The sequence below is a fragment of the Amphibalanus amphitrite genome, unplaced genomic scaffold, assembly GCF_019059575.1.
Source record: "Amphibalanus amphitrite isolate SeventyFive unplaced genomic scaffold, NRLGWU_Aamphi_draft 000182F_arrow, whole genome shotgun sequence".
NCBI classification, from domain to species: domain Eukaryota; kingdom Metazoa; phylum Arthropoda; class Thecostraca; order Balanomorpha; family Balanidae; genus Amphibalanus; species Amphibalanus amphitrite.
The window spans coordinates 4523-139094 of record NW_024881677.1 but is presented as its reverse complement, the minus strand read 5'-3'; the positions used below and the strand labels follow the sequence as shown (position 1 = coordinate 139094).

Below are 134572 nucleotides of genomic sequence, written 5' to 3'. Positions count from 1 at the left end.
TAAACTGTTATTGCTTCCCAACCTCTTTTTTAGCATGGATGCCATCAGAGGCGCCCCTTTAGGCTCTTTCGCATGCATGATGCAGTACGCTCCGCCACTTTAGGCGGAGCATCCCTCTGCGCGTACGACGGGCCTACGCCACTAGAAACGGGCGGTCGAGGTCGACGGCCGCGACAACGGCGGCTGGCGGCGGCTGGTGACTCAGTCTGCAGTCAGGTGGAGCTCGCACTGAGTCGCGAGTGACGATTGTGGCAGTGATCGTCCAATGCGCTGTATCGTCCGCCTGGATCGGCCGATTAGTGACCACTGACCACTGACCACTGACCGCTTTAGCTGAACTTCGAACCCATGAGGCGTGGCAACTGGCATCCGTGAGCATTTAAATTGAACACGCAGCGTGCGTGGGTGGTCGGCAGCGGGTGCACCCGCTCCATGGAGACGGATCTGGCACGTTAGGCAGTGTGTGGAGACGGATCTGACGCGGTCGGCAGCGGGTGGAGACGGATCTGGCTCGGCCGGCAGCGTGTGGAGACGGATCTGGCGCGCCCGGCAGTGTGTGGAGACGGAAATGGCGCGGCCGGCAGCGGGTGGAGACGGATCTGACGCGATTTGTACGCCTGCCTATCGGTTGAAGACGGAGTGTGCAACAATTTGACATCCGGCACTTGACCTGACGACACTCTGATCATTCCCTTGCACGATGTCTTCCCCAATCATTACGTTTCTATGACACGCTTAATAGATTTAGCTAAATTTAACGTGCGTTTTTCTCGGATACTATTCACTAAATGACAAAAAAAATGAGAGTAGTTATGGCTTTAGCTCCCACTTAATCCTATACCTATTTACAGTTTCAATGATATCTAAATGATATGATCGAGAAACCCATTTTGCACAATCGGATGAACAATGTGCCTTCGCCTTGGAAAGTAGTCAATGTCCAACATCTTGACCAATCTCCGAATAAAAAATGTGCTGCCAGTTAATGCGTTCAAGAGAACCAATTTTTGTGACATAATAGGTACCGAGCTTTAGCTCATCGATCCAACGGTCGGACTCCACTGAAAAAGGTGGCCGCACATTAACCCTCGCCCTGGCAGGGCATTTTTCATAACACGGCCTGGCAGGGGGGGGGGGGGTCGATGCGACCCCCCCCCTCGCGATTGGCTCCTATGGCACCTAGAAACACCAAATTTGGTAGGTAGGTGGGCCCCCTGGAGTTCTCGCCCCTGTGCAAATTTGGTTGCTCTAGGTCAATATTTAGGGGGGTTTTGGGGGGTATAAATGTAAAAATTTCGCTAAAAACAGGTCAAAAGTTTTTCGCTTATAACTTTTGATCTAATTAAGATAGAGCAAAAAGAAAAGCACCAGTGAACTCAGCACGTCAAGGCGCGTCGAATGATATACTTTTTAGCTTGTTTAAGTGTACTTAAAGTTTTTCTTAAATTTTAAGTAAACTTAAATTTATAAATTAAGTTCAAGTTAACCAAATTGCGTCATATCGCATATCATTCGATTCGGCTGATTACCAGGAACACAATGATACCATTTTTTAAGCTCTAGCGTCATTATGTGCCAAGTTATTGACAAAAACGTCATTTGACCTCAGTTGACCTCATTTGACCTGACCCATGGATAAGTACACCAAACAAAGAAGCACCAAGTGACCTGCTGTTAAGTACTGTGATTTCAAAGCACAAAAATGATAGAACGAAGCGGATAACTCCAGTATTTTCCGAATTTAGTATTTTCCCATAGGCTTAACATTACGACGTAATGACCTCTAACTGACCTCAGGTCGGTGACCTCAAAAAACCCGAACTATATGTTATACAACTCGGTGAACTTAGCACATCCTGAAAGTTTGAAGGAACTCAGTGCAAAACTGTGAGTTGGACAGGTGCAAAAAGAAAATTGAAATTTGACCATGACCTTGTACCGGTTTTTCTGACCTGGTGACCTGACCCAAGGTCACCCGGACCTGAAATTTTCAGGTCATATGTAAAAAGGTTGCCCCATAGGCTATGCCAAATTTGGCGGCGCTGCGCGCCGCCGTTTTTACGCTATCTTCGAAAAACCTTAGGGGGGGGTCGCATCGACCCCCCCCCTGCCAGGGCGAGGGTTAAAGTGACCATCCCACCTTATTTAACATTAGTTTTGAGTTGAGATAGCCAAAATGGGGTCCCTGGCTTGCACTTACCGGTTTGAGCACTCATAACATCGAGAAATGACTCAAATAAAAAAAACTAATTTCAAAGTTGCAGCACTTTGGATTCAGAGGGGCTAATGCATTACCTACCCCCCCCCCCTGAATGTGTGACGTCAGCGCAGATCTTTTACTATATAAAACGTTAAAAGCACCCCCTGGGCTTGGAAAGTTGTCATAGATCAAAGATCCTTATGTCGGTGGATGCTTTCACAGTCGTGTAGTCGTGTAGATATATTCATGTAGACAGCATAGCTGCGGGGAAGCGAATTCAAACACTTTCGCGTGGGAATTTTACGGCGCCGTTGGGACACCCCTGGAAAGCACCCCTATACATTTTCGCAATGCTCCTCTCATGTTTGTAAACCATCAGAAAATCAACTGGTCATCGGTGTACCAAGTGGCGGCAAATAGGTAGGAGTTCAACACTCAATAGTAGATGGTTGTAGCGAAGGGTGTCATGTATTCAACTTCATGCCTGCCTCATGACATGAATCAAAAACATTTACATCTAACGGCAACAATGTCTCATCACATACACGGTGCAGTACAAATAAACAGCTCAAGCGGCTTATATCTATGGATGCTTAGCACCTCAGCTTTCAGAGTAGCAGCATGAGGAAAACGTTTTCTGCGAGATAAATTGTGTTGACTGTAGGTATGTACTATGTACAATAACATCACTGTTAGGCGTTATTATGCAATCCTAACGAACTATTAAAAAGAACAAATCTCGAGTGGCGAACGCGTTCAAATTTACTAAAAGCCTGCATTGTTATTCACCCAATGTTAGGTTCCACACACAAACACATGCATGAAGGCTGTATATTCACTTCCTCCGAGAAAGTTCTTCGCTAGCGTTCAACATTGACATGTTTAACTTAACTTTACAACTTGGCCGTGTTTATTCAACAGTGCATCAGTGCAGATGATCACATGTTACGGACAGATAACCAATGGCTTTCAGTGCCAATACAGGTAGAAGGTATAGTAGACCTCTCATACTGTCCCACAATCGGTGCCTTCCTCGGAGACCCGCGCCCGCTTCGGGAAGGTCAGTGACACGAACACTCGCTGATGCTGACCAGAGACTTTTCCCGGCCATCCTCTGTTCGGTAAAAGTGTTCTCTGCTAGCGGAGGCGACACAACCGCGGACCTGGTACTGCAGAGACATCAGACACTTGGAGGTCACCGGATCGCTGTGAACACATAGCGGAGTAGTGGTGTCAATTTCAGAAAACGTATGTCCAAAGTCCGTCCAATGTCCAATGCTTACGTCAATTGTCCGTCTAAAAATGTCCAAGCCAGCCATTTGTCCAAAGAGGTCCGACACCTACGCAATAGTTTACACTCATCACTGTTATTTAATTTGCTTTTCATGTACCGTTACAAGCTCAAAAGTGTTAAGCATATCGAAAGCTGAGCCTTCTAATAGCCAATCAATGTTAAACACGACTACTTTTTAAAAATGTTGAGGTGTAGCAAGCGATTGTCCAAAGTTGTCCAAAGCCTGCTGCCATTGTCCAACCGAATTCCGAATTGGACATTGGACAAAATCGGAATTCCGAAGATTCAAGTTCCGATTGACACCACTATAGCGGAGTAAGGGTCAGCGGGGACCGGGGGAGAGAGAAAGAGAGTAAGAGAGAGAGAGAGGAGAGAGAGAGAGAGAGAGAGAGAGAGAGAGAGAGAGAGAGAGAGAGAGAGAGAGAGAGAGAGAGAGAGAGAGAGAGAGAGAGAGAGAGAGAGAGAGAGAACTTCAATTAACTTAAAATTGAAACGCCTTTTGATGTCACATGCACGCACTGACACGAACCGTCTCAAGATCGTGAATAAAAAAGAATGGGTAAAGGAAAACATTATTTATTGAGGAGGTTGCCTGATATCCTCGATCTAATACAGTATTCCGTTCCCGGTTCCTCATTCAGTCATGCCTATTTTAGATTCGCATATAGGTAATCGTTTATACCCGCCTAACAACCCTCCCGGTCGAATTAACAACAAGTGGCCCTAGCTCGAGCTGCTAGCCATGATCTGACTCCATTTAGCATTATTTCCGGTATTCTATGTCACAGAAGCGTTCCTGAGACACATCATCACACTCCTGAACCGCTCCCGGGTCGCCGGATCAAACTCAATTACATCTACTCACAAGTTGAGCCGCCCACGCGCGACGGAAACACAGTATGATTTATCGGCCCACAAACGGAGCCGGCTGCTCTCGTGCCAGTGACGTCATCAGTTTATTTGCATACGGGCGGGACTGATTGATCGAGACCGGTCGACAGGTGGCCGGGCTAAAGGTGCCGGAAATGATATCTTTTATGTTTAGATGGCCGTTTTCATGACGGCTATCAGGTACCTACACATTTGGTTCGCATTTGGTGCAGATTTCGTCAAATTAGGTTCATTGTGCGACGAAGTACCTATAGTTGTCAGTTTGGGTTCCAAAAGTTGCTTACCTTTTAGGGGAGACCGGTTTCCAGTTGAAAAACCTAACGCACATCCATTCGAGTGCATTCTACAGCACAGCTCAGTGCATTTTAATTTTCAATAGAACACGTAGGTACTTACATGCCTATTTCAAGGTAACAAATGATGAAAAGCTTGAGGAAGGTATATAGAAACCAGCAAACTTGATGAACGTTTTGCACTTTGTGAGTAGATATTATATGTGAGTAAATATGCACAACGTCCACATACGCCGAGCGACCCACGCCATTGACAGTCACTTGTGCGAACTACTGGGAACGGAACTGCAACGCAGCACAAGAAGGTATCCCGGAGACTGCGCTGGCGCTTAGAAAGATAACACCAATCTGCCGCGCTTCTCTGCCGTACGACAAGGGCCGTCGTCAGTCTGTTTGGGATAATGGAAATAGGCTGGACGGATGTGAATAAACTGAGCGGGTTTGTGGCTTATTCAGGTGTTCATTACATATACCTTGAAGCGACTTAAATATTGGTAACTTGACGATGACTTGACCACCGTGGTCAAATCATAATCAAGTCAGTAAAGGCAATGCATTGGCATGATCTCTGGTTAACTTATATTTTTGTTAAAAGATCGAATTCAAAAGGACTGTCCAGATGCAAGTGAGAGAACCAATAGCAAAAGATCGTGACATAGCTAGCACTATCTCTTTACCGTGTGTTTTACGCGATGATGAGCAGCTAAAATCACCTATCTCACCTGTAGACGCAGTCCCGTCCGTGCTGCTCCCTGGTGCACGTTCCTATACACTGGCCGACGTCCACCACCTGAAACACGGCCGGAAAATGGACGACGCTCACATTGCATGGCACGCGACTATGACATAAATGGTACTTCAACGTTAAGAAGATAATGGGTACCTAAGTAAGAAATGAATGAATATTTCTTATCGTCGTCTCTCTGCAATACTAAATGCTTTGGCGAATAAAACATACCTCGCCATAGGTACCTAAAATGTGCTTACTATTTATCATCGCCAGGCAGTGACCACGGTTACAAACCTTTATGTGCGGCTTTCGTGAGTCGGTATAGTCGTAAACTTGCTCCATCAGTGCCATCCTGTAGCAGCCGTGGGTGCACGTGCACTCTTCTATGACAGATATCACCTCGGCACCTAAAATGATGCAAAGGTATAACAATACTTTAAAATAAATTAACGTGGCTATATTCAAAGACATGACATCATGCTGGCCTATTGACGAAGTCACGGATGAGATAGTACTGTGTCACCCATGACGAAGTCAAATAAGTAAACGTGGCAAACATGCACGATGTTTTTCTTTTTGTTATGTGCTTTACCTATTCCAAAAACAAATGGCGAACTAATGTTACTACTCTCTTCCCATTTCTACATTCACTTGTCTATTGTTTTCAAAGTATTTTACTTAAGTCCTTTTTTCAAGTATCAAGGCCAGTAATTTTAAGCTAAAGGGCTTATCAGCTTAAATGAACGTTGCCACTACTCAGTACTCACCATTGGGACCATGAATAGATACTGTTCTATTTTTCAGAGGTAGACAGCTGTCCGCTGAAAATGAGTTCAGGGTTGTCAATAAAATGAACCACACTGAAACTCCCGAGCGTCAAATAATAGTTATGTCCTGTTCTATGAATGCACGATACAACTGTAGAAGTCTTTCATTGAGCACGTCATACACATAAACCGTCCGTTAAAATGTGACATCATGACGATACGTGACATTCATGGCCATTTTTTAAAGCGTTCAACCAATCAAGCGTGACTGACACGTTCATAACGGCGACATTTACGGTCGTTTATAGGGGGAGATTGTCCTCGTACTGATACCGTTCATCAATAAAATGGACACGTGGCGAAGTTTCCGAATCCAAACCGTTATCCACAATCATCAGTGTCGCACCCCCTGACAGGGTCCACGTCTAGCTCTGCGGTCCCTGCGGGGGAGTCCCCACTCCCCAGTCCTGACCTGTGTGGCCGCAGGGCCCGGCACAGACGCCCACGTCCAGCCGGCGCTGGTGGGGTGTCCCCGGGTGGAAGGTCACCATTTGCCGGCGGCGCCGACAGGAGGGCGGTGGCCGGCGGCAGCCGCACTGCCGGGTCACCTCGCGGGCCACCACACCCCGCGGGGTGAAACGACGCTCCAGGGCGACCTCCACGGGCTGACAGCGACTGGGGCCTGAACAGGAGGCCTGGCGCGCGCGCCGCCGCAGGAACAGCTGCCGAGGAGGAGACAAACAGCACCTAAAGCGCAGCCTTCAGGAGGGCTATATCCAACAAGAAGTGAGCTCCGGCGAATCACCATGGTAGAAATTGAAAAAATAGTAAAATAGGGCGTTTTACCCACGCCGCATTTGTTCTCCGATCATTTAGACCTTAAATGAGAAAAGTCGCCGTTTATATAGGATGAAAAAGACTCCACATATCCTATTCCGGACATGGTGATGGTTGGCGACGTGATGTCAATTACAGAAAATCGAAATACCGATACCAAACCAAATACCAATCAAAACTGTGACAAAATATCGAAACCGAACCAACTTGGAAAAACGAGGAAAATACCAACATTATACCAACTTTTCAGCCTCTTATACATAAGTAAGGGCTCATAATACCAACAAAATACCAAACGCATCATGATAAAGATATCAAATTCCAAATTGGTATCGGTTTGGTATCGGTATACCAAAAAGTTGGTATCCGATTGACATCTCTGGTTGGCGATGGGTTACCGATAGTCGACAGTCGATAGTGGATGAGATTTCCTCACCTCGACAGGATCCGTATCGCGGTGCGAGTCCAGGAGCTGCAGGAACTGTGTCTTGGAGAGCCGTCCCGGACCGTGGCGACAGTGCCGCCGGCACTTGCCCACGTCGATTATAAGCTCTTCGCCGAAACTGTCTGCGAAACCAGAAGACTCAGTGATGAACGGGACAACGAAAGAAGTCAACGTGCTCGATCCGGACCTGCCCACACATAACTTTTATTCATGGGCTAAGAACGGTTAAACATGAGTAAACAGCTATAACGGTTTTAAAAATGCCACTTTATCTCCCCCACATGAGCAGATTTTCTTCTCCCAACTTATGCTTTAATGTGTAGGATGTGTTTTCTATTTGCAGGTGACGCATTGAATACCAGATGACGAAGGCCTCTGAATTACGGCTCTATTTCTGGGGCGATGTGTTATTTATGGCTGTTGGTAGCGGCGCCCGGTGGCATTTTATTGAAACGGTCAAAGGCCAACCACGTAACTATGCAGACAATGATTCGCCCTCGCTGCAGCAGCGGATCCTCTGCTGCAAACAGCTTGACTGTGCGGCGATTTGGTGTGAGCAACTGCAGGACAATTACTTCCCGCTACTTGTCGGCATAACATACCCCCTCAAGCCCACATCCATACTTGGATGAGTCAGTTTGGCTTGTTGGGGAAAATCCGTTTGAGAGTTGCCCATAAGAACCGTTTGATAGCTTACTGAGGGTATGTTTGGTCGTGCGCTCAAACAGCGCTGCTTAGCATATAGCGCCTGTTTGGAGAACGTCGTTGGTAAATGCAGTTCTGCTGAACAACATATGGGTTTTGTATGTATTTTGTTACCAAACACTTCCAATAATCAAATAACATCCCGACAGAAAAAGACGTTTTTTTCTCGAGGCTTGACGGGATGGCATGCATCGCCCGCATCAGATAGGCTCCATTCAACAGCTGTGGTCTACTTCCCAGTAAACTTCGGTCACCGTATATCCGGGGTTTCCGTGAACTGGGCACTGCTGTCGGTCAATCCTTCCCGGCACCTGGACCGAACCCATTCCATTCCGGCACAGCACCGATCTGATGGCCAGCTGCTGGACGGTGAGGTGCGGCGCGCTGGATGGCGTCACCAGGAGCCCGCCCCGGATGTCCGATGGTCGCGTGGGGATCGATATTGGCCGATGTTTTCTGAAGTAGATGAGCGGCTAACAAATGTCTGATATTTGCTAGGTGCGGTGCTGTTATCAGCCTGAGCACCTCAGGAGGGCGATTCCGCCAGCTCTTTGAGAGCTGACATGCAGTGTCGAACAAGCATGTTCCACAGCTGCAATTTCTAAAGACCAGCCCGTCGATTAGTAAGCATTTTATTTATGTAATTCCTGGCCGCCGTCGAATTCCAGAGCTGGTCTACTTGTTGGTTACATGCTAGGTGTATTCATTTGGAAACCACATGCAAATTTTCATTTATTTAGGGCTTTTCACTTTTATGTGAAAGACGGAAAACCAAAGCTGAATTTTCGGGGTAAAAGAAAAATTGTGGGACAGGCTGATCACGATGTGGGGGTAGCATGTTACACATCTTTTTCGTGGTTCCCTCAGAATTATAACGACCGCTAACCATTTTATCGTAGTCGACCGTACATAAGTCTCAACACGTTTTCTGTACCAGGATAGTCTCACTCTTCCGTATTATGAACTGTCTTCATCTTAGCAAATTTCTTAACGAATTATTTGTTAAATTAAATTTGCGTTTAGAGCCCAAGTTCATTTACCACCTCAGATTCGATGTCGTTATTACCGCTTTTTATTATTGTTACAAAGGATAGGCTCCAGTTGAAGTAAACAAACCATAGGCCTCATTTCCTCAAATGACGACGAACAAATCGGTGACTGAAGTGACCCATCCGTCCCCGCCCGCTCCCCACTCACCAAGCCCCACCGGCACAAAGTGCTGTTCCCGCCGACAGCAGACGTCCGCGGCAGAGTCCACGTCCAGTTCCCGGTCAGCGGCGTCTATCTCCAGAGCTGTCTCAGAGGCCGGCGCGGCCCCAACCCTACCTAACACACCCCCTACCATCACCGTCACCGTCAGTAGACACATCAGCGCGGCGCTGGCGCACGTCAGTCGGCACATGATGTCGGGAGGGCAGATTGGCGTCGACTGTGCGCCGTCCTCCGGTGGTCTCCGGTTACCCTCTGTGACGGACGTCATATCGCCGTACGGCGGCAGCGGCGGCGGCGGCGGAGGAGGTGTCGACATGCCGGCCGAAGCTCCGCCGCCTCCGAAGCTCGGCTGCCCCCCCCCCCGCCATTGGCTGCCTCCGTAACCCGTCGGCACGTGCGGTCGTGTAAATTGCACCGCCCCGGGTTCTATGCTCCGCGAAGGTCCCACTGTCCTCAGCTGAACACTTAGCCTAGCCTCAGCGAAATGGCCTGAAGGCGTGTCTCAAGACATTTTTTTGTAAATAGACAGGTAAAATTGCAGTAGTTGGCATTACTTTGGCGTGATCTAAATATATTAGTTAGCCAATGCAAGGTGGATTATTATAGACGGCGATTTCTGGCAAAATGAGAAAATGACGATTACTAAATCGAGGGGTATCAATTAATGTATGAGCTTAGTCATTCATCCTGACTATGGCCCAAAATATGTTGAAGATATGAATCGTTACACGACATGCGATGTGGCGAAATTTGACCAAATCTGCACCAAGCCTCTTATATCTTCTCACCATAAATTCGTTTCATTGTTTTAATCGAAAATAATGCTTGGTAATTTGAAAAAAATGAAGTGTATATAAACATTTGTGCAACCCCAACTGATTAATTTTAAGAAACCCACTGAACCGAACTTGACCTAATCGGCACCAAATCTGTACCTAATCTACATCAAATGTGTGCCAAATGGCCGTCATGAAAACGGACATTAAAGGCCGGGCTCCACTACGCGTTTTTTTACGCGCGTTTTATCCGAGACATCGGTTTTTGCGTGAAATCGGTTTTGCAATTTGTCGGTTTTTGCGTGATATCGTTTTTTGCTTGTCATCCTGAAGCACGTGACATTGTTGTCATTAAACCCAGGCTCCACTACGCGGAAAATCACACTTTGTTTATTTTGAGCCTATAACCGCAGGTTGTTTGAAAAGACAAACACTATTCGTTAGAATTGTGTTTTTCTATTGAAAAACAACCGGAGCGGTCGTTCTCCGGGCTATGTTTTGCAAGTCTGGCAGCGAATTGGGGCAACTTGACCGGTAACCGCAGGTTGTTTGAAAAGACAAACACTATTCGTTAGAATTGTGTTTTTCTATTGAAAAACAACCGTAACCGCAGGTTGTTTGAAAAGACAAACACTATTCGTTAGAATTGTGTTTTTCTATTGAAAAACAACCGGAGCGGTCCTTCTCCGGGCTATGTTTTGCAAGTCTGGCAGCGAATCGAGACATCTTGATTGGGGCCTAGACGAAATGTACAATCTTCGTAAAAAGTTCAGTGTATGGGCTCCCGGAGGCGATCTACCTTATGGCACCGGTCGCTACTCGCTTAAAACCTCGTGGCACGTGGCACGTGCGATTCCATTTTCCCCATGTTAAGTCAACGGGGTTTTGGACACTTTTTGCGCGATCGCCAATGGCGGGAAAACGAGCCAAGAAGGAGGTGGTTTTCTTCCCAGCATTTTATGGCAAACACGTTTGGGTACACGCCAGTGTGCGCTGTATACCCCTCAGAATCTCGGAACGTGTCTTTGCACGAGATCAAAGTTGGAATTTTGCTGTGTCCCATGTTAAGTCAATGGACGGCGATGTCGAGACTTTGCAGAGACATTTTCATTCGATCTTTGTACAAAATTTTAGAGATAGATTTCGCCCAAACTCTGATATCTTGTAGAGGAAAGAGCGTAGTACATGCTGGTATGCTTCGTTAAGCTGGCAGAAATCGTTTTTTCTTATAAAGTTTATTTGAAATTTAAATTTTTTAACATGGAAAGTCAATGGGAGCGTCTTTGTTGCTTAATAACTTTTTACGTTGCAGATGTATCAAAGTGAAAAGTTAATAAAATATACAACTTTCGATGCTCTTTCCAACAATGTATAGAACGTCACTGCACGATGCGCCGTTTCTAAGAAAAGTTGTAAAAAAGCAGGGCTCGACTGTGACTTGAACCCAACCACATTAAAATATACGAACAGGTGACGGGGATACCTCCCGTGTGCGGATGCGACACTGATTATTGCTAAATATTAGCAGTCGGCCGCCGTGGGGGCGCCTTTACAAACCTTATATCTCTGCAACCACTGGACCGATTCACTCGCGCTCTTTTGTGTGGGATAATTTCTTCCTTTCCCAAACGTAGTGTGCTACTCTCGATGCGTATGGGTGACCCCTAATGCACGTGCCACGTGCAAAACGAAGAGGTGTCAGTTCGGTAGCAAGTGTAATAACTCTAGTTATTTTGCCGAATACGCTGATCCTTAGCATGGATGTAGGCACCCGCCCCGCAATGCATTTCCATGTGTCACGGTTGGGGTGCCGCTGCACGTGCGCACGGGCAGGGTGACGCTTCCAGATCTGGAGAACGGCTGGGCCGATTGTGATCAAAGTTGGCACACCGCTAGGGCTCGGCGAGTAGGGTGCCGTGCACAAGTCAGATGGGTCCCAGTTTGCACGTGCGCACGTGCAGGCTGACGCTTCCATATCTCAAGAACGGCTGGACCGACTGTGCTCAAATTTGGCATACCACTAGAGACTAGTTAGTAGGGTGTACCCAGTTTGCACGTGCGCACGTGCAGGCTGACGCTTCCATATCTCAAGAACGGCTGGACCGACTGTGCTCAAATTTGGCATACCACTAGAGACTAGTTAGTAACCGCAGGTTGTTTGAAAAGACAAACACTATTCGTTAGAATTGTGTTTTTCTATTGAAAAACAACCGGAGCGGTCGTTCTCCGGGCTATGTTTTGCAAGTCTGGCAGCGAATCGAGACATCTTGATTGGGGCCTAGACGAAATGTACAATCTTCGTAAAAAGTTCAGTGTATAGGCTCCCGGAGGCGATCTACCTTATGGCATCGGTCGCTACTCGCTTAAAACCTCGTGGCACGTGGCACGTGCGATTCCATTTTCCCCGTGTTAAGTGAACGGGGTTTTGGACACTTTTTGCGCGATCGCCAATAGCGGGAAAACGAGCCAAGGAAGAGGTGGTTTTCTTCCCAGCATTTTATGGCAAACACGTTTGGGTACACGCTAGTGTGCGCTGTATACCCCTCAGAATCTCGGAACGTGTCTTTGCACGAGGTCAAAGTTGGAATTTTGCTGTGTCCCATGTTAAGTCAATGGACGGCGATGTCGAGACTTTGCAGAGACATTTTCATTCGATCTTTGTACAAAATTTTAGAGATAGATTTCGCCCAAACTCTTATATCTTGTAAAGGAAAGAGCATAGTACATGCCGTTATGCTTCGTTAAGCTGGCAGAAATCGTTTTTTCTAATAAAGTTCGTTTGAAAATGAAAATTTTTAACATGGAAAGTCAATGGGAGCGTCTTTGTTGCTTAATAACTTTTTACGTTACAGATATATCAAAGTGAAAAGTTAATAAAACATACAACTTTCGATGCTCTTTCCAATAATGTATAGAACGTCACTGCACGATGTGCCGTTTTTAAGAAAAGTTGTAAAAAAGCAGGGCTCGACTGTGACTTGAACCCAACCACATTAGAGTATACGAATAGGTGACGGCGATACCTCCCGTGTGCGGATGCGACACTGATTATTGCTAAATATTAGCAGTAGGCCGCCTGTGGGGTGCCTGTACAAACCTTATATCTCTGCAACCACTGGACCGATTCACTCGCGGTCTTTTGTGTGGGATAGCTCCTTCCTTTCTTACACGTAGTGTGCTACTCTCGATGCGTATGGGTGACCCCTAATGCACGTGCCACGTGCAAAACGAAAAGAAGTCAGTTCAGTAACAAGTCTAATAACTCTGTAGTTAGTTTGCCGATTGCGCTGATACTTGGCATGGTTGTAGGCACCCGCCGCGCAATGCATTTCCATGTGTCACGGTTGGGGTGCCGCTGCACGTGCGCACGGGCAGGGTGACGCTTCCAGATCTCGAGAACGACTGGGCCGATTGTGATCAAAGTTGGCACACCGTTAGGGCTCGGCGAGTAGGGTGCCGTGCACAAGTCAGATGGGACCCAGTTTGCACGTGCGCACGTGCAGGCTGACGCTTCCATATCTCAAGAACGGTTGGACCGACTGTGCTCAAATTTGGCATACCACTAGAGACTAGTTAGTAGGGTGCCGTGCACAAGTCAGTAAGTATGTATTTTCATGTGCCGCGGTTGGGGTGCAGCTGCACGTGCGCACGTGTAGGGGTCGTTTCCCGATCTTGGAAACGGCTGGGCCGATTCAGATTAAATTTGGTACATCGCTAGAAACCGGCGAATAGAGTGCCGTGCACAAGTCAATTAGGGCCCAGGCTGCACGTGCGCACGTGCAGGGTCACGCTTCCAGATCTCGAAAACGGCCGGGTCGATTGCACTCAAATTTGGCACACCGCTATAGACCGGCGAATAGGGTGCCGTGCACGTCAGTCCGTAGCACACCGACTCCGGTCTGCACGTGCAAGGCTCATCCTCTCGTTTGGCGGCGGGCGTTTTTGCTGCGTTTCCAAAGGTGCTTGCTCAAACAACCTGCGGTCCAGCGATGCGGAGCCCAGCATCGCAGATGCTGGTAACCGCAGGTTGTTTGAAAAGACAAACACTATTCGTTAGAATTGTGTTTTTCTATTGAAAAACAACCGGAGCGGTCGTTCTCCGGGCTATGTTTTGCAAGTCTGGCAGCGAATTGGGGCAACTTGACCGGGGCCTAGACGAAATGTACAATCTTCGTAAAAAGTTCAGTGTATGGGCTCCCGGAGGCGATCTACCTGATGGCACCGGTCGCTACTCGCTAAAAAGTCTTTTGCGCGTGGCACGTGTGATTCCATTTTCCCCATGTTATGTCAACGGGGTTTTGGACACTTTTTGCGCGATCGCGAATGGCGGAAAAACGAGCCAAGGAAGAGGTGGTTTTCTTCCCAGCATTTTATGGCAAACACGTTTGGGTACACGCCAGTGTGCGCTGTATACCCCTCAGAATCTCGGAACGTGTCTTTGCACGAGATCAAAGTTGGAATTTTGCTGTGTCCCATGTAAAGTCAATAGACGGAGATGTCGAGACTTTGCAGAGACATTTTCATTCGATCTTTGTACAAAATTTTAGAGATAGATTTCGCCCAAACTCATACATCTTGTAGAGGAAAGAGCATAGTACATGCCGTTATGCTTCGTTAAGCTGGGAGAACTCATTTTTTCTTATAAAGTTCATTTGAAATTTAACATTTTTAACATGGAAAGTCAATGGGAGCGTCTTTGTTGCTTAATAACTTTTTACGTTGCAGATGTATCAAAGTGAAAAGTTAATAAAATATACAACTTTCGATGCTCTTTCCAACAATGTATAGAACGTCACTGCACGATGTGCTGTTTTTAAGAAAAGCTGTAAAAAATCAGGGCTCGACTGTGACTTGAACCCAACCACATTAGACTATACGAGCAGGTGACGGGGATACCTCCCTTGTGCGGATGCGACACTGATTATTGCTAAATATTAGCAGTCGACCGCCTGTGTGGTGCCTTTACTAACCGTATATCTCTGCAACCACTGGACTGATTCACTCGCGGTCTTTTGTGTGGGACAGCTCCTCCCTTTCTTACACGTAGTGTGCTGTTCTCGATGCGTATGGGTGACCCCTAATGCACGTGCCACGTGCAAAACGAAGAGAAGTCAGTTTGGTAACAAGTCTAATTACTCTGTAGTTAGTTTGCCGATTGCGCTGATACTTGGCATGGATGTGGGCACCCGCCGGGCAATGCATTTCCATGTGTCACGGTTGGGGTGCCGCTGCACGTGCACACGGGCAGGGTGACGCTTCCAGATCTCGAGAACGGCTGGGCCGATTGTGATCAAACTTGGCACACCGTTAGGGATCGGCTAGTAGGGTGCCGTGCACAAGTCAGGTGGGACCCATTTGGCACGTGCGCACGTGCAGGCTGACGCTTCCAGATCTCAAGAACGGCTGGACCGACTGTGCTCAAACTTGGCATACCACTAGAGATTGGTTAGTAGGGTGCCGTGCACAAGTCAGTAAGTATGTATTTTCATGTGCCGCGGTTGGGGTGCAGCTGCACGTGCGCACGTGTAGGGGTCGCTTCCAGATCTTGAAATTGGCTGGGCCGATTGAGCTCAAATTTGGTACACCGCTAGAAACCGGCGAATAGAGTGCCGTGCACAAGTCAATTGGGGCCCAGGCTGCACGTGCGCACGTGCAGGTTGTCGCTTCCAGATCTCGAAAACGGCCGGGTCGATTGCACTCAAATTTGGCACACCGCTATAGACCGGCGAATAGGGTGCCGTGCACGTCAGTCCGTAGCACACCGACTCCGGTCTGCACGTGCAAGGCTCATCCTCTCGTTTGGCGGCGGGCGTTTTTGCTGCGTTTACAAAGGTGCTTGCTCAAACAACCTGCGGTCCCGCGATGCGGAGCCCAGCATCGCAGATGCTGGTAAAGAAGGTGTCTTGCAAGTAGGTACCTACATTTAATAAAAGTAAGCCAAACTTTCATAAAATTTGTCTGAAGGGTTGAGTGGGTGGCTTTGAGCCCGGGTGCCCACTAAGCAGAGGTTGTTGCATAGCAGCATGGACCCACCAATCAATCTTCACCCGCACCCAGTTCATGTTCAGCAAGTGGATGGCAGCACGGCACAAGGCTGGACTTTCTCACGCCGGAGCCTCTGTGCTCGGCGTGTACATTCCTTTTGATGTACCTGTTTGTTTTTTGAAAGGCACAAATGACAAAATTGAGCAGAATTTGATGCTGAAGTGTCTTGCACATATTGCTAGCCTTGCACCCATGATAAACTTGCTTAAATACATAACTTGTTTCATAGCTAGCCACTGGTGGCTGAAGAGGGCAAGGGATTTTTTTATTCTTAACATTCCGCCGACCAATGGCAATGCACCAGACTGGAAAACATCCATACACAGTACACTAGCTGGGCACCCGTGAGACCCTCATGCGCCGAAACTCGACACAAGCAATTTTGAGCTGAAATTTCTGCATCACTTACCATGAAAGTTGGGTGCCTATTTGTGCCAAAATAATCCACTTTTACATAAAGCGCGTGTGCACTGTGCACATCGACCGACCACTCATCTATCATCACTCCGCCAATTTCTATTTGAATTAAAAACATTTTCCCCTGCATTGACACTGCTTTAATCGCAAAATGAAATATGTAGGGTTGCTATGTTTATCATTTCTTACCTTCACTCATCCTCTTTACACTAAAAAAAACTTCTACAAAAATTTCCTAGCTTCAACACAAGAATTAAAAACATATTTAACAACGTCAAAAACAAACACAAAAGTACATTCACATTGTTTGCCGCAGCGCGCAAGTCATGTCTCCCGGCCGAGATCACGCAAAAAACGATGAAAAGTTCAAATAATTGAACTTTTAACTATGCGTTTTCTTCGTGCGTTTTTTGCGTGTTTGCGTGTTTTGCGTGATATCGTTCTAGAAAAAGGAACGATATTACGTTTTTTTGATGTTTTTCACCTTAAATTTTAGTTACATAAGAGTTATATTAGCTTTTGTATATAACCAAAGTAAAAATTATATTGTTTATAACTTTTTTCCTAGAACGATATTACGCAAAACACGCAAACCTGCAAAAACGCACGCAGAAAACGCATAGTGTAGCCAGGCCTTTATAGGTACGAGATTTCCGAGTTTGCGTGACATCGTCATGCGTTTTACCGAGATTTCCTTAAAATCGGTACGGAATTTGCAAGTTGTCGTGTTTTGCGTGACATCGTTCCCAGTGTAGCTTGCCCAATGTTGAGCAATGATGCGAACTTTTTTCGGGAACGATTTCACGCAAAAACCGATGTCTCGGATAAAACGCACGGAAAAAACGCGTAGTGGAGCCCGGCCTTAACCCTATTAGTGGCAGGCTCCTGGCTACCCCTATTAGTGGCAGGGGGGGGGGGCTGTTTACGACCCCCCCTTGATATCTCGAGATCTAACGGGCCGATTTTCAAAATTCAAACGGCATTCGATTTCGCTCAACGTGATCTACATTTCTAAAAAATAAAGATTAAAAAATGTCAATAGGGGGTAGAGGGGGGTAAAAACGGGCAAATTGCAGATACATTTTAGACTGTTTATCACGGCCAGGTTTCTCAACCAATCTTAACGCAACTTTTGCCGATCGATAGAGAATGAACCAGGAATTCACATTGATCCTAAAAATATGCATTTTCAAAAATCATAGGCGGATACAGATCATAGGTCAACGAATAGGACCCCCCAATTCCCAGTGCTCTGGAGCCGCCCCTGGTAAAGTTATGAACTTGAAATTTTCAGGGAATGTGCCCAATTTAGTTTTAGGAAAAGTCAGAAAATTTCAGCATCGTAGCTTCAGCGGCTTCGGAGATATTCCCGAAAAACCTGAGGGGTGGATGAAAACAACCCCCTGCCACTAATGGGGTAAAAGATTTTACATTTTTTCTAGCTGAAAACAATAAAGGCTTATTGTCGGCATCTTGCTTCCTGCAGTCCGATAAAGGATCCCCTCGTCACCTGACTCATTTGTCGACGTTCGACGGCGAGCGTCACTGAAAAGTAGCGCTGATCCTATGGCTTCTATGAGGAGCTGCGATATGCAGCGACTTCGTTGGAAGATTACCGGGAAAAAATCAGTGGCGTCCTGCTCGCAAGAGAGAAAACGATCAAATCTTATGCGAAATTTTCGAATGAATGCTCAGCTCGATACATTGGACATAACTACCTCAAAGGAAAGTCGTTTGGCCATTGTCAAAAACATGACCCGTTCATTATCTATCAACTCGTGACACGTATCAACTGAATAAGGGCACCTAACGGCAAAAGAAGACGTTTTCTAGCTGGACACGCAAAGGCCACCCATGAAATCCATCATGTCATCACGATTCACGATCATTGCAAATGGGGCGTTGAAAAGATTGCTGGTGAACCGTTCAACAACCATTACTTGCTGTCTTGGATCGCTGCTGAACAGTCGTGATCGGTTTCGTGTCACCACGTGCCATGGTCCCGGATGCATTTCGTGATCGGGCAGCTCGGAAGGGCGGTCTGCACCGCTGCGTACTTATCCTGTGATGGCGTTTGTGTGTTACCGTGATATCGTCCTTTGTAAAGTGGCGATCTAACACGCTCATGGTATGCGCAATGCGCATAGGTGCCAACAGCGGGGTAGGTAGGTATGTCGTCATCACGTCACACCATGGCTGAGCACGACGTGATTTGCTCCCTCGGTCCCCTAGAAATAGAGCATGAGAGAAATCCAGGCGTATACCTGGGAATCAATAAAATAAATCCATTGTTCTTCTGGCTCCTTTCCTTTGCTTATTTATCGTGCATTATATTTGACAGTCGTCTGTATCAAAATAAAGCGGAAATTTATGCAACGATATTGGAGTTGAAAATTGCTTTAACCCGCGCGGGGCTGGGGTCTCCAGCCGAACGCGCGGGGCTGGGGGGGGGGTAAATTTTACCCCCCCTGTTATCTCCCGAACTAATGGTCCGATTTGGAAAATTCAAACGCCAATCGAAAGCTCTCATCACGAACTACTAAAAACATGTACTTAATTTAAAGTTTGAGGTCAAGGTCAAGGTCAGGTCAAGGGTACAAATTGCAAGTTTCTATAGTATCGGCCTTGCACCGTAGTTGCCGAAGAATGGAGTCATGGACTGAGACTGATCGCCCAAAACGTGTTCTTAGGCTACCAAGACAATATTCGTTGCATACAATATCATTCAGAGGTCAAGGTCAAGGTCAGGTCAGGTCAGGTCAGGTCACCAAAAAACAAAATATAGAAAAGGGCATGTGCGACACATGTTTTATGGGTCATTTTACTCATAGAATTCAATAGGCACACTCAATAAGTGATATGGACCACCTCTGGATGAATTTCAGGTCGAGGTCAGGTCAAGGTCAGGTCAAGTGAGGTCAAATTTTGAAGTTGGTTGTTAAGGCCTAAAAAGGTGTCTATCTGATGCAGTTTTTCACGGCGAATCGAATGGTGCTATTTTTGTTTCCGTACGAGGTCTAGAACTTCCAAAAAAGTCATTTTTCAAAAATTTTGTGTGTCGTGACGTCATAAAATTTTGAATAACTCCCACATTTTTGAACCGATTCTTCTAAAATTTGGTATGTAGGTGCACATAGACCACTTCTCTGACATATATTCCGGTTTTTTCGATATACTCAAAATTTTGGATTTTATAATGATTTGCCCAAAAAAGTCAGTTTTTTGAAAAAATTTAGGCCAAAATCCAAAATTTTCAAAAAACCGAGATAGCCATTTGATAGACAAAGTAAAATTACGTATAACCTTTTTTGTTACGTCTTGATTCCTTTAAAAATGAAGATGTTAGCGGCGTTTGAACTTTTGCCGTTTTTGAAGCGAAAATGGCGAACATGACGTCACTAAATCGTCAATTTCTCAAAAAATTTCCGACGGATTTCGCTCAAATTTTCAGGGAAGGTGTCAAATTGATGTAAGAAAAGGTATTGAAAGTTTGGCGGCGCTGCGCGCCGCCGTTTTTGAGATATCGCAAAAATTCGCGAGGGGGGGTAAAATTTACCCCCCCCCCCCCCCAGCCCCGCGCGGGTTAACCCTCGCCCTGGCAGTGGGGGGGGGGTCGATGCGACCCCCCTAAGGTTTTTCGAAGATAGCGTAAAAACGGCGGCGCGCAGCGCCGCCAAATTTGGCACAGCCTATGGGGCAACCTTTTTACATATGACCTGAAAATTTCAGGTCCGAGTGACCTTGGGTCAGGTCACCAGGTCAGAAAAACCGGTACAAGGTCATGGTCAAATTTCAATTTTCTTTATGCACCTGTCCAACTCACAGTTTTCGACTGATTTCCTTCAAACTTTCAGGATGTGCTAAGTTCACCGAGTTGTATAACATATAGTCCGTTTTTTTTTAGGTCACTGACCTGAGGTCAGTTAGAGGTCATTACGTCGTAATGTTAAGCCTATGGGAAAATACTAAATTCGGAAAATACTGGAGATATCCGCTTCGTTTTATCACTTTTGTGCTTTGAAACCACGGTACTTAACAGTAGGACATTTGGTGCTTCTTTGTTTGGTGTACTTATCCATGGGTCAGGTCAAATGAGGTCAACTGAGGTCAAATGACGTTTTTGCCAATAACTTGGCACATAATGACGCTAGAGCTTAAAAAATGGTATCATTGTGTTCCTGGTGATCAGCCGAATCGAATGATATGCGATATGATGCAATTTGGTTAATTTGAACTTATTTTATTAATCTAAGTTTACTTAAAATTTAAGAAAAACTTTAAGTACACTTAAGCAAGCTAAAAAGTATATCATTCGACGCGCCTTGACGTGCTGAGTTCACTGGTGCTTTTCTTTTTGCTCTATCTTAATTAGATCAAAAGTTATAGGCGAAAAACTTTTGACCTGTTTTTAGCGAAATTTTTACATTTATACCCCCCAAACCCCCTAAATATTGACCTAGAGCAACCAAATTTGCACAGGGGCGAGAACTCCGGGGGGCCCACCTACCTACCAAATTTGGTGTTTTAGGTGCCATAGGAGCCAATCGCGAGGGGGGGGGGTCGCATCGACCCCCCCCCCCCCTGCCAGGCCGTGTTATGAAAAATGCCCTGCCAGGGCGAGGGTTAATCTCACTTATATTTAAAATATTTCTCGTGAAATAAGTGGGATCTATCGACCGGATAGTAACAAGGTTTGTGTCATTTCAGGCTCTTTCTATTTGTCCTGGTAGTGGTGACATCATACTGCCAAAAGCCCACTGCTTAGTTAGACGGTAAGCCTGCCGTGATTGAGGACGTCAGGTGACAGATTCTTGCAATGTACGACAACTGACAGGTCAGTTCCCGAAGAGCCGTCAGCCGTGCGGCTCTCGGACACGGGATGACTGATCTCCGCGACGAGCGCTGAAAACATGACGTGAGCACAGACCGACGCAGAAGGGTGAGGTAAATTGACACTCCGGATACGAAACCTGTTCAGATTCAGCGCATCGTTTGTGTGTGTGTGGGGGGGGGGGGAGGGGGAGGAGTACCTACCGGTGGATGGAGCGGAGGGATTATGATGCGAGCTACCGGATACGGAAACAGAGACCGATAGGGCAGCAGCACGACAGCTGGACTGAATCCTTGATCTAGAGGTGATAATTGAGATATCGGTCACGCCGTAGCCGATATAATCTGTTATCGTGTGACACCAAGACCGCTATTCGTCATAAATGTCGATTGTCCATCATGAATCGTAAACCCTGACCGACAACTGGAAACTCCGATCGTGAACGGTTGGGTCGCACATCGGCCTCTTTCGGAAGTCTTCACACACAGGATGTGGCTGTCACGTGCTCTGATGTAATCGGTGCTGTCACGATAAAGCCTACAGCCAAGCTTAGTTCAGCCATTCTTGGCATGCCACTGTCCTCTGGATGAAATTGTCCAGAAATTTAATGAAGCATTTGGAGACTGACTTCCGGGTCAAATCCGTGCTGTAAACTGGCTCGTCCGTCAAAGATGATCTCATCTTTGAGCGATGCTGTTATATCGTGGTGAAAACAGAAGCAAATAGTTGGCTCTTATGGCGTATCCGTAAGGCTTTTTTTCTGCTTGCATCTGCTTTCTTCTAAATGTCACTCGTGATCGACATTTAAGTTTATGACCTCATCCATTCCACATACCGGTATCTAAGAATAAGATGATGCTAGCGACTGCTTTGACACAATTTGTGGGCGGTGAAATCATCATCAATGTACTTTGCTGCGGTTACAAATGCTTAACTGCGATTTGTAGAAGCACAACTAAAATTGTTTCGAAATCTGCTACACATTTTTTTTTCTATCGAGCGAGCAGACACGGAATATCTGATACAATTGACAGCTCAAAAGGGTGTCACCAAACAGTCGTCGACCATATACCGGACGGCGCATCTAAACGAAAATAAAAACGTCGCATCACATCCACTCGTTTTCTATTCACCACCCCCATCCGCCTCCTGCTATAATTTACCGCCATCGAGAGATAAAACCGGTGCCGGATCGCGCCTCGGATGATTGATCGGTCGCGGAGGTGCCGGGTCGATTTGTTTTGGCTGTCAGCGCCTCCCAATTGAGACGCTCCCTATCTGGGAGTGGTCGGGACCCCGCTGGCACGGCGCGGCGCCACCGGAACCTCAGACGATCCAGAGCCACCCTAGACGGTCCGTCGCGTCGGTGGGTGCCAGCAGTGTGGATGGCCGATGGTATAGATACCATTCATTCATTCATTCATTCATTCATTCATTCATTCATTCATTCATTCGTTCATTCATTCATTCATTCATTCATTCATTCATTCATTCATTCATTCATTCATTCATTCATTCATTCATTCATTCATTCATTCATTCATTCATTCATTCATTCATTCGTTCATTCGTTCATTCATTCATTCATTCGTTCATTCATTCATTCATTCATTCATTCATTCATTTGTTCCTTCGTTCGTTAATTCATTCACTCGGTGGCGAGTGCTGCTGAGATAGGTAAATGGTAGGTAAGCTTGGTTAGGGTAGTATAAAAGTGCGGAAGTAAATGCACAGGGTAAATTGAATTAGGGTAAATGCATGCTAATTGAGTCAAACTAGCGGTGACAATTCCGACCTGAAGCTGTAAATTAAGTAGCTAACTATGACGGCGGGCGTCACCCGACACTTTTTACACTTACCTTTTTTATAAGAATTATTCTGCAAAGTTCGTGTCGACAAAAAATAATGAAATTCCGAAACCGTTTTACTATCGAAACTTCCCAGTCGTGTAGTGGGCGCACAGGCTTATTCAATTCCCTGATAAACGTTCTGTTTGTAGCGTATCCTTCCTGGTAAGCCTTCAAAGACCGGCGGAGTTCCAACAACTCTCCAACCACAAGTGCCAGTCTGCCACAGCGGACTAGATTTTCGTGCAGCAGGCGGGTAGATCTGTCCAAAGTCGCAGCTTATTTATAAACAGGCTGTGAACACCTGCTTTGTACGGCAGAGACAGACAGACGGCTGTCTTGTGTCTGTCTGAGTCGAGGAGAGACTGAAACAAGGCGTATACTTCCGATGACTGGTGTTAGGCTGAGGATGGCGTGAGAGCATTCGGGAGGGGCGGCCAGCGGGGAAAGATTTGTTGTTTTCCCATAAAACAATTCAGTGACTTTAGCTCGCACCGTATGCCTCTGCTTTTAGTCTTTTGAGAGGCTGACGAAAACTCGCAGTCAAAACGGCAAGAAACTCACTCTATATCGCGTCTAGTATAGGTATAAGGACAAGCTATTCATACGGTATAGCCAACTACTTATAGCCTGATTTGCATGCGGTGCTAATGGCGCTTGATACTGAATATATCATTGGGGGATAGACTGGAGTGATCCGATTCCGCATCTCAGGCTCGGTCAGCCCTCATGACCGCATATCTACGTGCTACCTGGGCGACGCGCTATATGGCCGATTTACTAAAGTGATCCGTACGAATTTCTTTAACCCGCGCCCCAGTGGCGGTCTCGGCCAACTTCGCCATAGTGGGGGGGGGGGGGATATGTTACCACCCACATCTAACTAAAAAAACTAAGAGGGCTAGAAAGACGCGATAAAAGCAGTCGATAGCTCTCAATGCGTACGTTTGAAAGTATTTCAGTCATTTTTCATCTTATAGGCTGAAAAATGATATAAGATATTATAACCCTCGCCCATGTAGGGGGGGGGGGGTTGGTGCAACCCCCCCCCTGAGGCTTTTCGGAAATAGTGCAAAAACGGCGGCGCGCAGCGCCGCCAAATTTTGGGTACCTTATGGGGCAAACCTTGCGCATCTTTTGATAAAAAAAAATTTGACCGGGTCATGTCAGGTCACGGAGTTATGACGTCACAAAGGGAACAGCCTCCGGCCGGATTTTCACAAACTGAGTGCCAACGCCCGAGGTTTCCTGCCGGTGGTACGGACATCGGTTGATGGATCGTGATGAAACTTCCCATGCATGTTGGGGCAAGTATTGGCTATCATATGGTATAAGAAACTTGACCGGGTCAGGTCAGGTCACGGAGCTATGACGTCACAAGAGGAACAGCGTCCGGTACTATTTTTGAAAAGCGCCCGAACCACTATTTTGCTAATTCTTGTCACCTCAATGGGAATATGCAGCAATGTTAGCTTCTAAAGGGAGCAAATGGACCTCCCAAATCCAAAAATACAATCAGATTTCAAAAATTTAAATTTGGATTTTTCGAATTTCTGCCGCCGACTGTGACCTTACCGACTTCCGGCGCTCCCAACGCGCCATTTTTAGAGCTAGGGAAACGAAATACATACCAAACGATAGAGAATTGATCAAGGAACACGATAGTGAAGGTTTCAAGTCGATATCTCCCACCGTTTTGCCGCAACCGCCGCGGAAAGTTAAAAAAGTCTATTTTTCCGAAAATTTGACCTTTGACCGGTCAAAAGTAGGTCAAATGTTGACCTAGGACCAAAAAATATACCACCAATCGCGAGATCTCGTTGAGAGCAATCCGTTGGTTTTTTCTGCTAAGCTCTACGACGCTCCGTTTTCGAACGCCACGGGGGGGGGGTCGCACCAACTTCGCCCCTGCATGGGCGAAGGTGGCAGATCGCCGTTTACGGGCGAGGGATAAGATACCCCAATATTGCTCTATAGAGCAATATTTGGGTCACGAGAGGTCATCAAAGGTCAAAATTTGCCAAATGTCATTATATTTTTCAGAAAACATGCCGTTATTACAGAGCGAGCGAAGCGAGCGGAGTCTTTCCTTAGGAAATTTCTGAGTATAAGCGGCCAGACGTGCGGACGTTTTTGCGAGGTTTATATCTCAGCAACCACTTGACCGATTTACACGCGGTAATTTTTGTAGGGTAGCTTCATTCCTTCTTCCAAGTATTGGACTATTCCCGATGCATGTGGGTGAACCCTTATGCACGTGCCACCATAGGCGCGGGAGCCGGGGGGGGGGGGGGCAGTGGGGGCAGCTTACCCCCCCCCCCCAACTCTGGGGCCGTGGGGGCGGTGCCCCCACAGCTTGGAGACGGAATACCACACTTTTTTTGCAAATGTTTTCTTTTTTGTTGAAAAAGCCGAGGGGTGAAAAATAAGTGTCTTAAAACCGGTGAGAAAACTAAATTTGGGGGTACCCTAGGTTAATCTCTATTATGGTGTGCCCCCCCCCCCCCAGTCGGAAAGTAGTTCCCGCGCCCCTGCGTGCCACGTGCAAAACGAAGAGGTGTCACTTTTGTAATAGTTGCAATATCTCGGTAGCTAGGGAATTATTTGGTATTGCGGGGACCATTCATGCAATTGGTCACATTTTTAGATTGCTTTTGCTTCGCTAATGGCTCATCTACCAGTTATCATGTCCGTTGCACATCACTGTGCACCGAATGATCTCGGTGATCCGGACAATTCTCCCTGATTATCCGGGTGCTGAGCGCACGCTAGGTAACCCCGGCTGTCAGGTTCGAGATGTGTGTGTCAGCGTTAATTTCAATACAGCGGGTGTAGGTACCTATTATCGCACTACCCGCTATATTAATTACTTCGCTTTCCCAAGATTACTTTACTCCTACGCGCCTTCCATCGAGCAATATTTTCCTTCATCGCCATGCAACGTAAATAAAGGGAAACTTTGCATATGGAAGCTAGGTTTGAGACGTCCATGACGATTCGTAGACAAACGCAAGTTTCTTTTGCTGTTCGTGATGGAAGCAGGGCGGAATCCAATTGGCTGTCTTTGCAAGTTGCCCGGCAACAGGAGGAGACAAAAGGAATATTGCTCATTCAGTAGGTTTTTGCTTAGTAACTTGCGGTCAAAGCTAAATTCTGAACAGATGCATGGTATTGCTTTTATGACACTTCGTTTTTTGTGATGTTTTTACAATTCAATTGAATTTTGAATTAAATTTTGATGTTGTATTCTTGATTTGCAATAAGTGGGCTGGTAGGGCTCAGGGTAGGGCTTCCCAGATTTCTCAGGTGAGCAAGCTGTGGATACTGATAGGTCTTTCGTTTTATTCACAATTTGTACTGTTTGATATAGAAGCGGCGGAACATCTTCAAATAAGGGGGGGGGGGCACTGCCGACTTTTGATCCATTCTTTCCATGCAACGCCCATAGGACTAATACTAAAATTGCTAAATCAAGGGGGGCACGCCACGGTGCCCCGGTGGCTGGTGCCCCCCCCCCCTGTTCTGCTGCCTATGGTTGAATATTTCATTTTTTTCTGTATAAGATCTGCTACCTTACTGGCTAGGTAGGTATGGGGTACCTTTACCTTACCTATCCTTTTTTGCTGAATAGAAATGTAAAGTAACCGTTTGCGAAACTCTCTGTAGTCCTATTGTGACTTGTTTAGTGCATTTGTGATCTTTGCCCTGCTGGTCACCTGTTCTGATTGATGCCTACTTGATATATCTATGGAAGGTTTATGGCTGGTTTATTTTATTAACTTATGGTGGTATGTGATAAATAGTAACAATTATTTGCACGTGTTATCCAAAATGTATTGTTAACATTTACAAATTTGAATGTTACCTATGTTTTGTCTCAAATGTGCCATGATGATGGCACTGTAGCTAGGGTGCTTTCCCTGGATGTTTACAAAAGTAGTGCTGAGGCACTCAGAAGTCAGATGAATGCAATTGAGAGTTGAGCTGGCTTTAACTGGAGCAATATGGCACTTATAGGGCTTTTATACACATCATTAGAATAAGCACAGCCTGAGCAATCCAATGATAGTAAAAACAAAGTGGCCCTGGGCCTCAATTTTCAATACCCTGTTATCTTTTAAACTTGGGATTGAAAAACTTGAAACAATCATGCACATGTAACAGCCATATGAGTCTCTTCGCCTCAGATGATTTTATTGATCATTGGTTTTTGTCTTTTTTTGTCTTGAAGCAGCTGATTTAGTCATATGTGACCTATCACAGTGCTTCAATTCACAGGTTTTCCATCGCTGTTGGTTGGATGCTGTCCAGACTGGTGGCGCCACTCAGATCTTTGGTGGCGCGCTCAATGACTACATTTTCCGACACCTGCCGCGTGGCGGCGCTGCAGGTCACCTGCACCGACGACAAGGCGGCGAACCTGGCGCTGTGCTCCTCGCTGGTGGAGGAGGCGGCCGCCGGCGGCGCGCGGGTCGTCTTCCTGCCGGAGGCGTGCGACTACATTGCGGCCAGCCGACAGCAGGTGGTGGCGCTGGCAGAGCCGCGCGACGGTCCCACGGTGGCCGCGTACCGCGCGCTGGCCGCCCGGCTCGGCGTCTGGCTGTCGGTCGGGGGGTTACACGAGGCCACCGAGCAGAGCCGCGTGCGTAACACCCACCTTCTGGTGTCCCCGGCCGGCCAGCTGGCCGCCTCCTACAGCAAGACACACCTGTTTGACGTGTCCGTGCCGGGCGGGGAGTCAGTCCGAGAGTCGGACTACGTCCGTCCGGGGGAGTCCCTGACGGCGCCCGTCCCCACCCCCGCCGGCCGGCTGGCAATGCTCATCTGCTACGACCTGCGCTTTCCCGAGGTGAGTCAGCTGCTGCGTCATCAGGGCGCGGAGATCCTCACCTATCCGTCCGCGTTCACGGTGGCCACGGGCCGCGCGCACTGGGAACTGGTGCTGCGCGCCCGTGCCGTGGAGACCCAGTGCTATGTGGTGGCCGCCGCACAGGTGGGGCGACACAACGAGAAGCGCGCCTCCTACGGCCACGCCATGATCGTGGACCCGTGGGGGCGCGTGCTGGCTGACGCCGGAGAGCGAGCCAACTGTGTGGTGTATGCTGATGTGTCGGCGGCTGAACTGGCGAGGGTGAGGGTCGGTATGCCGGTGGCGACTCAGCGGCGAGTCGATTTGTATCCTGAGCTGAATCCGGTCCCGCTGCCACCACTAGCGGACTCGGCTGCGATCAACAGCGCTGCCGCAGTCTTCCCCGGAGATAAGGAGAAGTTTAAGTTCGGTCAAGTGACGATAGATGGCGATATGGTGATTTATCGTTCCAAACTGTCCTACGCGTTCGTGAACAAGAAGTGCGTGGTTCCCGGTCACGTGCTGGTGGTTCCGCTGTCTGACCGTCTGCGGCTGGTTGACCTGACCCCTGCGGAGGTGGCTGACCTCTTCCAGGTCTCGCAGCTGGTGCAGCGCCTGGTGGAGAAGGTGCACCAGGCCACCTCAGCCACCGTGTGTGTGCAGGACGGACCGGCCGCCGGACAGACCATTCGGCATGTACATGTGCACGTGATGCCCCGCAAACCGGGCGACTTTGCGTTCAATGATGACGTGTATGACGCTCTGTCGAATCATGACAAGGGTGCGCCGCAGTGGAGAGAGGAGGCGGAGATGAGAGAGGAGTGTGTCATGCTCAGAGAGGAGCTGCTCCGGCTGTGACATCGGGGAGAGATATCGGACTGGACTGGCTGTCGGGTGTCAGGGTGATGGCTCACTGTGTATTTTGGTTTGTGATGCGATGACACGTCAGGTTTGTGTGTAATTGTGATGCGTTGAAGCTCATGGAGCAGCCAAGCTGAAATACGGGACTTGTAAAATGGCGTTGCACCAGGGAATTAGTTTCATTTTAACGCCGTCGATAAATGCTGTGGACTGTAATGTTTTGTGTGACTGGTTTAATGCTGATAATTTTTATGCCTCAAGTGACTTAAAAAAAATGATGGAGGTACTCAAGTGTGTTGTCTATTGTATGAAAGTGTTGTTATGAATCCTCCCCGGATTATTCCACATCTTATTTTATACATTTAGATAAACAACTAAATGGTGAATTCGTTTTCTGATCGTCAACCGTTTCATTCGCAGAACTGCTCTGATTGTACGATGAGATTAAGTCGATGAACGTTGAACTGGTATTGAAAATGGAAACTTAACACTATCAACGTCTTTAAGCGTAATCGAAGGTCGTTCCCGCGGACTTGTTCAATGTTCAAATGACTCTCTAGGAGGAAGTTACTGACTGGCAGCCTTCAGCCAGTAGTCTTGAATATCCGGTACATTGTCAATGAGATGCGGCCCATGGCACCCAAGCTTGACTGCTGTCAAGTCGAATCATTTCACTCGTCTGCAGCGCGCTCTCAGTCCTGTCTGCTGTCCTTCCGGACCTCTGTTGAACGGGGCCCACCATTGTAACAAATTGAGCCGTGAGCTGCGCCGGCAGCGGGCGCGGACACAGCCCGTTTCCGTATCCGGTGCGGACAAAAAGGGGCGCCGACCGGACGGTGGGGGGCGCCGGGTCAGCGCCGTGAAACCACGGCTGGCTGGGCAGCCACTGCTGCTATTCAGCTGTCAGAGATAGGCGGTACTTTTGTCACCTCGGCGCGGCGCGATTGTACGAGTGTGGTGGTCATTGTGCCATGTCATAACAGGTAATGGACAAACATAAGTCAACGAGCGATAATTGAGAGTTTAGGTAATGCTGTAGCCACATGCAATACGTGTATCAGTGCACGGAGCGTGACGTGTAGTGTGAGAATGACCCTCGAATTGAGCGATGCTGAGAATGTATGTGAGAGCATACACTTCCCATTTGTATTGTACGCGTTTGGGCACGGCGATTCTGCTGCGTCTGCGCCACAACATCATCCAGCTATCCCTTCTCGGCGTGGCAGGGGCTGTAGGAAGAAAAATCGACTCAATTTTACATAGGATTCCCCTTTGTCTGGTCGCCGTGCTGTCTGCAGCGGCCGGGTCTCCATTCTGCCGGGCTCGGTGGAGGCACGGCGCGGGCTATCTAATGGTGATCCTCAGTGGGGGAGGCGCCGTGCCGCCATACTGCACGCGCCGAACAAAGGCCCATATCTCAGAGGCTGATCCTCGGCAGCGCGACGAACAGCCCGGTCCAAACCAGTCGCCTCCGCAGCCGGCAGACTCAATTAGATCTCAGAATCGATGAAGTCGATTCGCGCTAACAGTTTGTTTATGACTGCGGTGTGGCTTTGGGATCGCAGCGGGAAAACAATTGGTTTGGTAGGCGGAATGCTGCCCACGTTAGCATTCTAAATCCAAGCCTTTGGCTTTGTTGAATTAGTATATACCTAAACATAAAAAGCAGTACTTTATGCATAGATGGCTTGCAGGCAGACGTCTTGCCTAATGCCTATATCTGATTGGTCTTGGTGGGCTATTTATTTATTGACCACGGGCATTGCTCGGACGTAATATCCTATACCTATAGTTTTGATGACGGTTTATTTAGAAAGGTTTAGTGGCATGCTACGTCTTAGGTATAATTTACACCTTTATACTTTTCCGGCAGTAGTTTCTGACCAATGGCCAGCCCAGCCACCTTTATATTGTTACCAGCTCACTGTCCGGCGCTGCCCGAGGTAAACAGACCTCCAAACGACCGAGCACAAACCCTATAACGACCCTAGAACGGTCCTCTTTAACGTCTGTTCGGGCGGTTGTAGACGGCAGCAAATACAGTCATTTCCGTGCGCGGCGACTGCCTTCAGAGGCGGCGCCGCTAGCGGCTCGGTAATTGATGAAAATTAAGCGGTGCACCGGTAATGTGAGCGCTGAGCTGTTGGGTCGTGATGGCCAGGTGACGAGTTGGACATTGCTGCACGGACGGGGCCACGGGAAAGGCTTTGCGAGGGAGGACCATATCTTTCTGTAGTCATGATTAGGATTTTTGAGGCGGTCTATAGACCTCTGGTGTTACGGGTCAGGCTGGACCTGGGCGAATGAAGCAAGAGTTTGTTACTCGTGTATAAGAAGGTATTTTTAATCCATGTTTCTACCTAAAAACATTTTGGTACCCTCTACCGAGTACCAACTTTAAACGACAACGTTCTACCACTCTAGCTTTCCGGTCGTCAGCCGTCTAGCTTTAGCCGTGAGCAATGCTCCCTCGACAGTTCCTCACGCTGCAGACTAGAGTATCTGGTCCGAGTCGCTCTGTCACTTTGACATCCCTCGAGTCGAAGTCCGAGCGACACCCCCCCACCCCCCCCCCACCTTTCCCGTCCAATTACCCGTTCAGACAGACCGTGCACCCCGACCCCGACCGCCCCCGGCTGACTGATGACCCGCGGGGTGCTGCTGAGGGGGGGGGGGGGGGTGACGTCACGGACACAGGGGGACCGGTCCCTGCCAATGTCAAACGGTGATCAGTGATTCAGCTGGATGGTAAATCGGGGGGAGGATGCTGAGTCGACCCTCTTCTGCAAACGGTAACACTGCGGAAGGTTGGCGGAGTTTCAGAAGCGTTTTGGCAAAGGGTGTGAATGAAATTTGGGAAATGGTACCCGACTTAAGCAGTCGCCAGTATAGGGATAATACATATTTAGGCGTGTTTGACACATAGCGACGTCGTAAAGGGACAAACAATCAACATCAAACACTGGTTGAAGTTGTGTTTCGAAGCGCACAATTCGCTCAGTCTCCTTACGACTCTGCCATCCGTTCTGACCAGCCGCCTGGTTTTCCTCGGTGACTGATGGTCGCCAGTTCAGGGGTCAGCCAGCCGTCCCATTCCGTTCATTCCCGTTGATGACGCCGCCAGCTGGCAGCCAATTACTGCTGAGCCCTTGATGACGTCACGACACACCCTTAGATTGCTTCTATCGCATAGTGAACGCGCCTCGGCCTCATTTGTCGGGCGCAGGGGGTGCGTGAAATTCATACACGTTACTATTTCGATCTCACCGCCTCAAAATAGCATCTCGGAGCCGAACGCAGGGGAGAGGGGTGAAGGGACGAGGAGCGTGAGGCAGAGGGGCGGAGGAGCACGAGCCGAACGGAAATCGATCTCGGAGGGGGCGGTGAGGACAGAAACACTCCCCCTGGGCGTGACGCCGACAGCTCATCCATCGCCATTAACCTTCGCCCTGGTGGGGGGGGGGGGCCATTTTGGCCCCCCCCTGTGGTTTTTCAGCGATAACTCAGAAACCACTTGAGTTAGCGCCCTGAAACTTTGTATAGCTGTTTATTCAACATTTTTACATCATGTCCTTTTTTTGGGGGTTCGGGTCAGGTCAGGTCAGGTCACAAGGTCACCAAAACTGACACCACCTCTAAAAAAGTTCAAAGCTCTCTCAAAGGCACAGCTTTTATCCGATCGATGTAAAATTTACAGTACTTGAAGATGTCACCCAGCTCTACAAAATGGCTATCTCGGATTTTTTATAAATGTGACCTAAGGTCAGGTCAGGTCATCGCTGCTCCCCATTATAAGTCAATGGGAGAATCGAAAAGTAGTTGTTTTTCAGCTAAATCGGGCGTGATTGTTCCTATATTTCGTTATTGAAGTGTCTTGGGTCAGCAAATCACAGCCCATGTGAAACCATTTGCTTGTGACCTCGCTGAGGTCACGCTAGGTCATCTCCCTGGTCACCAGAGGTCACCAGCGGTTTTTCTGCACTTACTTGTTATTGAATAGAGATAGAGACTCCGTTCGACGTTTATCGTGTTTGTCTCGTCAATGCGGATCGAATGATATGCAGCATGACCTATTTCGGTAAGGTCATGACCTTGACCTGAGGTCAAATTTTCAAAATGACCTTTCGAGGTCAAACTATATATCATTCGACGCGTCTCGACGAGCCAAGCACGATGGTGCATGAATCGTTTCTCTATTTTCTCGTGAATGCATGCTATAGTTAAAAACATTTTCAACGAAATTTGCCAAGTTGACCTTGCATGACCTCTGTAGGCCAAACCGTTGAGCTGAGGTCAAATCTGACGAACCTTGGCGAAAGAGCTTGAAAAGAGCTATCGATTGCTTTTTTCCGCGGCTCTCTAGCTCTTCTAGTTTCCGAGCTACAGCGGAATATGTCCGGCAACACCGAAAACACTGAAATTTGACCTATGATGACCTCTAGCGACCTCAATATTGACCTTAGCGAAAAAATGACCGAAATACTTTCGAACGTACTTGTTATGGGCTTTCGTTTGCTTTTTTCCGCGTCTTCCTAGCCCTCTTCGTTTTCGAGTTAGACGGGGGGGGGGTCATTTTGGCCCCCCCCCCCCACCAGGGCGAAGGTGGCTCAGACCCACACCAGGGCGCGGGTTAAAATGTGCCGGTTCGGGTGCGATTAACGAGCCTCAGACGGGCCTGCACGCGGTCGCGGTCGATCGCTCCGTCAGAACTTGGCGTCTTCTCTCTGAGGCCAGAGCCCCGGAGAGGAGAGGCTCGAATCCATTGACGAGCGGCGAGTCGCGACGAGAGTTGTAATGTCGTAGCTGGCGAGTGGCTAGTGCATTCAGTAATAAAAAAACAACGGTAAAAGTACACTGAAAACAATTTAACCCAAGGCTGGCGAGTAAACCGGTGTTTTACGGGTACCCCTATCCGCAACCATTTTTAACCACCCTCCCAGGAGTAGTGCTAGGTCCCATTGCGGTGTATTCGTACTTGCTCTGAGCGGATATAACCGCTGTCAGCGAACAAGTCCGCTGAGAGCAGGGACGACTACACTGCAATGGGACCTTACTGTACTCCTGGGAGGGTGGTTAAAAATGGTTGCGGATAGGGGTAGGTACCCGCAAAACACCGGTTTACTCGCGGGCCTTGGATTAAATTGTTTTCAGTGTAAATGTGAAAAGCCGCAGATACGCTCATCTTACAAAAATATAGGGCTAAAGTTATCATGCTGACTAACTACCTACCTTCAGTATACTCGATTTATCTTTCGCTCTTTTTTTTTTTGCTCGCCATTAGATAATTCGTGGATTTTTTTTTTTTAACTCACCTCACCCACATATGTAGTTATCTTCGAGAATGAAAGTGCGCTGAAACATATCTTATACCTGTACAGCTCGGCCTTAAATCTACACAGTACTGTGGGTAATGCCCTCTTGGTGACATGCGACAACGCCTAAGTCTGATATCAGCTGTCCTCACAAGCTTAACAGCTCGTCCATCTCATAACCATCTCATCATAATACCTGCGCCTTATTTGGAATTCCAAAGAGGACAGGCGCGCGCCAATAGCTCATACCCTGTCGTCGAAAGCCTTAGCCAAATTACGTCCATCTACCAATCCATCTTAATTACTGAAATACTCCGACGTCTAATTCGTTCGCATTTGTAATAATCGGTGTCGTAATTCCGGCATTATTGCCCCACGGCTGGCGTAGCTAATCTGTGCCGAGGTGTCGCCGGCGCCGGGACTTCAGTCGCGGCTCTGTATCCACCCGAGGCTCGCGGAGTAAGCCGATTGCGCTTGTCGCAGTGTCAGCTCCACCGAACAATTAGCACGGCCGACTCATAACGGCACTGGCCGTACCGCGCAGATTGAGATTGGACGAATGGCAAGACTCGGTGGACGGGGTCCGACGCGACAATCCGAGGCCCCCTCCGACTCAGTCGTCCCCCTGCGCGATTAATCCGGTGATATTTATCAGACCCGATCCGGGCCGGGGAGCGCGAGGGTCGGAAAATTGCGCCGGGGAGGGAGCACCGACAATTGGTGTGATTCGACGGGTCGCTTCAGAGGGAGGGAGGGTAGATTGGTTTGTAGCGGGGAAAGACAATTCAGAATGATACGACTTGTTACTTTCTGGTGCCGGTATTTGGGCAACAAAATCTGCTTCTTGAACTATAAACGGCTTGAGAATATTTGCTCAGCTGCAAATATTGGTCGTGACTCGTATGTACGTTGGTAGCGCATTTATGTTGCCATCAATTGGCTAGACATAGCCATCTATTTCCGATAAATTCGACTACCTTCATCGGTTGATCACGACAGCTCCAACAAGCCCACTCCCTGCCTTCTCCCACCGTCGTACCCTGCAGAGCAGCTCATTTGAACGTTACATGCATGACTGCCGTGAGAACCGCTACTGGGCGTCGGTAGCGGCGGCGGCGGCGGCGCGGTAGCGTGGCAAAACGACAAGACACGCCACCCGGCGGACCAGTTCCCGCCCGAACGCTAACTACTGTACTCGTAAACGAGAGCGTCCGCACAGCTGAATCCGCCGGGTCCGCCGGTCCAACTGGTCCGGCCCGTGCCGCCCTGGTCCGGTCCGCCGCGGTCCGACGGTCCGGCGACCGGAAATGGTCCCTTCCGGCGCCTCATCATGCCAACAACCGTGCGAACTCGTGCTGGATTGCAGATTTTCAGGGCTGGACCAGACGGTGTCGGTGCCGGGGAATTTCGGGAAAGAAAGCAGAAGGGTGCGGCAAGTTGCCGCACCCTTCTGCTTTCTTTCCCGAAATGTTCACTTCATTTTTATGTTACTTCAGACATATTTTAGACCTAATGTTTAACCCTCGCCCTGGCAGGGCATTTTTCATAACACGGCCTGGCAGGGGGGGGGGGTCGATGCGACCCCCCCCTCGCGATTGGCTCCTATGGCACCTAGAAACACCAAATTTGGTAGGTAGGTGGGCCCCCCGGAGTTCTCGCCCCTGTGCAAATTTGGTTGCTCTAGGTCAATATTTAGGGGGGTTTTGGGGGGTATAAATGTAAAAATTTCGCTAAAAACAGGTCAAAAGTTTTTCGCCTATAACTTTTGATCTAATTAAGATAGAGCAAAAAGAAAAGCACCAGTGAACTCAGCACGTCAAGGCGCGTCAAATGATATACTTTTTAGCTTGCTTAAGTGTACTTAAAGTTTTTCTTAAATTTTAAGTAAACTTAAATTAATAAATTAAGTTCAAATTAACAAAATTGCATCATATCGCATATCATTTGATTCGGCTGATCACCAGGAACACAATGATACCATTTTTTAAGCTCTAGCGTCATTATGTGCCAAGTTATTGGCAAAAACGTCATTTGACCTCAGTTGACCTCATTTGACCTGACCCATGGATAAGTACACCAAACAAAGAAGCACCAAGTGTCCTGCTGTTAAGTACCGTGGTTTCAAAGCACAAAAGTGATAAAACGAAGCGGATATCTCCAGTATTTTCCGAATTTAGTATTTTCCCATAGGCTTAACATTACGACGTAATGACCTCTAACTGACCTCAGGTCAGTGACCTCAAAAAAACCGGACTATATGTTATACAACTCGGTGAACTTAGCACATCCTGAAAGTTTGAAGGAAATCAGTCGAAAACTGTGAGTTGGACAGGTGCATAAAGAAAATTGAAATTTCACCATGACCTTGTACCGGTTTTTCTGACCTGGTGACCTGACCCAAGGTCACCCGGACCTGAAATTTTCAGGTTATATGTAAAAAGGTTGCCCCATAGGCTGTGCCAAATTTGGCGGCGCTGCGCGCCGCCGTTTTTACGCTATCTTCGAAAAACCTTAGGGGGGGGGGGTCGCATCGACCCCCCCCCTGCCAGGGCGAGGGTTAATTGGATAAATGACTATCGTGAATTGGCGAAATAGTGGAGTGCGCTCGGGAGCCATTTACAATAGCGAGGAACGTAGGTGGATTGATCTGAGTAACACATGACACTGCGTTCACTGTTGATATGAAGTTTATTCATACTATGTAGTCGGGTGACATGAGAACAAAGTGACTAGCATACATTGTGTACGACACATGGATGAAGCTAATGCTACTTTTTCATTTTGTTTCGGTAGGCCCGTTTGTTCAGAGCGTAGCCGTCCTGTCGGTCTGCGCCTGTTACAGCTGTGACTGATTCGGTGGTCAGCTTTACAGCCCTTTCGGTGGATTGGGTATGGCAGGGGACCCCCGTTTTAAGGGCAGTCTGTAGAAAGTCGCGCAACTCATCCTCGCTCATGTGTCGTACACAAGGGGGCTCAATGTCTCGGCCCTCGTCAACCGCTCGCTGCACGTTAACCAGTTCCATATAGTTGTTCGCTTGAACGTTAATTTCCGGCAGCCGGAAGTGCCGAATGGGCTGCTGCTGTGGCGGTGGGGGTGGCAGCTTTGGCGGCGGTCGTGGCGGCGGTGCCGGCGGCGGCGGTGGTGGTGGTGGTGGTGGTGGTGGTGATGGCCGCCGCCGTTTCAGACGCCGCTGCTGCTGTTGTGGCGGCGGGGGCGGCGGCGGCGGGGGCGGTGATGGTGGTGGCGATGGCCGCCGCCTCTGTCGCCGCTGCTTCTGCTGTGGCGGGGGCGGAAACGGCGGCTGCTCCTGTCGCTGCCCTTTTTGACGAATGCTCTGGATTATGCGGACTGCATCTGCCTTAATGCCATGATTTTTATCGCCGAGCATGGCGAGCAGCACATTTTCCTCATGAGCCATGTAAGCATTCCTCTCGACGCTACTTTGCATGCACGCCAGCGACTCGCCAGTGAAGTTCAGCCGCTGGCGGCGCAGCTGCTGGCACACGTGAGAGGGTGCATACACCACGTCCGATTTCTGTTTGATGCAAATTATACCGGGCACATACACACAAACTATGTATCGTGCCAGCAGGCACAGCTCGTCAGAGGGCTGCTCTACCGACATGTAATACCGGCGCCGCCCCGCCGCCGACGCCACAACAGCAGCAGCGGCGTCTGAAACGGCGGCGGCCATCACCACCACCACCACCACCACCACCACCACCACCGCCGCCGGCACCGCCGCCACGACCGCCGCCAAAGCTGCCACCCCCACCGCCACAGCAGCAGCCCATTCGGCACTTCCGGCTGCCGGAAATTAACGTTCAAGCGAACAACTATATGGAACTGGTTAACGTGCAGCGAGCGGTTGACGAGGGCCGAGACATTGAGCCCCCTTGTGTACGACACATGAGCGAGGATGAGTTGCGCGACTTTCTACAGACTGCCCTTAAAACGGGGGTCCCCTGCCATACCCAATCCACCGAAAGGGCTGTAAAGCTGACCACCGAATCAGTCACAGCTGTAACAGGCGCAGACCGACAGGACGGCTACGCTCTGAACAAACGGGCCTACCGAAACAAAATGAAAAAAGTAGCATTAGCTTCATCCATGTGTCGTACACAAGGTATGTTAGTCACTTTGTTCTCATGTCACCCGACTACATAGTGTGAATAAACTTCATATCAACAGTGAACGCAGTGTCATGTGTTACTCAGATCAATCCACCTACGTTCCTCGCTATTGTAAATGACTCCCGAGCGCACTCCACTATTTCGCCAATGCACGATAGTCATTTATCCAATTCAACATTAGGTCTAAAATGTGTCTGAAGTAACATAAAAATGAAGTGAGCATTTCTGTCGTGCTTTGATAGACGTAGCATAACGACCACGACGGTCGCAAGTGACCGCCGGGGCTGTGAACGGCACGGCAACGACCGGCCGGCGGGCGGCTACGCCAGCGCCATCTATGGAGAGAATCGGGTAACTAACGCAAACCTTCCGAGCCTTATGCTTTCCTGCGAGGCCGGTGAAGCAGGCGGCGTGCCGATTTCGACGCCGCTGTATGCCGAATCGACTGGTACATGCATTTAGCGATACATTGTTAATATTTTTTCATTACATTCATCATATTATTCAAAAACATGCAAAAATTGAGAAAACCGGAAATATTCAAAGAGCCGGGGCGGTCAAAAAAAATTCGAATTTTATATTTTTTCCGCCGGATTCGTGATCAGCACCCCCAAATACGTTAGATTAGACCTGGGGAGCAAAACTTTTCGAAACTTTTTGCAAAACCGGTCACCCTAGCGGCAACTCGACTAAGGCTTGAGACTCGAAACAAAAGGATTCTTGTGATGAGAGAATACTCTGTATTACCAGGGAAACGACTATGTGCAATATCACACAGTTATAAAAGCAATTAGTTTTATATTGCATTCCATGCCGAAAAACATCCTCAGGATGAGTTCATTTCCATTTTGGGACGGTGTTATGAGCAATCACGTTTACATCACGATCATGAGAACATTTATCCGTTTGTCAAGCTGCCCTGAAATGTAAATTAACATTAAAAATTACTCAGCTTTGCAGGAATGTGAGCAATTTTACCCGGACAATGTCTCAGAGACCTTGGGTTTGAATGTTGGGGGCAGCACGATGATAAGTTCGTGTACTTTCCTCGTATGATTTTCCCTGCGTTCCTCGGCTAGTGCTGAGCATTTAGGAGCGGTTGGTTAACGATTGCAGCGAACAGTGCAGTGGCGATTCGTTCAATGTTCTACATTGGGGTAGCTGTACTGGCAATACCAACTGATCAATAAAAGGATCCACGGTCAAATGAAGGCGACTGTGGTTACGAATTAGGTTGTGAGTGGCGGTCACCCACTGCAAAATATTATCGCAGTAGCCAGTATCCAAAGTATTCTGCAGACTGGCCTTTTTCTATCCAAAGCAAGTCATGTACTTTGCCAAAGCGCACCAGCATGCAGCCTTTCAAAAAGCTTTGAATTGTGAATGGTAATACCTATCAACCCATTTATGGCGACATTGATGTTACTGCACAGTGCACTCCAACTGACATGTCCCAACCATTCGTCAGGTTCCGCTCTTCACTCAAGACAAGTTTTCCACTTGACGTTTTTCGTTCCGTCTTCCACATTTAAGTGTAACTCATGTTGTCACTTGTCAGAGGAAACTAATTATTTGTGTTTTTCTTGGTCACAGCTCTCATAAAAGTCAAACACCTTTAGCCTGTGCTAGAGAGCTAACATCATGGGAACCCAAGCGTCACATGCGACATTAAAGGAAACAGTTCACTTTCCTGAAATTAGTATTTTGCTATGGATTTACGATATTTATGCTCAAAATGATCAGAAAATAAAATAAAACCTTTTTGTAAAAACAATTATTTTCTATATTTTAATATAGGACGAACTATATTCTATGTAAAATAATGTTTGACGCGGAAGCTTATTACGCGTTGACCAATCATATTGCGTAGTTCAAACCTACGCATGCTGCATTAGCTGTAAGCAGCATGCTGATTGGCTGATGATGACGTGGCTGCATTCTTGTGCAAGGCACACATTCCTCTGCAAGGCACTCTTTTCGGAACGAGAAATGGAATATCTTCGTCTAGGGTGATCGTTGAGCCGTAAAAGCTCCTGATTTGTGCTAGTCTCAGCTCAAGCTACGAAACTGCTATTCCAGTTCAAAATCCCATGTTAAAAGTGAACTATTTCCTTTAAAACATGACAGCGGGTAAAACATGGCAGATGAAGAACAATGCGACTGCTGATATGTCTGTTTAACATATAATGGCCACACTTCCTTCCTAACGATTCAACAACAATGTGGCTGCCTACTTTTAGGATAAAACTTTCGCTGTGAGTCACTCTGCATCCATTTTGTCTGTCCGGTGTGAGTCAAAGGCAGCCATTATTTATCATCAATGTCACCTTGCTTCAACTTCATCACCGTCACCATCACCACAACGATGTCCGTCACCAAAACGTCACTACCGTCACCATTACCGTCACCAACGTCACTATCACCGTCCCCGTCTCCGTCGCCGTCTCCGTTATCTCGCTATCTCCGGCGCTGCCCGTGTCAGTACCATCCGGGCGCGGTGGTCGACTGTGGATCTACCCGCCGGACGTCGTCAGTTGGTCACGGCAGTCGCTTATGGTGGAGCTCGAGACTCCAGCACCTGGCGTCCGAAGCATCCGGAGAGTCCGGCGACAGGTGATCGTTCCGGAGTCCCGGAGTCCCAAGTGCCAGAGTCTGGAAATTATTATAAGATTTTAGGACTGCAGAAGTCCATGCGTGCTGAATCCGGGTGTCCGTGATGGGAGTCCGCGTGTTTGTAGCCCAAATTCCGAAATTAACCCTATTCCTGGCGGGCTCCGCCGGGACAAGAAACTGGCGGGGGGGGGGCCGATTCGGCCCCCCCTGAGATCTCGAGAACGAAGCAAGATAGCGACAAGCGGTAAACGGCATCGGATACGCACGGTCAAGATCTACAATTTTTACTAAGGTCATTTTCAGGTCAGGTCAAAGATGACGTCACAGGGGTCGAAAAAGTCAAAATGGCGGCGCTAGATATGGAGAGAGTTTTTCTCGAATAACTTTCGAATTAGTCACGATAGGAACAAACTAAGGGCATCATCGTGATACTCCCGTCAATCCGCATCGAATGATATATATGTTGACCTCGAAAGGTCAAGGTCAAAGGTTGACCTCAGGTCACGTGACCTCGAGGTCATCATGTATATCATTCGATGCGTCTTGACGAGCTGAACACAATGAGACCATCCACGCGTCTGTATCTTGTTCCTGTACGGAGTTATTGGCCAAAAACCTTTGGTGACCTTTGATGACGTCACATGACCTCACAGCTGCCCAACAGCAAAACAGACCTCAAGGTAGTGAAGGTTGATCGTATATGAAGTCATGTATGGTATATGGGGCCATTCCGACCCGTTTTAGTGGTAAAAACAGGGAGTTGATTTTTCCCCCATTGACTTATAATGGGGAGGTCGCGAAACTGACCTGACCTTAGGTCACCGATATCAAAATTCCGAGATATACAAATTGCACATACTGGTACCCTAACTAAAGCCTGAAGAGAAGAAATTGATCCGTCAAAAACTCTAGCTCTGGCGTGATTGCAAACTTTTCTGAGGTAGGGTCACCAAACCGCCTCTGGTGACCTGACCTGAGGTCAGATCAACTCAAAATTTTCAGACATGTTGCGTAGAAGCCTTTTAGGAAAAGTCAGAAAATTTGAGCTTCCTAGCTCAACGCGTTTGGGAGAAATAACCAAAAAACCTCAGGGGGGTTGATTCTCCTGAGGCCCCCCGCCAGGAATAGGGTTAAATGAGTTCAAAATGAGGAGTAACGGATAGAGCCCAAACCGCCCAAACCCATGCCGACAGCTCACAGCAGTGCCCAAAATTCCGCCTACCACGTTCTAAACTGGTCACATACGGGTGCCCAAATTTGGGGAGGCGACAGGACGTTGGTCGATGTGGGCGGGGAGACAAATCAGATCGATGAAGGGATGGTAGAAAACTGGTTTGAGGAAAAGGAGCTTGTGGGAGGAGGAGCTTTGGAGGAGCTGGGGGCTCAAAATGGGTTTGCTGCGCATAAGGGACGGTGACGTTACAGTACACGTCATTGTATGTCTGATGCAGCAAAATGGTTTTATTCCATTCTCCCTCTACTCTGATCCGTGATTGCGGAGCCATGCAATATTCATATCAGCTCAAAGTCATCAAAGCGGTGTCAATGCGAAATCCCAGGCTTCTGAGACCGGCTCTGCCCTTTGACAGGTTTTGTTGTGATCACCGATATCCAAAGCCTCCGAGCGCTGTTCTTTCCTCTAATCACATTTCACTTTTCAGCTTCGATCACCATTCATTGGTGACATCCACTCTTTCATAAAGTGTCACCCTGAGCCCCCCAAATAACACTCTGACCGACATCAAGGCCGCCCTCAACAATACTCGTACGACCATCGCCCTCCCCTCCCCCAGCAGAAGTCCTCCGGTAATGAAACGCCCCTCCACTCCCGGGGCGGCGGACCGTCGGGGTCCATTTCGGCCCCACCTGCTCCCCTGGGAAGCGCACGTGCCCTCGACAGGTGGTAGCCCTCAACCGGTCAGAACACCCCCCTCCGTTCCGCCGCGCGTGCCCCTCGCGCATGCGCACTGTGCAAGGCGCGTCGCGGCGGCAGCGGTGACGGTGGTGACGGTGGCCGGCCAGTCGGCGTTTTGCGGAGTCCGAGGTCTGTTTGTCGGTTGGCGGCGCAGTGTGAGCGGAGTGCGTGGCTCCAATGTCGACCAATCAGTGTGCGGGCCGCTGACCCGGGGTCATCAGTCAGCTGACCGGGCCGTGACCTGGCGGAGGTCGGTCGGTAGTGACGGGGCGGAGTCGGAGAGGGGTGCCTGGTGCTCCGGTTTGGACCGTGATCATGGAGCCGGCCGAGAGAGGACTGTATTTAGTGGCGTCGCTGCTTCTCATCACAGAAGGTAGGTTGTGCCACTTGAAATGATAATCGTTTCTGTTATGTACAATGCCACCTCGATTAACCCTATTAGTGGCAGGCTCCTGGCTACCCCATATTAGTGGCAGGGGGGGGGCTGTTTACGACCCAACCTTGATATCTCGAGATCTAACCGGCCGATTTTCAAAATTCAAACGGCATTCGATTTGGCTCAACCAGATCTACATTTCTAAAAAAAAATAAAATTACAAAATGTCAATAGGGGGGTAGAGGGGGGTAAAAACGGGCAAATTGCAGATACATTTTAGACTGTTTATCACGGCCAGGTTTCTGAACCAATCTTAACGCAACTTTTGCCGATCGATAGAGAATGAACCAGGAATTCACATGGATCCTAAAAATATGCATTTTCAAAAATCATAGGCGGATACAGATCATTGAGATTGGGGGTACACAAAAAGTATAGTAAATAAGGTTTTTGTTGGTACTGTTTCTAAAAAGGGTGGCAATGGTCTTGTTATGTTACAATTTTCTTATGAGAGAACGACTAAAATTGTATTGGTCATGCATAGGCGGTGTCAGGGCACCTATGTTGGGAGGTAAAAAATAACCCCCCCTTTTTGGACGCCTGGATCCGCCTATTATAGCAAAAACGTGTCAAAAGAGGATGCACAATAACTTTGTATATGTTATCACATGATACCTTTCATTCACTGTTCGTTAAACTGGTGCAGCATCGTGATCTTCGCCTACACGATACCTTTTTTACATTTCTTAACCCTATTAGTGGCAGGGGGGTTGTTTTTATCCACCCCTCAGGTTTTTCGGGAATATCTCCGAAACCGCTGAAGCTACGATGCTGAAATTTTCTGACTTTTCCTAAAACTAAATTGGGCACATTCCCTGAAAATTTCAAGTTCATAACTTTACCAGGGGCGGCTCCAGAGCACTGGGAATTGGGGGGTCCTATTCGTGAAGCGAGTCATCGTGTAATTGCACATAAATCTAAACTTCAAGTCAAAACTATAATAAATCAATCAAACTAATCGATTGCACGGTTGTGCTGTTGAGTGTTTTTAGGATGTTATGAATGGGTTTATTTTGAAATGTCTGAGTGTATCTGATAAAGGATGTATTATTTCATCAACAGTCGCGTTTTTTGTGTGTGGCTGAAACTTGTTTCGTCTATCAGTGTCAAAATCAAATGGTTCATGGGAGGAGCCCCATACATTCCTGTCGCCGGTGATCTAGTTACACTATAAAAGGATGGCGGATACATTAGACCGCCCTCCCCGCTCCCGATTTCGATCTTCCGAGCCTTCCGTGTACTAATGAACTTCTCTGATGTATCCGCCAACACTGACCGACTCCCTCTCCTAACTTGTTGCGGTGGAAGTTAGGGACACCATTCAGCCAGTCTCGGGGCCGCGCGGGCGGGGCCGCGCCTGTCTGTCTGTCGCTCCTGATCTGGAGGAAATGTCACGACACGGACAGGTTTTGTAGAACTGCGGCCCTATCGTCGTGTTGACCGCTACTGTTGCTGGTTTGCGCCCCTGCAGTAGGCGCTACACTGTTCAGAGGCGATGCAAATGCAAGATATGCAATATTGAAGTGTTTTTCAAGTGTTCAAGTGTGTTGACATGCAATATTTAATGGGTATGAAATGCATTCGTATGAATGTGTAGTTGAAATCCTATGGGAATGCATGGGTGTATAGAAGGCTCGAATCAAAATTAAAGCCACCTTTGGAGATATTTCTTCTAGTGCCTTACAGAGTACAGACTGGACGCCTCTTTGCTAGATGTAAGTACACAGGTACCGATGAGTAAAAAAAAAAAAAAAAAACGCCTAAATATGATTATTACATCCTAAGTGCCATGGGCGTGTCTCTCAAATACCTAACGTTCTTTATGAAATATTGAAAAGAACTTAACAGTTCAGCGAACTGCTGAAGTGAGGAACCATTCGCCCTCCTCCATCTTTTGTATTTCGAGTATTTGCTCTGAAAACACACTGCTGTCGTGTTGAAAAGACGCGTGCCCACTCTATCTGGGGCGCGGCATTCAGAGACCACCGGCACAGCCGGGCCGTCCGCGCGGTCCTACGGTCACACCCACACTGGCCCGGCCCTAGGGAGGGGAGGGGAGGGGGTGACGGGGGTGCCGCATCATCAATTATCGTCCGGTTGTCCGATCAAGCGTGGCGTATCCTCCGCGAGCGCAGTCAACCGCGCAACAGCTCAGGTCCCGGCCTCTAATGGCCCAGCCCATTAGAGGACTCTGTTGACGTATGCGAAGGTCATCAATCATGATCGTCCCCGCCCGCCGCCGGTCGGTGACCAGGGACCGAATTCCAGCAGCGGAAGTCTTCCCATCCGCCCACAGTTTACCGTTCCGGCGCGCGTTGAAGTCTCCCGCCGCCTGGAAGGCAGGCTGACCCGCAGTGCACCCTGGCGACTGCGACGCCCGGGCGTGACGTAGCGTCTTCGCGCTACGGGCGCCGCGATGACGACAGTTGTCCCGTTAGGCTGTGACGACTGACGATTAGTTTTTCTGATGGATTAAGGACTGATAAGCTATGACTGGTTAACGGGTAATAGAAGTCAAAGCTGGACAGTCCGAATTGTGAGGTAAATTCCTCCAAATGTTTTCGTATTCCTCGAGTAAAAATTTGCATTGGGTCCTGCAAAAGCAGGGAATGCATAATGATGCTGATGGCCCTGTTATAAAAACCTTATCTGGTTACATATTCAGCACAAGTTCAGTCTATTTAAAAACGATTTGTTTTAACTGTTCTAATCGCTCGTTCCCATAGAGGCGGAAAACGCACACAATACTGAATCCAAACTGTTTAGACGCTTCGTCAGATTATGAGCGCTGGTTATTAATAATCAAATACTTCATGTAAAGCTCACCGTGCATGCCATGATACAGTTCCCTGGCCTGGTTCCGTTAGACTCAACCCCATCCTGTCAGCTCGAGTCATGAGAATCTCAGCCGGCCGCGGACGGCCGGCACGTGGGTCTGCGGCCGAAAACTGGGTCTGTTCTGACCAGTGCCGTATGTGAGGCGACGGACGGGCTATAGGATCGGCTAGCACACACGGCAAGACGCGGTGATAAAATAGGGCGCACCGTGGTGGCCGACACTTCTCTGACGAATGGTGTGAACCAGCCGACAGCCCGAGGAGACTCAATTATAAATGCTCGAAAGGTGGGTTGGCTACGAGTGCTAAAAATTATGAATGAGCTAAATTGACATAAATATGACATACCATAAACATGACATAGATATGATATTGGTTATGGCTATCGTTATAATCTACTGACCTAGCGCGATAATGGGCAGGATGTTGGATGTAGATTAAGTTTTGCAGCTTTCTATTTAAAATAGGTCTTACAAAAGCTTTATACCACTCCCGGAAGCGCTGGGATTTACATGCCTATTAAAGGAAACGTCTACAGAGCTTATATGCGTAGCTGTCGATCTTTGATCGCAGTAGCCGTGTTACATTGTTTCGTCACCGTGGAGAAGATCCTGTTACACACTAGCATGGCTACTACACAGGAAAGCGTGCATTGTTTGTGTGCGTGTGATTTGCGCCCTCCCCCGTCTATCTTTTCCCACGGCCGGTCGGGGCCGGTGCTGGCCTTGTTTCTGATCCAGTTCAGCTGTTCGACATGATGCGTGACAAAAAGTCGAATTAGCATATGGTCCGCCGTGTTACAATGGAGGCCGACTTGATGAGGGCAGAATGATTCATTTCCGACGGGCTGGAGGTCAACCCTGGGCGATCGTCGTCCTTGAAACGAAGCAGAAAGGTAGGCGGCCAAAAAATGTTGTCATACGTTTTGTTGTTTGCAGTGCGGGCATTTTTTAGTAAGTTCTTCCCTGGAACATCCTTCACTTGGCTGGTGTTTTATACTGAAAAAAATGCTTTTCTTTCACGTATGTACAGTCCTGCAATCTCCAATTAATTTGGTCGGACACAAATTGCAACTATGCCGTCGATGCAATGATCAGCTAAAGTAATCTGATTCATCAGATACAAGATAAGAGTTAGCCGATGGTAAAAACACTATTATAACGCTGCCTTTAGCCGTCGGAACGACAATGGGCCTACACGTCAGCTCTCTGAGCCCGTCGCTCAAAACTAATCAGATTTCACACAGCAACATGATTGATTGTCAGATGTCACGCTGTCTTCAGTACATTGATAGGCCTACCACATTGTGATAACTTTGATTTAGTGGCACACGTATAGAGTGCGTCTGAAAAATGCCTCCAGAGCAGTAGGTAAAACAGGACCAAAAAACAGACCAACTCCATTGTCTTCTTGGGTTTTCTGATGTAATCACAGTCAGGAAAGAACAGCGAATGGCCACATCACAAATGTGCGCCCGCGTGCGTCGTCATCCGGAAAAATAATCTTTTTCGTAATTATACTACCGGTTTTATAGCGTGGGAAAGTCTTAAACGCACTCAGTTAACAGCAAGGAAAACCTATTTTTGTTGGAAGCGTCTCTCCTCTATTTCAAACGGTCGCATGTCCAACAATAGGTAATTTTTGCGACATTTTCTTAAAAGTTATAGAGTGCTATGAGATAAGGTCAAATCAGTCCGTAAGCTAGCTTTCATTACCAAATAAGTGATGGTTTCTGAGGATACTACCTACTGCGTAGGGGTCTGCGTGGGATATGATGATATCTTAATAATGTAATGATTTATGAGAAATCGAGACTACATCGACGTGGCGTCCTATTATGTCTATGAGGATATAAAGAGCTAAACAGGCTCTTAGAAAAAGTGGAATTTCGCAGCTCGCAGTAGCACAATACACACTTCAAGCAACAGATAGCGCATATAACTGTACACTGTACAGTGTCTACATATTAGACACTATATGTACATTGTTACGCATATTAGGCAGCACACATAGGTCAGAAAACATCAGTTGTCACACCTTTACAGCAAAATATGCAAAGTACAATTAAGCTCCCTAATGTGTCCAGTGTTCACACACACACACACAGTGAGCCTGACCAGACTCTACCTGGGCTGGCTGCAGCGGAGCGTGGCGCCAAATTCTGGCGCCAACTACCGCTCCACCTGGCTGGTCGGACCGGCAGGAGGCTGATAATGTCCACTTCCTCCCGGACAGAGGGGTGGGCAGCGCAGCTCGGACCGGACCAGGGAGAGGGAGGGGTCCGGTCAGTACACGTATGTGCGCTGTGCGCCCCATTTGCGTGTTATCTCCCTACTCCACCCCTACCGACTCCTCCCCTGGGAGCGGGGGACAGATGGGTCCGGCGGGACGTGTGGGGAGGGGGGACGTGACGGACCGTGACGTTACCGTGACGCTGCCGTCGCCAGGTGGCGCCCCACGCCGTGACGGCCCTGCTCTGGTGCTGACCGTAATGTAACGTTACTAATTGGACGGAACTGCAGGCGGAAAATAGATGGGATGGGTGAACTATTGGCGACTGACGATACGCATTAGGAAGTTCGTCCATGCTTCGGTGATCGGACCGAACAACATTAGAGACAGGAAAACAGCTAACCACCGCCTCCAACTGGCACAGCTCAGTGGCAACCACCACCCCTTTTGCAATCAACTTTCCGGGTGCCCCCCCCCCCCCCTCACCTGCCGCAGGGCGCACGCCTGGGCAGCACATCATCATTATAATTGCATAGTGAGCGCGTGTCTGGTGAACGAAAATCTTTTTCAACCCGAACCACTGACAATGTAATGAGACCGTCCGCCTGTTCCGGTGTGAGTTTGATGCAAAGTCCGGTCGCGACAATTGCCCAATGGGCTTCTCACGCACTGTCTCACAGATCGTTAACGCTCTACGGATGACCAGCGGTCCCGGCCGCACCGTTTGGTCGGTGCCGCTTTTTCCGGCGCTGCTGCGACATTCTGCGGCGCACCTGAGGCGCGCTGCGGCAGCCGGAGGCGCTCGTGGCGCGTTTGCGGCGGTGTCGTGGCGCGCCAGAGGCACGGCAGGTTTCGTGGTCCGGATACCGGTGGTCGTGTTTGGATTGTGTGGACTAATGGTGGGAACTGACGAACTGGAGCTATCGTGGCTCCTCTGTACAGGCTCGGGAAGTGATCATACGAATTTGGGCTTCCGAATAAAAAAATGGTCCCTTAGTCATAATCAGAATGAGCTAATGGAAGTCTGCTGCAAATTACGGCAGATGAAGGTTAGAAAGGTTAGATCAGCAAGTTTGTCGTAACGTAACTTAGTCGAGTTCCGGACCGGACTGCACCCCTTCCCTGACATTTGACGCGTCCTTCTGTTTCCAGCGGCGTGCAGCTTGAGCATATACGAAGTGGACATTCCGCGCCATATTCGTCGCGGCGAGGACACCTACCTGTCATGCCTGTTCGATCTCGGGGGTCAACAGCTCTATGCCACCAAATGGTACAAGGACGGAAAGGAGATCTACAGATACGAGCCCTCCAACGCCGTGCAGAAGAAGAGCTTTCCAGAGAACGGCATAACGGTGGACGTAAGTGGCGAGCGCGGCGACTGTGGCGCCGTGGGTGATGGACGGGGCGATTGTGACGCACCGGTGAAAGGGGAACGACTGTAGGAGATTTGTTGATATGGAGACACTGTCCGGTCAGGGTGTTCCGGTCCCCGAAATACGGCACGTCTGAAAAAGAATGCAAGTTACTTAGAACCGATGGGAAGTTATGCGGTGATTGCAAAAAGAGCTTTGTTGACCTAGTTTTAGCTAAGTCGCTCTTGTTTATCGGCGCAGAAGAGGCCAACCGTGCACTTTTTATCGAAATTTCCGCAATAATAGTGCTGCAGCAGTCGGCAATATAACTAGCTGCCGATACCTATAGCTGCTGAGACATTCAGAATTTCGGTATGTTTCATTCCCTATGGTAAAACTGATAATTTTGTAAGAAATCCTGTAGGTGCTCATTAGGTATTTTTGTGAATAAAATTATGCCTACAGTATTGAATAGGTCTACGGGAAAATCCTATAAACCGATCACGGTAACATACTTCAGTTTTTGGTCAGCAGATATCAGTCCTCGTGGCCCTCTCTGCGCCTACACCTGTGCTCTGTGGCGTCAAATACCCTTCACCGCAGACGGCCATCGCCACCACAAAAACACCGCTGATCTGTACCGGTTTACCCCCCCCCCCCCCCACCTACCAGCTGGCTGCCGTCACAGCTGTGTGTCGTTTCAGCTGGATTCGTCGAACGCGACGCACGTGCGTCTGTCGGCGCCGACGCTCCGCTATTCAGGAGGATACGTGTGCGAGGTGTCGCTCGACAAGCCAACCTTTGCTACGGAGCAGGGCAAGGGCAACGTGCGAGTCGTCGGTGAGTGGGGCGGAGGGGGGAGGTGTAGGGGGTAGTTCGGTGCAGGGGGCAGTTTGGTTCTGCGGATGGCGCAATCACTCCGATCACTGTAATTGGGACGGGCGTAGGAGGGTGACAGGCGTCGTGTCCACTGTCCAGCACGTCGTTGATACGGAGGGCTTATTCTAAAAAAAAAAAATAGATAAGGGTGTCTGAAACAGAGCTGACATTGTTTCAAAACATGTCAACTTCAATTAGACCTGTCGAAAGTCGAGTCGACTTTGGTTTTTGCCTATTTCCTTCTTGAGCTTGTCTAAAAGTTCGGATTTCGTTCTTTGCAAGACAGTAGAAACTGACTTAAGTCCTTGATTTTTTCTTTTCGCCACTGGTATTGTCTCGGACATTCTTGTCGTATGACGCTATTGAAGTGTTATAGGAATGCCGATTTTTTCCAATGTCAAGGACACTCCTCCGTAAGGGTGAAACGCGCCCGTAATAATACCTTCTGTGACTTGGTAACCATAAATAACTTCATCAGCCCATTACCAATGAAGGTAGCTTTGAGGCCACTCTCGTGTTTCGTTGGCAATTATTGCGAAACACTCGCCCCACGGTCACCCCGGTAGTGCTGTTCCCGACCTTTTTTTTCTGTCGTTGCACGACATTCACCTGCCCCGCGGAGCGCTAGCGCCCCTTCCCTCGTGTTTATGCGACTCGGTAGTGTGGTTTACCGGCGCGGCATTGGCGACCTATTTCGCCGATCGCTGACAGACCGCAGGGCAGAGTGGGTGGCGAAGGATGTGATGTTTCGCGCTGTCCTGAGTGACAGCCTCTCGATGTCTGAGGCTGGGCCAGGTCGCGCAGACATGGGCAGTTAGAGGGTCTGGAACGACTATCTTTAGACAATAGACATCAAGACGCCTGCATCTGCACTGGGTTATCTCGAGACAAAACATATCTGAATTGTGGGTCCTAAATGACAAAAGGGTAATGTTCACGGTATCCAGAATGGCTGAGGTCCCTCAGAAATTGAGATTTTCTTCCCGAAGAAAATCTCACTGTAGAAGTTAGGAGTAACGTTAATGTTTAGTCTTGGCCTGTGATAACAATGCCAGCCCAGTGAGTGACTATGGAGATAAAACACTATATACGACTCTGCTTTTGGGATCAGGCCTTAGCACGGTTCAATATCTATTTAGGCAGCGCTGAACTCCATTCTAACAGTTCCGTCGCACGGTCAGCCCCTTCCCACCCGCTATATAACGTCCCACCTCCCCGGCAGTGTTCCCGTCCGATGGTCCGATCATCACCGGTGGTAACCCGCGGTACGAGGTCGGTGACCGGGTCACGGTCAACTGCACCTCGTTCAGGAGTCAGCCAGCCGCCCAGCTGGCATGGTACATCAACAACGAACGGGTGAGGCCCTCCCCGATGATGTTGTCCAGTGTGAATTACGATGTGTCTCCTTCCGTTTGGTCCGGTGATCGGTCCATAGCCCTGTACGGTCCAGGTAGGCTGAGACCCGACTCTGGGCTGGGCTGAGAAGCTAGGCTTTTAATAAAAGATCTGTATGCGCAGTGCCGGTACGTCACCATGGATCCAAATCTTTACCGCAATAGCCGTTTCGCGGAAGTCTTGCTCTGGCTATCTGCGTTGAATTATTTGCGCGGTGTCTGCGGTGTCCTAATGGTTCGTAATGTTGTTAGTGCGTCTGTACGAGTTTTTAACGCGAGCTAATGGCTCCTGAGTATTAGCGCCACTTACTGTTAGTGCCGAGTGTGTTTTTATGGCTGTGTGTAAGTGCAACATGATTAGCTGCAAGGCACCGCCAACGTGCGTTTACTAGCATGGCGTCTGGGCGCGCAGACGCCTTCAGGCTAACGTTATATTGGTTTCATTGCGCTGTGCACTTTGAGTAACACATAGCCGCTAATAAATGTTTCTGCGTAAGCTGCTAGATTTGCGATTAGTCACGTTTTCATCAACATTGCACAGTGCGAGGTTTGAACCCCTCTAACCATATCTCCACATCTGTCTTGAGGTACTGGCGATCCTGCGTGTCCCTACCCCCGTGCAGGCGTGCACGGTTCATCTGCGCTCACACTCTTCCCTGCTCCCCACAGGCGTCTTTCACACATCTGAAGCTCTGGCCTCCCAGCATCGACGACGACGATCTGCAGACGGTCACCGTCGGACTCAGCTTCCGCGTGCGTCCGCGACACTTCCGCGCGGGAGATCTGAAGCTGAAGTGCGTCTCGCAGCTGGAGGACCCTTTGGGACCGCTCTACTGGAGGAGCAGGGAGCTGAGCGTCGCCGAGGGTCGGCCGTTGGAGCTCTCCCGGCGCACAGAGGACACATCGGCCGCCAGAGGTGGGCAAAAGAGGAGAGGGAGATGGAGAGGGAGGGACGGGAAGAGAGGGAACACGACACAATTATGTACCGGCGCACTGAGGACACATACATATCGGTCGCCAGAGGTGGCCTCTATTCTCTTTCCTCGTTCCGACCTATGAGATTATGTTATTCAGCTGTAAATAATGATTGGATTAATAAACATAATGAAATGCTAAGAATAGCTTGACTGCATTCCATGAGCATCCATTAAGCGGCAAGCACTGTAGATTTTAATTAAAGTCTGGCCGCGTTATGATCCTGGTTCCCATTCACATGGGAACACTGCGGTCTCCGGTCTCCGTACGGTCTCTGCTCGCCGGCAGCACATTCCCGGCACACTCTGCCGCGGACTAGTTCAGTCAACTCACGAGACTGCTCAGTGCTCAGTCAATGAGACTGTTCACTGCTCAATCAACAGCCAAGAAAATGGGTCAGTCAAATCCCATCAGGCGGCTGGGTCAGACTCTTTTAGATTTACATCAACTCCCGAACCTTAGTCGATGAAGTTCAATAATCTCTCCAAGGCACCTTATTTAGACGGCTGATTTGGGTAAATCATACTTTATCCAAAACGACATGGCTAGCTCAGGCGGTTCGGATTCACTCAAAACGGCTTAGTCAGCTCACTAAGACGGCTCAATCCACTCTCTAAGGTGTTCCCGACGGCTCCTTTGCCCTTCTCCGGTCTCCCACCGCCCCGCCACCCACCGTCCACCCCCGCGCGTCCCACACGCCTCTCCCATCGCCCCGCCACCCACCGTCCACCCCCGCGCGCCTCCCGCCTCCCTCCCACCACGAATCAGCTCTTTCCCACGCCGTGACCCATTAACGAATCCTAGTTAACGAGCTTAGTTAATGGCTAGTCGACGACGACATCACTCGCCGCCGGTGAGCCGCGAATGCCACCGGTGCGCCACGATCAGCGCGGCTGGTGCGCTGTTTTTGTGCCACCTCTGCTCGCCCAGTTGTCAGCGGTTCTTCTGTGGCCCGGGGGTGAAAGGTGACCGGTGGATCCGCTGAGACGGCTATTTCCCCGCTCTGCCGGCCGCCGGGGGACCGTTTGGCCCGCGGCTTGAGCTGATTGGGCCGTTGAGCTGCCCCGGGGGCGGCGGAGGAGTGGGGAGTGTTATTCAGAGCCCCTCAGCGCGCCGCCTTGACGAGCGACGGAAGGGGGAGGCCTTTGTCTCACTCTACGACCCGCCGGCGGTGCTTTGGAGTCTCGTAGACTGTGATTTGTAGTGAGGCTGTCCCCGGTTTGGCCTCACTGAGCCGATAACGCGCGAGAGAGGAGGGGCTCGTCCCACTCTCTTGTCAGGGGCGAGTCTATGGGTGGGACATCGATGGCTCCACAATTCCACCGACGCTCGCTGCCCCCATGAAAATAAGTTTTATAACGGGGATTTACTTCCACGCTTGCCTTGTGTCTGGCGTTATTTGACCCGTCCGTATTTGGTTTCACTCTGCTGGTGGGAGTCTAATAGGCCATCAGCGATGATAAATTGATCCTGATTAGAGCACGTGTATCGTTATAGCTTCTCGCCCCTACACGCATTACCGTTTCAGTCTGGCGTGTTATTACCGTAAAATACGGTCACCTGCGTGAAAAACTTCGACGGCAACGTAGTTCAGACACTTATTCAGAATACTCTCTTTGTATCTACATACATCATAAATACTGTCTACACTCTATGGTAATATTTCATCACCTCATTACTGAATTACGCAACACAAATTGTTTAAGAATTATATTCAGAGATAAAAGCCCAACACTTAAAAGCTGTTGAAGCCTCAAATATAGACCCATACATAGCACCAAACGATCTGTCTGTACCACAGTTACACAATGACACATGGTGACACAACAGCCATCCAGTCACCCGGCAATCGGCACCAACTGGTATTAGAGGACCTGCTGTTGTCACCGCCGATCAGTGCTGGGGATCGAACAGTGCGGGTCGGAGAGCTGCGGGCCAAATCTGATCACTGAGAGGGGCCGACGGGCTAAATCAGATCACCCCTGTGTTAGACCGGCAGACTAAATCTGATAACCCGTGTTAGACCGGCAGGGTCACCCAGATCTCCCCGCTGGGTGACCCTGTGGGGACCAGCGGGGTCACCCATGGTCTGACCCGGTCCCACTGATCAGATGACACCGGGGATTTGACACCAGTAGATACTGTGGAGCAGGTGTGGACACGGTGTGCCCATCTTCCGTTATAGTTTTCCTATATTCAATACCTTTCCCGTAGTGAGTTCACATGGAGTTGATTACAGTATTGATTCCGCTTGGCATACATCCGGGATGATATCAAGAGCGTACACGGTAAATCACTCGCAGCTGCCTCTTTCCTGCGATATCAGGAAGTGCGCAATAAATTTGTCATTCCTTAACACGATTCTTACCTTACAATTTGAATGGGTATACCCGCCTCTCGGCTGTCAGCAGCAGCTTAGGCTGTCGCTTGCTTCCTGGACACAACGTTTTTATCTATAAACTGAAGCTGCATGTTTCTCGCGGTGGTCGACAACCTAAAACCAGCATAATTATGTAGCGATACAAGCACGAAATACAATATATCCTGTTAATAAGCCAGTATTTTTTCCCGATGAAAACAAGGTGTATCCCTTCCTTGAGAACGGATCAAAATCGTTGCATTTCCGAATCCAGGCCTAACCAGCTCAAATTCAGTTGTGGTGGGGCTCATGATACGGTCATGCACACGTGAGCCTGGATTACGCCGGGTTCGACAGGATGGGCGTGGTACCTGCATTGAAATGATAACCCTCTGCGCTCGACGTCAACTTCTTTAGACGCTCGAATGCCTAGAGGACTTCAAGAGCTAGGTATGATGTGTTCCTTATAATAAACCCACATATTCATCGGCTTATTCGTCGTGATATCCAAATGCTGTTGTGACCTGGAGGACTTCCTATCGTATTTTCCAAAGCCTATGCACCTTTAACCCTCCTCCCATTCATTTCAGACTCAAAATGTACACTGTGCCAGGAGCTGGCTCGGTGGATTTTCTTCGCTGTGGGCATCATCCTCGCCCGGTGAACAGTCGGGACCCGGCAGCGCCACCTACTCGTGAGTAAGGCGAGCAGCGTTCGTTGGACGGCGGTCGTCGAGAGCGCGTCTTGCGCCACCTGGGTGGGTCTCAGCTGAGCTCCCGAGCGCCCGAGAGCCGCAGCGCCGTAATACGGTGATATTTCGAGACGTGTAAGGGTCTGACAGACGGTGCCACCAAGTGATCTGAGACGGCATCTCGAGGAGACGCAGACCACTGATGGGAGAAGGCTCTTCCAACGATCTTGCAGCTTTGTGCTCGTCTCCCTGCATCGTCCAGAGCTCACGGAGCCGGAAGGTCTGCTTTGTCACTTGCAGGTGGCTTGGTAGGAAAGGAGTGTGAGTGCCGAAAGGCACTAGAGGTGTATGCTAATACGACCAGAGACCGACAATATGCCACAGAGCTGTGCATGAGATAGAGCAATGACAGACTAGTGTCGGTTGTGGACTTTTCAACCGACCATAGTGGATTCGTCGACAAGTCAAACGTCTGACGGGCAATGTGCATCTCATCGCGTCTAATTCCGTCAAATTGTGTTGTACCTACCGGCTACCGCATCTAAGACTCCAAGTGAGATGTGTGAGCGCGTCGTTCGGTGAGAATCTGACCACGACGTGTGAGCTATCTGATGCGAGCTTACTCTCTGATGGGACATGCATTGCGCTGTTCGTTCTATTGCTGTGTTCTACGGGGTGACCCGATCGGTTCGGCGGCTGGTGAGTGACTATTGTCTGTTTGTCAGACACTTTGATCACTTACTGTCGTCATATGTTACATTCAAAGCGCGCCCTGTTGGCTGAAAGCCGTGTACAATTTACCTGTATTCAGGTAGTCAAATATCCCGACAGTTTCATCGTGGGATCGCAATGTTGAATACTGCGGATAGGTATAACTGGAAGGCGGTTTGCTGGGCTTTGTCATTGTGATAAATGCTAGTCGATAGCAGAATGAGGACGGTGAGCTGATATTTATAATGTGCCGATGTTTATTTCGGTGAGTCTTGCCGTACTCGTATGAATGCCTGTACAGATTGCGGGGTATAAACCCACTGCTGGCGGCAAGCCTATCGCTGATAACAGGTTGTTGAGAACGCCGAATGACCGTCCTGTCTGTGAATGCTTGAGTTTGTCACAAATGCACACTGTTCACTAATGACTTGGGTGTTTTTGCGTCGAGTTACTCAGGTTAAAGGCGTTAGTGGACGAGCAGCATACTTTGTTACTGGATTTTTGGCGGTAAGGGGTGGTATAGATTCGGGCAGGTTTTATGTCAGAATGTATTATAAATGGCTTGAGTTTCACAATCCTGATCAGACCAGCTGATTAAAAGGGAGGGAAATAGAGAGGCAGAGTAACCGGGACAGAAAGACAGGAAAACTTAAAGCGAGACGAAGATAATATTTCAAGACTGGTGTTTCAATATATATTCAATATAATATTTCAATATAATATTTCAAGGCGGCCCTGGTGGAGCAGTCGGTTAAGGCGTCGACCCGCGGTGCGGGCGGTGCCGGGTTTCGGGTTCGATTCCCGGTTCCGCCCGTTCCGCGGGCGTCGTCCCCGGCTGTGTCACCAGGTGTGGGGTAGGCTCCCACTTCAGCCGTAGCCTGGGGGGTGGGGGAACAAGGGCCAGGAGGAGGAGGAGCCCTCCTGTAATTGGGCCACAAGTGCCCGTGGGAGGGAGGCCTAAAAAAAAAGACTCGCAAGATATACTGTATTATAAATAAGATACGATGGAGCTTAAGACACACACCTATTGTCAGCCGTCAGCTTTCTATAAGTTGCTAACGCAGATCACGATGCATGTCATGCGTGCCGATAAGCCATTGGTGACGCCTCAGCTTCTATGTAGAGACGGCAGCGCGGCTTAGAACATAGCTGCTATCCCGTTGGTGACATGCGTACCTACGTCCGCGAGGAACCTTAACACCCAGCCTTGCGGTTAAAATAATTGACCTGAACGGTCTTTTTCTCCGACAAGCAGATATTGGTACGAAAGCATTGAAACCTCACCAACGGGAATGCAGATGGTGATTGCTTGACGCACATCGCTTTTACGTTTTATCATCTCAAACTTTCCTAATCCGCTTTAGTTCAGCCAAATGAAGTAACGTCACTGCACAAAAAAATGTTGTTTGTTGTGATGACGTATCGGCTCTCTAAAACTACCAAAAGCGTGTCATCACCCGCCTGTGAACATCACCCGCCGGATATAGACATCGGAAAAACCTATATTGATTCCTAGCATCAACAGGTACTGTCAACCGTTGCTGTAATATTGCAACAGGAAGTTCTCTACGTCTGCGGTGTCTCCAACATTTTTGTACACCCACAGTCCCCAGCCGAGTTGCGAAGACTCCTTTACGGCTTTGGAACGCAGGCACGAGTTGAAGCGTTTGCCGACCTCCCGCTTGTTGCACTCCTTCTTGTGATAGATATGCACCAGGTCCGGGTCAGTCATGCGAACAATTTCCACGTCGCTCTTCTGGAAGCGCTGGTAGAGTTTCACGTCCTCCAGCCCCCAGCCGGTGATGTTGAGGAACTGGCCGCTGAGGCGCTGGAAGTCAGACCGGTACTGACAGCTCATGCCGAAGCCGAACGTCGTCCACGCGCCCATCTCCTGGTTGATGACTGTTCCCTGCTCGTAGCTGGTGAGAATCGGCACCACGGGTTTGTTCTGCACACTGTACACGATCGCAGGGTTGTAGGTGCTGAACACGATCGGGAAGTACGCCTGGCGCGCGGGGGCGGTGTTGGCCCGGCACCGCTGTAGAAACTCGCTGCCAAACACCATGTCTACGTCACAGAGGAACAGTAGCACGTCTTCCTCCCCGTCCCAGGCGCGCGCGCCCTCCATCAGTGCCAGTCCCCGCGAGAAGGTGCCGGTCCTCTCGATCAGGCGGACCCGCGGCGCGGCGCCGTGCGCCGCCAGTCGACTGTTGGCCTGCCGCACCACCTCTGCGGCTCCCTCCGCGTCCCTCCTCTGCTGCTCCGCGTCCATCGACGGAAAGCCGTCCGTGTAGCGGATCACCGTCAGCACGGCCTCCTCCCCGGCCTCCACGAGCGCGGCGAACCTCCCCACGAACTGGCGCAGCGTCTCCAGCCGGGAGTAGTAGGGCAGCAGCACGTTCACCAGCTCGTGGCCACCGAGGCCGTAGTACTCCACGCGCAGTGGCTGCAGCGGCCGTGTCACGCGTACCGTGTGGAACCCGGAGCGTGAGTCACCACGGCTCGCGAAGTAGAGCTCGTACTGAACGGCGGCACCGGGCAGCAGTCTGTACCGGCCACCCAGCGTGTCCGCGGACGAGTAGTTCGCGTTGCCGGTGCGCTGCTGCAGCTCGGCCAGCGAGATGTTGAACACGGCGGATAGCTCGTCCAGCTCCGGACCGCGCCGGGGTCCGCGTCGTGTCTCCTCAGCTCCCGGCTCAATGACCATCTTACGGCCCTTGGACATCTCAAAGTAGTGCCACGGGTACGGCTCAACTCTGAGAGAGGAGGAGGTGCGTTAGATGACTAACTTCCGCGATAAGATTGCTGCAAGTGAACGTTATCCCGCGCCCTGCTGGGGGGGGTGTTTGAACACCCCCCCCCCTTGTGGTTTTTCGCGAATATCTCAAAAACGGCGGCGCGGAGCGCCGCCGTTTTTGGTACACCTTATCATACATCAATTCTACACATGTTGTGAAAATTTCAGACCAAGGTCATTCAAGGTCAGGTCACCAGGTCACTTGAAGTGACCTCACCTCATAAAAACTTTCAATGTCTGTCATAGCTACACCGAGTGACCGATCGCTTTGAAACTTTCAGCGATTGCTAAGAGCAATAGCATGTACAAAATATATATCTCAGAATTTTGATATCGATGACCTAAGGTCAGGTCAATTTTGCGACCTCCCCATTATAAGTCAATGGGAGAAAATTGAAATGCGCCTCTTTTGGATGAAAGACATTATACACACTCCCAAACACCGAATTACAAGTGGTTTAGACACACTGAACTTGAAAATGGTGTCCGTGACCCTTGTTTATGCCCTGAGGTCATCTTAGGTCATGAATGATATCTAACAGTTTTTCGCAAATAACTTTTGATAGAGGCATGCTAGAGCGATGAAAACGCCTTAGATGTGTTCAGCTCGACGATACGGATCGACTGATATGCAACATGACCCTTTCCGGTCAGGTCATGACCTTGACCTGAGGTCAAATTTTCAAGTTGACCTTTCAAGGTCAAGTTATAGTTCATTCGATGCGTCTTGACGAGAGGAACACGATGCCGGTAAAAGTAAGCTCGTACAAGGCTTGGGTCAAAAGTTATCGCAGAAAAACTGTTTTCGAAAATATCGGCTATTTTTGCAGTTTTTGCCCCCTGCAGGCAAAACCGTTGACCTTAGGTCAAATCTGAGAGAATTTTTTTTTCTAGTTTTATTCACAAAAAGTTCACACACTGAGAAAGCATCAGGAACACTATTAAAAAAATGACGTATAATGAGAATACCCGCCCGTCTGGGCGGGCCGGGACGACACTTTCAGGCCATTGCCGCCTCAGCCCCAGGGAGAGCTAATAAGAGACACCTCCCTGGCCGGGGAGAGGTGTAGGATACCGTCCCCCCCCCCGGCGCTCCAGACGGGCCGCCTGCCCCCGCCCGCGCTGCCCTGCTTAATAATGGCGTATGGATATAAAAACGCATAGGCAAACACTCGCAGGGGCAGCGCCCCTGTCACGCCGACCGCCCGAGCGGGACGCCATCGCGCAGTCCGGCGCCCCGGCCGAGCGGCCGGCGGACCGACCCTGCATGCAGCGTGCTAGGGCCGTTGTGCAGGGCCGGTCACGGGTTAGCCCGGATGGGTTAGGGGCGGGGGCAGCACAATGCACAGTCCATCACCAATGCCGATCAGTCAGCTGCGGATGGTCCGGGAGCACATTGTGCTCACACGGAGGCTGACGTAAAAGTACGTTACAAGGGTACGGGGACCCGGGCAGTAGGCTCGCAGTTGCTACTGTACGCTTACACGAACCCCAACTCTAGCCGTCTATCCTGTCCAGAAACAACCGATAGCATTGATATCGAAAATCTGAGAGAATTACTCAGAAAGGGCGTTAATAGGGCTATCGAATGCGCTTTTCCGCGGCGCTGTAGCTCTATTGGTTCCCGAGTTATGCGTTGGCTTCTTGGAAATTTTCGACATTCGACCTGGAAATCGGCGAAATTTTGCCTTCAATGACCTCTGGTGACCTGACCTTTGACCTGACCAAAAAATTGACCGAAGTGATTTCGTCATTATTTTTGACGCTCTTTCGAACGCCGCCTTCCGCGTATCGCTACGTGGCCCAGGAGCCGAGTTACAAGGGGGGTGTTCAAACACCCCCCCAGCAGGGCGTGGAAATCCAGCACCCCCAGCAGGGCGCGGGTTATTAGACAGACCTATCTCTATAAATATTTCCGTAAATGCACTGAACTGTATAAATATGCGTAACTTCCTAACTATGTAATTCTGTCCATCAAATGCACGGCGACTGGGCGCGTTACGGTGACCCTGAGTCGGACTCACGTCATCTGCAGAGCCGTTATCATTGTCGAGACGGACGATACGCTATCAAAATGTCCACGCACATTGTCTGTGTATACGTGGGCAGCTGTGGGCTAGTGTCGGTATTGACTGATATCCTAGCAGAGCACTTGGCTAATCGGAGCCGGACAAATTAAAGACTGATGACGTTGATGACGTCTACGGATAATGACGGACGGCAAGGTATACGTACGTATTTCAAACGCAATACCATGGATGAAGTATTCCTGAATGCCTAATACCTAATCCATGGCAATACCTTGCCTAAATCTGAAGAAATGGGGCAAATATTGCTCTGAAATATGTTGAATTGAAAAGGTGAAAAAGGAACTCGCTCCTCAACTGACACGGATACTACTCACTGTAAAGTCTAAGAGAACATTAAGCCCTATTTCGACAAGGGGCGCAATCACGGAGTGCCGGCAGTCCATTGATGTCTTTATCACAACAATCGGTTGATGATTGTATATAAGTCATTTACTGCTGAGTGACATACCTATCGGTAAATGTAAGGGCTCTGTTGTGTTGCGAATGGGTACTTACCCTGGAGGTACGTCATATCGGGTGTTATTTTCAGCCTCTGTTGCAGCCAATTCGACAACTGAAACGGGCAGATAACGACTCAGTCATAACACACAGAAACAGTTACCTTCTGTGTACTAAATCTAAGAACACAATACACATTCATATGCTGACAACTTCCAGCTTGCATTTGCAAGTCAAATGAAATCGTTCAAGGACGCTCAAACGCTTTTTTCTCGATTGCATCGCTAAACATGTTAAACAAATGACTGTAGTTTGGAGCTATCGTTTATTCCACATTTGACTTCAACATTAGACAGACGGCCTGACAGATTTCATGACGCAGTCTAACGTATGTACCTATCTTTTCTCACAGCGGCGGTGAGACACACCGGGTGTCGCTGAGACCGACACGACCGTGACACGTGCACAAACGGCGTGCGATAGACGGTGCACTCCCCACGAACCTGCTTTTACGACAGCCTAACCTTACTAAGTGGTAGTGAGAAAAACGGAACGACTTACCGTATGATACTAAATAACAAGTGAGGACACTTCACAATTTATGAGGTCAACTCATGCAGTGACTTTCCGTCGAAATAGAGTGGACGTTAACAGGAGGGTTATTATTTATTCATTATTCATTATTATTCACTATAATTCATTGCACTATCATTATTCATTGCACTATAAACACACATTATCATATCCCTACATGTGGATGGCGAGTGTAGTACACTTAGAGAAATAACATTGAATAAAATAATACCAAAACGTCGGCTGAACGTAAATGGGCGAACAATATACGACGCATAAGACGTCTACCTACCCCACCCATGGCACTCACGACGAACAGTTGAAGATACCGTCCTACATCCACTTTGCTTGAGATTGGCACACCTTGTACGAGATAAATGATCGCAACGGACTCTCCCCTCCCGACCTCACCTTCGGGCAGTTTGCGGCGGACCCTCGTTTTGCCCCTGTCACGTGTCACGGGTGCCAGCAGGAACAGGGCGCCAGCGACCGCCAGCCCGGCGGCCAGCAGGCACAGTCGACGCGGCGGACGCATCCTGAGTGCGGCGCTCGCGGCGCCGCTGCTCCGATACCGCCGCTCCGCGGCTATCGCGAACACTGGCCGCGATAGCCACGTCATTGGCAGGATGTGGCCAGCCCGCAATCAGTGTGTGGTAAGGTAGTGGTAAGATAGACAGATACGCAGAGGGAATCGTTGATAACATATGAAGAAGTGGCAAAAAATGTAGGTTTCTTCAGTAAACAGGGAAATATGGAGGAAGACTGCTGAGGCAGAGTAAGAGAGAAAGAGAGAGAGAGAAAGAGAGAGAGAGAGAGAAGAGAGAGAGAGAGAGGAGAGGAGAGAGAGAGAGAGAGAGAGAGAGAGAGAGAGAGAGAGAGAGAGAGAGAGAGAGAGAGAGAGAGAGAGAGAGAGAGAGAGAGAGAGAGAGAGAGAGAGAGAGAGAGAGAGAGAGAGAGAGGAATTTACTAATAGGTAGTTACCTTACTCCCGAATAAGTTTAACTTATTCGGCTGTCGATTAAACATGACTGCCTACCGCTCAGTCATTCGCTCCTCGGGCCCCCATTTCTGCACATATATATTTGACCCTTCACATCCCAAAGTCTTTCAGCGGAGACGTATTTCATATTTCCACTACTACCCGCCTCCCTGCCTTACGGTCGGCGTTCGCTGGGGACATCAAGTGGACCGAGCGAAATCATCCACTCCCGCATCTTTGCTTCGCCGGGAAACTTCTCCTCAAGAATATGAGAAGCCAGAATCTCAGCGCTTCTCGCCACTCCCTGCCAGATGGAGAGTGACAGAAATCGGACACTGCCGCAACGATTCCTGCAAGAGCAAAGACGAAACATGTGTATTTAAATGCGTAAAACTTACCTTTACTTAGGTGCATTGAAACGTCGGTTTATGTTTACCTAAATACGACATTGATTCATGACTCCAAGCCAGACTAAAATAAATATTTAATTAACCCCCGCCCGTACCTATTGGTGTTTTGCCAACCGCGAACGTATAAAGGGGGTCCGTTGGAACCCCCTTGCTGTTTTGCCCCTGATCGAGGTAGAGCTTCGCGGAAAAAAGGAGCGTGTTGCCCGTGACGAGAGGAAGCCGATGATACCCAATTTTAAGGTCCTAATCCATTGGTTGACTTTCCAGGTCAGGTCAATGACCCAAAGGTTGGGAAAATCGGGACGTGTTAAAACGTCGTAAAGTGTGGCTGCTATGAGGTTTTACGGGGTGCTGATGACGAATATCATGTTAGTTTTGATCACAGATGTCATCTTGCGTTAAGGTCAGGTCGGGTCAGGTCAGGTCAACCAATAGGGGTTCTGCCGGGTATTCGTAGTTCGTGTCAACCGCCTCTTACAGCTTCGTAACATGTTACGAAGGCACCAAAACTACTTCGTATTTGTTCAAATGGCTGCTAAATTCGAATTCACCTACAAAAGTAGCTTAGAAACGTGCAAAACTCGAAAAAATTGAGCCGAGGTCATCAAAGGTAAATGACCTGACCTAAACTGACCTTCAGGTGACCTTTGCACCCACCCTAATGCATGGGACCAACATCATATCACATGTTTTAACTCGGCAGGCGGTGGGCCTCCCGGCCACCTTCCGCGCGATGGGGGAGGGGCATTTCCCCCCCCCCCGTATCTCCGAAACTATTTGACGGGTTCGGAAAATTTAAACGGCTTCGATAGCCCTGTCAAATTTGTCGAAGGAAACCAAATTTCATTGACCTCGGGGTCACTGATCACGTCACATGCCAGGTCAAAGATAAACTGCTTCACCGTTCACGGGTCTTCTAGGGAAAGCGCTATAACACCGAGGAAAACGTATTTTGTCGAAAATCAGTGATAGGGCGTCAGTTATCTAGTACATATGTTGCTATTAGAGGTCACTGGTCATACCAGGTCAGGTCACAACTCACAGGTCAGGTCACCAAGGGTCACCACATAAACCCAACTTTACTAAGGCTGTGCGATGCATGTTTTATGGCCAATTTTTCATTTCCAACTCAATGGTGTTGGTTAAAAAACCATCAGGTACAGTTAAGGCCACTTTCTGGTGGAGGTCAGGTCAAGGTCAGGTCAAAAAAGTCAAGTTTCAAAGTTGATAGTTTTGCATAAAATGGGTATTGATTCGATGCAGCTCGTCACGAGGAGTCTAATGATGGTCTTTGATTTGCGCTACGAGGTCTAAAATTGCTAAAAATTGAGTTTGAAAATCTGACGTCATCAATTTTGAACAGTTTTTTTTCGCTATAACTTGGTCAAAAAAGAGGTATCGATCTCAAATTTGGTATGTAGATAGAAAGCGGTAGGGACTTTCACATATATTCCGTTTTTTTTTTCGAAATTAAAAAAACTTTTTGGATTTTCCGGCTATTATATTCAAAAATATATTTTTTGATTTTTGGGGGTCACAATAAAAAAAATCAAAAATCCGAGATCGCAGTTTTGTAGCCCTTGTAATTGTACACCTTTTATGTCGAATATTTTTTTTCTGTATCTCTAAAGTTGTAGGCCTGACAGCTCTTCCCGCGAAACCTTTTTTTGGTTCGAAAATGGCAGAAATGACGTCACTCTGTCGTCATTAGCGGCCAGCCTATCAGAGCTTTTAGACAAATTTTTGGTCACAATGTGCAATAGCTGTTCAAGGGAGGGTACCGAAAGTTTGGTGACGATCGGCGCAGCGGTGCTGGAGATATATCGAAAAACCAAAGGGGGGAGGGGCAAAAAAAAATGCTCCTCCCCCCCACCGCCTGGAAGGTTAACACTTGAGACCGACCACAAGACTGCAAACGCGCGTCTAATGCGAGCCAACATACGCCGAATCGCGATTCTAGCCAAACATGGTCTCGAAAAGTAGGTCACAGGTCAAAGGTCATTTGGGTCAGGCTCATGAAATTTTCAGAATTGGCGTAAAATTGATTAAAGCGGGGGTACTAAACGTTCCGTTGCGTGCGGCCGCTTTTTACGCGAGTTATTCATGAAAAACCGAGGGGGTCCGTTCGCCCCCCCCTTATACGGAAGAGGGGTTAGGTGCAGCTAACCTGGTGTCTAGCATGCCTGAACGCATGCGCCAGTGTATCGCGAACAAGGGAGGATATGTTCAGGCTAACAAATAAAACTTCATGTGTTCTCTTCATGACCTAACGTTATGTGATCCGTGTTATCAGGCAAGGCTATAGAACTCCAGGTGAGCAAAAAAAAGATATTCGTAAAAAAGTGTGTTCGCACAATTACTTTCCACCTGTGGCTGCGTCTGTGAACTCATTCATTTTTGCTAAAAACGACTCCGGGCCCAGTCCCAAATTCATGAGAGCAGATTGGGATCGGAAATTACCGTGGACCACGCTATTGAGCTGACCAATCCGAAAAGCGGAGAGGCGAAGGAGGTGGGGTGACTCAGACAGTTCAACCGGAGGGGCAGCTGCAGGGTACTGCGTCTCCGGGAGCAGGGCGGAGCCCTAGAGATGGTGGCCAGCCCGAGGGCACTGCTGCTCCCAGACCGGGAAGTTACGGTGACCTGCCGCCTCGTCGGGTGATCGGGCGCTGATGACAGATAATTATGAATCCATTCGGTAGACACCCGACAGATTCCGACGACAGGAAATCGGAGCCAGATGTGCCAACTGCCATTTGACAATTAAAATTTAATATTTCTAAATAATCACCCCTTGAATTGCCCTAGACTATTTGACGTCATGTGCCTCCAGTCTGTCAATCGCTTTAGCCCGATGTAATTAATGTCAACTCCCGAGGAGTGATAGCTATGCTCTAAGCTGCAGCAGTAGCGTTATGCCCGTGTAAAACGTTTGACGGCCATGCATCACGCAAGTGTTTGCAGTGAGCCTGTACCGTACGGCAGTTACGGACACGTCCACGGCACCCCGGAGCTGATTATTATCCGGTGCTGCCTTCAGCACACTCAGAGTATCACTGCTTCGCTCCGCAACTCCGGTGGACGTCATACTCGTTCAATAATTTGTATTGCGAATAATGTATGTTCTATTATTTTAACCCGCGCCCCACTGGGGGGGGGGGGCTATTTATAGCCCCCCTCCCGTTTTTCTGCAATAACTTCCAAACCGCTTGACGTATCGACGCCAAACTTTCAGTACCTTCGGCTGCATCAATTTGACACCTTGTGTCAAAATTTGAACTTCGTACCTACCATAGGTCGGCCGGAAATGACGTCAGAGTGACGTCATGTTCGGCCGATTTCGACGCAAAACATTGAACCACGGCAATCGCTCCCAAGAGCTCAGTTTTTAAGCTAGATCCAATTTCTTTGCATGAGAGGACTCAGAATAGACTGCGCTATCAAACTGCAATCTCGGATTTTCGAAATTTTGAAAGTTTCGAAAATGTTAAATAATAAAATTCAAAATTTATATTTTTACATTTTTTTTTTCAAAAAGTTTTTGACTTTTCGAAAAACCGGAATATACGTGATAGAACTCATTATTATGACTACCTCTAGCAAGTTTTAGCTAAATATCTTCAAAAATGGCCAAGTTATACGCATTATTGCAAAAAATAGACAATTATTAATTTTCAAATCAATTTTTCAGCACGAATTTGACATCGTACGCCAATATAAATAGCACCATCGTGTTCCTGAGCTCAAACTGCATCGAATAGACACATTTTTTGTTGAAAAATTTTAACTTCAAAATTTGACCTTTTTTGACCTGAAAGTGACCTGACCTAAGCTAAATTTGACTCAAAATGACCTCGCATGACACAGACGACATCAAATTCGAAATGTTTGACCTAAATGGACCATAAAACATGTGTCACGTGACCGACGGATGATATAATATTTTCGTGACCTGTGATGACCTGACCTTGACCTGAAAATCAAAGTACAAGTTTGGTACCCTCAGAGTATCTAGAGCATCTGTTCACGAGTGTGTGAACCAAAAATGAGCCTGATCTGACTTGTAAGACGGCGGCCAGAGCCCAAAACGTGAAGAAGCCAAAATGCTAATAATTTTTACTTTGACCTGACCTGTGACGTCATCAGTGACCTCGAGGTCAATAAAATTAGGTTTCGCTCGACAGTTTTTCCGGGGCTATCAGACGCCGTTTGAATTTTGACGATCGGCCCAGTAGTTTCGGAGTTAGGAGGGGGGCTATGAATAGCCCCCCCCCCCCAGTAGGGCGTGTTATACGCAGACCCCAGTGGGGCGCGGGTTAAGAAAACTGCGACACTTGCACCTTGCGCCGTGCACACAGCACAATGTGCACACTGCACAGCTGGTCATTTGTCTGATCATGATGGCTATGATTTTAGTGGATGGCTATTAAGCGCTCTACTAACTGATGGAGCGATTCAGCAGTCATTTCAAAGCAAACGGTCACAATTTCACAGCATGAATATTTCATACAAAATTACAACACAGAGCACAGAGCATGCAACGTTTCTAAGCAGTACCTAAGCATTGAAACAACAAAGACATAATTTCAGGCAACATAAGTAATTAAAAACGCAATATAAAGGAATTTCTACATATATTACAGAAAGTTACAGAGAAGCCGTTTGGGACATTTAATATTCCCTGAGGTGTCCGCTGTTGCCAAGATTTTGGTGTTTTTCTTACCTATACAAAAGTATAAATCTTATGATAAGTTATGGCCCATGCCCGTATATTCGCCTTTTACAGAGGCCAACGTACCAAACATTTAGGTATAGGAAGAGTGGATCAGACGGTCCTCTCCACCTTCTTTTGATGGAGCTAAGGGCTCCCTGAAAAAACAACGTGGCAGTGTGCTCTTGACAAGACGAAACCGATGCCATCCCAAAAGGTCCTAATTATAAGCTGACTTTTCAGGTCAATTCAGTGATAAATGACCCAAATTTTCAGGAAATACCTATAAACCTGCAAGACCTGCTTGAAGTAAAGTTTTGATGAATGTTGGGATGGGACTGCGATTTTGAACTCCGCCTTTGTTTTTCACCGTTGCATACCTATTTGTACATCATTACATCTGCGGTAGCTCAGGCCGGGTCAGGTCAGGTCAGCCATCACGTGTCCTCCGATTATTCGTATAAGAGGCATGCATGGCCACTGATGAGTCCACGCGAGGGGATTGCTGGAACAAGAAAACAAGCTTCAGCCTCTCTACTTGTAAGTGCTGGGATGAATAAATAAGTAAATAAATATATTCACGTATTCATTTTTCTTTTTACAAATATTCATACAGTAGATAAATAATTGAATAAGCAAATAAAGGTGCTCCGGAACCAGGCGCTGCAAGGTGGATGCTGTCTGCGAGCAATAATTGATATAGATAGCCGCTTGGTCCTGATACCTATCAATCGATTTTTTACCTGGCATCTGTCAGATGATCGCATATTTGCTTATAATGCGTTTGTTGAGCCAAATGGGTATATTGCTATACTGTATAATCGACAGGGGTGAGAATATGCGAAGGTAAGACAATTCATGAAACGGAATGACACAGACAAAGAATATTAAACCATGCAACGTGTAAGGTCACAGTGACATTCTGTCTCCTGCTGTTGAGTCGCCAGCATCACAAGACGATTCCCAGCGCGCTGGTTTACAGGTTGAGCTGGCAGACGTAGCCCTCACGTGAGCCGCTGCAGGGTACAGCCCAGAAGCCCTCCTTGTAGAGCGTCAGACAGTCATCGGTGAGGTCCGCGTCGGCGACGCCGTTCCAGAACCACTCCGCCGGGATTTGCAGCGCCACGTCGGTCGTCATGTCCCTGAAGACGCCGCCGGAGTCCCGGTAGATGCCGACGTAGAAGTACTCTCCGATGACGTTCCGTTTGATGTAGGTGACCTGCTGTTCGGTGCTGGGGAACGCCGGCACAGAGTCCGGGTCGTGCTCCCGGCAGAGGCTGACGAACGAGTCGCGGTCGTTGACTCGGTCCGCCTTGTGCTGCCGGTAGGCGATGCTGGGATCGTCGCTGATGACGTACCCACTCGGCGGAGCGGTGCCGGCGACGACGTTGTACTGGCAGGTGTAGCCCTCCCGCACGTCTGTGCAGGGGACGGCCCAGAAGCCCCTGTAGTACAGCGTCAGACAGTTGTTGGTGATGTCGGTGTCCAGCCTTCCATCCCAAAACCAGGCGGCCGACATGGTCATGGCGGTGTTGGTCGTCATATCTCTGAACACGCCGCTGGAGTCCCTGTAGATTCCCACGTAAAAGTACTTGCCGATGGCGTTCTGCTTGATGTAGGTGATCTGCTGGTCGGTGCTTGTGAAGGCAGGGAACGCGCCGGGATGGTCCTCCTGACACAGAGCCGTGAGGGAGCTTATTCCGCCAGTGATACCGCCGAAGCTGTGCTGAGTGTAGGCGATATTTGGATTGTCGCTGAGGACGAAACCCGGCGGTGGTTTGCGCTGATAGACCTGCTCCTGTACTAGTGTGAGTGGGTTACTGGCGGACGGACTGGGCCACAGGCGACAAAGGAGGGTAGCCGAGTCATAGCTCCAGCTCACGCAGCTGCTGATGCGGCGACACCACAGCGCGCAGTGTGTGCGGCCGGGGACGTCGCCGACCGTCTTCAGCACCGTCTGTGCGTGCAGTGCCAGGTTCGACTGGTAGACCACACCCACGCCAGCCGCGACTGTAATGAGCAGCGCCAGGAGCGGCAGCGGGGACATGGCGGCTCACAGAGCAGAGCACGGTAGGAGAGGAGCCACGTCTGACGTCGCGCCCCTCCGCAGCGCGACTGAAAGAGACCCCGAGTCGAACAGAGAGCAGGTCGGACTGTAGTCAGGACGAGGGGCGGCAAACAGCCGGCAAATATCGACCTGCCTCCGACCGACCGTCCATGTATAGGTGCATACCCTGGTCCCTGGACGTGTGGTACACGTTTCAGAGAGGAAGCAAGGCCAGACAGTCGATGTTGAAATGTTCGTTTTAAAATACTGGAGTTCTTGATATTACTGTTCATTGCTCTAGTGTAGAATAACAAAAAGACGTATGTTGAGGCACAGAGCAGTATATTTTTAACCTGCGCACCGCTGGGCTATTCAGCCATACGCGCCCTGCTGGGGGGGGGGGCAGATTCTGCCCCCTGTCTAACTTCCGAACCGATGGTCGTAGAAAGACGGGAAAAACGACAATCGAAAGCTCTGAACAAGGCGGATCTTATTAGCCCAATTTTTTTTGCTTAAGTAGGTCAGAGGTCAGGTCAAGGTCAGGTCAAGGGCACAAAATGCAAGTTTCTACAGTATCGGCTTGCACCGTAGTTGCCGAAGAATGGACTGAGACTGATTGCTCAAAACGTGTTCTTAGGCTACCAAGTCAATATTCGTCGCATACAATATCATGAAAAGGTTAAGGTCAAGGTCAGGTCAGGTCACCAAAAACGAAATATAGAAAAGGGCATGTGCGACACATGTTTTATGGGTCACTTTATTCATAGAATTCAAAAGGCACACTCTGATAAGTGATATGGACCACATCTGGATGAATTTCAGGTCGAGGTCAGGTCAAGGTCAGGTCAAGTGAGGTCAAATTTTGAATCTGATTTTAAGACCTAAAAATATATGGTGTCTATCTGATGCAGTTTTTCACGGCAAATCGAATGGTGCTATTTTCGTTCCCGTGCCAGGTTTAGAACTTCCAAAAAATGTTTTAAAAAAATTTGTGTGTCGTGACGTCATAAAATTTTGAATAACTCCCACACTTTTGAACCGATTTTTCTAAAATTTGGTATGTAGGGGCACATAGACCACTTCTCTGACATATATTCCGTTTTTTTTTGTTACACTTAAAATCTAGGATTTAAAATTATTTTCAAAAAAAGGTTAGTTAAAAAAAAATTGGGCCAAAATTAAAAATAAAATAAAACGACATAGCCATTTGAGAGACAAAGTAGCATCACGTATAAAATTTTTGTTACGTCTTGATTCCTTTAAAAATGAAGATGTTAAGCGGCGTTTGAAGTTTTGCCATTTTTGAGGCGAAAATGGTGGGCAATGACGTCACTCATACGTCATTTACTCAAAATTTCCCGACGGATTCGCTGAAATTTTCAGAAAACGTGTTAAATTGAGGTATGATAAGGTACTGAAAGTTTGACGTCGCTGGAGTAACGCATTTAGAAGTTATTGGCGAAAAACGGGTGAGGGGCAGATTCTGCCCCCCCCCCCCCCAGCGGGGCGCAGGCTAATTGTGGCAAAAAAATGCTATTTTAGTACTATGGTCTGTCAAATATCACAAGCTTTCTTCTGCTACTTATGCTAGAAAAAGTATAAAACGTATTCACGCAACGTAAAATTCGGAATTTCTCGCAAATCACGTAAAACAATGTAGTGTACTGCCCGTACTTGCACTTCTGTTGACGTCAGACGCCGTCAAAAGACAGTTAGCTGTCGCCCTAGACCTTTTCATGTTTCTGATATCGGGGTGGGCGGTGTTCCCCGTCTTCCCCTAATGGGGAGGTCGAGAAATTGACCTAACCTTCCCAGTAAACATGCCGACGTGTCGGCCCGACGTCGGTTCAACCTCGGCCCGACATCGGCCGGACGTCGGGTATGCCCGCATGCAAGGCCCTAAATAGCTTACATCCTTTGCTTATGAGGTCGGTGGTTGGAAATTGGGAGGGGCTCAGCTATTTTCGACCACGGATATGCCTTTATCACATGATGAGGAACATGCTGATAAGCGTTTTATGCGTCATAACAGCACAAAAGTATTTTTAATCATTTTTCAAAAATAGCCGTTCTGCCGTATCTTTCAGTGGAATCAGTGCAAGGTGCCGTCGGTCATCCCCGACGTGACGTCACGCAGGGAATTTGCCAGATTTTCCTACTAGACTTCGACACCCCCTGCCCGCATGTTCCGACGTCCAGCCGAAGTCCAGCCGACGTCGAGCCAACGTCGGGCCGAGGTCGTTTGCCGAGGTTGACGAGATCGTTTGTCGTTGGACCGACGGGGCCGACGTCGGCATGTTTATTGGGACAACGCGCCAAAAATATCAACCGGCGGCGGGATTCGAGCCCCAGTCGCCGACGTCGGCATGTTTACTGGGACAACACGCCAAAAGCATCAGCCGGCGATGGGATTCGAAGTTCGAACCCCGTGTCATTTGAACGCGAGGTTAGTGCGCTAACCACTACACCACACAGCCAGATAGCGAAATTAGTTTGTTTTGTTGGGTTATGCCCTTTCGGTCTGACAAGACCATTTCAGAGCCGGAAGGATGATAGGATGGAGACATTGGTCTTCTTGGCGAGCACCCGGGTCCAGTTCATTGTTTATTGTTTATTGTTTATTAGGCATTGTCAGCCACAGGCAAAACCCAATGACGGCTGAGGTCAAAGTAAAATATAAACACACACACGCACCCACGCACACACACAAGACACACACTATTTCATCACACCTGCCTACGCACATGCATATGCCTATACCCACCACGGACAAAAAGCCGCGGGACACTTTAAGACAGCAATAGCTCGTATAAAAGTGGCAAAAGGCCAAAACACTGAGATACAATAAAAAAGGAACAATAAAATGACACATGATCTGTAAAAAATGCAAAAGATAAAAGTAATGCAAACAATAGCAGCCTGCGTGACTACGTCATACAAGTACCAAGGCCTCGTGCGTAGGCACGGATGCGCGCGGTGCAGTGGGGACTAGGCTGAAAGAAATCCTCGTCTGGATATTTGTTCAGGAACTCATTCACTAGTTTCGGGACTCGTACGCCGAGGCCGTTCTTCACCGTATCAACCCGTCCAAAAGGTACGTTGAACAAGCCCGTCTGCCTAGAGCGCCGGCCAGGAACACGCAGCGAAAACATAGTCACAAGTAGCCCACAGTCCAGTCGGCCGGCAAACACAGAGCGTATGAACTTCAGGTCGGTCTGAACAAGTCTAGCTTTGATGGACATACAGTGAAAATGTTGGAGGAGAGACTCATAGTCCATCGAGCACCGGCTATGTGTCTTGGCGCCTAACCACATCAGGTAACGGTGTTGCAGTCTCTCCAATCTCGCAAGGTGAGTAGGTGCTGCGCCACTCCAGACGACACTCGCGTATTCCACAACCGATCTGACATGGGCATTGTACGCCGCCATGACTGCCCGGTGATCGAAGTACGGCAGCCGGGTACGGTGTGAGACCTGCATGCTGCGCATAAGTAGACCTAGCATGCGGTTGGCCTTGCTCACACAGGCGTCAACATGCGCGCCAAATGTTAGCCTGGAGTCCAGGATCACACCCAGATCTCTGATCTCCGTACACCGCTCGAGTTCGTGACCATCTAAAAAGTATGATGATGCGATGGGAGATGTACGTAAAGTAAAGGTGATGGTCTTGCATTTAGCCGGATTGAGCCTAAGATGCCATGTTTTTGACCAGTCACTAAGACGGCTTAGATCAGCCTGAAGAGAGTTGACGTCCGCTGGACATTGAATTCTGTGGAAAATTTTGACATCATCAGCATATGACAGTGAGCTGTTCTGAAGTTGAGACGGAAGGTCAGCTACATAGCATGTGAAGAGAATCGGACCGAGAATGCTGCCTTCCGGAACTCCAGATTGCACTGGGATCCAGTCCGAGTGCTTGCCATCCAGAATGACTCGCTGATAGCGGTGGCTGAGGTAAGAATCAATCCAGCTATATGCAAGACCGGTGATATTAAAAGAGTGCCTAAGCTTGTGTAAAAGCAGCCTATGACTAACACTTGTAAAAGCGGAAGAGTAATCGGTGTAGATCGTATCGGTTTGCATGCCCTTTGTCAGTGAGACCCAACAGTGATCCATAAAACATGCCAGATTTGTCACGCAAGAACGTTTTGGAAGAAACCCATGTTGGGAGTCTTGAAGAGCGGGCAGACATGCACGAAGTAAGCCCTCACACACAACTTTTTCCAAGATTTTAGAACTGATTGCCAAAAGTGAGACTGGTCGGTAGTTTTCTGGGAGTTTTTTGGAACCCTTTTTGAATACTGGAATCACATTAGCCCGCTTCCACGTCGTCGGAAACACTCCGGATCTCACTGACAGTTTACATATGATCTCAAGAGGGACCGCAAGCTCATCCGCACATTCACGCATAATCCTAGCACTTAGTCCGTCCGGTCCACACGCCTTGTGTGGGCTGAGCTGGCGCAGCAGCTGAGCTACGCGGCCCGCTGGCACTTCAAAAGCAGAGAGTCCTGGGGCGTTCAGAACCGGCGGCTCATATAGAGTCCCGGGTCCCATTGCTGTTACGTGACACTTATTGGAAAGGGCGACCCCACAATGGATTCATATCCCGCGCACCGACGGGGGTCTGCGCCAACTTAGTACCGACGGGGGGGGGGGGCGGATGACCGCCCCCCCTGAGATCTCGAGAACGAAGCAAGATAGCGACAAGCGGTAAACGGCATCGGATACGCACGGTCAAGATCTACAATTTTTACTAAGGTCATTTTCAGGTCAGGTCAAAGATGACGTCACAGGGGTCGAAAAAGTCAAAATGGCGGCGCTAAATATGGAGAGAGTTTTTCTCGAATAACTTTCGAATTAGTCAAGATAAGAACAAACTAAGGGCATCATCGTGATCCTCTCGTCAATCCGCATCGAATGATATATATGTTAACCTCGAAAGGTCAAGGTCAAAGGTTGACCTCAGGTCACGTGACCTCGAGGTCATCATGTATATCATTCGATGCGTCTTGACGAGCTGAACACAATGAGACCATCCACGCGTCTGTATCTTGTTCCTGTACGGAGTTATTGGCCAAAAACCTTTGGTGACCTTTGATGACGTCACATGACCTCACAGCTGCCCAACAGCAAAACAGACCTCAAGGTAGTGAAGGTTGATCGTATATGAAGTCATGTATGGTATATGGGGCCATTCCGACCCGTTTTAGTGGTAAAAACAGGGAGTTGATTTTTCCCCCATTGACTTATAATGGGGAGGTCGCGAAATTGACCTGACCTTAGGTCACCGATATCAAAATTCCGAGATATACAAATTGTAGCTACTAATGACCTAATAACATCCTGCGACTTTCAAAGGCCTCCGACATCTACTGTAGCTCTGGCACGGTGACAAAGTTGCAAAAAAGTGACTTGAGGTTGGGTCATTCAAAGTGACCTGGTGACCTGACCTTGAAAGGTAGGAGGTTCAAACTTGCACACCATGTGTAAAATTGATAAGGGAATAGTCATACCAAATTTCGCGGCGCTACGCGCCGCGGTTTTCCCGCTATTCGCGAAAAACCTCAGGGGGGGGGGCGGATATCCGCCCCCCCCGTCGGTGCGCGGGATATAGCCACTCTTACACACCTGCACCAACGTTTCACAAAGTGTCCCTTTGATAAGTGGCACTTTGGCAAAGTGACACTTGCCGACTGGCCTTTCTATATGAACTGGGCCCGGCCCTGGTGAGTTGCCGGGGCTGAGCCTGACCAAAGGATAGGCCGAGCAGCCCCCAAGCACTCACCGCACCCGGCTACGGGCGAGCTCGGCTTACGGGCAATCCCAAATGGGATAAAGTTTCCCGTCCAGTCCGGATCAGGGGGTTGCGGCGGCCGGCGTGGAGGAAGATTTGAGTTTCCTGAGGATATTTTGAATACAGAAGCTCTTTATGAAACGTGAAACATGTATTTCATATTATTTTAACGGTCAAAACAGCGGCCGATGTCGGTCCGACGTCGCCCCGACATCGGCCCGACGTCGGCTGGACCTCGGCTGGACGTCGGTACATGCGGGCATATCCGACATCCAGCCGACGTCGTGCCGAGGTTGGACCGACGTCGGGCCGACGTCGGCATGCCGATGCCGAGATGCCGACGTTACCCCGACGTCGGCCGACGTCGGGCCGACGTCGGCATGTTTACTGGGTTACTCCTTAGGTCATCGATATCAAAATTCCTAGATATACAAACTCTTGCTAGCAATGACCTTATAACATCCTGCGACTCTCAAAGGCCTCCGTCATCTACTGTAGCTCTGACACGGTGACAAAGTTGCAAAAAAGTGACTTGAGGTTGGGTCAGTCGAAGTGACCTGGTGACTTGACCTTAGAAGTTAGGAGGTTCAAACTCGCACACCATGTGTAAAATTGATGAGAGAAAAGTCATACCAAATTTCGCGGCGCTTACCGTCGCGGTTTTCCCGCTATTAACCCGCGCACCGACGGGGGGGGGGGCGGATATCCGCCCCGTGAGATTTTTCGCGAATAGCGGGAAAACCGCGGCGCGTAGCGCCGCGAAATTTAGTACGACTATTTTCTCATCAATTTTGCACATGGTGTGCAAGTTTGAACCTCCTAACTTTCAAGGTCAGGTCACCAGGTCACTTTGAATGACCCAACCTCAAGTCACTTTTTTGCAACTTTGTCACCGTGCCAGAGCTACAGTAGATGTCGGAGAACTTTGAAAGTCGCAGGATGTTATTAGGTCATTAGTAGCTACAATTTGTATATCTCGGAATTTCGATGTCGGTGACCTAAGGTCAGGTCAATTTCGCGACCTCCCCATTATAAGTCAATGGGGGAAAAATTAACTCCCTGTTTTTACCACTAAAACGGGTCGGAATGGCCCCATATACCACACATGACTTCATATACGATCAACCTTCACTACCTTGAGGTCAGTTTTGCTGTTGGGCACCTGTAAGGTCATGTGACGTCATCAAAGGCCACCAGCGGGTTTTTGCCAATAACTCCGTACAGGAACAAGATACAGACGTGCAGATGGTCTCATTGTGTTCAGCTCGTCAAGACGCATCGAATGATATACATGATGACCTCGAGGTCACGTGACCTGAGGTCAACCTTTGACGTTGACCTTTCGAGGTCATCATATATATCATTCGATGCGGATTGACAAGAGGATCACGATGATGCCCTTAGTTTGTTCCTATCTTGACTAATTCGAAAGTTATTCGAGAAAAACTCTCTCCATATCTAGCGCCGCCATTTTGACTTTTTCGACCCCTGTGACGTCATCTTTGACCTGACCTGAAAATGACCTTAGTAAAAATTGTAGACCTTGTCCGTGCGTATCCGATGCCGTTTACCGCTTGTCGCTATCTTGCTTCGTTCTCGAGATCTCAGGGGGGGGGGCGGTCATCCGCCCCCCCGTCGGTACGAAGTTGGCGCAGACCCCCGTCGGTGCGCGGGTTAACGAAAAACCTCAGGGGGGGGGGGGCGGATATCCGCCCCCCGTTGGTACGCGGGTTAGAATTATCGGATCACGGTTATCTCAACTTCATATCAACCCAGTAAACATGACGACGTCGGCCCGACGTCGGGCCGAGGCTCGGCCCGACGTCGGCCCAACGTCGGTTCAACTTCGGCCCGACATCGGCTGGACGTCGGATATGCCCGCATGTTCCGACGTCCAGCCGAAGTCCAGCCGACGTCGAGCCGACGTCGGGCCGAGATCGTTTGCCGAGGTTGACGAGATCGTTTGTCGTTGGACCGACGGGGCCGACGTCGGCATGTTTATTGGGACAACGCGCCAAAAATATCAACCGGCGGCGGGATTCGAGCCCCCCAGTCGCCGACGTCGGCATGTTTACTGGGACAACACGCCAAAAGCATCTGCCGGCGATGGGAGTCGAACCCCGTGTCATTCGAACGCGAAGTTAGTGCGCTAACCACTACACCACGCAGCCAGCTAACGAATTTGGTTTGTTTTGCTGGGTTATGCCCCTTCAGTCTGACAAGACCATTTCAGAGCCGGAAGGATCATAGGATGGAGACATTGGTCTTCTTGGCGAGCACCCTGGGTCCAGTTCATATAGAGTCCCTGGTCCCATTACTATACGTGACACTTATTGGAAAGGGCGACCCCACAATGGATTCATATAGCCACTCTTACACACCTGCACCAACGTTTCCCAAAGTGTCCCTTTGATAAGTGGCACTTTGGCAAAGTGACACTTGCCGACTGGCCTTTCTATATGAACTGGGCCCGGTCCTGGTGAGTTGCCGGGGCTGAGCCTGACCTGACCAAAGGATAGGCCGAGCAGCCCCCAAGCACTCACCGCACCCGGCTACGGGCGAGCTCGGCTTACGGGCAATCCCAAATGGGATAAATTTCCCCGTCCAGTCCGGATCAGGGGGTTGCGGCGTGGAGGAAGATTTTAGTTTCCTGAGGATATTTTGAATACAGAAGCTCTTTATGAAACATGAAACATGTATTTTATATTATTTTAATGGTAAAAACAGCGGCCGATGTCGGTCCGACGTCGCCCCGACGTCGGCCCGACGTCGGCTGGACCTCAGCAATTGATCTCGGTCCGACGTCGGCCCGACGTCGGCTGGACCTCGGCTGGACGTCGGAACATGCGGGCATATCCAACATCCAGCCGACGTCGTGCCGAGGTTGGACCGACGTCGGGCCGACGTCGGTATGCCGATGCCGAGTTGCCGACGTCACCCCGACGTCGGCCGACGTCGGGCCGACGTCGGCATGTTTACTGGGAATTGATAACCGGAGGTGATTATGTGAGAATCCTTGGATGTATTTACGGTCAACAGTTTAGGCCAAACTCAGGTAAAGTCTACCTATCATTTCAAGTGTCGGAGTGATTAGATATGCACGGAATAAAATGAGGCATTTCATTTGGAATAGACAAATACTCAATCTTCCTGTCTCATTGCAATTGAAGACACAAAAGTTTGTTTATGATGATGACGAATTTTTGGAGGTGTTTCCAAATGATTTTACCTAATTAAGGTTCATCTTTCTTTGCATCTTCCATCTTTTGCACAGGTTCAGAATATAGTAGCCCTCACTTATTTTCAATTATGACGTCATAAGACAATGAACTGGCAAATAGTCACGTATATTTTATATAATAAAACCTTGATTATGTACTCACATTTTCTGCTATCGTGCCGCTTTTGTGACAGAAATGGTGCATGAAATTTTGCTAAGGCCATTATAGAGTATGTAACGGAAGTTAGCAGGGATTCAGCAGGGGTTCAGCAGGGATTCAGCAGGGATCGACGGCCCCTACGATTTCGCTGAATTTTGGTGGAGAGGTGCAGAATGGTGTCCTCTATCGAAAATCCTAGTGCCAAAATGCGGGGAATCCATCAGGGGGGCCACAAATCCCAAAAAAACAGTATGCCCTCAGGGCACAATCGACGAACTTTGAAAACCCTACTTCTAGCCGTCAAAACAGCCAAAAATGCACGTCATTCGAAAGAGGACAAAATTTTACGTGCAACGGTACCAAATTTAGGGGGCTAGCGCCCCCCTGAACCGAACAAAACAGCTTCAAATATATGGGCCCGGGAGTATGCCCTCGGGGCATAAATAAACGTTTTCAACAATTTCAGGCCTATAACATCGACAAAATCCAGCAATATGCACATCATTGGAAAGAGCGTAATTTCCCAAACAAAAAACCCAAGTAACATTTTTCGATGGAGCCCACCTGGGGCCCACGGGACCCAATTGAAATTTGGGGCCCAATGGGGCGGCCCCTACGATTTTCTTCAAAATTTGCACAGACACTCTCCTGGGCCCCCTCTTCAATCTGGCTGAAGAAACCTACCGGGGAATCCAAAGGAAGGGGCCCAAAGAGGGCCCCAAAGAGGCCCTTTCTAAGTATTGCCCCTAATTTCGCGACCAACCCCGGCAATATGCACATCATTGGAAAGAGCGTAATTTCCCAAACAAAAAACCCAAGTAACATTTTTCGATGGGGCCCACCTGGGGCCCACGGGACCCAATTGAAATTTGGGGCCCAATGGGGCGGCCCCTACGATTTTCTTCAAAATTTGCACAGACACTCTCCTGGGCCCCCTCTTCAATCTGGCTGAAGAAACCTACCGGGGAATCCAAAGGAAGGGGCCCAAAGAGGGCCCCAAAGAGGCCCTTTCTAAGTATTGCCCCTAATTTCGCGACCAACCCCGGCAATATGCACATCATTGGAAAGAGCATAATTTCCCAAACAAAAAACCCAAGTAACATTTTTCGATGGGGCCCACCTGGGGCCCAAGGGACCCAATTGAAATTTGGGGCCCAATGGGGCGGCCCCTACGATTTTCTTCAAAAATTGCACAGACACTCTCCTGGGCCCCGTCTTCAATCTGGCTGAAGAAACCTACCGGGGAATCCAAAGGAAGGGGCCCAAAGAGGGCCCCAAAGAGGCCCTTTCTAAGTATTGCCCCTAATTTCGCGACCAACCCCGGCAATATGCACATCATTGGAAAGAGCGTAATTTCCCAAACAAAAAACCCAAGTAACATTTTTCGATGGGGCCAACCTGGGGCCCACGGGACCCAATTGAAATTTGGGGCCCAATGGGGCGGCCCCTACGATTTTCTTCAAAATTTGCAGACACTCTCCTGGGCCCCCTCTTCAATCTGGCTGAAGAAACCTACCGGGGAATCCAAAGGAAGGGGCCCAAAGAGGGCCCCAAATAGGCCCTTTCTAAGTATTGCCCCTAATTTCGCGACCAACCCCGGCAATATGCACATCATTGGAAAGAGCGTAATTTCCCAAACAAAAAACCCAAGTAACATTTTTCGATGGGGCCCACCTGGGGCCCACGGGACCCAATTGAAATTTGGGGTCCAATGGGGCGGCCCCTACGATTTTCTTCAAAATTTGCACAGACACTCTCCTGGGCCCCCTCTTCAATCTGGCTGAAGAAACCTACCGGGGAATCCAAAGGAAGGGGCCCAAAGAGGGCCCCAAAGAGGCCCTTTCTAAGTATTGCCCCTAATTTCGCGACCAACCCCGGCAATATGCACATCATTGGAAAGAGCGTAATTTCCCAAACAAAAAACCCAAGTAACATTTTTCGATGGGGCCACCTGGGGCCCACGGGACCCAATTGAAATTTGGGGCCCAATGGGCGGGCCCCTACGATTTTCTTCAAAATTTGCACAGACACTCTCCTGGGCCCCCTCTTCAATCTGGCTGAAGAAACCTACCGGGGAATCCAAAGGAAGGGGCCCAAAGAGGGCCCCAAAGAGGCCCTTTCTAAGTATTGCCCCTAATTTCGCGACCAACCCCGGCAATATGCACATCAATGGAAAGAGCGTAATTTCCCAAACAAAAAACCCAAGTAACATTTTTCGATGGGGCCCACCTGGGGCCCACGGGACCCAATTGAAATTTGGGGCCGAATGGGGCGGCCCCTACGATTTTCTTCAAAATTTGCACAGACACATTTTTCGATGGGGCCCACCTGGGGCCCATGGGACCCAATTGAAATTTGGGGCCCAATGGGGCGGCCCCTACGATTTTCTTCAAAATTTGCACAGACACTCTCCTGGGCCCCCTCTTCAATCTGGCTGAAGAAACCTACCGGGGAATTCAAAGGAAGGGGCCCAAAGAGGGCCCAAAGAGGCCCTTTCTAAGTATTGCCCCTAATTTCGCGACCAACCCCGGCAATATGCACATCATTGGCGGCGCGCTCTTTCCAATGATGTGCATATTGCCGGGGTTGGTCGCGAAATTAGGGGCAATACTTAGAAAGGGCCTCTTTGGGGCCCTCTTTGGGCCCCTTCCTTTGGATTCCCCGGTAGGTTTCTTCAGCCAGATTGAAGAGGGGGCCCAGGAGAGTGTCTGTGCAAATTTTGAAGAAAATCGTAGGGGCCGCCCCATTGGGCCCCAAATTTCAATTGGGTCCCGTGGGCCCCACTTGGGCCCCATCGAAAAATGTTACTTGGGTTTTTTGTTTGGGAAATTACGCTCTTTCCAATGATGTGCATATTGCCGGGGTTGGTCGCGAAATAAGGGGCAATACTTAGAAAGGGCCTCTTTGGGGCCCTCTTTGGGCCCCTTCCTTTGGATTCCCCGGTAGGTTTCTTCAGCCAGATTGAAGAGGGGGCCCAGGAGAGTGTCTGTGCAAACTTTGAAGAAAATCGTAGGGGCCGCCCCATTGGGCCCCAAATTTCAATTGGGTCCCGTGGGCCCCAGGTGGGCCCCATCGAAAAATGTTACTTGGGTTTTTTGTTTGGGAAATTACGCTCTCTCCAATGATGTGCATATTGCCGGGGTTGGTCGCGAAATTAGGGGCAATACTTAGAAAGGGCCTCTTTGGGGCCCTCTTTTGGCCCCTTCCTTTGGATTCCCCGGTAGGTTTCTTCAGCCAGATTGAAGAGGGGGCCCAGGAGAGTGTCTGTGCAAATTTTGAAGAAAATCGTAGGGGCCGCCCCATTGGGCCCCAAATTTCAATTGGGTCCCGTGGGCCCCAGGTGGGCCCCATCGAAAAATGTTACATGGGTTTTTTGTTTGGGAAATTACGCTCTTTCCAATGATGTGCATATTGCCGGGGTTGGTCGCGAAATTAGGGGCAATACTTAGAAAGGGCCTCTTTGGGGCCCTCTTTGGGCCCCTTCCTTTGGATTCCCCGGTAGGTTTCTTCAGCCAGATTGAAGAGGGGGCCCAGGAGAGTGTCTGTGCAAATTTTGAAGAAAATCGTAGGGGCCGCCCCATTGGGCCCCAAATTTCAATTGGGTCCCGTGGGCCCCAGGTGGGCCCCATCGAAAAATGTTACTTGGGTTTTTTGTTTGGGAAATTACGCTCTTCCAATGATGTGCATATTGCCGGGATTGGTTGCGAAATTAGGGGCAATACTTAGAAAGGGCCTCTTTGGGGCCCTCTTTGGGCCCCTTCCTTTGGATTCCCCGGTAGGTTTCTTCAGCCAGATTGAAGAGGGGGCCCAGGAGAGTGTCTGTGCAAATTTTGAAGAAAATCGTAGGGGCCGCCCCATTGGGCCCCAAATTTCAATTGGGTCCCGTGGGCCCCACTTGGGCCCCATCGAAAAATGTTACTTGGGTTTTTTGTTTGGGAAATTACGCTCTTTCCAATGATGTGCATATTGCCGGGGTTGGTCGCGAAATAAGGGGCAATACTTAGAAAGGGCCTCTTTGGGGCCCTCTTTGGGCCCCTTCCTTTGGATTCCCCGGTAGGTTTCTTCAGCCAGATTGAAGAGGGGGCCCAGGAGAGTGTCTGTGCAAATTTTGAAGAAAATCGTAGGGGCCGCCCCATTGGGCCCCAAATTTCAATTGGGTCCCGTGGGCCCCAGGTGGGCCCCATCGAAAAATGTTACTAGGGTTTTTTGTTTGGGAAATTACGCTCTTTCCAATGATGTGCATATTGCCGGGGTAGGTCGCGAAATTAGGGGCAATACTTAGAAAGGGCCTCTTTGGGGCCCTCTTTGGGCCCCTTCCTTTGGATTCCCCGGTAGGTTTCTTCAGCCAGATTGAAGAGGGGGCCCAGGAGAGTGTCTGTGCAAATTTTGAAGAAAATCGTAGGGGCCGCCCCATTGGGCCCCAAATTTCAATTGGGTCCCGTGGGCCCCAGGGTGGCCCCATCGAAAAATGTTACTTGGGTTTTTTGTTTGGGAAATTACGCTCTTTCCAATGATGTGCATATTGCCGGGGTTGGTCGCGAAATTAGGGGCAATACTTAGAAAGGGCCTCTTTGGGGCCCTCTTTGGGCCCCTTCCTTTGGATTCCCCGGTAGGTTTCTTCAGCCAGATTGAAGAGGGGGCCCAGGAGAGTGTCTGTGCAAATTTTGAAGAAAATCGTAGGGGCCGCCCCATTGGGCCCCAAATTTCAATTGGGTCCCGTGGGCCCCAGGTGGGCCCCATCGAAAAATGTTACTTGGGTTTTTTGTTTGGAAAATTACGCTCTTTCCAATGATGTGCATATTGCCGGGGTTGGTCGCGAAATTAGGGGCAATACTTAGAAAGGGCCTCTTTGGGGCCCTCTTTGGGCCCCTTCCTTTGGATTCCCCGGTAGGTTTCTTCAGCCAGATTGAAGAGGGGGCCCAGGAGAGTGTCTGTGCAAATTTTGAAGAAAATCGTAGGGGCCGCCCCATTGGGCCCCAAATTTCAATTGGGTCCCGTGGGCCCCAGGTGGGCCCCATCGAAAAATGTTACTTGGGTTTTTTGTTTGGGAAATTACGCTCTTTCCAATGATGTGCATATTGCCGGGGTTGGTCGCGAAATTAGGGGCAATACTTAGAAAGGGCCTCTTTGGGGCCCTCTTTGGGCCCCTTCCTTTGGATTCCCCGGTAGGTTTCTTCAGCCAGATTGAAGAGGGGGCCCAGGAGAGTGTCTGTGCAAATTTTGAAGAAAATCGTAGGGGCCGCCCCATTGGGCCCCAAATTTCAATTGGGTCCCGTGGGCCCCAGGTGGGCCCCATCGAAAAATGTTACTTGGGTTTTTTGTTTGGGAAATTACGCTCTTTCCAATGATGTGCATATTGCCGGGGTTGGTCGCGAAATTAGGGGCAATACTTAGAAAGGGCCTCTTTGGGGCCCTCTTTGGGCCCCTTCCTTTGGATTCCCCGGTAGGTTTCTTCAGCCAGATTGAAGAGGGGGCCCAGGAGAGTGTCTGTGCAAATTTTGAAGAAAATCGTAGGGGCCGCCCCATTGGGCCCCAAATTTCATTTGGGTCCCGTGGGCCCCAGGTGGGCCCCATCGAAAAATGTTACTTGGGTTTTTTGTTTGGGAAATTACGCTCTTTCCAATGATGTGCATATTGCCGGGGTTGGTCGCGAAATTAGGGGCAATACTTAGAAAGGGCCTCTTTGGGGCCCTCTTTGGGCCCCTTCCTTTGGATTCCCCGGTAGGTTTCTTCAGCCAGATTGAAGAGGGGGCCCAGGAGAGTGTCTGTGCAAATTTTGAAGAAAATCGTAGGGGCCGCCCCATTGGGCCCCAAATTTCAATTGGGTCCCGTGGGCCCCAGGTGGGCCCCATCGAAAAATGTTACTTGGGTTTTTTGTTTGGGAAATTACGCTCTTTCCAATGATGTGCATATTGCCGGGATTGGTTGCGAAATTAGGGGCAATACTTAGAAAGGGCCTCTTTGGGGCCCTCTTTGGGCCCCTTCCTTTGGATTCCCCGGTAGGTTTCTTCAGCCAGATTGAAGAGGGGGCCCAGGAGAGTGTCTGTGCAAATTTTGAAGAAAATCGTAGGGGCCGCCCCATTGGGCCCCAAATTTCAATTGGGTCCCGTGGGCCCCACTTGGGCCCCATCGAAAAATGTTACTTGGGTTTTTTGTTTGGGAAATTACGCTCTTTCCAATGATGTGCATATTGCCGGGGTTGGTCGCGAAATAAGGGGCAATACTTAGAAAGGGCCTCTTTGGGGCCCTCTTTGGGCCCCTTCCTTTGGATTCCCCGGTAGGTTTCTTCAGCCAGATTGAAGAGGGGGCCCAGGAGAGTGTCTGTGCAAATTTTGAAGAAAATCGTAGGGGCCGCCCCATTGGGCCCCAAATTTCAATTGGGTCCCGTGGGCCCCAGGTGGGCCCCATCGAAAAATGTTACTTGGGTTTTTTGTTTGGGAAATTACGCTCTTTCCAATGATGTGCATATTGCCGGGGTTGGTCGCGAAATTAGGGGCAATACTTAGAAAGGGCCTCTTTGGGGCCCTCTTTGGGCCCCTTCCTTTGGATTCCCCGGTAGGTTTCTTCAGCCAGATTGAAGAGGGGGCCCAGGAGAGTGTCTGTGCAAATTTTGAAGAAAATCGTAGGGGCCGCCCCATTGGGCCCCAAATTTCAATTGGGTCCCGTGGGCCCCAGGGTGGCCCCATCGAAAAATGTTACTTGGGTTTTTTGTTTGGGAAATTACGCTCTTTCCAATGATGTGCATATTGCCGGGGTTGGTCGCGAAATTAGGGGCAATACTTAGAAAGGGCCTCTTTGGGGCCCTCTTTGGGCCCCTTCCTTTGGATTCCCCGGTAGGTTTCTTCAGCCAGATTGAAGAGGGGGCCCAGGAGAGTGTCTGTGCAAATTTTGAAGAAAATCGTAGGGGCCGCCCTATTGGGCCCCAAATTTCAATTGGGTCCCGTGGGCCCCAGGTGGGCCCCATCGAAAAATGTTACTTGGGTTTTTTGTTTGGAAAATTACGCTCTTTCCAATGATGTGCATATTGTTGGGGTTGGTCGCGAAATTAGGGGCAATACTTAGAAAGGGCCTCTTTGGGGCCCTCTTTGGGCCCCTTCCTTTGGATTCCCCGGTAGGTTTCTTCAGCCAGATTGAAGAGGGGGCCCAGGAGAGTGTCTGTGCAAATTTTGAAGAAAATCGTAGGGGCCGCCCCATTGGGCCCCAAATTTCAATTGGGTCCCGTGGGCCCCAGGTGGGCTCCATCGAAAAATGTTACTTGGGTTTTTTGTTTGGGAAATTACGCTCTTTCCAATGATGTGCATATTGCCGGGATTGGTTGCGAAATTAGGGGCAATACTTAGAAAGGGCCTCTTTGGGGCCCTCTTTGGGCCCCTTCCTTTGGATTCCCCGGTAGGTTTCTTCAGCCAGATTGAAGAGGGGGCCCAGGAGAGTGTCTGTGCAAATTTTGAAGAAAATCGTAGGGGCCGCCCCATTGGGCCCCAAATTTCAATTGGGTCCCGTGGGCCCCACTTGGGCCCCATCGAAAAATGTTACTTGGGTTTTTTGTTTGGGAAATTACGCTCTTTCCAATGATGTGCATATTGCCGGGGTTGGTCGCGAAATAAGGGGCAATACTTAGAAAGGGCCTCTTTGGGGCCCTCTTTGGGCCCCTTCCTTTGGATTCCCCGGTAGGTTTCTTCAGCCAGATTGAAGAGGGGGCCCAGGAGAGTGTCTGTGCAAATTTTGAAGAAAATCGTAGGGGCCGCCCCATTGGGCCCCAAATTTCAATTGGGTCCCGTGGGCCCCAGGTGGGCCCCATCGAAAAATGTTACAAGGGTTTTTTGTTTGGGAAATTACGCTCTTTCCAATGATGTGCATATTGCCGGGGTTGGTCGCGAAATTAGGGGCAATACTTAGAAAGGGCCTCTTTGGGGCCCTCTTTGGGCCCCTTCCTTTGGATTCCCCGGTAGGTTTCTTCAGCCAGATTGAAGAGGGGGCCCAGGAGAGTGTCTGTGCAAATTTTGAAGAAAATCGTAGGGGCCGCCCCATTGGGCCCCAAATTTCAATTGGGTCCCGTGGGCCCCAGGTGGGCCCCATCGAAAAATGTTACTTGGGTTTTTTGTTTGGGAAATTACGCTCTTTCCAATGATGTGCATATTGCTGGATTTTGTCGATGTTATAGGCCTGAAATTGTTGAAAACGTTTATTTATGCCCCGAGGGCATACTCCCGGGCCCATATATTTGAAGCTGTTTTGTTCGGTTCAGGGGGCGCTAGCCCCCTAAATTTGGTACCGTTGCACGTAAAATTTTGTCCTCTTTCGAATGACGTGCATTTTTAGCTGTTTTTACGGCTAGAAGTAGGGTTTTCAAAGTTCGTCGATTGTGCCCTGAGGGCATATTGTTTTTTGGGATTTGTGGCCCCCCTGATGGATTCCCCGCATTTTGGCACTAGGATTTTCGATAGAGGACACCATTCTGCACCTCTCCACCAAAATTCAGCGAAATCGTAGGGGCCGTCGATCCCTGCTGAATCCCTGCTGAACCCCTGCTGAATCCCTGCTAACTTCCGTTACATTTATAGAGTTCAGTGGCTAAGGCCATGGATTACGTCAAGGTATATAAAAACACTTGTATATAAAAACACTAGTATCACAAGGTATATAATATCACACAAGGTATATAATAAACATATCACAAGGTATATAATGGATTACGTATTCCCGCGATGTGATAGGCCAAACCCGCGATAAGGTATCATAATCAATATAGGTAGAGTAGAAGGTAGAAATGTGCGTTTTTAGATAGATATTTTCTGAGTCAGGTTGCCAGTTTTGTTTTCTATTAATTTTCTTCTGAATGCTATGCAGACTGCATCAAGGCCATATTGATATATAGACTGCATAGCATTCAGACGGGTTGGCAATTGAAAGTCTGACCGTGTCAGTGTCAGTGTATGAAATACTTGTTTGGCTAATAGGTACTTTAACTTACCACTACCTACTGACCTGCTACCTAGGTAGGTACCTACTTCACTTACTATAAATCAGCATCAAATTGTCAGCATTTTATGTGAAATTTGGGGCTTTACATGCCTGCCACATTTAAGTTTTTAAGATTTATACCTGCATATTATTTTTTATTATTTTTCATCACTGTCCATTAGCACCCACATGTGGGGTGTTAAAGGGACCCTCCCACCTTCAAAAAAGTTAATGAATTGGCATGAAAGTGATGTCGCTCGGTTCAGAAAGAGCAAAAACGAATATCTACCAAATTTCATCGAAAAATATTCACCGGTTTTCAAGATATTAGACTTTTACTTTTGTTTACTTTTTGGGATCTCCGCTGTTCCTAGCGACTTTATTTGAAAGTGCGGCATTTGTTGCGCGCAAAGCAGCATATACCACCGCGTGCTACAAAACGTTTTAGTCAAACATTTAACGGACGTTCGAAAGCCTGATGACGTCATCAGATTCCCGTAATGGTTAAGAGATAGGGACCACGCTGGTCCCACCCTGCAAGTAAAGGGAAGAAATTTCTTGAACACCATAAAGCTGCGGGGGTTGCAACCAGGATAAATGGTGGTTTCTGAGCCTGGCCGCAAACTTGGCTATCTCAACTCAAAACTAATGTTAAGGTGGGAGGGTCCCTGGTATATGTCAAGTTTAGGTCCTAACTACAACTGTGGCGCTTTTGATACGAATATGAAACAGCAAAAATTTTAGGTGTTAGGTTAGGTTGTAGGTTTGTAGGTTTTAGGTTGTAGGTAGGTAGGTTTGTAGGTTAGGTTAGGTTAGGGTAGGTTTGTAAGTTGTAGGTTGGTAGGTTATAGGTAAGTAGGTAAGGTTAGGTCAGGTTTGATTATGTTTTTTCTTTTATTTGCGAGACATATGACTATCATTTTTGGATTCAGGATGTCAAATAATGTATAAATATGAAAAATTTATCAATGAACTCTTCTTAGGACTTAAACTTGACATTTACCGGGTCCCTTTAAGGGACACCTATATTATTCCATGAAATGGTCATCAAATGCTCACAATTGGGGTGTGGAAGGGCACACAATTTATTTATTGAAATGTTTTGCATATTCTGTCACAAAACAAGTCAGGTTCATTCACCACTAATGACCTTTTTAGCCAATTACGTGTAGTGCAGTTTACGCTCCTGGAAAATGTGCTAATTATAAGGTAAACAGAACCAAAAAGTACCCTTCTGTCTTCAATAAAAACCCATGTTGAAGCTAGTCACTTGTCATTATGTTGCCTTCTTTGTTTTAGCCTTTTTATGATGACATCACATTTACCTACATCAGTCTCCATTGACCCATCATTGTAAAAGAGAGTGTTGAGATGTTTTGTTATATAACTTAAGATGTGCTAGAGATAAAAGCATGAACTTGCCAGCATTTTATGTGTAATTTTGTGTTTTTCATGCCTACTGAAAGAAAACTTAATGAACTTGTAATGAACGATGAACCTCAATGAAGGCTTTTATTCACAACATTGCTGGAAAACAGGGAACCAAGCATTAGGCTCATAAACCATGCAAAGCACATGCAACACCATGCCACAGCCTGCACATGCAACAACATAAATATTAGGGTGTATCGTCGAATTTTGATTTTTTTTAATCGTCTTCACTACTAAATTTTATTGGTCCCTGGCATGTTTGAAGCCGTAGGATACCAATCAAAAAAATCTGGGACGAAAACGCAGCCTGCTGCGAGCGGTTGAAGGGAAGCCTGTCCGGACGGCGCCAGGCGTTGAAGTCTCCCCGTTAGTTACGCGCACACTAGCACCACGCGGCGGCTGGCGCCGTGCCGCCGCGTTCCCGGTCAGCCGTGTTTTAGCGTTCACTGACGGGTCGAGGTGATAATTCTAAGCTTTCCCAAGAAGCTCTCTGCCCCGCAGCTCATTATTGAGCAAGAATATCGCACAAACTGCATAGAATATTGGCATGCAGGTTGTCGGCACATAGGAGAAGGGGATGTTTTGGTTAATGCCTCCTTTAATAGGAAGAGATTGTGGAAGAACAACACATTTCTCTTGGAAATTACTCATCCTCCTTCTTCCTACGTGCCTGCTTTAGTCATCGAAGTACCCCTATTGACTCTACGTTCTTGATTCGGCTGTCGATTTTATGCATGGAATTCCGCTGTATTATATTTTCTCGCTCAATGTCTCCTGAGCTATATTGAGGCGTCACGGGACAGCAATGCTCAGCACACAACTGCAGAGAAAAAGTCAATGTGGTCATGCGTTTTGTATGCCAAAATGTGTGAGCCTTGGCGTGTACCAGCAGCCGTTGTCACCATTGTAATTTTCACGACTTTACTTTTATAAGGATGCAATTTCCCACTTCCCAGTTCCCAGACTGGGTTTGGAGATATAGTTTTACAGAAACATTTAGGAATGTCTGTAATGAAAGTTAGAAGCGAATACCGAAAGGAATCCACATATTTTCGATTTCCTGTTTGCTGTATTGCTTAGTAAATGTCAGACGTCATGATGGCAATGGTTGCGATTGATGGTATGCCGGATGGCCAGGGTACGAACTCACGGTAAGTCAGCTTGGCCAGCAGGCATCAACAGGCACAATAGTCTTACACTGATATCGTCACCCTCAGTTATTCGTCACCATTCAGCAGCAGGCCCAGAGCTTCGGGCTTTGAACCGTAAGGTACAGGTGTAGGAGCAAGACATTGCGCCGATTCGAAGGGCTGGAAGGGCAGCATCGCGGGGGCTGGAATGCGCCTGAGCGGCTGAGACCATCCCATTGGGACGGGGATGTTCTGGGTGCACCCAGCCGCTCATGCTGGTAAATGCATCCAATGGAGCTCTACCCCCATCCCCACCCGTTTCGAATGATTAGGCTAACCTTTAGTCTAGAACAAAGAAGGATAATGGTTGGCTAGTCCCGAGGATAGAAAGGACAGGTAATGACATCATATAATGAATCGAAGACGGCGCCGGCCCGATCCTCTGATGGAGGCTCATCAACACGTATCTCGTTGTGGACCATTTCGTTTTCCTCCACCGTGGTTTTTGCACCGACCTCAACGGGTTGGAAGATTACGATGTTCAGAAACCATTAAGGTCGTAATTGTATATTCGTTGAGTTAGGTTAGCCTTTCCATTCCATGAAGACTACTTTATGATTATTGGATGATAGGATGAGGTTTTCACTGTGCATTGAACCTGTTCTACCTGTTCAGTGAACAAATATACAACGAATATACAATTACGATCTTAATGGTTTCTGAACATGTTATCTTCCAACCCGTTCAGGTCGGTGCAAAAACTACGGTGGAGGAAAACGAAACGGTCCACAACGAGATACGTGTTGATGAACCTCTATCAGAGGATTGGACCGGGGCCGTCTTCGATTCATTATATGACGTCATTACCTGTCCTTTCTATCTATCCTCGGGACCAGCCAACAGTCACCCTTCCTTGTTCTAGACTAAAGGTCACCCTAATCATTCGAAACGGGGGGATGGGGGGAGAGCTCCATTGGATGCATTTCCCAGCATGAGCGGCTGGGTGCACCCAGAACACCCCCGTCCCAATGGGATGGTCTCAGCCGCTCAGGCGCATTCCAGCCCCTGCACTGATGCCCTTGCAGCCCTTCGAATCGGCGCAATGTCTTGCTCCTACACCTGTACCTTATGGTTCAAAGCCCGAAGCTCTGGGCTTGTTGCTGAATGGTGACGAATAACTGAGGGTGACGACATCAGTGTAAGACTATAATTGTGCCTGTTGATGCCTGCTGGCCAAGCTGACTTACCGTGAGTTCGTACCCAGGCCATCCGGCATACCATCAATCGCAACCATTGCCATCATGACGTCTGGCATTTACTAAGCAATACAGCAAACAGGTAATCGAATATATGTGGATTCCTTTCGGTATTCGCTTTTAACTTACATTACAGACATTCCTAAATGTTTCTGTAAAACTATATCTCCAAACCCAGTCTGGGAACTGGGAAGTGGGAAATAGCATCCTTATAAAGATAAAGTCGTGAAAATTACAATGGTGACAACGGCTGCTGGTACACGCCAAGGCTCACACATTTTGGCATACAAAACGCATGACCACATTGATTTTTTCTCTGCAGTTGTGTGCTGAGCATTGCTGTCCCGTGACGCCTCAATATAGCTCAGGAGACATTGAGCGAGAAAATATAATACAGCGGAATTCCATGCATACAATCGACAGCCGAATCAAGAACGTAGAGTCAATAGGGGTACTTCGATGACTAAAGCAGGCACGTAGGAAGAAGGAGGATGAGTAATTTCCAAGAGAAATGTGTTGTTCTTCCACAATCTCTTCCTATTAAAGGAGGCATTAACCAAAACATCCCCTTCTCCTATGTGCCGACAACCTGCATGCCAATATTCTATGCAGTTTGTGCGATATTCTTGCTCAATAATGAGCTGCGGGGCAGAAGGCTTCTTAGGAAAGCTTAGAATAATCACCTCGAATCGTCAGTGAACGCTAAAACACGGCTGACCGGGAACGCGGCGGCACGGCTCCAGCCGCCGCGTGGTGCTAGTGTGCGCGTAACTAACGGAGAGACTTCAACGCCTGGCGCCGTCCCGACAGGCTTCCGTTCAACCGCTCGCAGCAGGCTACGTTTTCGTTCCAGATTTTTTTTTATTGGTATCCTACGGCTTCAAACATGCCAGGGACCAATAAAATTTAGTAGTGAAGACGATTAAAAAAAATCAAAATTCGACGATACACCCTAATAAATATACAACATTCACCGTCCCTCAAGACTGAGCGTGCCAAAACTACGCTCAGCAACACTAACACAAAGACAAACTCCTCACCACACCATGTCAAAACGCTCGTCTGTCACGGCTTACACATCTGATAGTCCATTAATCGAACAGGCACCTGCTTCACCCTGGTTGACCTTCGCAGAGGCCGATCCAAATTCGTTACAGTGGTATCAGGACAGTCAGGCGAGATCTCGGGAGGTACATCATGAACATCCGGTGCAGAGACGGACACAGCATCAGACGAGTCGCCACGCTCAGCGGGACACACAGGGTCACAGGGCGAGTCAATAGGAGGCACGTCTGTGTCACTCGATCGATGATCACCCATCTGGCAGTGCTCCCCAGCGCTCTCACCTCCCATGGGCGAGAGATGACGGATAGAGACAGTCGGCTCACGACCACTCGGCAGTCGGACCTTGGCGTACGCGGGAGTAACGTGCAGAAGATCGACCTCATCCACCAGAGGCTCGTACTTGCTGGCGCGGTTGAACCGACGGAGCAGTACCCTGTCTGATGTCACCAGCCAAGAAGGGAGAGCTTGACCATTGATTGACCTTCGAGGATGTTTGAAGAATCGTTCATGAGGCGTCTGGTTCGTGGCTGTGCATAGCAACGAACGAACGCTGTGCAGAGCCCGGGGGAGGACGGTTTCCCAGTTTTTCAAGTCGATGCTGTCAGAGTGACAGGCCATGCACACAGACTTCCAGATGATGCCGTTGTAACGCTCGGTTTGACCGTTGCCTGGGGCGTTGTATGCCGAACAGAAGCTCTGGGCGATGCTGTTCTGTAGGAGAAACTGCTTAAATCGAGAGGACGTGAAGGCGGTGCCCTGATCGGAATGTACAAACTCTGGTGTGCCAAACATAGTGAACAGAGACATCATACACTGTATCGCCGAATCCGCAGACGTATCGGCAGTAGGAAAAGCGAACGGGAAGCGGGAGAATTCATCTACCACGACAAACATGTACGCTCTTTGAGTGTTTGATGGCAGGGGACCCTTGAAGTCAACGCTCAATCGCTCAAACACCCTAGTCGCCTTGACAAGCGTGTTAGAGGTATGGACGAATCGTGGTTTGTGCTGTGCACAGGTTCTACACTGCGTTACGACTCGCCTTACATCATCCACCGAACAAGCCACATTCCGCGACCGGAGGTAGTGCCACAACCGCGTTACACCAGGGTGGCAGAGTTGTCCATGGAGAGATCGGATGAGATCTTCAGTGTCCGTGGTGGTTGCGCCACAGACAGCCCTGGATAGCATGTCGGGAACTGTGTTGAACTTCCCCGGACGATACACGATCTCAAAGCTCATGCACGCCAGCTCGAGACGCCAACGCAGTATCTTGTCGTTCTTGATGCGTCCTTTGCTCGCGCGGTCGAACATGAAGGAGACCGAGCGTTGATCTGTGATGAGCTTGAAGTGGCGTCCAATCAGAAGATGCCGCCACTTTCGAATTGACTCGACTATGGCTGCAGCCTCCTTCTCAACGGATGCCTGTTTGCGTTCTGATGGGTTTAACGTTCGCGAGAAGAAGGCGACCGGCTTGTCGTTCTGAGTAAGAGTGGCTGCGATCGCATTATCAGACGCGTCCGTCTCTACCACAAAGGTAGCGTAGTCGTCAATCGCTGACATGGTAGCAGCACCGATGTCTTCCTTCAACCGCTGGTACGCCGCGACCGCGTCAGGCGACAGGGGAAAGCAGTCGCCGTCGATCAGCGGCCGGAGCTTCTCGGAGAAGGACGACACCCACTTGGAGTAGTGTGAGAGCATGCCTACAGCTCGCTTCAGTGCCTTCGCGTCCTCGGGCACCGGCAGCTCCATCAAGGCTCGAAGTCGCTCTGGATCAGGTCGAATCGTCCGGTTCTCCACCACATGCCCCAGGATCCTGACGGATGTCTTGCCATACTGACTCTTCTCTTGATTGATCGTCAGCGAGAACTTCTTTGCAGCGTCGATGAAGCGCTCCAGGTTCCTGTCATGTTCTTCTCTGGTGCGACCACAGATGGTCACGTCGTCGACGTATGCAAATGTGTCGCGCAGGTTCTCAGCTCGGATGACATCGTCGAGGATCTGCTGAAAACAGGCGACCCCATTAGTGACCCCGAACGGGATACGAAGGAATTCGAAGAGTCTTCCATCAGCTTCGAAAGCTGTGTACTTGCGATCTTCAGGATCGATGGGGATCTGGTGATAGGCACTGGTCAGGTCTATCGTGCTGAAGTAGGAGTATTGAGCGATCTTTTCAACCTGTTCGTTGATTCTTGGCAGCGGGTAAGCATTCAGCTCCGTGAAGCGATTGACGGTCTGGGCGTAGTCCACAACCATCCGACGTTTCCCGCTAGGAGATTCAACCACAAGAACTTGAGCACGCCATGGGCTGGTGCTGGGAGAGATGATGCCTTCCTTTAGGAGACGATCGACCTCACCCTCGATGAACTTCACTTCGGAGGCGCTGTAGCGGCGTGACTTGGCCTGGATAGGGTGACAGTCCTCCGTCAAGTTACCGAACAAGGATGGTGGCGTTACCACTGCGGGAGTCAGACAGCACAGGCTGAGCGAGGATCGAGAGCCACCGAACGTCAGGGACACGCTTTCGTGTGCCTTGAGAAAGTCATGACCGAGTAGCACAGGTGCACACAGATCGTCCATGACAGAGAACAGGTAGTCATCATATGATTCATCTTGAACCCGTAGTCTCACCCTACACTGCCCCGCCACCTTGACATGATGCTGTGTGGAGGCCATGCACACAGTACCATGTGCGGGTTCGATGTTCAGGTGAACGTCCTCTGCGACCCGGGTACGGATGAAACTCTGAGAGCTACCAGTGTCGATCAGCGCTTCGAACTCTTGACCATTGATTGTGACACGTGTCATAGCAGACCGTAGACTCGGAAGAGAGGTTTCATGCATTGCTGACAGTATCGGCATAGAAGCTGTGGTTTGTCTCCGGTCCTTGGTCGGTTGTGCTCTTCTGGACCATCTCCCCATCTGGCAGACTGAGGCAAAATGCCCCTGCCTACCACAGCTTGAACAGGTAGCATTGCGTGCACGACACTTGTTTCGAGCATGATGTGGACCACCACAGAAGAAGCAGGTACGTTCAACTGCTGCAGTCACTTCCTCTCCTCCTCGAGCGGATGGCACTGTCTCCTCCGCAGAAGAAGGATCAGACTGAGCATGGGCTGTCACTGTCACTGGTGACGAATCACTGCTGTTTCTATGATACATTTCAGATTGCTGCTGGGCCATCTCCAGAGCACGAGCCTGAGAAACAGCTGTTTTCAGATCAAGCTGAAGGTTCTCCAGAAGACGCTGTCGAATAGCACTGGATGACAGGCCATTGATGAAGGCATCACGTATGGCATCCTCCTTTACTTTTTCAGCTGTAGCTGCTTCAAACTTGCATTGAGATGCCAGGAGCCCCAGTTCCTCGAGATAAGTGTCAAGTGATTCCCCAGCCTGCTGTCGCCGAGAAGCGAGCCTGTGGCGAGCATAGACCTCACTGTGGGGTTTCACGAACCTTGCTTCCAGCATCTCGACAGCCTCATCAAAGGTAGTGGCCGCCTTGATCAGCTTATAGCATGCACATGACATGTGAGCCCGAAGAAGCGTGAGCTTGTTGGGATTTAGGGCCGGATCGATGGAGTTGAAGAAATCCCCAAACTTTGTAATCCACATATCCCACTCATCTTCAGCAGATGGCGATTTGGGATCAATGTTGAGTTCTGGGGGCTTGAGATACTTGTCCATCTTGATTTGCCAGAGTCATGCAGCATGCAGGTTATGTTGTGAATAAAATTGTAATGAACGATGAACCTCAATGAAGGCTTTTATTCACAACATTGCTGGAAAACAGGGAACCAAGCATTAGGCTCATAAACCATGCAAAGCACATGCAACACCATGCCACAGCCTGCACATGCAACAACATAAATATACAACAGAACTTATATTTAGATATTATTTTTTATTTTTTCTTCCCTGTCCCTAAGCACCCCACATCCACCTCAAAATATGCATGCATCTGGAAAAGAGGAAGAGGATGATGAATGAATGGGTGGATTTGCACAAGTTTTTCAGGAAACATGTGCAATACATGTGACAATACACCTATGCATTCATTTTCCCTGTACACCCACTAGTTTATGTGGTACACACAGAGTTTTGGAGATGTTTCAATTTTGTGAAAATGTAGCATGATTTTCAAATCCATTTTTGAACCAAATCACTTGCATGAAGAACCATACCATTTTGTCCTATGGTCAAGAACAAAACAGTGTCAACTACCACACTGAAGTTTTTATTGAACCTTCTAAAATTAATAAGTTAATATGACTCAAAGTTTTTTTCCATGCAACTGTCCCTTAGCACCTCACTGTCCCTTAACACCCCATTTTACGGTACTAATACCATACCAATGTATCCTAGGTACCTACATGATAACATTCGTAGTAAAGTTCATGTTAACTCTGAGAATCTGTTTCCTGTTTCAGCCACTGAACCTATGCCTACATCATGAGACGGGTCCAGCTCTAAACTCTGACAATTATGAGCCTTCATGCAATGAGACTGCTGACTGCTGGGACCAGGTTCCTGGTCGGACCGGCCAGGCCCACACAGCTCAGTCACCTGCTGAGTAGTGTAGCTGGTCCCAGCGCACGCAGCAGACAGAAGGAGCGCCGTGACACACGCCGTGAGCTGCAGGAGCGCGCCGAGCAGCTGCTGCTCGCCACTGCCTCAGCGGCGCGGCCGCCGAGTGGCGCCGACTGGGAGCGCGCGGTGGCCGAGTACCGGCGCCTCGTGCCGTCCGCCAGTCCCCACGCTGTCGACCACCGGGCACTGGCCGCCTGCCGGCTGCCGGACGGCGGCGTGGCGCTCCCGGCGGCCATCTCCCTGCTCCGACACCGTCAGGAGCAGGGCACCGTGCCGCCCGCCAACCTCGCCCTCTTTCTCGAGCTGCTGGCCTCGTGTGACGCCGCCGCGCGCGACGCCGCCGAGCCGGAGACGCTGGCGGCGCACGCGGCGCTGAGCGCGGCGCCGCTGGACCGTGTGAGCGCCACACGGGCCGCGGTCGGTCTCTGCGCCACCCGGCACTGGCGGCTGGCGGTGCCACTGCTGACTGTGGCGCGGCGCAGCGGCCCGCCGCCCCGCACCGCGCTCTCGGCGCTGGCAGCGGCGGCGCTGCGGGCCGGAGAGGACGCCCTCGGCTGGGAGGTGCTCGAGGAGCTGTCTGCCCTCCGGTTGCGGCCGACTGATGACGCGCTGGACACCTGGCTGGAGCGCTGTGAGACGAGGGCGCGCGCTGAGGCGCGGCTGGAGCTCCGCGGTGATCGGCCGGGGGAACGGCGCACAGAGGTCGGACCGGCGGCCGAGTCGGCCGAGCAGATGGTGCTCCGGCTGCTGGAGTTCCTCTCCGACAGCGGGGTGATACTGAGTGAGGGCCAGGTGGTGAGACTGCGGGACCTGTGCACACAGCGGCTGGCGCGGCCGTGGGTCGGCGAGGCCACCCAGGTGTCCAGCAGGTGAGCTTTGCGCCATCGAGGGAGGTCTTTAAATATCAAGGTAAAAAAGGCAACCAGTAGCTCGTGATGCCTGAGACTGAGCCCAGTTGACCTTTCTACAAATTTGTATTGCCTACCTATGACGTACCGATTTTATTCAACCTCAACCCGCTTTCTGAATGTTACGTCATTTTTTGTGGCAAGCTTTTACCTGGCAAGTGTTACTTAGATGGAATGATGCAATTAAAGCCCCTATGTTATTCTGCAGAGCTACGTCACAGCTCATTGATGTCCATATCTTGTAAACAGTGTCATTAGAATCACTTCCACCAAACACCGCCATCACCTCCCCGGTTTCTCACCGGCCGTCTCCCGCTGCCGTCAGAGGTCGCTGCGAGCACTGCGGGCTGCACCTCCCGCCCGACCGTCTCAGCGTCGCCGATTTCCGCGAGGTGCGCGACGCCCTGGAGCGGCGCGTGCTGATCGGCGAGGACGTGTTCCAGACGTCCACTCCTGAGGAGGTGGAGCGCTTCAGGAGCTTCGTGGAGCGCACGGCGCCCTATGACGTGGTGGTGGACGGCCTGAATGTGGGCTTGGCGACCGCCGGCGTCCGGGGCGGCGCTCCCCTCTCAGCTGCGGTGAGTGGCACGGGACGGGCACAGAGATGGCCGGGAACAGCGGTGCGGCCCAACATAGGTGGCGCCAGTCATGTATGACTTTTATTCACGGCGTTCTTCAGCTGTCGACGTGTCACATATAGCGTGATGTCGGCTCTTCATTCCTGTAGTTGTAAATGTTTTTCTTATTCGGTTTCCACTAAAAAAGTCTTGCGGATATTACAAGTCAAATGCATTGTTAAGTCTTATATTATACTATACCTATGCATTGCTTCTATACTACCTCTTATGGTGGTCAAGCAGTGTAATTCTTTGGCTGTTTGGCTGTCCTGCTTTCTGACTGGTACGGGTTAGGTGTGAATTTGGGCACAGCTTCTTCCGTACCGCGGTTGTAACAGTCTAACTGTGTATATTTTTCCGTTTTCAGCTGGTGCAGGTGGTGGATCATTTCGCCGTGCAGCAGGGTAAGAAGGTACTCGTGGTCGGCCGGTACCACATGCGTGGCTGGAAGAAGGCCGACATGGGCTACGTCAAGAGGCACGCCCTTCTCTTCACCGCCGACAACATGTGAGTTGTATGGTCAATAGATTATGTGTTGGTGCGAATCGCGATACGTAGCCACAGCGTTTGAACTGGTGCTGGGCTTACTGTTGCGATGATGCTTGTTGGCAACCATAGAAGAGCAAAGTCTACTGTCAATGCATCTTGATGATGAGGGGCTTTGTTAAAAACGTATCCATATGACGTGAAATCATTCACGTATCCATGTGCCAAACTTGTTATTCATTTTTGCCCATATGTCGGTTTCTGTGTTGTCGGCTAATTGGCATAAGATACATTCACGTGAAATGTGATTATGTCTATGTTTATTTTATTATTTCTGTCACTGATGGCGCTGTCCTGAGTGACCCGACTTCTCCTCGCCGTGTCACAGGTCTTCGGACGATGCGTTTCTTCTGTACGCCGTGATGCACTCTCACCCTGGCACGCAGTTTGTGACGCGCGACTTCTTCCGAGACCACGCCGCCCGGCTGCCCGACGAGACGCGCTCCAAGTTCAACCGGCTGATCCGCACCAACCGGCTGGCTGTGGAGGGCGTCACGCGCAACGGAAACCTCAACATCAAGGTGAGCAGAAGAGCCAGCAGGCGTAGGTGTTGTTTATGGTATGCTGCTCTGACTGATTGAAAGACCGAGTATTTGCTGTTGCTATACTTCTCGCCTGCCTGTTATGATCACTGACGAACTCTTATTGTCTCTTCTCTCCAGATGCCGATCGTACACTCTGTGCAGGCGCAGTGTGACCCGGCCGGCCGGTGGCACGTGCCGTTCTGTGACCCGGCCCAGGTCAGCTTCAGCACGGCCACGCCCAGTCCGACTCAGCCGGTCACCGATAGGTGGCTCTGCCTGCAGCCGCCGCCGCCGCACCGGTGACGACTCGCCTCAGAGTTAGGACGCACTGTGTGATACCTGTTCATGATTGATAAAGCGTTTCTTTTGAGGCGTGTCAGCTCGATTGCTCAACGGAGAAATAGATAAAACGATGTTCGATTGAGTGACCATGTTAGCTGCTGTCGGTGTCAAGTTTTTGTAAGGTGTGTGAGCTTCGTCATTGCGTCTGTGCGATACCTCGAGCTCCACTGAGCTGCGCTGCTCGAGTTAGTTGACGTTACATTTTGGAACGCCCTTCCCTGGGTGTGATGAACTCCGTGACGTGGTGATGTTTGCAACGTCGCGTTTTATATGACGTCAGTCATGTTGTAAGCGTTTTTGCCTTGTTGCTCGGAAGGTGATATTTTTTTTCTTCAGGTTCACTGCGAGTGTCCGAGACGATTAGAGCTCAGTCAAATAAACAGTTTCGGATATAGCTAAGAAATCGTGACCGAGCAGTTTTCAGACTAGGTCTTTGATGCTTGGATTTGAAATGTTATAAATTGTCCGTTTAAATGAACGAAAGCATAAATATATTATGTTGAACACTGTTGCAGCGTTTTATCAGTTAAATGGAAGTCTACATTTGGTGGAAGCTGAATATTTTGTTATCGACACTATCTTTGGTTTTCCTCGAACGTGGCTCTAGGCCGACGTACGATAATTTTAAAGTAACAATCCGATATGTTGCCCACATAAATGGCTGCATTATTTTCAGGGGTTGGGCTGTATTTGTCAAGAACATTGAAATTTTGAGAGAGGCTTGCTTTGCTACATTTTTTTCTGGCTGTTTTTTCTTTTGCCTGCGCCATTTCCTTTAAAGGTAGTGTGCCAGCTTTCTTGGACCATATGGAGTTAATGACCCGGATAAGGAGAACCGGATTTTTAGAACTTATCCATACCTTCAAAACTCATGGAAACGTCTTAAATTCTTCAAATTTTGAGTACCCCAGTGCGAAATTCGCCCCGACGGGTTGTCGGTCGTACCCCAACCACATTTCACACCACTATGAACAATAAATGCACACGCTAAAATCGCTATTACCGATAGGCTCATCCAATCAAGTTTCGATAAACCCGTTCATCATCATCTCCTGCGGTTTCGAACACGCCTGTTAGGTGGCTTCTGATGCTCGACGAGGTCGGAATTTCCAAATACGCGTGGTGCGTCGGGCCGCGCACTCTGACTTCGGCCAGGAAAAATGCGTCAGCTGATCATTGTCATTTCTGCCACTTGCGTGTGGTGAAATGGGGTCATAACTTATGAGACGGCTTTTTCATATCAATTATTTTACATAAAATCATATTTCAAACCATAAATAATGTTCGACAGCCAAATAAAAGAAACAATACCAATACAGGCTTACAGTTTAATTGTGTTGTCTACGATTAGACAGCTGATAACTCATTCCCGTACGTCGTATGGTCGTAACCATAGATATTTATCGGGGTTACATGAGCACAGTAAATACGTATTTAGCCGCTAATTCGAATTAGGAACGCATTACCGACTCATGTAGCCACCTGCTAGTACGAATCGGCGATCCGATCCGCGGTTACATGAGCAAAGCAAATACGTATCACGATCGGATTCACCGCTAATGCGAATCAGGAGCGTACTACCGACTCATGTATCCACCTGCTAATACGAATCGGCGGTCCGAACAAAATCCGCTGAGAAAGAGGCTTAGAAGCGAATAGGACCAAGATACGTATTACAGGAACTATTTCTTCGCAAAAAGAAACATTAAAATGCAAAATAATAGGTATTTTTTTCATTTTCTTCTTTTGAAATAATATTAAAAAAATATGTCGGTATTTTGCCAAGTTTTCAACAATAAATATAGTGAAAACCAAATAGTAAATATCCACATAATTTCAGTTGAAACATTTTTCTGACAGCACTACAGACGAATCAAGAGAGGCAATTGCCCAATGAGTCAAAGCAAGACAACTTTATGTTCAACTTTTTTTTGTTAAGTTAATTGAGAATGTTTTGAGCAGATTAAATGCAAAAAAGACATAAGATAATAAATTTTTAATATAGTCACCTCTATTGCTACGGAAGTGCGCCACATTTGTATGCTATTCCGTTTGTAATGCGCATCGGGCCGAGAGCCAAACTAGATCCGTTTGACGTCACTGATACGAATTTGCTCATGTAGTCGGTGCACTGAATGCGTTCTTGGGGAGCTGATGCGAATTAGCGTAGTGCGTATTTGGAACGGATCGCTCATGTAACCGAAACGTCCGAGGCACACGATTCGGGCCGTATTTCACAAGAACTATTCTTTGCTGACTGGAAGCGTCAAAATGCAAAATACCTAACAATTTTTTTTATTGGCTGCCTCGTAGAAAATAGGAAAAAAATGTTGGTATTTTGGTTTAGTCTTTGCATGTGAAATAAAATGAATGAAATATTTTGATAGATAATTTTTTCTGACCACCCTGCTGTCGCTGCATGGCGAATCAGTGCCCACTGACTTAAAACAAGAAAACTTTGTTTTCATTTTTTGATTTCATGTTAATTTAAAATGTTTTTGAGCCTATCAAATGATATAAGTATTTAAAATTTAGCTCAGTCGTCCCGGTAAATGCCACAACTGCGCCATGACTGTACGCTAATCCTATTCCGTTTGTGATGCGAATTACCGGCCGTCGAGGAGTCAGCCCGGGTGAGCCAAAGAAGATCCGTTTGACGTAGATAAAACGAATTAGTCTCATGTAACCGGTGCCGTAGATCCGTTTGTGGGGAGCTGATGCGCATTAGCGTAGTGCGTATTTGGAACGGATCGCTCATGTAACCCCGGTAATTAAAAGACTAGATGGGACATTGGCAGTGTTTTAGTGCGTGCGACTGAGTGCGTCTAGCGGCTGGTAGGGACAATTATGAGACAGTGGTTGCGCGCTATATACAAACTGAATTATCGCAAGGCTACTAAATCAAATTGTATTTACGCATTGGTATCTTCGGTCTTTGTTATTGTCTGGGCTGGCTGGCTGCCAACAGGTGTGCGTTTGTTATTTATTTTTGTTTTCGGCTCTCTCTATCGCCTGGATAAAAATAGGCCCCGCCCATCCCAATCAGCTGCTGCATGACGAGTTGATGACGACAACCACTACTTACCAGCAACCAATCTAGGGATAGCGTACGTGACAGTAATGGTGCAGCGGTTGCAAAATATTACATTGTTATTCAAACGGTTTTTGCTATTAGGGCCTTGTTAGATGAGGATGAGGTTAGATTAGATGAGGTGTTGATGAAGGCAGGTATTTTTTAAAAATATTTTTTTGACAATTTTTTGCCCTTGTTTTACTTAATAGCTGAACCCGGGACCACCTGAAGTCTAAACCTTATTTTATATAACATGTCAATGCTGATGCTGTCTTGAAATCAAAATGTGAAATTTAGACAATGGTAATAGGAATAATGAATAGCAATTTCACCAACAACATTTTAATCTCTAGGAAGTGCAATTAAAATTGAAATCACTGTCTGCCACACTGCTCCATCCTGGTCATGCAACCAACGTTCATGGGTGGTGTTTCACGGCAGAGCACGCACTGCAGTGCTCAGCACTGCAGTGCGCTGCGTGTGTCAGAGCATTGGGTTTCCATGGCAGTGTCAACAAACTTCACTGTGACGCTAAGCTATGACAGCATCCCAGAACGCTAGCACGCTGCGGTACCAGCACCAGCAGCATGCTAGCAGTATTTGAACTCAAACCTCTGTTCTTGGTACGGTTTTTCAGAACCTCTCACTCTGTTCCAAACGCGATTGATCATAAACTAAGAGGTCACATGCAACGTCATTTGAGTGATGCTATGGTATGCCGTAGCTACCAGTGCACACAGTGTCTGGATGGTGAAACAGGGCCATTATTAATCACATTTGCTTTGCTTTGTTTCAGCAGAAACCTGTCTGCACATGGGAGGAGCGCAACAAAAGCCCATCAAGTTCATGCATGGCAGTGGATCTCAACAGGAGAAAACCAGAAAGAACATGGATGCTTGTAGATTGCAGTTGTACACTGCTGTTATCACCTGATGTGCGTGGCTGGCATTGCTCCTGGCAAGAACCACCTGCAAGTGATGAGATGGTGCCTCAGTCGTTGAGTGTGCTGCAGTGTGAGAGGCGCCCTGATCTCTACTTTGTGATGGGTTTCCATTGGAGGTTCAACTGAGAAGTGAGAACTGACTGTGACCATGCTTGAGCATGCCAGTGGAGCTTTACATGCTTAGGGCAGCTTTTGAACAGATGCTGACCATGGCATGTCCCATCCAGTTATCACGTGCACAGAATGGTGGGGGGGAGGGCAACTCTGGGCTCTTGAGTCAGCCCTACTGCACAGGGGGTACAGATGGCCGCTTACGTTTGGTGTGTCCTGCACTGCATTATCAAGCCCAGTCTGCGCCACAGGCAATGGGTCGGGCTGCACTATGTTAAAGGCAGACTATCTTGCAAAGGAGGCTGGCATCCTCTCCCATAATGACACACCAATTGGCAATCATCGCTGCGATGATCACGAGGGTGTCCGCTTATCTAACATGGTGAGGTGGAGAGCCAGTTCAAGCTGGCCTGAGGGATGGTTTTACTTCATCTGAGGCCCCCTTTCCCAGCCTGCCAGGTCCGGTCAAACGACCGCTTCACAGTGAACGACTTGCAGTGGATGCCGTCCCACAGCGCAACGAGCTCGCCGACCAGAGGCGGCGGCCAAGAGGCGGCCGCGCTCCCCCAGTCGACGGTCCCGGTGGACGTCGGCAACGCCCACCGCGCGACCATCAGATCGGCTCGCGACAGCGCCGTCGCCGACTGACCGCATGACTGGTATCTGTTCTTGATGTGGGACCGACTGCCACCGCCGGTCGCGGAAGGGCATCGCTCATCGGCCATCGACGTCCGCCAGCTTCGCGTGGGTCACTGTTCGGGCTGCCACCAATACACCGAATCGGATGGAACCCTGTCGGCGAATGCCGGCGGTGCCCCGACATCGACTGCGCGGCGGCCAGTGCATCGCGTGCCGGGAGGAGGCTGGCACCCCCGATCGGTCATTGGTCACAAACCGTGTCCCAGCTCATGACTGCATCCAGCGCAGCTCTGTGAGATGTTCTGCAGCTGCTGCAGTCTGCCGCGTGTGTTGAAAGAAGAATGAACATGAGAAAACCTCAAAACTTTATGCCTATTCGTAATTGACCAGTATTGGAATAAGTTTGGATTTTGAGAATTTGTGTCCCTGTGCTTGTGCCTGTGTGGAAAGGCATGCTTTACGGTGTACCATCTCAATGTCAAATCCCGGCTGCGCTGTGCGGATTTGTGCGGCTGCTGACAGGCCACCTGGGTGCCAACGTATGTGCGAATCCGCGAATACGTTGTGTTTCGTCAGTCAGTATCGTTCTGAAAATATTGACTAGGCTATATAATAGGCTATATAGCGTATGACGGTTCAGCCCAGCAGTAATAACTGACCATTGATTGGGCGAATTTTGTGTGGTGGTTCGCTAATACATAACCTAAAGAGTGTTTTGCCGGAATCGTTTAGTAGCAGAACTGACCGGAATATAAGTAGAATGCAACGGTTTGAATCGTTAATTTGTTGAAACGATTGTTCTCTGAGACCACTGTGTAACTTTTGACCTGAGAATCACCAATTATAACGACAATGGGGAAGCAGTAGGCTGTACTGTAGAGTGTAGGCAGGCAACACTATATAGTTGGCACACTTACGAAAGCACACGACTTACGCAGTGGACATCTGCATCATGCATGTTAAGGTTTACTGGGAAGAGTGAGAAATTAGTCAGAATATAACTGACTAAGGAAAATAGGCGATATTTCCTATTGAGCTGGGGCGGAGAGGGGGAGGGGACGTGTGGTCAGCTATGCTAATAATTCATTCTCTTTATGCAGCTGTGTAAAAGGGCGTCCGTTTTTGGGTGAGACCTTCCCCATCGGCCATTTCCAAGTTAAATCGTGGTGGAGAGTCTGGAGACCTCAGCCTCGGTAGTCGGTACCCTGCGCGCTGCGCCACCTTGCGAAACATAAAGCAGCAGTCCTGACATCTACAGGCGTGACTTTTCATGAAAGCGCGGATGTGTTCGCGCTTATGCGAAGAAAGTTCTTCCGAGTATGGTTGATAATGAGATTAATTGTTGTCATTTATTTATTAATTCATTGGCAAAAGTACCCTAATAAATCGGTAAAATAGCTTGAACTGTATCGTATTTCCTTCGGAAAAAATGACGAACTCATCCTAAGACATCCAGATTATTGGATGCGTTCGTCAGTTGTAAGTAGTTCAAGTTTTTGGGAAAATTTGCTTGTGGAAAATCATAATATTTCAAAGATATGCCTATTTTCGAATAATTTATGCATTTATCTGCATTGAAAAATGATTGTAAAGCAAAAGTGCAAAAGATTATTGTCAACTTATTTTCTCAAATCACGATTTACGAACGCACAAAACTCCAGCTTTTAATTTAGTGCGTGTGCGAATTGCGGTCAAGAAAAAATATTTAAACTGTCTATATTCCTCTTAAAACAATGAAGGATGAATGAAGAAAACGCTGTTTTGAACAATTGTATATTTATTTTTTCTTAATTAAGCAAAAGTACAAAATTTTCAACTATTATTACATTTGCTCTCACAAAAACCATCACTTTTTAGCATGACGTCATGTCAGCCAAATTTACTAGCGCCATCTCTGGAGAGCATCTTTCGAAACCTCCAGACGATAGAGAGAGCCTTGTTTTCGACAGGAAGAGACAGCTCATAATTGCGAAGAGATTACCTTTTTGACATTGACACACTCAAGATTGGTGGAAAATGTGATGAGATTGAGATATTTAAAGATTGAGATGAGCCATGAGGACTGAGGAGTGAGTGAGCGTTGGTTATTTTATTTTTTGTTTTCATCAGAAGATGAAGATGGATTGAAATGTGTGATAAATAGGTACCTATTACAGAGATGATTGTACCTAAATGAAGATCCGAGTTGAAATGGAAAAAAGCAAGAGAAAACAGGGATTATTATTGTTACAGTAGTTTGGTTATGATTCTGCAAGCACCTTTGTCATAACCACAAGTACTTGTTGGGTTTGCCAAGCAGTTTATCAAGGTGTTCATGGACAGGCTTATTTTCGAAGAATAACAGTAGACTCCTGATACGTGTGGTATGTGTTTGACGAGCTGATGTTATCTGTTCTGTCATGTGCATTGATAGTAAATACGTGCATGCTTGGACCCTGGCAAGATGAATAAAAGCATTCATATTTCGTAATAATGAATAATGTTGCTCTCTTTTCATGACTCATGCTATGTTATGGAATGGGGTCAGAATGAAGTCAACCATAGCTCATTTTGAAATGCATTTCCTGCTGGATGGAAGCTGCACACACCACATGTAAAACTGAAATTCATTCATTGGTTTTGGCATAAAAATAACAAAGATTATGACAATCAAGTTTTGGAGCCTGGAAGGAGTGTTCAGTATTAGAATTCACTAGTGCTGATAATGGTCTTCCAAAGTCTCAATTCCTATTCTGGTTGCAATGCACAAACTCTGATCCACCTTGACACATTCTCACAGACAACTTTCAGCTCTCACAGATGTATTGAAACACTTCACCATTTTCAATGCATGACAGGCAAGTAGGCACTATCATTGATTGAGGCAGGACCTTCAACAGCAGACATTAGACCAGGAAATACAAGCTAGCCCCTTCATATTGATATTCAATTATGATACATCTCACAAACATCAGAAGGTAGGTCACTATGTTTTTTGCTTTAATCCTAGAATATTGACATTAAATATTGATATTGAATAATAATTTTACACTTCCATTTTTGATGACGTTTCATTAACTAAACATAGAACATAGAAATAAATTATCATTATGAGCGTGGGCACAACATCAAACTTGGTGCCCAAAGCAGAAAGCTCGCCACTCAGCATGCAAGTCAAACTTTAATTTCCGATTAATCTGACAAAACACATGGTTGCAAATATCAATAACATTTTAAACTGAAGATGAACCAGTGACATATACTGTATTATTATGTGAACGTAACTAAATTAGAACATGGTAAATCCAGCATGAAGTTTGCATTCTGATTCAATCAAACACGGTCTACAATGATCCATCTGGGATTTGGGAAACCAATAAACCACCAATAAACTCAGTTGGTATTCATTCATTGGCGATATGATTTATATAGATGCACTTCCATACCTATCTATTTCAATTTATACCAGTTGGTGACATACCAGGGAAATAAGCTAAAATTAGAGCGCTCTATTTATTGCTCCTGCCCCATGTTGAAGAGATACCCCTAAAAGCGTGATCTTTTATCGGCCCTTACGCGGCAAGGCAGTACTTCTCAGACCGGTGGATGGTATCAATAGAAAGAGAATGCGTCAAAGATTAACATGAATTAATTAAAATAACATTAAAATGTTAATTAAGCGTGGAAATTAGTCCCAAACATAAGCTAATAATTGCTCCTACCTCGGCGACGGCGCTCCCCGCAGTCAGCGGAGAAGCTAAAATAAAAGCCTCCATCTTCCTCCGTAAGTCAATTTTAGAGCGGCCGAGTGGGCCGATGCGGGGCCACCAAACTGAGATAAGACGTGGCTAGCAATTGCAAACCGCCATAGAAATCAATATCTTAAGACGTACAATATGGGATGATTACTCTGAAGCTGGAGTGAAAGCATGAGTAGATTGCAAGAAACGAAATGCATATGACCTAAGTGCATTGGCAGTTGCCGGCATAGTTTTTGAGCACGAGTGTAATTCGCCATCGGACCGCAATGCATGTTGCTAGGCTGCTGCAATTACAACGAACATACGAATACTGCCTTCATTTGTAGACGTTTGTTTTAAGGCGGTCTTTGACGTACAAGGGGCATACCTGTCGACAACTTGAGTTTCTCCGAATTTCAAAAACTCCCAGATTTTCAATTCCTTATGCGCTGTTGTAGGTACAGCTATGTCCACAAGTTTTCGTTTCATCCTGTTCTAAAAAGGATATTTGTCGATTTCGTGTGTCGCTGACAGGAGGGTGCGTTTAATAATTAGGCCCAACGCTTTCTGCATCCGCGAGTACCTTCAAAAGGGAACAACAGTTTCCATTTATTACACTATGGGACATGTGACAAAATGACCACTGGAACACGCATGAAACGGAGCTCATATTCCTAAAAATGTCTACAATCACTTCTTTTCTGACACTATTAGCAAATACCGTCTCAAGTTAGGTGGTTGACAGACAGTCAATGGAGATCTGGGGAGACTGAGTGATGCCAATTCACCACTTAACTAATAATGAGGGCCGAGGGGGAAGAAACCTGCAACATGCACAACTGACAACTTGACAAGTGACAAAACGCTACCACTATTGCGCAGTGCACAACAAATTACAGCAGCCAGCCCAAAAAATGCTTTTGGTGGCTTATTTCAAAACAAGTCACGACACTAATAAATGTCTTAGTTGCAGCTGAACACTGCACAATGATCACACTGTTCACGCATTGAGTGAGATGCCACAGGTGGTTTGAATCGCACTTTGGTACAACTGCAAATCTGAAGTGTTGTCATGAGGTTCATGCCTTCATGATCACAGCACTTTGGTTGTGGTTGGCATAACACTTGTAGTCTGCAGAGTTCCACATGAACTGCAGACACCTCATCTGGTGGTCTTCATGTTGCTCAACTTCTTCAGGAGGCAAATGTCGACCACCCAGCGGAAGCATGGTCCTGCAGAAAAGAAAGGTAATGCATAAGGTACAAACATTATCTGCTGAAACAGCCCCTTCTGTTGGCTGTTATTAAATTAAACTTTTAACATAACATAACCATGTATTCCACGTATATTACATTTGTTGAAGTAAAATACTGCCAGCTATTTCAAAACCAGAAAATGAAATTATATTGTGGCATAATTCACATGCTCAGCTATCAGTGTCAAATAATACATTAATTTAGTATTTGGCATATTCTATAAAACACATTCATAGAATATTCTACTTCACGTCACAAGGACTCACAATCTTTCTGTTGGGTGTTTGATTGACGCATTTAATAAGTTTGTCTTAGGTTTTATTATTGCAAAAAATTCATATTGCATTTATTGTATCAAAATACTGCCAGCAATAACAAAACAAGAACATGAAATGTTAATGAGCAAGCCGCCTTTCCTAAAAATGGGTTACTTTGAAAAGAATTTTAGTTTCTTTTAAGGAAAAGGAGAAATGATTATCAGGTAATTATCAGAAAACCACTCAACCAGCAAGTTGCTGGGTGATTTCACAGCAAACATCAAGCCAAAACATAAACTTACATTTATCTAACAATTGAGCCATTTGACTACTACAAGGATATGTGAGCAAAATAAGAATCCAATTATCCAGTGTTGACTTCCTTGCAAAGTTTATGCCTTATATTATGAAAATGTGTCACTAGAATATGATACTTATCATCGAATATTATTTAATTTACGATTTATTTCGATCGAAACACACATGGAGTCCCGCGCCATTTTCGTCGACGATGAATATGATCGTGTTTCATGAAGAGATAAGGGGTTTCAATGGTTTTTCAAAGCAATAATTTGATGCAAAAATTGGTAGGAAATAATATAAAGCTGGTTCCAATGGCCATCAACCATTTAAAACACCGAAAATACTCACAACTCCGTCCCGACGGCCACCCAGCACCGCGCACGGCACACTACTGGCACAATGCCAAAACTGCTGTCACAGCAGAAATGTTTTTTTTCTCGATTGCAATTGTGGAATTATTTATTAAAAAGAAGATGATCTTTCCGAAAAACCGACTGATTTCATACACAGATGCATGGAAAATAAAAAAAAATCCCGGTAAGTTTATTTGTATTGTTTTGTCGATTTTGACATGCTCCTAGTTTGCAGCCATATTTCGATATGTTCTACAAGGAGTTCATAATTATTTCAGGACCAATCTTTTCCTCGTTCATTTTCCCGTCGATCATGAAATTTTCAGAGCGGAACAATTGGTTTCCAGGCGGTCCGAGCGGTTTTCGTGAGAAGGGTGCAAAAATCGGCGTCATTTTTAGAGCCTCGACACCAGCTCAACACAGGACCCTATGGGAGACGGTGAAGTAGCGGGAGCAATAAATAGAGCGCTCTAATTTTAGCTTATTTCCCTGGTGTGTCACCGACTGATACTTGCGACAACAACCTCTTTCTACTTGACTTTCACTTTATCTTTGAATATTTTCATCTCGTCACATTTTCAATCAATCTTCTGAGCATGTCAATAGCAAAAAAGTAATCTATTCGAAATTATGAGATGTCTCTTCCTGCCGAAAACGAAAATAAATAACAACCGCACACCTGTCGGCAGCCAGCCAGCCCAAACAATAACAAAGACCGAAGATGGAAGATACCAATGTGCAAATATAATTTGATTTAGTAGCCTTGCGATAATTCAGTTTGTATGAAGCGCGCAAGCACTGTCTCATAATTGTCCCTACCAGCCGTTAGACGCACTCGTGCGACTGGCCGCCATGTTTGTGAGGGCGGGAATCTGCGGCGCTGTGTAAACACTACGGGAGGAGGGGGGTATTTGAGACTGATTTTGTGGTATTTTTCGACCGAAAAGTGCTAATCTTTTTTGCTCACGGCATTCTTTGGAATGTGTAGATTGTGGAACAAGTGCTGAAATATGCTTATCTATTGTAATTTGGCTACGTTAGCCTTAGACATGTTGCACTGTTGACGCTGATGAAGAATAGGCGGCACCAAAGGTCAGTAGGTGGAACTATGGTCATGAGTACCCAAATATAGGAACGTTCCCATTTTTGGGAACGGAGTTCCCAAATATGGGAACGGGCGTTCCCATTTATGAGAACGGTAGGTAATTTTTCGGCCGTTCGCCCACTAAAACTCATTAGTGCATCACGTCTCAAAAAAGTGCACGCTAATTTAAGTATCTAATAAATCTCTATAAAATTATCTTTAATCTGACCGTTGAACAAGGAAATTGACCGTCGAATGATATTTTTAATGATTTTTTTGAAATGACGGAATGGTGAAAACATGGGTTATACTACATTTAACATGCAATTTAAAGGAAAATGAAGCGTTTTTTACATTTTGAGGTCACTGTATAATAATTTTCGCCTGGTTATGAAGTTTCATACTAGCGACACCAGATGCTGACATATGCAAGCGAACACGCGGACAGTCCCGAGGTAATATTGTTGACTTTTGGTCTCGGGGCGCACGACCGCGTGGAACGTCAGTGATTTTACCGAACTACTGTTGTAAACTCAGTTTCAGTGGTTTAAAATTATTCAGCTGTATTTCATCAGCCCGGAAAGACATATTTTATTTGGATGCTAGCTGTTTAGCATTGTTTTATAAGGAGCGTCATGAGCGTGGTTTTTGTCTTCCGTGTTTCTAAGCATGATCGTTTTGGGGGAATTTCTCTTATATAGGTCGCTCTGTGTGGCTTATTTATAATTTTTATGCTGATTTCGATCATTCCTCGTGCCCATCCTACCAGGCCTTTTGCCACTTACACTCATTAAGAAAGGAAAAAACTAGATTTTCCATGGGACTAGGTGTTTTGAGGGTGTAACATATTCAGCGTTCCCATTTTTGGATACTTCCTTGTGCTCGTCAACTATCGGTGATAAACAGACAGGTGCTTGACATGTCTCCACCCTCGGCGCGGACGGTGGATATAGGTATGGAAGACCTTGTTGAACATCGCTGAGCGTTGTGAATTACGTAATCCTGCAGAGGGGGGCGTGCCCGCTGCGAGATCGACGGGAATAAAAGCGCAGAAGACCGGGCGAAACATGCGACGGTCTTGCCGGAAAGGTCATCTGATGATTGTTGCTTAACAATAATTTGCGGCGTTGGACATGATGCTTGTTAATGAAAAGAGCCCCTGAAAGGCGTCGGTGAAATCGTTCCCAATTTTGGGTACGCCGTTCCCATAATAAGGAACGCTTGCAGCGCCAGTGTACGAGAGCGTTCCCAAATTTGGGTTCGCGGCCCGGATGATGGACTGCTTTAGAAATAGGGGAACGATTTGAAACTACGATGGGCCTTACAATATCAAACTCTTTCCCAACAATATTGAGCAAATATCAGGCGGTTCACGATCGTTTTATATTTTTTGGACGTCATTTAACGGTTCTTTTTCTTGTTTTAAATAATTCCTACATGGCGTTCCCATATTTGGGTTTATCGTTCCCAAACATGGGAACGAAAATGCGTTCCCGAAAATGGGTACGCTTGACCATAGTTCCGCCTACTGAGGTAGATTTGCTTGGCATGCCTGTTTTAGATTTAATTCAGTTCCCATGTTTTTTTTTTGTGCACACCACAATCCTTTAATTATTCTTGCATGGATAGAGCATCAGTCATATGATTTTTCACAAAGAAAGCTTACCTAGATAGGTACCAGAACATTGGCAGCAGAAAGCAGACTCATTACCTACACTTGCTTTGCCTGCTCACTTTCTACTGTTGCCTTCAATGGACAATATTTATGAAGTAAGGTTTTATGATTATAGGTTTTATAAGTACTTAACTTAATGTTATCAGTTAGTATTAAATAGTAGTTCAGTGCCAAACGAAAAATCCATGCACTATGCCAGATGCCTCGGGGGCTCTTATCCGCTCGGGGTTCAGAGTGCAGTGGCATACCACGCTCACCCTCAACCAGAGCTGATAGATAGTGAAAATGCCAGACGTCGTGATATCTGCACCAGTGAACCGTGTCGCACATTTGATCCCAATAATGAACAGCACAGGGGTGACGTAAAAATGTGCGTTAGTTGGAGCACCTAAAATCAGATTGTCATTACCTAATTAGTTTTCACATTGTAAAGCTTAAACTACACTTCATGCTCTTTTGGCTCACCTGTTATCAGTATCAGTAAATAGGGTATTAGTAAATCTGGCGTTACCATCAATGCTAAGTGCTAACAAGTAAATATGAAGTCCAAGGAAGATAAAAATCATAATCTTACTTGACCTAACCTTACCTACTAACCTAACTAACCTACAACCTACAAACCTCAACCTACATACAACCTCCATACCTACAACCTACCCACCTACAACCTACCAACCTTATATGTGCCGACGGTGGCACCAGATTTATGGATACCCTTATTTGTTAGGTAGGTACTTCACTCCACTTCTCATTTTATTTGAAGCTCATTTAAGTTCTTGTATTTAAGTCTGTGTAAACTATTATTTTAAAAACCTGATGCTTTTCCATGACTGTAATCTCACTGTTTGCTATGTGTATTTTGTAGTGTGTACTGTGTGCAAATCCAGTATCCTACACTTGTATGCTACAGGCCTTGTTTTGATCTGACTAACTGTTAATATGTTTCAGCTTTAAAGACTAGTATCTTTTGAAATTGAAATTTGCCTCTCAGTCTCTCAAGAATCAAGATGCCAAATAGATGTGCAGGATTTGATTGCTGACAAACCAGGGATGAGGCTCAAGAGTCAAGAGATCACCCTGCATTGGCAAGTAAAAGCTACAGACTCTTGATTTTTTATATTGTTACAGGTTATCTGTCACCGAGAGCGATTGCTGTAGTTCAATTTCTTGCATCAAAATTGGCAGAATATGACTTCACTGATCACTCTGACGTCATTTACGGCCGACCTATGGTAGCTACACAATTTTTATTTCTATAAAATGTTTCAGATTGATGCAGCCGAAGGTACTGCAAGTTTCGTATTGACACGTCTAGTGGTTTAGAAATATTGCAACAAATATATATTTTAATTTTTTCAATATATAAATGTAAATATTTTATTGCAGAAAACAGGAGAGGGGCTCTGTAGAGCCCCACCCTCCAGTCATGCGTGGGTAAAGGCCCATCAGTCACTAAAACCAGAATAAGTGCAAAAAATTATTACCAAATGCCCGGAGACTGCTTTACCATTGCCAACATGTGCGTGTGTGTGTGCGTGTGTGTCAACAATGTGTTAACAACAAATACAACACAATTGTGCCTGGCGTATGTTAACACTAAACACTATTAGCCATTTTATTGATACTAATCGAACCTTCCAGGTGGCTGGAACAACCCCAGTGCCGCACAGTTCTGCGGGATATTCCGGCACCTGCTCCACCGCTGCGGCGTCCGGCCCGGCAGCACAGGGAAAGTGGCAGCCCTCGACCCGACCAGCATCCTGGCAGTCGGTCACACGACCAGCGGACGGGGAGCCAGCCTTACTTTACTACCTCGGCCTCCACCACCTCAGACAACGGTGCCACGGCACTCCACATCATCACGGAGCACGACTTCCAGCCTGGGCTGTCGTCTGGTGGGCAACATCGTTACCTACATCGCAGGGTTCGTGGTGAAGAAGGCGCTCGACTCTGTCAGCTGTAGCACCTGTCAGGAGGCCCTGGTGAGCGACATCCAGCCGGACGACATGACACAGCTTTACCACCTCTTCATCATCTCTGCCAGATGAGCTAAGGTGGGGACGGGTTACATGCCTGGGATCTCACTGAGACCCGCTCATACCCTGCCGAAGTGTTGGTGATTTCAGCGGTCAGCTGTCTCTAGCCGGTGTCAGTGAGTGGCGGCCAGCTGCCGCTGGAGTGGGTATCTACCGTCGATAGCTGCTGTGTGGCGGATAGCGTGGATTTGGATGGACACTTCATATTAATGAACAGATCAATGTCTGGCCGATAAAAGACGTATTTTGTCGATGCTTGCTTAGTGACTGAGTGGGTCCACTGGCGACCAATGCAGTGGGCGCTGGGTTAACGCCTCGCCTCTTGTGACCGTGTCGATATGTAGCACTGTTAATTGCCGATTCGTTGCCGGCCGTCTCTGCTCCGTGGCTGGCTGATCCGGCACAAACTGGTGTTCGTGGCTGAAGGCGCGGCTACAGTTACACTAGCTCGCCACGTGCCTGTGCGACTATCGTCGGTGCTGTCTGCAAGGGCGATGTCGGTGCCTGTAGGGGGCGCGGATTGATTCAAAGTGAGGAATGGGTCATCGGAGCTCGGGTCAGGTCATGTTCGGCTAAAATAAGCGGATTTTGCGATTTGCCGCATCCGGGTGAATTTCCTTGCCTTCTAGTGCATGTTTATGCATTTTACATTCGTTTTTTTTTTAGTGTTGATGTCTAGATAACGTGCATTTGCCTCGAGGTCAAGGCTGCGCTTCATATGGGCAGTTTTCGGAGCATCTTGCTCATTTTATTCGTAATCCTTAATTATGTTTGCGGATTTGTGCCCGCAAATCATTTTTTAAAGTAAGATTGACACGGGATTCGAGATCGGCGCCCATAAATACACTTCACATGACCCGCCATGTGTCAAGGTCATCCGAGGTCATCTAAGGTCGCTGACCTTGTATGACCTTATGTGACCCGGTTCGCTAGATTTCGAGATGAGGTTGATTGGGAATGATGTAACCCATTTCGCCGACAGTTCACGCGTTTTGGTCTATTTGATAGCGAAAGATCTCAAACTCCAGTGACTTTACTGGTTCGATTTCCAGTGTTTGACCTGACCTCTGAGTTCACCCGTTGACCTAGTACCCTGAAATTTGGTATCACTGGTTTACTCACATCGCCGACAGCATACCTATTTTTTTCCGTTCTTGCTCCGTCGAGGGGCGAACGGCTGGAGTTCACTCCGTTCACCCTGGCTTCCCCTACTCGTAAGACGCTGACAAACTACGAACGGGTGAGGGCTAAAATTGCACTTATTGTCGATCATTGTCCATTGCATACTGCATACATAGATATAAAGTATGGTAGCCATAATGGGAAACGAATTAAATCTTAAATTAGCATGCCAATTGCATCTACCTTCGGTGCCGCATATCCTTTATCAGCGTCTTCAGGGCCAAGGCCCTATATACCTTCAGGGCTATATGTCTAGGGCTGATGTAATTACATTACTATACCTAAATACACATGTTTCTGCCCTTGTTTCACAATCTACTCATTCCAAAGAATGCCATAGGTAAAAAAGATTAACACTTTTCGGTCGAAAAATACCACAAAATCTGTCCCAAACACCCCCCTCCTCCCATAGTGTTTACACAGCGCCGCAGATTCTCGCCCTCACCAACATGGCGGCCGCTGCTACGTATTCGCGAGTCGCTCCCGACATGGGGGTGCCCTATCTAGTCTTTATATCTATGGTCGTAACGCATATTTACGTCTGGACAACGAGTTGCGGGGAAAAGTGCTGATTTTGTTGCAGTTTTAGGAGCCGGTGATTAGGCTGGATTTTTGGGTTACTTTTTCGTTCCGATTCATGTATTTCATAGTGTTTGGCTTTTGAATATTTTAGTTCTTTCAGATAAATATTACCTGCCTTACAACTTTTGTAAAAACGTTTCATTTTTTTTATAAGCCGACGTTCAGAGTCCTAAAAATACATCAGCACTACGATCATTGTAAACAAACAAATGGAGCACCACGTCTTGGCTCTGTTCCAAGGCCATTTTTTAGTTTATCTGGTGGTTTTCTTACTCTTGTACGTCGTTTTGTTGGATGTTTTGAATATTGACTTATATCATATTTAAGAAGCATGTTGACTGAAAACAATCCGAAGTATCCAGGAGGCTGACAGAGGTCCTGACTCCTGAGCAATATCAATATCAAGTTGAACAAGTTATGAAATTTTGGTTGATAAACGCAAGGTGGTCGGGCTCATATATCAGCGACAGCAAGAAAAAGTAAAATTAAAAGAGCTTATTGGCCAAAAACAAGCTATAATATTGCAGACCTTGGAGCAATGCCTACTGAAGAGCACGCTGAGCAGGATCATGCCAGAAAATGTTGACAAATGACAGATGAGTGCATATTGATGTATTGGTATGGATATTGAATGATAACTTACAACAGCAAGATAAATTAGTGCTAACTTTCAAGTTAAAAATCTAGAATGAATGGACTTGGGCAGCTTAGATGCTTCATGCTATGCAGATTGTAATGTGCATCAGGTACTCAGTGTCTGGCAAATGAAACATGCGATCATCATTCCATTGCTACTGGAGGAGAAAGCTTGGATCACTAAATCCACTTTATCTTGATTTTGATGTTAATCATCACTGTATTTCTTGAAAAAAGGATTGTAGTAGAATTGTCAATGTGACAATCCATGCAACGATGTGATCATATAATGTGTTCAGTCATTCGTGATAGTGATTATTGGTCCAATATACAATGGCAAAGCTCTCAGTCTCAGCGTTTCTTCCTGCGGATGGCCAGCAGTGACTCAGAGCTTAGAAGTTTTAATTTTCTTCACAGGGCTGGGATAAAAAGTACTGAGGGTAATCTTCCACCAAGGAACTCTACTTTGACATGGTATGAGATGTAGGCAGAAGTAGGTAGGTGCTTAGTTCCTATAGTCAGTAGTTGTGTATGTTTAGTCGGGCTAGCTCAGATGAGATTGTTAGTTTTTTTAATTTGCCAAGTGTCCATAAAAATGTGACCTGAGCAATGAGCATTCTCCTTGACTAACCTGACAGCTGACCTAAACTCAATCATCACACATATTTGCAGCCTACCCAAGACCTGCATAGCAGTAGCACCCAGTTATAGGTAGGACTAGGTACTCACCCTAACATAATCTTACCTGCTAACCTTCAACTTGCCAAAAGTTAGCTCACATTGCCAAGCTGCATCCAGGGAAACAGTCAACTGAGGAACTGGCTCATTGGGTGGCTGGTGTGAGTCTGTGCATTTAAAGTGTTTCTTCTCTGAAGCTGCTCTGCACTGCTGTATGTCATGTTAGATGCTCAGAAAATGTGGGAAATGATTACTAAGCTACTTTAGTGCTTTGTTAATGCTCGAGACATGAACAAGTACAGATCCTGCAGGGTACAGCTATGAGTTAGGTGCTAGGTGACTGGTGAGTATGTTATGTGAATGTGCTGTTCCCTGTTTGACCATAGTAAGTATACAAACAAGCACAGGGTCACAGTTATATTCAATCTCCACATAAACATACAACAAAAACGGCCATATGGCCTAACTCCGAACACACCACAGATAACTTGAGCCTTTGCAGGCACAGAAATGTTTTGATTAACAGGACAGGTATACAATATATCCTCTGTCTTCGGGGGATCTTGCTGCCAAGTTGAGGTACGATGACTTAACTTCAGGATTGATCAACCTTTTCTTAGCCACTGCTTATATACGAGAAAGACCAAATGCTTGTTTGTTTTGATTTACAGGACATGTAAACAATATATCCTCTGTCCTTGGGGGATCTTGCTGCCAAGTTGAGGTACGATGACTGAACTTCAGGATTGATCAACCTTTTCTTAGCCACTGCTTATATCAATATACGCGAAAGACCAAATGCTTGTTTGTAAACTGCGTTGAAAATTTAATGATCCACCTTCAATTCTGACATGAAGGCACAAATGAAATAGTTCCCCCTCCTTTTGGAATACACAAAGCAAAATATTTAATAAATTTTAGTGGATTTAGTGGATTTTAAGTGTTAGTGGATGGAGTGGATGGACTGGCACTGATGAATTACACTGACGCTTATTCGCTTCATATTTTGTAACAAACGCGCTAAAACTGCAATATAACAGCACTATATGCTTCTTGACAAAATGCAATAGTATTAAAAATTCATGCCTTCATGCCTGATGGCATTCATTCTTGGTGGAAACGTAATTACAAAATATTTTGTAGTAAGTATTAAATTCCCGCCGAAAACAGTGCACGGTTTAAAAAAGAATCATTCCAATGACGGTCCATTCTTGCGGTCCTGAAATCGCCACTATTTCCGGCCTCTCCAACGCAACTCGTTGTCCAGACGTAAATATGCGGTCGTAACACTATAATGACCTTTGCTTATTGTCACATGTGCGCCGCATTCGCGATTGTTGCCGACACTTGGCCGACGCCTGTTTGCAGGTGAGCCCACTACAGTTGTTATACATATCGAAAAACCGATAAACTTTTAGGCGAAAAAGGCACTATTCCAGGCCCATTTTTTGATTTTTTTTGCGATATTAGGTAAAAACAGAAGCTTCTTATCCTAGGAAAAATAAAATTGGAAATCTTTCAAAGGTGGCACACTACCTTTCACCAAGATGGTTACAGTATGGTTGGTAACAAAAATGATATTTGTTTGATCCTTCTAATCCATTATTTTATGAAATACAGCTCAAAATGCACCTTTTCTCCACTTCAACAATAATTACGTCACTACCTACGTCATTTGAACGAAACAGCTGGCGGCACCTGGCGGGAGCCGAACGTCAGCTGCGAAACTCGGCGACCTTCGCGGCGGCAAACAACGACGAGCCGAGTCCGCTTGCCTGGCGCCGCCGATGCGGGTGGGGGTGTGTGTGCCGGTCCCTTGTTGATTGCGAGTGCTGCGTACATAGCTAGGTAACAAAGATGATGATGTACAACGAGGACGAGAATGGATACATGGAACAAGAAGACGAATGGGAGAGGGAGGGACTGCTGGATCCTGCTTGGGAAAAGCAGCAGAAAAAGGTGAGTGCGCCGGTGCGCGGTCGGTGGGGTGACCTTGCTCTAGCCGCCAAAATATTTCAAATTTCACACAAGCTATCCGAGCTATATGTCATGAATTGCCGTTCATTTTCTTTGTAATATTCATAGAGATTGATTTTGGAACTGCCTAATAATTTCCATAGTCTAGTAAAAATGCAGTCAGTCTGAGTCGTGAGATTGCAGCTCAAGTTGTAGCATGGGACATGGGTTTGGTTTACCTCTGGTGGGTAATGGGTTGTTTGTTGCTTTTTGTAATAGTTTCGTCTACTTGTCATGTTATTTAAATTGCTTTCCATCTGTCATGAAAGCAACAAAAGCATGACAACCCGTATGCAATTTTTGTGTACCGATCTGCCATTCCCACTCAGTCATGCCTCCGAGCTCCAAGAGCCCTGTTCACATGTATCAGCCTATAGGTATACATCTGAGAAATCCCTTTTATGTAATTTTAGTTCGAGATATCCAGATAGTCCTTTGTCAAACTAAAAAAAGTCTACTCACAAGTTACAAGTAGAATCAGAATAGCAATTGGTTGAAGTTGTAGGTATCTTATCAAAGATTCTAAGATTGAAGATGCTATTATTTATAAATTTTCTGTAATTTGTTTTACTTCTCTTGCTTGGCAGCTTCATAAAACAGGCAACAAGTAGTGTTTACAAGCCAGTGAATATGATCTTTAAATTACTCACCAAGTTTTGGAAAAGGTGATGTCACCAGGGCCTAGAATTTCATTGACTTTTGAAAATGGGAGCATAAGTTCCAAAACAGGTCACCTGAATTTGACTGATGTAAGCCATTTCTAACAGCCTGAGTTATGCAGAGGAAACTTTGATCTCCTTTGCCTTCATGGCATCATAATTCATATACCTTCCTATTGTTTGTAAGGGAACAGTCTCTTCTCTTCAAGCTTATCTACTGAAATCTAAAAGTGCCAAAAAAGTTCAAAACTTTTTTCAATTGCATGCTCAATGGATTGGTAACTTAGACTAATAAAGGGCTACTACTTCCTACAATATTATAGCCTCATAAAGATGCATTGAGTTGCATCCTGCATTTTAAAAATAAAATGCAGGATGCAGCCCAGGGCTTGCTCCAGGGACCAGGGGTCAAAGTTATGACCATTTTCAAAAGTTCGTAGAGAATCACATATTTTTGTTGATTGTGCTCCTGATATCATTCACCGAGAGGCGAGAGCAGTCATATGCTATCTTGTATCGGGGTAATTTATCGCGCTAGAAATTGTTTGTGTACCATCACGGACTATTGCAAAAAAACTTGTTGCTTTCTTACTGCCCATGCTTATGGCGCCTGACCGTTGTAATACTTCTTTGGGTAATGGGTTGTTCAATTTCGGCCATACGACTCATCATACAGCTCATATATCTCGAATCTGACGGCTTTTCACATTTCGTTTGTTTGCTTGTTGGGGGTTAGAGGCGCGCCGACTGCGAGGTCATTTTGCGCCCATGCTTTTCACATTTCGTTGGAATACCACTCTGGTACCTTTTCACTTTTTGGGACTCTCCCACAGCCTTAACCCTATTAGTGGCAGGCTCCTGGCTACCCCTATTAGTGGCAGGGGGGGGGGGGCTGTTTACGACCCCCCCCCCTTGATATCTCGAGATCTAACGGGCCGATTTTCAAAATTCAAACGGCATTCAATTTCGCTCAAGGTGATCTACATTTCTAAAAAATAAAAATTAAAAAATGTCAAATGGGGGGGGGGGGTAGAGTGGGGTAAAAACGGGCAAATTGCAGATACATTTTAGACTGTTTATCACGGCCAGGTTTCTGAACCAATCTTAACGCAACTTTTGCCGATCGATAGAGAATGAACCAGGAATTCACATGGATCCTAAAAATATGCATTTTCAAAAATCATAGGCGGATACAGATCATTGAGATTGGGGGTACACAAAAAGTATAGTAAATAAGGTTTTTGTTGGTACTGTTTCTAAAAAGGGTGGTAATGGTCTTGTTATGTTACAATTTTCTTATGAGAGAACGACTACAATTGTATTGGTCATGCATAGGCGGTGTCAGGGCACCTATATTGGGAGGTAAAACATAACCCCCCTTTTTGGACGCCTGGATCCGCCTATTATAACAAAAACGTGTCAAAAGAGGATGCACAAAAACTGTATATGTTATCACATGATACCTTTCATTCACTGTTCGTAAAACTGGTGCAGCATCGTGATCTTCGCCCAAATGACTCGCTTCACGAATAGGACCCCCCAATTCCCAGTGCTCTGGAGCCGCCCCTGGTAAAGTTATGAACTTGAAATTTTCAGGGAATGTGCCCAATTTAGTTTTAGGAAAAGTCAGAAAATTTCAGCATCGTAGCTTCAGCGGTTTCGGAGATATTCCCGAAAAACCTGAGGGGTGGATGAAAACAACCCCCCTGCCACTAATAGGGTTAATTCATTTTATTTGTGAGTCGTCACTATCCAATTTTATCAGTTTGTTTCATGAGTGTCATGTCCTTCAAATATTTTTAGACGTTGGTTTTTGATGCCGGGGCTATTTACTGACGTGCAGCGGACCTACGAATCAATAATTCTTGGTGATCTGCTTTGTTTGGGTCTTTGAAGAAGTCTAACCATAATCCATGATAACTTCCTACTTATTGTTCGCTATCGTACAACACTGTTGTACAGCAGTTCCTCCATCACAGCGCTTTCCCTGTATCTCTGCTGGTCTGCTGGTCTATGTTCACTGTTCAGCAGTGCAGTGGCCGGGCGGCGCTGCGGGCTCCAGCTGGCGCGCCGGCCGGTCCTGCGGTTACATCTTGGCCGCGGCGCCGGCCGGCCGACGGCAATATTTTTAATGTCGACGGAGCCGGCTAACGGGTGCCGCCAGCTGCGGCCCCGAGTGGCCGCCGCTCCGCGGTGACCGCCGCTGCCGGCTGGCCGGACGTGGCACCGTGCACGCGCCGCTGACCGGGGCAAATGACCCGTGAAGCGGCCACCGGCGGCAGGGTGTTTGACCCGCTGAGGTTACCAGAGGCGGCATGATGAACTGTTGACATAGAGCTCTGTGGTTTGGGAATTGGCGCATGGATGAAATGTAAATTTTAGAAGATAGCTGCTGCACTGGAACTGCCAAAGTGCTTTTACCGCCGCTCACTGAATCTTCAAACGCAATCTGAAAGCATTGGCCGTCTTTTGGGGCGAATCGTTTCCTACCCCATGCAGCCTGCAGGGATAGAACGGTTTTCTTACTACGGGCAACAGTTTCTCATAGTGCATTTATGGGTACCTACTGGGTACGACCCCACGCAGCGTTCACTCGTATCAAGATTGCATGGCTATTTGCCTACTACCGTCAGTCCTAATGGGTCCGAAAATATGTGTAAAAAGGTACACGTGTCTGCCAGTTTTTGTTTTGTGCTATTTTGTTTCTGTACATCTGCTCAGTACTCTGTGACGGAGATTAGACCCGGATTTATGTTTGTGGTGCCATATTCATGGTCTTTGGACACCTTTTGACCAGCTCGCCTGAAGGAACATCCATATTTGTCGTTCCTTTTTACCGTCTTACTTTGATAGCATCATCATCCTTTCACCGAGTGAATTCCCGAAAATAATAAGCGAAAGTTGAACCTTTTGCCGTTTAGAGGGGGGGGGGGGGGGGGACGGCGCCGGCAGAACTGGGCGGGGCGCCGCCGGCAGAAGTAGGCGGGGCGGCCCTCGAGGGGGGTCTGCCGGGGGGTGGGGGAGGGGGCGGCGCCGGGACCCTGTCAGCTGGGCGCCGGGCTGCGCGCGCCGCCGGCCGCTATTTCGGGCTCTGGCGAGCGGCCGTGCCGCCGGCCGCGGCCCGCCGCTCGGCTAAGGTTACCCACCGACGGCGGCGGCCGCCTAAAATGGACGCACGCCCCATATCGCGCCGACGCCGGCGACGGGCGACGGAAACGACGACCGTCGGCGGTGTCGGACGCTCTCCGAGCGGCCTGCGGCCGGTCAGTGGGGCGCCCGGTGACCGCGCCGGCCGGCTGACCGGTCAGGTCGGGTTTCGGCGGCCGCCCGGGCCAAACAGCCGCGGTCCGTTCACGGAACTAACGGGGGACCGAGCTGAGGGCGTGTTGACGAGCGGAGCAATGGGATTCGTTCAGTCATCCCGCGTTGAGCTGTCAAAACTATTCGTTGCTGTTTGTACATTTTTCATTGATGCTCAATGCTCAGTTATACACTATACAGCTACAGCTACCTACCTGAAGTGAAGTTATTCCCCACCACAGGCTACCTAGCATCTGCGATGCTGGGCTCCGCATCGCGGGACCGCAGGTTGTTTGAGCAAGCACCTTTGTAAACGCAGCAAAAACGCCCGCCGCCAAACGGGAGGATGAGCCTTGCACGTGCAGACCGGAGTCGGTGTGCTATCTTGAAGCGACCCCTACACGTGCGCACGTGCAGCTGCACCCCAACCGTGGCACATGAAAATACATAGGCCCGGGCAGCGCTTATCGAACAGCACTGCGGATCCGAAGGTTGGGACTTTAATTGTGAAAAACCGCTTTAATTGTGAAAAACGCGCTTTGAGACAAACGTGGCGCACTGCAACAAACGTGGCGCATTCGTTCCTGTCGCTTAACAATTTTATCCACCCACCAAAGTCTAGCTCAATTGGACTTAAACTCACAAAGTTATGTTCATTTGAATATTTCACTATAAAATATCTCCGCAACGGAGGTGCCCAAATTTGCACGTGTGCCACGTGACCGCCGGTGGTGTAAGCAGGACTTGTCCCCTCACTGATTGCACCATTTCAGTGTTTCTGGCTTGCGCTGTTTTCGTGCTATAAGGCCACAAATCGGCAAACACACGATAATCTGGGAGGTGCGCGACTCAAACACGTGGCCACGTGGCACGTATTCCCCACCACAGGCTACCCCTGTGGTTTTCAAGGTAGGTATAACCAGTAGCCTATACACAAATATTGTTTCTGCCAAGTCACGGCTGTGATTGCTTCTTTTTTTACGTGGATTGATAGCCACAAAATGCAAAGTTTCAGAAACCGTGATCAACTGATACGTTTAGCGCTACTTTTGGCTGCAGTTTTGTCTGCGGGGATGCTTGCAGTTTCGATCTATGTTTGTAGTATATTAACATATGCCACCACTCCACTCGCCCTAATCCCTATCCTTTGCTGCTGCCCTTCTGTCGTGCGGTACACGCTGGCGCACACGCCCTCCGCCGTACGCGGCTGCTTCACGCTCGCACCGCCATGACCGAGGAGTCATGCCAAGCTCGGACATTCCTGCATGAGACGCGTCGCCGCCGTCTATGGCACCGTCCAGCGGCGGCGCGGGCGCCGGGCCACAGGTCATCTCCGTACCCTGGCTGTGTTGGCCGGCTGTCGGCGTCTGCCAGGAGCCGTCGGCACTGCCAGGTGGGCGCCACCAGCGCCTCGGCAGCTGACTCTAATTCGGGAGCTCGTCGGCCGGCTGGATGGCGGCGGCTGTGGAGGCGGGGCCGCTGGTAGACCGTCGTTCGCGACAGGTCACGGGGCGGTGCCGGCGCAGACAGGTGCGGACGCCCGCCGCGGGTGTCTGGAAGGCACCGTCCTGGATGGAGACGAGCGAGGGGATCGGTTTCTGAGATACCACATTTAGCTCAGAAGGCGGGCGAAGATGGTTTACCTACGGATCCTAATCACTAGATTTGGTAGTGTGGATCCGTTACAGGCTAAAGATTTGATGCATCATCGCCATTTGAATAGCAGACATCGCGACGTTTTGCGACTGTTAGCTTCAGGCGACTCCCGACCTCAGACTGGTTTCGGCTGGATCGGCGACACAGAAGGGCCGAAGTCGGCGTGGATGGGGCGCGTGCCAGGAGCGCCGCTGGCTGGCTGGGTAGTGCCGCCAGTCGAGGACAGCGTCTGTTGGTCGTCGGCCGACTGACGAAGCGACCTGGCACGGTACGGTGCCCCGGCACGCGCGACACATTCTCCCGGCCGGGCGGCGTGCAGACACAGACCGTGACTCACGAACGTAGAGTGGCAAATGCACAAATTATAACGTGTTCTCAGTCCTCTCAGAACTTCGAGGCATTTGATAATTACTAGAAGGTTTAGATGATTTCTGTGGGGCGGTGAAATTGACCTGGCGTTTTATTGCGAGACTTAAATCTCTGTCTCCTTTCACTGGGTTAACGATGTCATTCGGGAATATGATAAATGACGCAGTTTGCTAATCCTCTTATCTTGACCTTTATATTGAAGTCCTTTCACCTAGAAGTGAAATGAAGTGAAATGAAAGCTAAAGGGCAGGGTGTACTTTCAATTTCTACGCGCTCGTAAAATTTTAATCCTTTGCTATTGCATAATGCATAAGATATTTTAAATACATCCAATATGTCAGCAGACTTGTGATCAGCTCAGTTGAGCCGGCTCAAAAATCAGCTCAGCTCATGAGCCGGCTCAACATTTTGCCAAATTGTTGAGCTGTGAGCTGAGCCGGCTCAGTAATGCATTGAGCTGAGCTGCTGTCTGAGCTGAGCTGAATGAGCTTGAGCTGAGCTGAGCTGAGCTGAGCTGATTGAGCTGAGCTGAGCTGAGCTGATTGAGCTGAGCTGAGCTGATTGAGCTGAGCTGAGCTGAGCTGAGCTGAGCTGATTGAGCTGATCTGAACTGATTGAGCTGAGCTGAGCTGATTGAGCTGAGCTGAGCTGAGCTGAGCGAGCTGAGCTGAGCTGAGCGAGCTGAGCTGAGCTGAGCGAGCTGAGCTGAGCTGATCCAGTTCTAGTAGGACAGGTACACTGGAAGATGATGAGAACGGATAAAAATATAAAACCGAATGCAATGTGCATTGAATATTGATACACTATAAACACTAGAAACATGATAAACTGGAAATAATATTATATACAAACCAAAGACGTCACTAGGTGAAAGGCCATGTAGTTCGACACCGCAAACTGAAGCGATCGGTCGGGAAATCGCTACATTCCTCTATTGCACCCCGTTCGCACCGTTGTAAGCCGTTCGGTTGGTATCCTTATCCACTGCGGCGTGATGTCCCGACCTGTGTCCCGATGATTCGATGTCCATGACCAATCAGCACACGCATTGCCGTGACGTCATTGGCCGGACCCCGACACGTTACGGAGATATGGGTGGCATTCGGCATTCGGCAATGGGTGGCATTGAATTTAACTGAGCGGAAACTGAGCTGAGCTGAATTGAGCGGAAACTGAGCTGAGCTGAACGGGAACTGAGTTGAGCTGAGCTTAGCTGAGCGGAAACTGAGCTGAGCTGAACTGAGCTGAGCGGAAACTGAGCTGAGCGGAAACTGAACTGAGCTGAGCGGAAACTGAGCTGAGCTGAGCGGAAACTGAGCTGAGCTGAGCTGAGCGGAAACTGAGCTGAGCTGAGCTGAGCGGAAACTGAGCTGAGCTGAGCTGAGCGGAAACTGAGCTGAGCTGAGCTGAGCGGAAACTGAGCTGAGCTGAGCTGAGCGTGAGCGGAGCGCAGCCGGTTTGAGCGGAACGTGAGCTGAGCTGAGCCGCGTTAAACTGAGCGGGAGCTGAGCGGGAGCGGATAAGACGGAGTTGAGCTGAGCGAGCTCACTTTTTTCTTGAGCTGTCACAAGTCTGTATGTCAGTGCGTATTATGGCAATGCAATAGAAACCTCCCGAAATTCTAAGCCGTTCGCACGGTGTATAAACTCGGTGAGAGCAGCCGCCGCCACTGGATACCCACTCAGTCCTGTGGGCGGGCGGTGTGGTCATTACCCGTGGTGTGGACGGGCTGCCAGGATATTTTGGTCTGCTCCGGCCCTTTGAACGTTGTGTCAGCACTGGGAACCTGAGCTCAGCCGGTGGCTCCGGCCGCCCCCGCTGCCGCTGATGATAGGGCTGAGCTGTGGGCGCAGAGCAGGTGGGCTGGTCGGTGGGCGGGTCTCCTCTCATCGACACAGGCGTCACACGGCGCGCTTGGTGCTGTGTTGGTGCCGTTCTGCTTCTAATCCGTGTGTGTTCAACATGGGCACTTGTTTATTACTGTAGTCAAATTGAATCATCACAAAGGCAGTACTTTAATTGAATCTCTTCACCATCGAAAGTCGTCTCTTTCTGCCTGTTCACATCTTTTCACCGTTCCTCGTCGCTTTCTTTTCTCTTCTTTCGAACCTTCCTCTCCTCCGAGAATCATCACTACCGGCTGCAAAGGCACCCGTCAACAGCGCCGTTCGATCCCACTCATCGCCTCAGTTTGTCCGCTGTCCGCTCCCCCCTCCCGTTCACCTCCAAGTGATGGGCGTGACCAGCTGCTGCATCCGCCCTGTGTCTAACCCCTCAGATGCCGGCGCCTTCCGGGTCTGCTACGCCCCACCTGATAGATGTAGAGCAGAAAGTGCATAAAGAAGATAGATGGAGAGCGGAAAAGATGTGAAGAAACCCTCCTGTTGTCATCACTCACTACCGCATCTTCTATGCTCACTTAGATCTATTGTGTTTGTTATGTTTTTGGTACTAAGCTAGGCTGTTTGCCGTGCTTTTTGTCCGAGCAATCGGGGCCACTTCCGCTGCAGGGCGATGGCTGCGGTTTGCTGTCGGTTCGACTGCCTGTTGACCTGCCGGAGGTGGTGCATCTTCCCCTGCGCCAGTTTTTGTAGCTACCCCTACATACCTCGATCCAGTCGAAGCGTGGCTGAAGCGCGGAGGGTCTACCGATCCTCGGAGCTGGAGATGAACACTGGCGCGTCCCGGCACGCTCAGGGGCGTCTCCTGGCCGGTCAGAGTGCGTGCGTGCCCGTGCATACGTAATCACCGCCGGTAAAAACTGTGCACCGGAGAGCACCTCGGGGCCGCCGCACCGTCTGGCGCCGAGTGTTTTTACCAGGGTGGCGGCGCGTCCGGCGCCTGGTACACTTCCTGACCAATTATCCTTCGATTTGTCCGCAGTTCCCGCTGTCTGGTGCCAGGGCTGAGGGAGGTCTTAGGAACGGTACCTGCCGACTGGCTGTCGTGATTTTGTCTCTTGTTGTGGCGCGAGCGCAGGCACATAGATAGACCTTGGTGTCATGCTGGGCTGAAGTGAAGCGATATTACAGTACTTGTGAACGGTCTGCCATGTGTGCAGCGAGGCTCCGGGCGCCCGTTATGGGAGCGATGGGTACGCGATAGCCGGTGTTGAATTGGTGCATGGTCAGTCGACCTTGTGCCGAATGCCGCCGAGGCACTAAACTAAACCTTCATCACTCAGTCCGAACCATTCTTGGCAGGACGCTGTCAACTGTCCGTTTTGTGCCACATTACTCCAACAATGCGACGCGACAGTTGCATGGTCAGCCAGCATCTGTAAATGTGTTTATTTTCCTCGGACTTTCACTGTGAGGAAACGTCCAGCTATTAGTCAGCGTCTGGAAATGTTCAGGTCCTATTGGCCCCAGGCCTTGGTCCGCCTCCGATCGGCCCCGAACACAAAAGCTGTCCTCACCACAGGATCATTAGTGGTCGCCGCATGTCGGTCCCTGGGCCATTGCCCGTGTACGCAACGGAATCACGACAGAAAGTAAATGAATTCATGGCACGGCTGCAACCGAAATAACTATGTAAACAACCGATGAGAAGGTAACGGGATATCGTGGTCAGACTGGGAAGGCGAAATTAGCATGTTATGTAACGGTAGTAGAGCTAGGGTAGGTAGATGACCAGCGTGGTATATTCGCCAGTGTTGATCTTGTATTCATCTGGTTAGACCTCAGCTCAGCACTGATTAGACCCTTATATATTAGCAGCGTTTACCTTTAGTCTAACCGGCCAACTTGGCTTGAAGTTTGACCTTGACTGGCCACCGTTATCGTTGGACACTTTCCGCGTCTGCCTAAGCGCGCCACCTCATATGCCGGACCTGACAGCGGGTCGTGCACGCGATGGCGCGCTCCTTGTAACCGCCAGCGTTCGCCCCTAGGGGCGTCATGTGACCAGAGCTGTCCAGCGTTCGACGTGTTTGACATGATGTGACGCTTAAGCTCATGACGCTGAAGCCCGCGACACTTGACTACCAAGCCGCGTGCGACTGTATGCGCTGCCTGCGACCGTGGCGTTTTCGGCGGCATTTCTCATAACGGGTCCGGCCGTCGTGTCGGCTGTGGTGGCCGGCTGGCCGGCTGACTCCAGACAGCTGCAGCGACCGCCGTCTGCAGCGACTGCCGGTCGCTGGGACCGTCCGGTCGGCCGGTGGAAACACGGCACTTGACGGGCTGCCGGCGCGGCCGTTATGTCTGCTGGAGCGTGTCGCCGCGCTGCGCCGGACAACTGCCGGCTGCCTGAGGGCAGTCAGAGAGCTCCGGCCGCCACCGCTGACGGCCCGGGTCGCTGCCGGTGCCAGAGGGCCTGCGGCCAGTCAGGTCACTGGGTCAGGTCGGCCGCGCGGCCGTCAGACCGACGAGACGGACGAGACCGGCTGCCAATTGGGCGTCTGTGCTCCGCGGCCGCCCACACGGCGCTGTCGGGTCGTTCAGGTGCCAGATTGACGCGTGGTGAACGCCGTGGTCCCTGAGGACCTGCCGTGCGGCGTGCTGGGTCGCGAGGCTGCGCAGCCCCCATTCATGTGGACAGGCAGCTCACACATTGCCGATTCCGAGAAACTTTCGGACCAGCTTTCAGTCCTCGCTGCGGGCGGGGCGGCTTTCGATGGGTGCTCGTCCAGAGTAGGCCACTATGCCGCGCCATTCGTCGTCGTCCCGTCCGCGGCGTGTCTGGCGCGTCACGCGCTCCCTATCTGCCCGATCTGACCCCTCCCCGCCCCGTCACTCTCTCTGATCGACGCGCGCGCGTCGGTGACACGGCACGCGTCCCATGTCACCGAGGTGTGAGCGCTCCTCGCGTGACCTTGGCAGGACGGGTCGGGGTGAAGCCCGACAACATCGGACGCCGCGACGGCCCGATGTGTCCCCGGCTTGATCCCGTCGGCCCGACGTTGATTTACAACATGTCTCTCCTGAGCCGCGGTACAGACTGATAGAATGGCGCGTGGCCTCCGATACTCCGATAGTACGGTGGGCCTATCGGGACGAGCACGCCCGACGCCGCCTCGAAGGGGCTTGTTTACATTGGGCCCAGATCATGATCGGCGCGCATGGCTGCCTATGTTGAACGTTTTTGCGGATTGATTGGCGAGTGGTGTGAAACGTTGAAGCCACATTGATGGACACTTAGAAACACGAAGTCGAATGATGCTATGCTGCAAGATTATGCGATATCACAATTGTCACTCTTGAAGTAATCCACGCGTATGCGCAACACACTTACTAGCACGTTACTCTCATTATTCAACGATTTCGTGGCACTTGAAAACGATTTTCTTGGCTTTTGTCATGAGTGTACTTTTATCAGCACCAAGTACGACAATCGATAGGCAGGAACGGGTGTGGTTGCTGGAGCTGAAGCATGGCAGCCTTTGCTAGATAACCACGATAAGCCCTTCAAGCATCCTTCGCCGCCGTGTTATCCACCGAAGATATTGGAGTACTCATGAGGGGATCGGAACAAACCACCCGTTGTCATTCTACTAAGCAGATGACACTCCGTTCTCAGTGCCTTCATTATGACTCACCACGCTTTCGATACCGTTAACGATAAGCCCAACTAGAATCGATATGAGCTCGACGTTCGATGTCCGGGTCTGTGTCGACACCGTCGTCGACGTCCGACGATCCTTGCACCGAGTGTTCATGGGGCTTCGTCAGCGAGTCCCTGTCCCCTGAGATGCGGTGTTGGCCGCCCTCCGCCGCTCCACCGGGGCTGCCAGCTGGTTTTCGTCAGACGGCCGATGAGATGACCTGAGCTCCTGCTCGTACACAGGGCGCCGGTGTCGGGACGGACAGGGCCTCCTTGTCGACGGCTGAAGGAGAGCCAGCGACTGTGTGCTGCATACCGAATGTCGGTGCGGACAAAATAGAACAACTGGCCAGGGAGCGGAGGCCGCTATCAGTTCTGTAGGTTCTCCAACTCTCTTCACTCAGATGAGCTCCTCCCACCCCGCCACACCCCACTTCACGTCATCATATCGCACCTCCCCCACCCCGCCCCTCCCCGCTCCAGGTGGGGTCAGGGTGAGAGGCGTTAGCCGGTGGGTGGTGGTCGACCCTCCCGGCGGCCGAGGCGCGTATTTCGGTCCCCTGTCCTCGGCCGGTGCCAGCGTCGAGCGCCGGCGTCGCTGACGTCTCGTCAATCGTGTCCGCTCGACGGCCGGACAAGTTTTTCGGTGTTTGGTTGGCTGTCGCGCCAGGGATTGCCGCTGGCAGTAGGGTCCAGGAGCTGAAGGGTCCGCAGAGCGCTGGCCGCCACTCCTAGGCCAGGGATTCTTCTTTTGACAGTGAAAATTGAACTGGATGTTGGACTATCAACATACTCTTTGTCAAATGATGTTCAGATGATTGCGAGTTGATTTACTCGTGAACTTAGCACTTAGCACTGTGATATTGAGGTTCTGAAAATGATGTTGATTTGGATATTCTGTGATCTTTTGAGACGTTTTTCAGTAGAACTCCGAAGCTATTCATCTATCCTGGTCTGTATGGCATATAGTCTATCACCAGTACCTTGCATAGCCCTCAGTGAGGCTCTCGTCGTCATGCCGGCTGTTTGCAAGAACAGCGTACGTTGCATCATGTGTACGACGTCTCGCCAT

The 134572-nt window shown here is 48.5% G+C and overlaps 6 protein-coding genes and 1 long non-coding RNA gene across 8 annotated transcripts; 4 read left to right on the top strand and 3 right to left on the bottom strand.

Annotated features, from left to right (window-relative positions):
- Positions 1 to 2699: 2699 nt before the first annotated feature.
- On the bottom strand, positions 2700 to 9690 carry LOC122384161. The gene is made up of 7 exons (XM_043371237.1): positions 9360 to 9690; positions 7449 to 7579; positions 6648 to 6897; positions 6176 to 6229; positions 5703 to 5815; positions 5401 to 5468; positions 2700 to 3406 (listed from the first exon to the last, which is right to left on the bottom strand). Exons 1-7 carry the CDS (start codon positions 9688 to 9690, stop codon positions 3262 to 3264), a joined length of 1092 nt encoding a protein of 363 aa, XP_043227172.1. The 3' UTR covers positions 2700 to 3261.
- Positions 9691 to 26307: 16617 nt separating this feature from the next.
- On the top strand, positions 26308 to 29493 carry LOC122384136 (deaminated glutathione amidase, chloroplastic/cytosolic-like). Its single transcript, XM_043371169.1, has 2 exons — positions 26308 to 26596; positions 27569 to 29493. Exon 2 carries the CDS (start codon positions 27591 to 27593, stop codon positions 28995 to 28997), a length of 1407 nt encoding a protein of 468 aa, XP_043227104.1. The 5' UTR covers positions 26308 to 26596; positions 27569 to 27590; the 3' UTR covers positions 28998 to 29493.
- Positions 29494 to 43079: 13586 nt separating this feature from the next.
- On the top strand, positions 43080 to 57267 carry LOC122384135. Its single transcript, XM_043371168.1, has 6 exons — positions 43080 to 43347; positions 49632 to 49837; positions 50536 to 50671; positions 51933 to 52066; positions 52774 to 53020; positions 56029 to 57267. Exons 1-6 carry the CDS (start codon positions 43290 to 43292, stop codon positions 56100 to 56102), a joined length of 855 nt encoding a protein of 284 aa, XP_043227103.1. The 5' UTR covers positions 43080 to 43289; the 3' UTR covers positions 56103 to 57267.
- A 539-nt stretch (positions 57268 to 57806) lies between these two features.
- Positions 57807 to 63335, bottom strand: LOC122384134 (chondroitin sulfate N-acetylgalactosaminyltransferase 1-like). The gene is made up of 3 exons (XM_043371166.1): positions 63150 to 63335; positions 62223 to 62280; positions 57807 to 59596 (listed from the first exon to the last, which is right to left on the bottom strand). Exons 1-3 carry the CDS (start codon positions 63271 to 63273, stop codon positions 58372 to 58374), a joined length of 1407 nt encoding a protein of 468 aa, XP_043227101.1. The 5' UTR covers positions 63274 to 63335; the 3' UTR covers positions 57807 to 58371.
- Positions 63336 to 69814: 6479 nt separating this feature from the next.
- LOC122384130 lies at positions 69815 to 96160 on the bottom strand. The gene is made up of 3 exons (XM_043371163.1): positions 94573 to 96160; positions 94186 to 94341; positions 69815 to 70848 (listed from the first exon to the last, which is right to left on the bottom strand). Exons 1-3 carry the CDS (start codon positions 96158 to 96160, stop codon positions 69815 to 69817), a joined length of 2778 nt encoding a protein of 925 aa, XP_043227098.1.
- Positions 88567 to 101937, top strand: LOC122384133 (mitochondrial ribonuclease P catalytic subunit-like). Of its 2 annotated transcripts, none has more exons than XM_043371165.1 (6): positions 88567 to 88655; positions 98332 to 99360; positions 99725 to 99977; positions 100384 to 100523; positions 100891 to 101083; positions 101225 to 101937. In XM_043371165.1, exons 2-6 carry the CDS (start codon positions 98387 to 98389, stop codon positions 101387 to 101389), a joined length of 1725 nt encoding a protein of 574 aa, XP_043227100.1. In that variant the 5' UTR covers positions 88567 to 88655; positions 98332 to 98386; the 3' UTR covers positions 101390 to 101937. The 2 variants fall into 2 exon arrangements, with proteins under 2 accessions (XP_043227100.1, XP_043227099.1); XM_043371164.1 differs by lacking the exon at positions 88567 to 88655 and adding an exon at positions 88838 to 89057.
- An 11036-nt stretch (positions 101938 to 112973) lies between these two features.
- On the top strand, positions 112974 to 117736 carry LOC122384131. Its single transcript, XR_006256989.1, has 3 exons — positions 112974 to 113175; positions 115791 to 115931; positions 116484 to 117736. It is a non-coding gene; the product is annotated as an uncharacterized LOC122384131 (long non-coding RNA).
- Positions 117737 to 134572: the final 16836 nt, after the last annotated feature.

What these genes read in the sequence shown, in the direction of transcription:
- LOC122384130 (XM_043371163.1), bottom strand. Translation starts at nt 96,160, where the DNA reads ATGGTTGTGGACTACGCCCAGACCGTCAATCGCTTCACGGAGCTGAAT. An exon ending in TTCGGCATACAACGCCCCAG is followed by an intron (nt 94,342 to 94,572) that starts GCAACGGTCAAA and finishes TGGTGACATCAG; the next exon opens with ACAGGGTACTGCTCCGTCGG. An exon ending in TCATCTCTCGCCCATGGGAG is followed by an intron (nt 70,849 to 94,185) that starts GTGAGAGCGCTG and finishes TGCTCATTACAG; the next exon opens with TCGCGGCTGGCGTGGGTGTG.
- LOC122384161 (XM_043371237.1), bottom strand. Translation starts at nt 9,690, where the DNA reads ATGTCGACACCTCCTCCGCCGCCGCCGCCGCTGCCGCCGTACGGCGAT. An exon ending in CGGGCCCTGCGGCCACACAG is followed by an intron (nt 6,230 to 6,647) that starts GTCAGGACTGGG and finishes ACTCATTTTCAG; the next exon opens with CGGACAGCTGTCTACCTCTG. An exon ending in GGACGGGACTGCGTCTACAG is followed by an intron (nt 3,407 to 5,400) that starts GTGAGATAGGTG and finishes ATGTGTTCACAG; the next exon opens with CGATCCGGTGACCTCCAAGT.
- LOC122384134 (XM_043371166.1), bottom strand. Translation starts at nt 63,273, where the DNA reads ATGCGTCCGCCGCGTCGACTGTGCCTGCTGGCCGCCGGGCTGGCGGTC. An exon ending in CCGCCGCAAACTGCCCGAAG is followed by an intron (nt 62,281 to 63,149) that starts GTGAGGTCGGGA and finishes TGCCCGTTTCAG; the next exon opens with TTGTCGAATTGGCTGCAACA. An exon ending in CGATATGACGTACCTCCAGG is followed by an intron (nt 59,597 to 62,222) that starts GTAAGTACCCAT and finishes CTCCTCTCTCAG; the next exon opens with AGTTGAGCCGTACCCGTGGC.
- LOC122384133 (XM_043371165.1), top strand. Translation starts at nt 98,387, where the DNA reads ATGAGCCTTCATGCAATGAGACTGCTGACTGCTGGGACCAGGTTCCTG. An exon ending in GCCACCCAGGTGTCCAGCAG is followed by an intron (nt 99,361 to 99,724) that starts GTGAGCTTTGCG and finishes CGCTGCCGTCAG; the next exon opens with AGGTCGCTGCGAGCACTGCG. An exon ending in ACGGAAACCTCAACATCAAG is followed by an intron (nt 101,084 to 101,224) that starts GTGAGCAGAAGA and finishes TCTTCTCTCCAG; the next exon opens with ATGCCGATCGTACACTCTGT.
- LOC122384136 (XM_043371169.1), top strand. Translation starts at nt 27,591, where the DNA reads ATGCTGTCCAGACTGGTGGCGCCACTCAGATCTTTGGTGGCGCGCTCA.
- LOC122384135 (XM_043371168.1), top strand. Translation starts at nt 43,290, where the DNA reads ATGGAGCCGGCCGAGAGAGGACTGTATTTAGTGGCGTCGCTGCTTCTC. An exon ending in GCTGCTTCTCATCACAGAAG is followed by an intron (nt 43,348 to 49,631) that starts GTAGGTTGTGCC and finishes TTCTGTTTCCAG; the next exon opens with CGGCGTGCAGCTTGAGCATA. An exon ending in GGGCAACGTGCGAGTCGTCG is followed by an intron (nt 50,672 to 51,932) that starts GTGAGTGGGGCG and finishes CCTCCCCGGCAG; the next exon opens with TGTTCCCGTCCGATGGTCCG.